Source organism: Nelumbo lutea, chromosome 4 (assembly GCF_056320005.1).
Source record: "Nelumbo lutea isolate HS-2025 chromosome 4, American lotus-T2T, whole genome shotgun sequence".
Classification (NCBI taxonomy): Eukaryota; Viridiplantae; Streptophyta; class Magnoliopsida; order Proteales; family Nelumbonaceae; genus Nelumbo; species Nelumbo lutea.
Genome location: NC_142687.1, coordinates 31,062,511 through 31,206,689, shown reverse-complemented (window position 1 = coordinate 31,206,689; position 144,179 = coordinate 31,062,511). Strand labels below are relative to the sequence as shown.

At 39.7% G+C, this 144,179-nt stretch overlaps 8 protein-coding genes and 1 long non-coding RNA gene across 16 annotated transcripts; 3 read left to right on the top strand and 6 right to left on the bottom strand.

Moving 5' to 3' along the window:
* Positions 1-318: 318 nt before the first annotated feature.
* LOC148854980 (uncharacterized) lies at positions 319-9,633 on the bottom strand. The gene is made up of 6 exons (XM_088941152.1): positions 9,231-9,633; positions 8,516-8,572; positions 3,074-3,291; positions 918-1,046; positions 762-827; positions 319-655 (listed from the first exon to the last, which is right to left on the bottom strand). Exons 1-6 carry the CDS (start codon positions 9,409-9,411, stop codon positions 572-574), a joined length of 735 nt encoding a protein of 244 aa, XP_088797278.1. The 5' UTR covers positions 9,412-9,633; the 3' UTR covers positions 319-571.
* Positions 9,634-25,075: 15,442 nt separating this feature from the next.
* On the top strand, positions 25,076-32,567 carry LOC148854979 (Thiamine pyrophosphate dependent pyruvate decarboxylase family protein). 2 transcript variants are annotated; one of them, XM_088983798.1, is made up of 3 exons: positions 25,076-26,863; positions 30,410-30,725; positions 32,287-32,567. In XM_088983798.1, the coding sequence occupies exons 1-2, from the start codon at positions 25,424-25,426 to the stop codon at positions 30,722-30,724; spliced, it is 1,755 nt and encodes a 584-aa protein (XP_088839924.1). In that variant the 5' UTR covers positions 25,076-25,423; the 3' UTR covers position 30,725; positions 32,287-32,567. The 2 variants fall into 2 exon arrangements, with proteins under 2 accessions (XP_088839924.1, XP_088839925.1); XM_088983799.1 differs by having other exon boundaries at positions 32,284-32,567.
* Positions 32,568-50,142: 17,575 nt separating this feature from the next.
* On the bottom strand, positions 50,143-53,249 carry LOC148854978 (protein DETOXIFICATION 16-like). Its single transcript, XM_088982562.1, has 8 exons — positions 52,813-53,249; positions 52,057-52,601; positions 51,885-51,971; positions 51,629-51,685; positions 51,284-51,522; positions 50,866-50,984; positions 50,641-50,727; positions 50,143-50,537 (listed from the first exon to the last, which is right to left on the bottom strand). Exons 1-8 carry the CDS (start codon positions 53,104-53,106, stop codon positions 50,484-50,486), a joined length of 1,482 nt encoding a protein of 493 aa, XP_088838688.1. The 5' UTR covers positions 53,107-53,249; the 3' UTR covers positions 50,143-50,483.
* A 498-nt stretch (positions 53,250-53,747) lies between these two features.
* LOC148854977 (uncharacterized) lies at positions 53,748-55,201 on the top strand. Its single transcript, XR_016095018.1, has 2 exons — positions 53,748-54,093; positions 54,236-55,201. It is a non-coding gene; the product is annotated as an uncharacterized LOC148854977 (long non-coding RNA).
* Positions 55,202-72,246: 17,045 nt separating this feature from the next.
* Positions 72,247-73,173, bottom strand: LOC148854976 (putative glutathione S-transferase). The gene is made up of 2 exons (XM_088982012.1): positions 72,794-73,173; positions 72,247-72,705 (listed from the first exon to the last, which is right to left on the bottom strand). Exons 1-2 carry the CDS (start codon positions 73,100-73,102, stop codon positions 72,343-72,345), a joined length of 672 nt encoding a protein of 223 aa, XP_088838138.1. The 5' UTR covers positions 73,103-73,173; the 3' UTR covers positions 72,247-72,342.
* Positions 73,174-93,606: 20,433 nt separating this feature from the next.
* LOC148854975 (cyclin-dependent kinase D-1-like) lies at positions 93,607-101,033 on the top strand. Its single transcript, XM_088941539.1, has 7 exons — positions 93,607-94,116; positions 94,410-94,708; positions 94,805-94,913; positions 95,408-95,533; positions 99,400-99,635; positions 99,739-100,062; positions 100,442-101,033. Exons 1-7 carry the CDS (start codon positions 93,931-93,933, stop codon positions 100,503-100,505), a joined length of 1,344 nt encoding a protein of 447 aa, XP_088797665.1. The 5' UTR covers positions 93,607-93,930; the 3' UTR covers positions 100,506-101,033.
* A 2,354-nt stretch (positions 101,034-103,387) lies between these two features.
* On the bottom strand, positions 103,388-108,077 carry LOC148854974 (protein DETOXIFICATION 16-like). 3 transcript variants are annotated; one of them, XM_088985832.1, is made up of 8 exons: positions 107,603-108,077; positions 105,915-106,459; positions 105,717-105,803; positions 105,361-105,417; positions 105,018-105,256; positions 104,763-104,881; positions 103,935-104,021; positions 103,388-103,799 (listed from the first exon to the last, which is right to left on the bottom strand). In XM_088985832.1, the coding sequence occupies exons 1-8, from the start codon at positions 107,906-107,908 to the stop codon at positions 103,614-103,616; spliced, it is 1,626 nt and encodes a 541-aa protein (XP_088841958.1). In that variant the 5' UTR covers positions 107,909-108,077; the 3' UTR covers positions 103,388-103,613. The 3 variants fall into 3 exon arrangements, with proteins under 3 accessions (XP_088841958.1, XP_088841957.1, XP_088841959.1); XM_088985831.1 differs by having other exon boundaries at positions 105,915-106,455; positions 107,603-108,004; XM_088985833.1 differs by lacking the exon at positions 103,935-104,021 and having other exon boundaries at positions 107,603-108,043.
* A 6,551-nt stretch (positions 108,078-114,628) lies between these two features.
* On the bottom strand, positions 114,629-116,486 carry LOC148854973 (protein DETOXIFICATION 16-like). Its single transcript, XM_088941242.1, is given in 7 exon segments — positions 114,629-114,688; positions 114,773-114,859; positions 115,011-115,129; positions 115,258-115,496; positions 115,610-115,666; positions 115,793-115,879; positions 115,963-116,486. Coding segments are annotated over 7 exon segments (1,173 nt in total).
* Positions 116,487-125,065: 8,579 nt separating this feature from the next.
* On the bottom strand, positions 125,066-129,184 carry LOC148854972 (protein DETOXIFICATION 16-like). 5 transcript variants are annotated; one of them, XM_088982961.1, is made up of 8 exons: positions 128,865-129,183; positions 127,691-128,235; positions 127,418-127,504; positions 127,232-127,288; positions 126,879-127,117; positions 126,671-126,789; positions 126,085-126,171; positions 125,066-125,356 (listed from the first exon to the last, which is right to left on the bottom strand). In XM_088982961.1, exons 1-8 carry the CDS (start codon positions 129,150-129,152, stop codon positions 125,297-125,299), a joined length of 1,482 nt encoding a protein of 493 aa, XP_088839087.1. In that variant the 5' UTR covers positions 129,153-129,183; the 3' UTR covers positions 125,066-125,296. The 5 variants fall into 5 exon arrangements, with proteins under 5 accessions (XP_088839087.1, XP_088839089.1, XP_088839091.1 ...); XM_088982963.1 differs by having other exon boundaries at positions 126,879-126,979; positions 128,865-129,176; XM_088982965.1 differs by having other exon boundaries at positions 127,691-128,231; positions 128,865-129,001.
* Positions 129,185-144,179: the final 14,995 nt, after the last annotated feature.

The following is a 144,179-nucleotide window of genomic DNA, read 5'->3' as shown; positions in this document are numbered from 1 at the left end:
TATGTTATGTACAGTACAAATATATACAAAATACAATGTTTCACTCTATATATTTATATTTGTGCTCCTTCCAAACTGATTCGGCTCAGTTTGAGAAGAATGTAAGAGAAAAACCTTGTATATTGTATTTCTACAACTTATAATGCACTGTCCATATTTGTATTTTTACTCTTCCAAACTGAACCATCCATTCAGACTCGCATTTCTGTATAGACATCAAACGGCTTGGACGGCAATTAAGGTGGACAGCATACATTTCTTTGGCGTTTGAACCAGGAGAAAAGAAAAAAAAAAAAACTGCACCCAAAAACAAAAGAATGAAAGAAAATCTTTTGGTAATAAATTATGAAATAAGAAAGCCTCACGATATTACTTCTAAACATGTGCAGTGTACAATTCCCGCTTTGCCATACAAAGACAAAAATTGCGTTCTTACTGATCACTTCATCCGTGCATACCATGGCAAACAAGAAGAAAACTGACACAGATCAATATGGATCAATTGAGACAACAAATTGATTCTCCATTAAATAGCATTGCCATTGCATTCCCGGGCACAATATAATATCCTTCAATCTTTGTCCTTGTGCCTTTTATTAGTTGGGTTCTCTATTGATTGCCTTCTTTTCCCCTCATCAGAGTCATCCCCATTTTTCTGCAATTTGTGTAGAAGGATCAATCTGCCTATTATTGATTAAAATAAAATCAATCTACCTTATGTCTAAAAGAGACGTGATCTCCAAATAGGGGTGTTATATTACCTTCCTTTTTAACCTCTGCCTCTGTCGCTGCCGCCCCCTGTTTTTCTTCTTTGCATTAGACAACTCCTGAAAGAAATGAGCAAAACAAGAGCTTATTCACATGTAACCACCTTTTATTTTATGAATGTGATGCTGCTAATTTAAGATCATGCTAACCTCTGCAACAGCAACAATTCTGGCATGTCTCTCTGCATGGGTCTCTTGTTCTTCCTCAATTTCGCCATCACTGTTGAGCATAAGCTTCAACCTCCCTTCACTTAGTAACTTCTCAGAGCGTGCATGCCTCTAAAGCAAATCCAATGAAATACGCAAAAATAAAAGTAACATGAGCAATGGTTGTAGCCAAACAAACATCTAGAAGAAGAGGATGCAACCCATCTAGATAAACAAATTCTATCCATGTGTTATAGATGGCATGTATTTAATGCATAAACAAAACTTCTTTTGCTCTAAATGAATAGCATTGTAGAAATTTCCAGTATAACTCCAGCTTTATGATTGACAATGCACCTTTTTTACTTTTACTTTTTTTTTTATTCACAAATAGACTGCACTTCAAGTCAAAGGGTAAAAGTTTGGCCATAGGAACTATGCAGGGATGGTATCGTTCCTCAGTGAACCAAACAATAGACTTTACGTCACTTTTATCAGACACCACATCTTCAGGGGTAATCCCCCAGCTGTGATGTTGCTGTGTAAAATATCGTTCCTCCTTACTCATATGAACCATTTTTTCCCTTGCATTGAAGTTGCGAGGAGATGGGCATTAGCTACTTAAATTAAAAAAAAAAAAGCCTTCAAAACTCTTCAAAAGAATGGACTACACCAGTTTCAGATTTTTTTAATGGAATACAGCACTGAGCACTGAAATTTGAAAGATCCTTGCTTCATCTTCTGACATTCCAAATCCAAAAAGGACTAGTGACTTAATTTAAGGTCAAGTTCTAAGTGAATCACTTCATGCATGATCCAACAAAACCTCCAATTGGGGCTAGTTAAAACTTGAGCTTAACAGTGACCAGCATCCAGAAGGGTAACCTTATCTACCTGTACAGCCATACACAAAAAAAGGGTTTCCTTTAACCTGCTGAAACTTGGATACTTAGGTTGTATTTGGTTTGATAGAAAATAAAAGAAACAGAAAGTTGAGGGAAAGTTCTTGTAAAATACACATGCAGAATGCCAAAAGATCAAGGTGTTGCAGGATTGGCTGATTGCAAATAAAGGAAATATACTAGTCTCAAGCAAGGATAAAGTCTAGAATTGGGCAATAGCTATAGTTAGCAGTAAAAAGAGCTGTTGTGATCCAAGACAAACTTAATTGTTACTGAATGAGACATGCTAGATTGAATACTTACTTGGATGTAAACCAGAAACCTTAAAAATGAGTGGTATAATCCAAGGTAATAAGCATGCATTCATCAAAAAGGTAATAGGCATGTAGGAGGGCAGATTAGTGCCTTGTTAAATGCATTACTTGGCATATGTGCATTTGTCACCAAAACAAGAAAGATGGTTTCAATTTCCTCTAAGAAAAATGGAAGAAACAATCTTTCATTCATCCAGTATGCACCAGCTGAGGGCACATTAAGAATCTAAATGCCAACAGAGGATTATAAGTGCTTTTCCATGCAGTCTTCTTCTCTAAACCATATAGGAATTTATTTGAAGGACAAGATACTGAAGTTAGTGTTGCAAGGACTTTTCTAAATGGATCACATGTATGTGTTGGTCATGTCAGAGTCTGACACCCCACAGATTCTTGAGGATGCTTTCATGTGGCAGTTCCTTTTTATCCACTTGCCTGTTTGACATAAATGAACAACTAATGCACAAGATGAATGTCATTTTTCATATCAAGTGTTACTTGGTAACAAAGGCAACATGTTAGGCCCCTTTTTGCCTGTATATAATGTTAGAATTAAAAATCTGAACTATTGTAATAGTATATACTTTTCCATAGACGTGTCTGGGAAGTTGGCCATGTTTTCTCATCTTGCTGAGTCAGACTCTTGAACATGTGTCAGATTCTGACTCCAATGTTTGTGTCATGCAACAATAAGAAATCGACATACAAATGTATTTCATGTAGACCTGTTCATGGGCTGGGCTTCAGGCCTGACTTTACACTGTGTCGGGCTCGGGCTTCGGGCCGGGCCCATTGAAATTTTGGCAAAAGCCAAGCCCAAGCCCGGCCCATGAACAGGTCTAATTTCATGCTATTCTCAGGAACAAACATTTTAAAAATAAAGTGTCTTGTTAAATTATTCATTTTTAATAGAAAAGAAATGCCCACAAAAGTCGTATCTTACCTTTGATTTGAGGTGTGCCTTCAAAGTTTCCTCACTCAAACAGACAATTCTGGGGCAGAGCCTACACTTGAAGACTGATTTGCATTTCAAGATAAAGTCTGGAAAGTTGGCTTGAGTAGAACCTTTTTTCACTGCATTGCCTCTACCAGATAATCTACTCTCATCAAGATTTTGTGTCTCATATTCCCTACTGTCATCATCATCATTTATTAGAATACCTGGTCATTGCATAACATAGTTAGACATCTAAAGAGGTAAATACCTGTGTCAAAAAAATAAAAAATAACAGATACGTAAGGTTGTCACCCTGAAAGTGGTCAAGGGTATCCCAACAAGGCCATTAAGATGGACAGCAGAAAGAGAATGACATATATTCATATAGGGACAACAGTGCCATACTGCCAGGCCAAATTCAATGAATTAGAAATGAAAGGCATGGATGTAAAAGTTGACAACCACTAGGAGAATTTGACCTCCACAATTCCACATGGGCGTGCAATGTACTGAAAAAAATTCAGCACACCTTACCTATAAAATGGCCATTACCCAACGTTGGTCCTGGCTATCCTTGGGAGGGCCGGAGGGGTGGATTGAATAATGAATATGACCTTACCTTTCACATTTTCTGCAAAGAGTGGCTGCTCTTATACCCAAACCTGTTTTTCAGATAATGAAAAGTCCAGCCAGAGACTAATTATCTACCCCTACAGTTCTATCTCTGTGGTGAAATGCAGCATAAATTCAAATAAGAATAACTAAACTTCAAGGTTCAAAAGAGACATATGCTAACTATTATTGTCAAAATATGATCTATATGCACCCATCAAAAGAATATGGTCTACTTGCACAATTTAACTTATTACTGTTTCTACTGCATGAAAGAACTTTAAAGCCCTACTATAATACCAGATCTAGTGCAAGAATAAACAAGCCTCCAACAGCCTTCATAAAACCAAAGAGGAACTCTAGCTCTGCAGTAAACTTCCCAGTGTAGCTGTTATGAATGGCTCAAGCACGATCCATGGGAGCACTGTGCGTTTCTAGTGTTTTATTCATTTTATTTTGAGCATTTACCCACTATACTGGTCGCCATTTCTATTGTCTATGGAATTCATAGCAGCTAAAGCTTGCCATGGCACTAGCATTTTTTTTTTTTATCATAGTATGAATAAGATATTATATTAAGAGGAGAAAAACTTTATTGCAGAAAGATGGAAGTCAATTGCTAGTGATTCTGCTATGCTGGTAGCCAATTTGAGCACCCCAATTGAATAAGAAATTCAATCAATTTGCCAAGCTCCTAGCTAGTAGGTTTCCTTATCATTAGAGGTGTAAATCAGGCCATGCCACCTGTGGCCCGGCACGGCCCGACACGATTTTAAGCCGGCCCGGCCTGGCCTGGCACAACAAACTGAGGGCCGTGCTGGGCCTGAGGTTTCAGGTCCATGGGCCAGCATGGCACAACACAACTGAGTGGGCCATGCCGCCCATGGCCCGCATGCAGGTCTGGCATGGCCCATATATATTTATATATATTATATATAATAATAATATAATATTTTATTAATATGTAATTTTATTTTCAATTTTATCATATTATTGCGTATATAAACAATTGTGTACATAAAAATTCATACAAAATAAAATTTTAAGATCTGTTTTATTTTTTGTCTATTTTTTAATTTATATTAGCCTGGCACAACAAACTGAGGGCCGTGCTGGGCCTGAGGTTTCAGGTCCATGGGCCAGCATGGCACAACACAACTGAGTGGGCCATGCCGCCCATGGCCCGCATGCAGGTCTGGCATGGCCCATATATATTTATATATATTATATATAATAATAATATAATATTTTATTAATATGTAATTTTATTTTCAATTTTATCATATTATTGCGTATATAAACAATTGTGTACATAAAAATTCATAAAAAATAAAATTTTAAGATCTGTTTTATTTTTTGTCTATTTTTTAATTACTTTTTTTTCAGAATTGTTAAAAAAAATGGCTTGCCCCGGCCCAGCCCAAGACTTGGCCCATGGACCAGCCCAAACCCCGCGTGGACTCGGGCAATGGACCGTGCTGGGCCAACCCCCCAGAGTATCCCAGGGGAGGGAAGTAAGGCCTAGCTTGGCCCATGGACCAACACGGCACAGACTGCACTTTGCACGGGCCAGTTCAGTTGAATCCCATGTTCCTTCCGACTCTAAGGAAAACCATCTGATCACTTTCAATATTCAATCCTACTCGATACAACATGTGGGCCAATTTGAGCCTTGTAGTAGCATGAACAGTTACTAACCTAATGAGTTATCCGAACTTCCCGGTCCTCTATCTCTATATCTCACATGATTCCGCCCTCCTGATTTCTTTTTTTATGATTGGTAAATGGTAACAATTGTTCCTATTGGACAACTAAACTTCAGAACGAAGTTCCTAGGCCAATCAAGCAAGGCATGGCACCTAAGTTTCTAGTTGGTTTACTAGGCGATTTGAACAACCCATCCATAAGTTCAGCACTTGTTAAAGTGTAATGATAGGGTGACAGGGCTGTTTGCTCCTCTCCTTGGACAACTCAATGCCCTGGTGCCACATGGCAAACCTCTGTAACCAGTTTCCGCAGATCCAAGTCACTTTTTATAAAGGTCAAATTATTAAAAGAAAATGCCACAAAAGGAAAGAGGAAATCTGGATTAGATGTCTTCTTCTCAATCCTGTGAGCTCTTTCAGAGATCTCACTTCTCACTGTCCATGGTCATTATTTTATAATCATCCTACCTGCAATGCACCTTAGCCTCCTCTTTGGGTCAATTGTTCTCTATTAGTTCCCTTGACTCTACCATTTTACCTTTTAATCCTCCGTCATTTGATCAAAAAGAAAAATAAGCAGCCTCATTCAGTTATTTTGCATGGCATTGGCTTGTTAGTCTTCCATTAAACAGCTCTCAGAACATTACACTCACCTGTACAATACTTGGTACATGAACATTCTAATTGCCAACCATCCTCTCTATTATCCTACGATGCTGTTAGTAGTGCCACAACAAGCTCTGTTGTCACTTCCTCCATAACCTCTTTGAAGGAGATACAATGATTTTGGGTTGGCTCTGTTAGGGTGTTAGGAAGAAAGGGAAGGAGCATTTTTTCCCAGGCATTTGTTCTTTTGAGAGTGGGGGAGAGAAAAGAAATAGTATTCCTAGCATTGTTAGCCATTCCCCTTCAGCTAAGTGGCAATGCTGTAACTGGGCTGCTCCATATTGGGGCTAATAACCTTGTTATCCCACGATTGCCTTTGTTAAATTATTTCACTGGTTCTAAGACTTGGAGCATTTTTTTTCTTCTTATTAATCCAATTTAGTCCTTGTTATCAGAATATACCTTTATGCTTATTGTGCTTTCTTATGAATTAATATCCTTATTTTAACAATACGATATATGTTCAGCATGAAATATGTACTTGGATTAAGGGGATGGAAACTAATTTGGATCTCCCCTAAAAACAGCTGAAGCAAAATGGTACCTCTTCAAGATTTTGAAACCAACCAAAAACACAGAAAAAAGAAAGTGTAAATGGCTGTGCCTGGGCTGAGCATTTGTTAATCTTGAAGATGTTCAAGCTTGATGACCAAACTAATGAAGTTGAAATTCAGGCCCGAACTGTTCATTGGGTGTCCAAATGGCAAATTTACAACCCCGGCAAAAAAGTGAAAAACACAATGTGAGTCCCATGAATTTTCAGATTCTGCAGATACCTTTGCAGACGGCAGACCCAAAGCCTATCAAAAGATTTTGCAGAGTCAAGGGTGAAATTCAGAAACTTGAACAATTTGGTCCTGGATTTCTTCACCACTTTCATTTCTTTTGTGATTCAAAAGCAGCATTATAAAATCCTAGGCTTCTTCGTTCTTTTAATTTTTTTTTTTTTTATATATATAGGATCAGTGTTTTAAAAGCGTAAGGCACAAAAAAGGCACAAGGGCCAATTTGCGCCTGAGGCAAGAGGCGCAAGGCAAGGAGCACACCTTTTAAAGCAAGGTGCAAAAATACAAAAAATTGCTAAAAATCAGAAAATTCAAAAAAAAGCCAAAAAATGCAAAAATTAAAAGTATTAAACATAAAATTAATAAGAAATATAAACATAAGTTTTAAAATTAATGGTTTAAAAAACCTATTATCTAAAATTAAAATACATAAACATAACATGTAAAGCATATTCAAATGAAAATTTAAAAATAAAATCAAACATATAAAACATTTTCAAGCATGTAAAGCCCACAATCTCTTTTTCCTCAACTGCATTACTTCAAGTAGCTAATGTGATGTAAAACATATTACATTTCTGATTCTACAAGTCGCCTTTGCGCCACGCCTCTCGAGGCAAGCCCAAACAAGTCCATGTTCGGGTCTTAAATTCTTAATTCTCACACAAAAAATAATGATTTTATAATTTTAATTGCCTTTTAAGAAGATGTTTTATTAAGATGAATGAATGAACAACATTAGCAAATAGGGGGTTCTTGGATGCCTGGGCCAAGGCGCAAGTTGCACACCTAGGCGCACTAGGCGTGCACCTTTTGAAAGTACTGCACCTATGACCTGGGTGAGGCACCTACCCTAAGATGCGCCTCGCCTGTGCGCCTAGGCACGCCTTTTAAATCATTGTACAGGACTTGTGTAAATGCAATCTAACCATATAAAGGATGTAGCTTTCATAATGTGTAATTATATTGATTGATAATGTTTGTCTTAAATATGCCACTTAACCACTTTTCTACAGCAAGAAAAGAAGATGCCTTTGCCCACATCAGAATTTTTCCACCAAAGAGAAGACATATCATCTTATTGCCTGAAAAGGAAATTTAGGCTCATACTAATCAAGGGTTTCTCTAGTGATAAACCTTTAGTTGATAATATCTTTCAAGACCAAAAGGCATTAACCATACTTTTAGATTTGTGATTGCCAATTTGTTATTTACATTCTCAGTCAATCACTCTGAAACTGAATATATTTCATTTATTTCAGTACCATATGTGTGAATAGAATATTCATAATGGAGAAAAGCGAAAAAAGAAAAAAGAAAAAGATCATATCCTTATGTTTCACATTTCAATGGTAACCATCTGTAGCAATCAGCACCATTGTTGGTACAATGAAAGATAAGATGGATAAAGCCGGTAACTTAGATTGGTGACACAGTCCATGCAGTAGAAAGCTCCAACATTCACTTGTAAAGCACCGAAAAAATAAGTGAATGATAATCAGGTTTTCTATCTTCAATCAAAATTCTGTTGCATTCAAATTTCAAGCATGGACATAATACAATTTCAGAGGCATGTGGCTAGGCTCTAGTTATATAAAAAATCTCCACTTTAAAACAGTTATACGATTCTCATAGGTACATGAAACAGAAACAATACAACTATGATACCCAATGCCTACCTGATGAGTCAACATTAACATCATTCCCTGAGCTATCCTCACTCACGTATCCGGAACCTATTAAGGATAAACAGGAAAGAAGACATATGAATAAATAAACAATTATAATGTGAAAAGAGGGTATTCTGGATAACCTACAGTATTAAAAAAAATGTTGATGTTGAAGAACACACTGAAGAAAGAAAACAGCATGAAATACATACAGAAAATAAGAAAGGAAACTACAAAATTAACTAAAATTACAATCCCAAGTTACCCACTAAAACAGAGAAAGAGAATGGAAATTTTAGTATAACAATAAATGGCAATGGAAGTTGTATAAACCTTAACAACACAAAAATCATAAACCCATATAAGAATAGTACCGAAATAGATTAACAGCATTTTCCCTTCATAATGAACAATGGTTATTTGAACACAAACCTCAACCAGACAGAAAAATAGAAACTTCAAGATGGTAAATAATAATATCCCGAAAAACTCCAAGAACCATCAGATTGACCAAGTTAGAATACAATATCAAACAACAAGGAAACCAGAAGCCCCAAAATCTCCAAACTAACCAAAACCCGTCCCATATAAACGAAAAGAAAAACAAAGAAAATGTATGATTATATAAAAAAACAATGAAACCCAACTAATGTGAGCATCAGATGACAGAAAGCCTATTTCAAATGTAAGTAGAAACAGAAAAGGAACCGGTATGAAAACGAACCAGGAGATGGAGAATAAGTATCCTCATCTTCTTTTTCTTCTGCAACTGCTTCGATTTCTTCTTCTGCTTCATCTTCTTCTTCCCGAGCTCCGACGTCTGAATCCGAGTCTGAAGAAGACGACGAGGAATCAGAAACATCCCTATCAGCGTGTTCTTGCTTGTAGAATCGCCGCTTTATCATTCTGATGCTTTGGCTGAGCTTTGAGAGAGAGAGAGAGAGAATAGAAGTAAAGAGGGAGATACAGACTAGACAGCACGAAAATTGGTTCTTCGCATATCCTTTTCAAAGACCGAGAGCTTCTGTCGCAAACTTGCGATGCTCTTGTCACCGACCGGATCCGGTCGAGATGGGTCATCCACTCCTCCGATGTAAACTAGGGTTGTTAATGGTCTGGGTCTGCTTCAATCCGATCGACCCGAATCAATTAGCAATATTGGTCAGTGACGCCCAGTTTGGAGTTATTTTACCCCTTCCGGACCGATTTAAGATGTTTTAACAAGAAAACAAGAGAATTAGCCCTAAAGGTGTAAATCGTGTCATGCCGCATGTGTATCGGCACTGCCCGGCCTGAGTTTGGACTGGCCAATACGATGGCATGTGGTCCATGTCAGGCCCGGCATGATGGTTTGTGCCATGTTAGGCCTAGGATTTTAGGTCTGTGGGCTATGTTGCCCGCGGCCTGTGTGTCGGCATGGCTCATATATATTATTTATATATATTATAATATATATATATATATAATATTATATAAATTATAATTATATAATAATATATAGTATATAATATATTAATAAAATATACAATTATTTTTAATTTTATTATACTAACTTATTTAATTATTGTATATATAAAACAATTGTATATAATAAAATTCATATAAAATTAAAATTTTAATTTTTTTCAATTATTTTAAATAAATAGATAAAAATAACTTTAGTCCAATTCATGACTCAGTTTGGACTAAGGTTTTACCCACGGGCCAACCTGGCCCGCGGCACAGCACGGGCCCGCACAGGCTTGGGCCGTGGGCCGTGCCGGCCAGCCAGTCCACTTTACTCCTCTACTTAATAATAGATTAATAGGTAGTTTCTTTGGTTTCTGTGTATGTGTGTTTTGGACCATTCGACAAAATAAAGTATGTTTTGGACCGGGATCTACCCTGTCTCATCTCAACCCAAATATGCCTATAAATGCACGTGATGCACGTGGTGAAAAATTCATATGGCCAAAGGATGAATAGCTTGTGTTTCAACATGGCTAAAGGAATGGCCACGTTGCAGATCGTAACTTAGTACTATGAAAGAACATTATAGTTGCAACTTGGGCATGTTGGTTCGGGTTGGGAGTGTACCCAAGTCCAACCCTAAGATGCAAACCTCAGCTCAGGCCTGGCCGAATTCGAGGTCAAGCCTGAGTTTATCAATTTAAGCTCAATTTGAGATTGGTCAAATACAATCAATATTCAGAGAATTGGACTGGGCATAGAATTAGAGAAGGGAGAGGTTCATGGTCAGATGTTCAACTGGGGTTGGATTGTGATGATATAACATATATGTAAATATATTATGAATCATACAAATACTATATGGTAGATATTATATTATATAATATTTATATAATTAAATATGATAGATGATGACAAATTTCTTAATTTTTAAGACAAATGTTTTAGGTCTCTTAATTTATATTTTCTTTAAAATACGTGTTATATATATAAAGAGACGTTAAATAACACAAGTAAAGAGACAAATTAGTGGTAATTAAGCAATATATGAAAAAAAAATCATGAATTTAAGTCTTATCAAACAAGTTTTAAAATTTCAATTATTTAACGGCATGGGGTGATTCCATGAAATGGGGATTGATCCACCAGTTTTCATTGCATTTTTAGCAAATACAATTACTGGGGTTCAATCGGCTGGCCTACTCTAGTTTACTAGACATTGGATACAACTCAAGTTGGGTTTGGTCTCATGTGGAATGGATCTTGAATACATTTTTTAGGTGAATTACATTATACTATCTTGTACTTTTGGGATTCATGATATTTAGCTCCCAAACTTTCACTTGCAACAAAGACACCTTAAACTTTCAAGTTCCAACACTTTGCTCTCTTTAGTATTCTCTCAATGTCAATTAACTTTGATAAAAGATTCTTATGTGATTGTCAAAAGCTTTATTAAACACTTCTAAACCCCAAAATACCATTTTCTTAATTTGTGGGACCATTTTTTCCTTTCTTTTATGGCTTTGTTTGTTTGTCGGTATTTAGTGGGGGTAAGTTGATTAATCGATAAATTGATTATGACCCCTGCATTCATTTGCTGCTATATTGAGTCTCACGATAATTGAAGATATCAGAGGGTATCAGTTACTCAACAAGGTGGGTAAGCAACTTACTTGTGCATCAATAATGCTCCCTTCCTTCCACCTCTCTCTTTACCTGGGTAACTTATCACACAAAAACGATGGAGCCTCACTTACCCGAGCAAGTTTTAATTGAGAAACACTTATCTAGGCAAACCTACTTAGCCAATTAAGTAAGAAAGAATGGGGCATACATGTTTTGTATGAAGCTTTTACTTTTGTTTATTTCTTCTCCTTTCTCACCCAAAGTTGGCAAGAAAGAGATTATATAGACAACATTTGATATGCTTGTCCATTTGGTAACAAAAAGCCGAGAAGACCAAAAGACACATGCCTAGGAAGACCCCAAAAGATCAAAATTGCCAACACTCAAGAACTTCAAATGAATCTTTTGGGCCACTCCATACAATAAATAGCCTTTTGTAAAAGCTTGATAAACCCAACCACTTACAAAAATGGTCTTGATCTTTAAAGACAAGGCCAACCCCAAAGAAGCTCTGCACTTCTTTTGGTTATTCCTAAAAAGACTCGTCAAATGATACCCTACTTTGCCCTAGTCATTTTGTTATTTTCAAATATTGTCCTTTCACCCATGTTTAACAAATTAACTTCTTCTCTCAATCCAGTTAGGGGGGGGGGGGGGAGGAGAGAATGGGAGTTTGAAATTTTAGGGGGTCTTTGTCAAAAATAGAAGTATAGGGGGCTGTGTTACTATTGCCAAGGTCGAGGGTGGTAATTTGTAATTGACATAGTCATTTTTATTGGGCCTTATGGCCCAACTTAGGAGTAGAATGGATTGAGAATATGTATAAATAGGGGTGCACCTCTATGGCCCAACTTAGTAGTAGGGCCCTTCAAATTTTGACAAAACCTTAACTTGAACCCGCCCAAGTTGCACCTCTATGCACAAATTTCATTAACTAATGCATATATATACATATACATACCTACATAGGTGTATAAATAAAATGCATAGCATGTATGCATTTATTTGAATTAATTACCCTAGGCCTCAACCCAAGCCCAACCCACATTTAGTTCAGGTGTGAGTTTTTTGGCACATGCTCAGCCTTAAGCCCTGAAAAACTCAGGCTCTACCCATACAAAAAGATCAAATTGGACTGGGTCATGCTCAAGTTGGACCTTTCCAACCCTAATCATGCCAAAAATATACCTATTTTTAATTTATGGACAGAAAAAGTAGGTTTTAGTGTCAGAGTGGTCAGTACCAAAAAAAAACAAAAGTCTCCGAGTGGCCACATTATACTATAGTTAGCTTGAATCCAACTTGAAAAAGTTGGGTTGGGTAGGGTTGACAAATATAAATAAGATTGAAGTAAGGGTAGATTTGAGCCAATTTGAGCTGAATATCTGGTTATTTGAGCTGGGCTTGCTAATAAACTATGAGGCTGGGTTGAGCTTGAGATTGATTCGAGTTAGAGACTTGAGCTTGAATTAGGCTCGAGTCAAAAGCTTGTAAATTTGATCTTGACTGTGAGCCAAATGTTTTATAAAAATAAAAAATTATACATATAAAAAATTAAGAATTATAAAAAGCTAGTTATTATTATATATAAAAAGTAAAAATATTATATGTAATATTTTTTATTTATATATATTATTTTTTATATGTATGTATGTATGTATGTATGTATGTATGTATGCATGTATGTATGTAAAAGCTCAATTAGCAAATAAGCCTACATATCGGGCTTGAGCTTGGCTCAAAGCGCAGTTTAGACCAAGCCAAAATGAGCTTTTTATGAGCTGGGCTCAAGTAGCTCATAAAAAGCTCGACTTGTGGCCACCACTAGATTAAAGTATTGGGCAACTCTACCCAATCTCAACCTGACATGTTTTCACATTTATATGCATAAATATCATATAAATATGCATTTATGCTTATAATGTAAGAATGTATTTGTATGTATGGGTTGCCAAGTTAGGAAAAGATTAATGTATTTGTATGTAAATATGTAAGTATGTATGTATGCATGCATTATGTATTTATGCATGTATATATATATATATGTGTGTGTGTGTGTGTGTGTGTGTGTGTGTGTGTGTGCATGCAATTATGCATCCATAATTATAAGTACCTATATATCTATATATATATATGTATTAACAATTGAGTTAAAAGGAAAAAATTTTTACCATTAATATAATACTCCTAAATCATCACAACTATGTCCTTACACATATAATATGTATGTATGTGTGTATGTGTATATATATATATATATACATGTATGTATGTATGTATGTGTATGTGTGTATATATATGCAATTATGCATCCATAATTATAAGTACCTATATATCTATGTATATATGTATTAACAATTGAGTTAAAAGGCAAAATTTTTCACCATTAATATAATACTCCTAAATCATCACAATCGTGTCCTTACACATATAATATTGTCAGTGGATTGACCTTAATATGTTAAGCTTGAGTTCATGAAAAGATTTTAGTAAGAAGTTGGGTCAAGGTTAGGATTAGAGGTTTAATAACTTGGGTTGGATTATAATTGATCTTAATCCAATCTATCCAGGGTTGCTCGTTGGTGTGTTAACTGGTTTGTTCCAGTGTTGATGTGGAATCAAATCCTATAACCAATACTTTGGGGGAAAAGGGGTTAGGGGGAAGTTATTAATGGTGCATAAAGAAATCCTAGATAGATAGGAGCAATTTTAGATAATGGGATATCTATCAAAAGAAAAAAAAAAGATGGTTATGAATTTTATGTCATGGTTATGACCTTTTTATACCATATAATATTTATCACTTAGGCTCCGTTCACTTTTCGGTAAGTTACTTACCTGGGTAAACACATTTACCTATGTTCTTTTATTTCCCATGTAAAATAAAGCAATGACCAATTTAACCATAAAAAATCCAATATTAAAAGGGGATGGGTATCACTTACTTGGATACCCAAGAAAATAAACTTTCCCTGTTCCCCACATAAATCAGAAAAAAAGAACATGGGTTTCTTGTTCAATGGGAATCAAAATCCTATTGACCAACTCTCCCCCCCCCCCTCAAAATTCAGAAAAATAATGCCCCCTTAGGGATATTACTTGGTATAATGGTAAAATCTTTGGCTAACAAATGTGATAATGTAGGTCAACCAATATTGATGGTATTGATCACTTCAACATTCTGGTAGTTAGATTTCTTTTGTTTTCTATGCAATCAAAGTCTTTTATGTTGGTATAAATTAGGGGTGCTCATAAAAATTGAAAAACTGAATTGAACTGAAAAAATTGAACCAAAAAATGTTGTTAACCAAATCAATTAGTTTGATATTTTTGAAAAATCAAAGGACCGAGTGATTTGTTGTTAACCTAGAAAAAACCAATCTGAACCAAAAATTGTGGCCAATCAAACTAATCAGTTTGGTATTTTTGAAAAAACAAAGGACCAATTCGGTTTTTGGTTAACCTAGAAAAGACTAGTGGCTAACCAAAATGACCGGTATATATATGAATATATATTATTTATAATTATAGTATTTATAATGTACTACTATACACATATAATATAATATTATATATATTTGTAATATATGTTATAAATATAAAAATAAAAAGAAATTGAAGAACTAAATGGTTAAAAACCAAAAGTGATAACTAATTAACCGGTGGAATTGGTTTGGTTTTGGTTCAAAGATTACAAAAACCGATAGTACCATTTTTTTGTATTTGGTGATACACATTACAAAATAATCCCCTCCCAAAGTTAGTGGTTTTGGGAATCAGATTCACGTTTATGCTAAAGCGAATAAGCTTATATACCAATCGAGCCATCTCTTAGTTGTTTACTAGGGGTGAGCATGTGCCGGTTTAGTTCAATTCCATGGCAAAACCTCGAACCTACTTTGTAGGGGTCAGCCGGGTTTTTGGAACCGGAATCAACCCTGTAAAGGTCAGTTCTAGGGTTAATTCTAGCCTTGGTAGTTTTTGGGGTCAGTTCTAGGTTCTACCTGTGGAACCTATGCTTTCTTTACTCTCCCCCTTAAAAAATGGCATTTTCTTTAAAACTTGATTTTTAATAAATATAATATATAGTTTAAAACTTAAATTATCTTTATTGATTAAATTGGATAACTTAGTATGTAGATTATCAGTATATGGTTCAAAACTTATAATTTAAATTTAAATTTTATAAATATTATCTTTTACACTACTTAATGTCACATTCAAATATTAAAATGAAAACAAATGAACAAATCACTTAAGTAAGTCAATGGTCAAGTGAGACCATGGCCTAATTCGTATCAATGAGTGCTTGGGTCCAAATCTTCACATCCCTAAAAGTATTTTGGGGTTTATTTCAAGGCAAGTTCCACCAAGGCCAACCAAAGCTGGTTCGTCGCGTCAGTTTGTGTAGGGTAAACCCTTAGACCCTGGAACTAGCTTGGGTGGGGGTTGGTTCCAAATTTTTGGAACCAAACCCTACCCTATGATAGATTGGATAGGGTGGTTCAAGGCCAGTTCCATTCGCGTCAGTTTGCTAGGCTATTGGAGATCCTATAGACATATTTACAAATTGGATAAATGCCTCTATGGCATGAGATAAAATTTTTGTTAATTTTACATGGTTTTCTTATTGTTGTTTAACCTTCATTTCCTTTCTCTACCTTTTTCTTTCAAATGAAACACAACCTTAAGGAAAAAAATTGAATAATTAAAATGGACATCAAGACAGAACATGATGTAGGTTTTTTGTGAACCATTAAGTGGCAATAACTGATATTTTCATGAAAACCTTAATACATCAAAATGGAAAAAAAAAGCTTAGCTACTTCAACATGTGAAAAAATTATACTAAAAAAAATTGTAATTAGCCTTAATGTGCTTGTATGGCTTAATAATATTATTCATAACAAGTATCTTTATTTGGGCATTACATATTACTCATGACATGAGATTAAGGGGTGGAAGAGGAATAGGGTGCATATGAGGCCCATTTCACATTACCATGAAGAGCCTATAGATAAGGAGGTTTGATACTATGCCCCTTTAATTACAAGGACACCAAGTGGCCATCTAGGCTTCTGGTTCATCACACAGGTTTGAACCTATGCCCCCTTAATTAGTAGAACACTGAATGACCATCTAAACAATTGGGTCAGTAGTAGAGAAGCATTTAATTGGCTTAGAATGAAGATGGAGAGTAAAGAGTAGTGCTAAGAAAATATGAATTTGAAATAGTTGCTGACTTATTGTCCAAATTTTTGGGTCTAAATGAAGTGTTATGTAAGCCTACAAGTTTTTCTAGTGAAGTCTCGATTTTGACTAAGGATTAAAATATTGATATGATATGCTTATTATGCATGATACAATGATACAAAAACATTTTTAGACATTTAAACTTTAAAATATTAGGTTGGGACCCTCTAATGATTGTAAAATAAAAAAATAGTAAAAAAAGGGACCCAACTTTTGCTCTATGTTTTCTTCATTTTATTAATAAAATTCTTTGCTTTCTTGCTCCCAAAGAAAGAATGCATTTAAAATGTTGGAAAAGTGCCAATTTTTCAAAGGGAAAAATTTCCCAATTAGTACCAATGTACTTTGGGTCTAGTGCCACTTTGGTACTCGAGCTTTAAAATGCAACAATTCAGTACCCAAACTTTGAAAATGTGTTGATTTAGTACATACTATTAATTGAGTTGTTAACCAGCTGTTAAGTGGTATTTTAAAAGACAGAAACGCCCTTTGAGTGTCATCTAATTTTCTTTATCAACCATCTAAGCATTGATAAAATATGAATAGTCTGAAATCCTTGCCTCTTCTATTCAAGAAAGTTGGGGTCACTAGAATGCCCACTAAGACGTGACCCCAACTTTGTTGAATAAAAGAGGCAAGGATTTTGGACTGCTCATTTTTTGTCAACGTTTGGATGGTTGATAGAGAGAATTAGGTGACACGCGTTTGTCTTTTTAAATGCCACTTAATGGCTGATTAATGGTTAGTTAACAAATTGGCACATTTTGAAAGTTCGGGTATTGAATTGTTGCGTTTTAAAGTTTGGGGACCAAAGTGGCACTAAGCCCAAAGTACAAGATACTAATTTGGAAATTTCCCTTTTTCAAAAAAGAAAAAAAAAGAGAAATTTATGGTTTACTCCACCTCATAAATATTTATTGGTTTTTTATGTTTTATTTACCAATAATTCTAATACTCCACCTATGATTCAGTATCCCCCTTGATTTTTGATGGATTCCCCCACATATCACTGTTTCAATACAAACAATAAAGATTTATGAGGTGAGCTTAACAATAAACCCCCAATAAAAAAACTTTCCTTTAATTGATCCATGACAGAAAACTTGAAAGCAATAGCAAATTTTTCTTTTTTTAACAAGTTAGGTGGCGTTTGATAACACTTTTCAGACCTTTGATGTTTGAAAATGTTGCTTTTCAGATGCTAGAGGTGTGTGGAAGTGTATCTGAAAATTATTTTTATATTTGAAATAATAAGACCCAAGCCAGGTGCTAAACATGTTTAGATGTGTTTTAGACTTGGCCAAAAGTCAAAAATACCCTTTAAATTAAAGACATGCTTGTGTGTCTCTAATGAACTACTAGTGGCAAATGACTCCTTCGTCAAACCAACGGAGATGAGTGATTCCTTCGACATTCTCTCTCTCTCTCTCTCTCTCCTCATTCTTCTTCTTCTTCTTCTTCTTCCTCTATGGTCCCACAGATTCCATCCTCAGTTTTTCATTTTCGGTCATCGTTGTAACTCTCAACAACGAGAATCTCCCATCGCTGCAACTCTCAACAACGAAGACGACATGGAATCGTGGGTAGGCAAAACTAGAATCGTCGCATTCAACTCTAACAACAATAGTTTGGGGGAGTATTGACAACTACTGAAAATCCCTCTTCATCATTGTTGCAGTTATGTTGTTCACCGTATTCATCTTTTTTCTCCATTGAACATATTTTATTTGTATTAATTATTTTAATTTTTATTAATTAATAAATATTTTAATAGTTTAAGATATTAGTTTTCTAATTATTAAGTATTTTTTCATTGCTTATGGACTTTATTACTATTTCCATTATTATTTTAACTTTTAATAATTTATAAATTTATATGCATTTCAATTTTTTGTTATTTTAATAAATTATTGTTTTATTTTTATAATTTATTCATATTTTTAATATTATTTTGAATTTAATAAATTACTTTTAGGATAAGTTTCTTATACTAACCCTGTTATTTAGTTAATTGACTAACCCCACTATTATCTTTCACTACTACCCTTATTGTTTCTGACAATTGACTAATTATTCCCTACCATTAGAGTTTCGTCATAATCCGTTCTGCTGACATGCACATCATGTGAGTGTTATATTTTGACAAAATGACAATAATACCATTGTCTTCACTCCCGACGCTGGTGCTGGTTGTCGTAGGGGGTGTTGGTTTTCAGGTTCACTTGAGGCTATGCTCATGTCAAGACACACTCTTTGGACCCCAAAGGCAGTTACACCATTGTTGAACTCTAAAGCTAGTGATCTTGATGCCGAAGCTGGTGGCATAGATTTGGGGGAGTAGTTGGTGGTGCCATTTCAGGGGACGAGAGGAGAAGTCATCTGACCTGGGGGTTTGGGCGCGTGTGAGCATCCGTTTTATCCCTCTCTTCAACCACCGCTACATCCCCTACAATTATCGTCAACGAAAAAAAAGGATTTCTTCAAACGAAAATAGGGTTTCAACTGATCTATAGAGGCGGAGACGGATAACTGAGAGGGGAAGGGGGCAGAGGAAGAAGATCACCGCCGCTCACTTCCTCTTCCAGAACCCCACGGAAAAAGCCCCATGTCATACGAAAAAAATGCAGCAAAGTCGCTTCTTGAGGCCTTGCCACATGAAAACTTCTCTCTATATTCTTTTCAATTATAACGGCCTTCATTTATTTAGAATTTGGCTGAGCCTCGTAGTAGTTCTGTCTCAGAAGAAAATAAATGAGAGGAAGAACAGAGAACAGAGGTGGATGCCGACGGGCAGGTGTCTGCACTAAAAGTATGCTGGTGCTTGTGCAGTAGTTCTGCATCGTAGTGGTTCTTGCACTAAAAGTATGTTGGTGCCGACGGGTGAGCCTTGCAATAGTTCTGCATCGACAGCTTCCAGACGGATGCTGGTGCCTGTGCTAAAAGTATGCTCCACACTTGAGCTACCCAACGGATGGTGCTAAAAGGGGCGACATTGTTCTCGGGTTTCTAACATTTATCCCTGAGAATAGGCGGTCTGAGAACGACGCAGACAGTGAGACGAGGGAAGAGAGGAAGAAGAAGAGAAAGAAGGAGAGAGAGAGACAGAGAGGCTGAGGGGTTGCAACGGAAATCTCATCTGGTCGAAAGTTCTGAAACTCGGAGATTTCCAACCTCTCTCTACCGATTTGGGAAGCTTGCAAGGTCTTCTTCGCCTTCTCTTCTGTCGGCTTCTTCTTCTCACCATTGCACCGTCATCCGGAGCAGCGATAAATGTTGCAAGCAAAGGTGATGATGCTCCGGCAATGATACTCACGCGTAAATTGAACTAAAGGGAGAAATGGACATTTCAACCTTTTTGTCCATATTTAACGGCACTTGGTAATTTTTCGAAATAGTAGAGGTACTGTTAGACATAATCAAACAGTAAGAGTAAAATAGTACAATTGAAGTCAAGATTATTAAATAGTAAATAATAAAATTATTAAATTTTTGATACTAAAATTTGATCCAATACAATCAATCTTTTTTATTATTGAAAACTTTATAATTATGTCTCGCTTTAGATTTTAAACATTTTTAATATCTTTTTAACTTTTCAAATTTCAAATTTTACAGATATTTTTTTTTAGTTTAGTGCTGATTTCATATGAATGTCTGATGAAAAACATGAAGGGCATGTGACTTACGTGACCATTTTGGCTTTCCCCACCTCCCGCGGGCCGTCAGAGAGTTCAATTTCTCCCCTTTCATGAAGGAAGCAAGCCTCCATAACCATGAGCAAACGTCAACCTCAAAAGAATGTCCGGGCCTGATTATTTGCCCTCTTGGGTGGGGACAGTCCTTTATCACTTTATCCTTTACTGGAATGGAATAGTGAAAATGAGCTCAGAAGGAGTTGGGCCCAACAAAATTGACTCTTGACTGAAGTTTGAAGCCATCAACTAGAATTGATCTTCAACCAAAAACCAAGACGCCTTCTTCTTTAATTTAATTTTCACTTTTTATACATTAACCGTTGACACCTGAAGATGGGCGGATGGTCCTTCATGCCTCCAAATCTGCATACAAAGAGAAGAAAGAGCAGTAACCACACATAATAGAAACCGATTTTTCCGGTCCGGTTTTGAAAACAGTGATTCGTATTGAGCATTGATTACATTAATTCTTATTCTGATTGATATGTAGTTGTTTCAAAATTAAGCTCTAGGCATTGTCTAACATAGAGTAGAGAAAAAGGAATATTAATGTACGTTGTGATGCTTGGCTTGTCTCAGTCTAGTCCCAATGATACGACATAATCCGTCTCATCTAATAGATCGATATGGGAAGAAAAATCCCTTTGGACGGTAAAATATAGGTCAACAACTTGGGCTATCGAGGTTTCAAACTGGCTCAATCGACAAGGTCTCTTTAGGTCAGGTCTATCCAAAAGAATCGAATCAACCGAACTAATTGAAAGGCGGTGGTGACGGTGGTATTGGTTCTGTACAATGCTTTATTTTATTTTTTATTTTCTATCCACAGGTGACAGGTCTACACAAGCTTCTTTGCGGTGGTGAATAATAGTTTGTTTTTATTGAAAATGCCGTAGTAGAGATGAGCATGTTTGTGTACAGTTCAAGATGTTCTTTTCTGTTACTATGTGGATATGCGAGTCCGTCCTCTTATATTATATCGATTTTGGTTTTCTGGTTTTGTTTCGATTAATAATTACGTTAGGATTGAAATTAAAAGAGTAAATTTTATAAATAATATAATTATGATTAAAAATGAGTATTTAATCGATATTTAAACAATTATTTTATTGCCATTTTTATTATAGTTATATCAAATGCTATAATACAAAACTATACTATGAAGTATCCTACTACCCCCCGTCTTAAAGTCCTATAGAGAAAAAAACTAATGAAATACAAATATTTAATATCGAAATAAACCAATGGAAAGATTAATAGACATGTGATGTGTTCTTGATTCATGTTATATAGTCGTATTAGCGAGGTCCTGTAAAATTTGAAAACCAAATAATAAGATCGAAGGAAAGTAATTCATAGTAAAATAATAAATGCATCATTACTATTAATTTAAGGTTAATTAAACCATAATTATTGTTAATAAATTATTATTAATTTATAATTAGATTTAAATTATTGTTGTTTATGATAAGTAATTGAATAGTGACGGAACAGGTTTGAGAGAGAGACCATATTCTCCATATTCCCCATCCCCAACCCTGATTTTGAAACAAGTCCCCAACCCCAACCACTACTAGGGATAAAAGTTACCCTTCATCCCTGACAAAGACAGGTTTTCTGTGAGGACCCAAATCACCATTTTTTTAATTAAAATTATTTTTTAGAAAATAAATTTACTTAAAATAAAGAATAATTTTAAATATAAATAATATTTTAAATATATTTTGATATATATATATAATCTATCTGTCTATCTGTCTACATATACCTATATATGTCTATCAATCAATATATCTACCTATCTATCTATATATACATATACAGAAAATCAATCCATGTCAGCTACCCTCTCCTTTCTTCAAACCCCTTTTTCCTAAACTCTCTCTCATTTCCCTTTCCCACCACTCCCATTTTGCCAATCCAGCACCCTTTCTCTTAATTCCTTAATTAAGATAATGAAATTAACCAATTTACTGTTAACTATATAATTAAAGTTGATTAAAAATTTTAACTAAAAGTATTTTTGGAAAATAGATTCACTTAAAATAGAGGAATTTTTTAAATTAAATAATATTTTTAATATATTTTGATGTATATATAATGCAAATAGTATTTAATATATATATAGTTGAAGTCTGGGTAGGGTAGGGACTTCACTTTCCATCCTCGTCCCCATCCGTAATTAGGGATTCCTATTAATCCCCATCCCCGCCTTATTAATCCCCATTGGGTTGAGGAGGTTGAGTACCCAACAAGGATGGAGAAAATTGTCATTCCTAAGTAATTTTGTTAATTAAACTAATTATTATGGAAACTTATAACTAACCATTTTATTGTTAATTATGTAAATAAAGCTAATTAAATTAATCAGTGTTAATTATGTAAATCATTAGTGTTATATAATCCAAGAATGGGGTTTACAAGGTTTTGACTTAGGATTTTAATGCAACTCATATTGTTCTTTGGCAATGGAAGATGAATATATGGAAATGGAAGATTGTTCAAAATCTTCCCAAAATAATTTATCCAATTTTGTAAGGAATGGTAACTGGTTCTACTTTATGGGATGTATTTTATCTCACTAATGAGATAAATTATGAGAAGAGAATGTAATGGACATTAATTGATTACCAACATTAGAAGGGTGGTGACATGGCATCATGAGAGGAGAATAATTACATGGAGAGAGAGAGAGAGAGAGAGAGAGAGAGAGAGAGAGAGAAAAGCTAAGTAAGGAGATTAGTTATGTGGTAAAGAGATTGAGAGGGGTGAATAGTTGTGGGAAGATAGCATAGATAATATATTGAGTTAATTAAGGAATTGAGGAATGGTGAAAAGAGAGAGAGTCAAGGAAAATGCTGGGTAGGGATAATGGAGCAAGGAAATGCATGACGATGTAGACAGTCTCATATATATATATATATATATATATATATATATAGATAGATAGATAGATAGATATTTATTTAAGATATTCATTTAAGATATTAAAGATTTATGATATAAAAATGAAGTTAACTATGGATGTAGATGTGGAGTATAATTGGGTCTGATCTGATTGTCCCTGTTAATAAATAATAGGGGTTTTTACGGACAACTCTACCTCAGAAAATGAAAACTCAAATAGCCTAGTGCTAGGGGTGTCCACATTTCAATTAACCGAACCATGGCATATTTTTCAAACCGAACCAGTGGTACCGGTTTTTCTATTTCTCCAAACCGAAACCAAACCAGTACCATCGGTTAACCGGTTCATCGGTTTTAGTTCTTCAGTTTTTTGGTTTTTTATATTTATAATATATGTTATACAAATATCTATATAATATTATATTATAAATAATAAATGATATATAATATATTATAAATATTTTAAAAATATATAATATATTTATAAATAGATTATTATAAATATTATATATATATATATATTTATATATAATGAATATACATTTATATAATATATAAAAATTTATAACGTATATTAAAAATATATATAAAATATAAATATAAATATATATACCAGTCGGTTTGATTAACTATTGATTTTTTGTAGGTTAACCAAAAATCGAACCAATCCTTTGATTTTTCAAAAAATTCAAACTAAAACCGAACCAATCGATTTGGATAACCAGATACTCCCGTCGACCGCACTTAGAATGCCGATATTAATTATCGGAACGGGGCCTCGATACACCCTGCCCCTAACTAGATTCGATTCATCGATAATTCGACAGCTAAAAGTTGAATGGACCCGGCTCGCGTGAGGTAGCCACGTAAATTCTTGCATTGAGTTGCACCCTTGACCCTGAATAATGGGCTCGGTCCGCTTTTCTGAAAAATGCCAAGGCTTCAGAATCGTGCATTGATTTTTGGTGGGCGATATTTGACCATCCGGTGTGATGGAAGGTGATGAAGGAAGATTTGGCCCGACCTCATAATTACGCAACATGTGGCAAAGGCAACAACTTGGCACAACAGCACGCCTAAGGCGTGAGCACTAGAGGAACCAGCAGGTCCAAACTCCCTACCAGCAGCCTGAACTCACTACTAGGAACCCGAACTCTCCCTTGGGCCCCAAGTCAAACCCGAACTGGCCTGTCCTATGGCAGTTCGGAACACACCTCACCGAACTGGCCTGCCTTATAGCAGTTCGGGACTCACCTCATCGAATTGGCCTGTACTATGGCAATACAAGACATACCTCCGAACTCAAGACTTTACCTCGCTCACCACTCCAGAACTTTGCCTCTAGAACGCCAAACCGTACCATGCCTGACACCGAGGAAGTTCGTACCCAGGGGCGGCACACCTGACTGACTTGTGATCTAACGCTTGACGGCCGCACTTCAAACGGTCACCGCCACCTGACACCACCATCTCCAGTTACAGAGACGGCTCTGACAAGGAACGGTGGCGGTTCTGTCCTAGCAGAAAGGATGGCACCCGAACTGGCAGAAACAGAGATAATCATACCTGACCTGACAAAGGCCTCAGAATGAGTGCACGAAGTGGTTATAAAAGGCCCCCTACCCCGAACAACAATGTATGTGAACTTTGCGCCATCTGGTCTTTACTTTGCTTCTGAGATTGAGCTTCGGAGTTATCTCACCGGATTCTTCTCGGAGTTCCCTCATTTTCTCCGTTTCAGGTTCCCCGTTGCTCCGGTCAGAAGCGAAATCGTTTACAGCTAAGACCGGTTGGATTGTGCAAGGTTTTGATTGGTCAAAGGTTATCCGTATAATGTCTTTCGGGCATCATTGATTATCCTGTCGAAAGAGGTTTTCACGTTTCCACCTTGTACAATTTGACTCTCTGATCGCTGATACATTTCGCTACCCGGAAGGCTGGAACTCCTAATCCTCGCTCAGAGTTCACCTTGAGCTCAGCTCTTATGGCGGAGACGGAGCAAAAGAACATGGAAATCCTAACCTTAGAATCAAACAAGTCAGAAACGTTAGTAGATGGAAATCTCCTAGTTGCTCGAGCTCTTGCTCGTGCTGGGGTTGATTACATGTTCGGAGTTGTTGGGATTCCAGTAACCTCTCTTGCAAACCGTGCCGTTTCTCTCGGCATCCGATTCATCGCCTTCCACAATGAGCAATCCGCCGGATATGCTGCCTCTGCGTACGGCTACCTCACCGGTCGACCTGGAGTTCTCCTTACCGTTTCGGGTCCTGGCTGCGTACACGGGCTTGCTGGGCTCTCCAACGCTGCAGTTAATACATGGCCGATGGTCTTGATCTCTGGCTCCTGTGATCAGAAGGATTTCGGTAGGGGAGATTTTCAGGAGCTTGATCAGATTGCTGCCGTGAAACCCTTTGTGAAATTCGCCGCGAAGGTGACTGATTTTTCAGAAATCCCTACTCACGTTTTCGATGTCATCACTCACGCAATTTCGGGGAGGCCTGGTGGTTGCTACTTGGATCTCCCATCCGATGTTCTCCACCAAACAGTTTCGGAGTCTGAAGCTGTTAAGCTCTTGGCTGCGGCCGAGAATTCCAGGACTGGACAAACAATTGGAAAGACTATTGGAAGCCTAGAAATTGAGAACGCAGTGTCTTTGCTCCGACACGCCGACCGGCCTCTAATTGTGTTTGGGAAAGGTGCAGCTTTTGCTCGAGCCGAGAATGAACTGAAAAAGTTGGTTGAATCAACGGGAATCCCCTTCTTGCCCACACCCATGGGGAAGGGATTATTACCTGACACACACGAACTGGCTGCGACGGCCGCAAGGTCACTTGCAATTGGTCGCTGTGATGTTGCACTCGTTGTGGGCGCGCGGCTTAACTGGTTATTGCACTTTGGCGAGCCTCCTAGATGGTCTAAGGACGTGAAATTTATTCTGGTTGATATCTCTGAGGAAGAAATTGAGCTTCGGAAACCATACCTGGGTTTGGTTGGTGATGCTCGTCTTATTGTGGGCTTGATAAATAGAGAGATTAAGGATGATCCTTTCTGTTTAGGGAAGTCTCATCCTTGGGTTGAAGCAATTTCGAAGAAGGCAAAGGAGAACGTGTCAAGGATGGAATTGCAGTTGTCCAAGGATATCGTGCCGTTTAACTTCCTTACACCGATGAGAATTATAAGGGATGCAATTCTTGCAGAGGGGAGCCCTGCTCCGATTTTGGTCTCGGAAGGTGCAAACACGATGGATGTTGGTCGGTCTGTACTGGTTCAGACGGAGCCAAGGACTAGGTTGGATGCAGGGACTTGGGGAACAATGGGAGTTGGTCTGGGTTACTGCATTGCTGCTGCTGTGGCATCACCTGGTCGCCTTGTAGTTGCTGTTGAAGGGGATTCTGGATTTGGGTTTAGTGCCATGGAAGTCGAGGTTTGACCCTTTTCTTATACATATATCCGTTTATTATATGCACAGAGAAACACACAATACACTACTGTTGGCTAGAAGTTGGACTGCTAATCAACGGAGCCGAGGGCGGAAATTCTTGTTTAACCAATGACCACTCAACCAGCAACTAGGCAATCTGAGAAGCTGGGAGGGGGTTTCAGGTGGGTTCTACTAACAAAATAATTCATCCGGATAAGCCTGAAGAAATAAACTGGAGAAACTGAGATTAAACCATATGAACAATAGAAAAAGTATCTTGAATTCTCCTCGGTTTCATTTATCAGATCCCCACAACAGATAGTGTTCCATACGTCTGATTGAATGAAAGCAACAAAACTAACAATTGGATTCTACTGATAAAAGAAAACTAACTATTGGATTCTCACAAGCCTAATGCTAACCGATTCTTTTTCACCTGTTGTAAACCACGAATTTTATATCAGTAAGTCTTTTGATTCATTACTGTATTTACCTGAAACATATCCAGACTCCTTCCTATGTTTCTACATGTATCTGATCTTAGCTTAGAATTTTTCTTCCAGCTTCCTTATTGAATCTCCTGATAAAACATTACCTTGTTTTTCTTCTTGAATGGACTCTTCTTTATATGGTATGGAAGATGGTTCTGTCTGGGGTTTAATCTGATCTATCTGCTGTTCAACTCTCAGGATTTATTCATTCATTGACTCCAATCCATTGCCTTCCTTTGACACTTTTCTGTCCACGTGGATTGAATGAGTCCAAAGAGTTAAATTGAAACTTTCATCTATTTTAGCTGGGTTATGTCATTGTAATTCTGCAAATGTGAGCTACACCTTTTTAGTTTTTTCCTGCGATCAGTTTGAAACTTTGAATTTCAGGATATCTATTATAGCCTTCTATCATAATTTGATTTCACAAGCCATAAGTCGCAGAAACTTATAAAAAAAAGTCATAAGTGGCAAAAAGAAGAGAATTCCCTCCCTATTGCCCACTGTTGGTCCAGTGTTCTCACACTTGCCAGCCTGAGGTTTTACCATAAAACCAAGTAATGGCCCCTTCCCTTCCCCATTTAAAGGGAACCGGATTACTTTAAGATAGAAATGTGAAGCCATGCTTTATTGCTCAAATCTCTAAATTTGTACTTTTTATTGTGATACCAAAAATCCAAGCTTCAAACTCAATGTATGGGAATTCATTTCAGTTTGGTCCCACAGGTGAAACTGATAATAGGGAAGCCATCAGCATGTCATAGGTCACCATGTCCTGCCATATTATCAGTTTCATCTGAAACACTAGCTATTAAAATCTTGATTTTGTCAGATCTGAAACATAGGTTTAAAAATTGGCTATCACCCAATATTGGTCCCAGGTATCTGAAATATGGCTTACATGGGTCTAAATGGGCCTAGTGGCACCTTATGCTGATACTTCTGTTGCTCCTTTTCAAACAAATTTAAAACTAGAGGAGAGATTCCTAATTTAATTGTCACCTTGATTAAATTCCTTGGAACTAGCCTAAACTCAGTATTTATTATTGAGATACTAACTAAACAAGCATTCCAGCCTAATAATTAAATGATGAATTCTTAAAATAATTAAGCATCGAGTAAAGAATAAAGGACATCAATATTTGCTCTATTGGTGCTGTATAGCTGGTTGAGAAAGTCCACTATCTATAATTCTGAATGGCTGGTCATGGCCAACTAAGGTCCATCCATGCTTGCATCATTGAATGTAACTGGAGAGCTTTATATGTAGGACTACTAGAGCTGTCATCAATTGAGCGATCCCTGTTTCCAGGCTTTCTTTCCCTTCTTTCTTTGCTTTCAGCTGAGGTGCCTCTTGACATGCCTGCAGATGCCATGCCATACTGTTCCATATTCTATTCATTGTAGTTTCAGGCAAATAGGCAATGTCATATTTTAATAATGAAGCATTGTTCAAAGTATTGATGCATATTGTATCGTATCATAATTCATACAACACATATTGGTTTTCGGGGTCACCGAAATGCTAAATACTGAGAGTTAGGGCCTTTTAATAGGTTTGAACTTTAAACACTAATAATACACATCCTAATATATCTCTATCTGTGAATTATCAAACTGAAAAAAAATAAAAATCAATTATTAAAAACTCTGGGTATGTGGTTTTTGCCTATCCAGGGTATTGATACTTTGAACCATGAATGTAAGTGGTTTGATGCATGACATTGCTGGTTGGTACCAAGTACCAACCACCGGCACTAGGTGCCATAGGTACTGGATTGCAGCATGTGTTATAGCATTCTTAGGTCAAAATGCATGCAATTTACTTGTGCATGCCATGAAGAAAATCATGGAAAGCATTTTCTACTTTGATACCTTTCATACAAAAGCATATCATAAAGAGATGGTTAGATTTGAAGGTGGATGGTTAGAGCTCAGTCATTCTTGGTTGAGCATGTCATAAATGTTTCAAATGCCTGTGGTTGGTTTAGATAACATTGGTGCCTCCATAAAGAGATATGATTCATTTTAGGATCTATAATCAAGATCCATCTGTTTTAAGCCTAGCAAGTCAAAGTGGTAATGCATCCTGCATGAATGCTTGGGTGATCTGTTTGACTTTTGTAACTTCATTGATGGGTGCAACGTAGGCAACCGAGATGCTTCTGGTATTGGAGGAGCAATTCGAGATGACAAGGGAAATATTTCAATTAGTTTCTGAGGATTGGTTGGTTTTGGAAACTCTTCGAGGGTAAAATTGTTAGTATTACTTCAAGGATTAAAATATGCTTCAACAGCTGTCTGGACAGAAGTACAAGTGGAAAGGGACTGCCAACTGGTGGTTATTTAAATGGTTTTGGGGGAAGACATACCTTTGGTGCTAAGATTTTTGGTAGAGAAGCAAGAGTTTTGGCTACCAACCTGATTTTTGGTGTAGGATAGTCTGCGACTGGGTGAAGAGTTGTAAGAATTTTATTATGAGAACTCGGGAGAATCCATGATACTTATGTCCTCATTGTACCCTGCTATCATCTCCCAGATAGAAAAGATTTCTTTATCCATAACAAGAAATGTACAGTTTTGTGTCAAACACCACTCTGGAGTATCTGCCTTGGCTAGCTGCTCTCACCAATATTATTTGTTGTAAACAAAAATTCCCACCCTGGAGGATTATACCACAAAAACATTTGATCATGACCCGTTGTTTTGCAAACATATCAGCTACATTTTTGGTTGATCTTGGACTTCATCTAAAAACTGTCCTGAAAACCAGATAGTAAAGAAAATTTCCCTTACCTTATTAATGTAATTCTATCCATTTTCTCAAGTTAAAACAAATTTATTATGTATTTATTTGGTGAGTATTATTTATCCAAACAAATGTTTTTACTTGATGAGTGTTATTTATCCAAAAAATATTTACTAGATCTCAAGAAATTAAATGCTACATGTGTTGTCGTTTAGTAAATTTTGTTAGTTATATATGTTAATGTACTCATGCGTGGTAGTTTGCTTAAAATAATTTTCATTTTGAAATACTTTCTTTCATGAACTGCAGACAGTGGTGCGGTACCAGTTACCTGTGGTTTTGATTGTTTTTAACAATGGTGGTGTATATGGTGGCGATAGGAGAAACCCTGAAGAAATTCAAGGGCCTTACAAAGATGACCCAGCACCCACATCTTTTGTCCCTGATGCAGCATATCATATCCTAATTGAGGCTTTTGGTGGAAAAGGTTACCTTGTTGGAACACCTGAAGAACTCAAGGCTGCACTTGCTGAATCATTTTCTGCAAAGAAGCCAACTGTAATAAATGTCAGGATTGATCCCTATGCTGGTGCAGAAAGCGGGAGACTGCAGCATAAGAACTGAGGTAGGACCGTAGGAGGCTTTACTGCTTTATGTTTGAATTTGTTTATTATTTCCTATTAGTGAAATTGGTATATTATCACTTTGTTAGCAAAAGCTTTAAAAGGCTACATGCCAACTGCAAAGTTACTGGTAACATCCTTATGGTGTATTGATGGTTGAAGCCTTAGCCCATCGATTTTATTCAAGAACATCAAAGTTCTATTAATAGTGGTCGGCCTTCGCCGCTTAACTAGTAAGGCTACATGCTAATCAAGTTTAGAATCCCTGTGCTATCGCTTTCCATAGTTCACTTGTTCAAACCTAAGTCTTTAATAACTGAAACCTTCAAAAAGAGCTATAACTTTTGCATGAAAATGGAGACAAAGAACATCTTGACTCAAACTTGCTAAAGATAAAATGGCCCTTCCAGTAACAACTGTGACATCAAAAGATGCACCACCTGATACTTTGAATCCTCCATCCACATTTATCTTAAGCCAGCCTTTCTAAGGTTTCTCCTAATGGGCTTGGGAGTCACCCCTCATGAGCTTTGACTTTTGCATAGGAGGTGAGATTCCCATACCTAATTCTTGCCAATTCTGTTACCAAATCAACCTCTGAGCTTTTACTAACATGTCAATAAGAAATAAATCATTCTTCACAAGCACACTAATCTCATAGAAACAAATTTCATTCCTGGTTTTCCATACATTCCAAAGAAGGGAAGCAAGAGTCAATATAGCCTCATTCTTATCATGATAGAAATTTCCAAATATGCTTGAAGAGTCTTTTTTCTTTATCAGCATGCTTGAAGAGTCATTTAACCATTCATAGAAGTAATCTGAGCTACTCAACTAATCACTTCGAATTTCTCAACCAAATCACACTGCCCTCACAAAGTTGCACTTTATGAGAGTATGAAGTTTGTCATCTTTTCCCACCCCACAAATCTGACATTGAGCATTTTGCTTTATGCATCTCTTGCACAGAATTGCAATTGCATCTAGGGCTTCATTACAGCCTCTCCATGAAACATCTTTATTTTAGGATCTAGATTAGCATGCCATTTTTTTTCCAAATATTTGCATTATTCTCATTTCCAACTCTCCCAACCTTTTTCCCTTTCCCATATTATAAGCCACATAATAAGCAGATTTTACAGAGAAATTTCGTTTCATATCTGTGTCCCAAATCATTTTTCTTCCCAATTAAATTGAGCCAAACTGATATTTTTAATCTTTTGAGCTGCACAAGGAATAAAGTTTTCATCAATAACATCACCATTCCAAGCCCTAGAATTACTATTTATTATCTCAACAAGTTTCATCCGGCATTTACCATTATGATAATTGTCCACAGAAATGTTCAGTAAAAGCTAAAAAAGGGAAGTTAGTTTATGCACGTCCAATTGGAAAATATATTACTCTTGTCATGATTAATGTGAATTTTGTTCCTTGACCCTATTTACTGAATGGAAGTTGTACCAGCACCAACTGGATAACATATTAACATCAAATACAAAGGATATTGTAAGCAGTGGCATTTTGTAGTTGCTAAATACTTCTTCTCAACTGGTGTAGCAGTAGCCTCAAACTCCATCAACCAAGATCATGATCAAATTCTACAAGTAGGCCCTCAGCATGGACCGACCATGATTACAAGTCTACAACAACATTTACCATACTAAGCATGCAGCTTGTGGATGCTGGGCACCTACGGTTGTGTCACATGTTTAATGATACAGGAAATTGTACAAGTAGCATTAAATGCTGGAACTGATGGTATTAGTTGTGTTGCATGACTTGGATGTATCATGCATGTTACCTTTATATCAATTTGAGAAGCAGGTTTACTTTTATGCTCATATGCCCTTTGGGTAGTTATTAGATCATTAATCATTTTCTTTTATAATCAAACTGCATTAATTAGACAAAACCCTTATATCTAACTATGATCAATGAAATCTCTCAAGTGTTATGTTTCTGTGTTTTTTCCCCTGTAACCAGGATGTGTTTCAGTTTGAAAGTTGAGAGTTCTTAGTTTCTTTTATGTCAAAACAAACGGAGCTTCAAAGGGACTTATATGGACAAGCCATGTGAATAGAAGACCTACCTGGGCTATTTGTTTATGGCTGAAGTGGTTGAACCGAATGCATTGCTTTCTAGAAAACGAATTACTAAGGAGGTTGTTCAAGGCTTCAAAGTTAAAGCCAAATTTGGGTTATACCTCTGTACTACAAAAAAAACTAGTTGGATTATACTTTGAATATTTTATTGTTTAATTAAATTAATTAAATGACAAAGCAATGAGCCATTCAATTCAACCACTTCAGCCGTTATGAAATTGGTCCTGATCTTCTGAACCATTGACTAGAGTAACATATTCTACTCTATCGTTGCAAAAGCATGCACCTATCAGGAGACAGGAATTCACTAGTGGTGGTTGTGCTTATTGTTGTAGAATTACAAAAACACCCCTGCCAAAAGTGTAGGTGTCCATTTTACAAGTGAAAAAAATTTTAGCTGTCCACGTTCCACAATCACATTCTGTTCTGTCAGAGGGGGCAGTAGGGCATTCCCTCTGTGACAGTAACAGTGTTAGAGGCATGACTGTGGACTAATGTCTTGCATGGCGGGAGCCTGTTACAGGGTGTTTTATTTGAATTTAAACCCAATTGTGTGTCCGTAGTTTATTTTATTGCAGCATATGTGAACCCCAACCACACTAAGGAGCTTGCTAATAACCTCTTCTTTCCGTGCTTGGTTGGTATTAGACTATATGTAGCTGATCTTAACTGTCCACCAAATGGGAGACTGCTTAGATTGGCCAAGCATAGAATTTCTCTGTCCAGATCTATCTTATGCTTATAATTTGTGGTGATGTGTTAGGGCTGCAGTTTGTTGGATTACTTGGGTGAAAGAAACTCACAGAGGAGAAAAGTTTGGAAGTAATATTGGAGGTTACTCATATTAGGGTGATGCATTGGTTGAAAACTTTGGACATGTTTGCAAATTTCTTATAGATGAGTTGTTAAGAAAGTGGAAGGAAATTGCAGAATCAGCCTCAGTTATAAGAGATGAAAACGGGAATCTGTTAGCCATGCATTCTGGTCTAATTAGGGTGGGAGATTCTTTGAGGGCTGATATACTAGCAGCTCTTGAAGGGGTACAAAGGGCTAAAGGCATGAACATTAATAAATTAATCATAGAAGGAGATTCTGAAATTGTGGTGAACTATCTAAAAGAGGACAATACTAGGCTTTGGAATTATAACAATTTTTTTTGGAAAAGGTAAAGTAATATTTATTGATAAGAAATTAGCAACTGACACATTACAACTTCTAAAATTCGCAGCTATAGACACCCAAGAAATCAACTTGCCCACTGATTTCTAAATTAATTCATCCGAACTTAGAATCTTGTTATTGAAAATCCTTCTATTCCTCTCGGTCCAGATGGACCAAATTACAATAATTGGAACCATCTTCTAGACAGTCTTCTTTTTCTTGCTCAAACCCATAAGTTGCCAGCAACACAATAGCTCTTTTACTGATCTCGGCATCACCCAACATACCTTCAAGGAGCTGAGGAAATGGTTCCACATCTGAGCAGAATACGGACAATGGATACACAAATGGTTAGTAGATTCAGCACTGCTCCCACATAGACTACAAGACAAGTCCGAAACCTGAATTCCCCTTCCAACTAGGTTCTCCTTAGAAAGACACGGACAATGGATGCACAAATGGTTAGTAGATTCAGCACTGCTCCAACATAGACTGCAAGACAAGTTCGAAACCTGAATTCCCCTTCCCACTAGGTTCACCTTAGAAAGACATTTATTAAGAGCCATAGTCCACTTTTGTTGGGTTATTGGGATTCCATACTTGCCGATCTGGGAAATTAGGAACACCCCTCCAATCGGGATTAACAGCCAAAGATATAACAGAGAACACCCCATTAGAGTTCCATTTCCAATGCCACTTATCCTCTGAACTATAATCCAACTCTTGGTTTTGAAGACAGATCAACAGATTCAAAACCTCTTCCACCTCCCAATCAAAAAAATTCCTTCGAAATGAGGGAGTCCAAAGAACTGAACCACCAAAAATACTATAGCACTTTGCAACTGAGGCCTTTTGATTTGAAGCACACTGGAAGAGTAGGGGGAATGACTCAGCAAGAGGTGCATCTGAGCACCAAGGCTCCTTCCAGAATTTGGTCCTGTTACCATTACCAACCCTAACTGAGACCCCCGCAGCCAGAGCTGAAAAGTTCTTCATTATCCCTTTCCATAAAGAGTTACCCCAGTTGGGAAGAGGGTCCCTAGTTCTCCAATTGCCCCAATTCACACCATATTTTTTGGCAATGATAGATTTCCACCATGCATCATTTTCTATACAAATCTCCAAATCCACTTATAGAGGAGAGCAAAATTAAAAGATTTCAGCTTCCTGATACCTAACCCCCTTCAACTTTGGGGAGGCAAACTTGCTCCCAACTCACCAAGTGCACTTTTTTCTCCTCCTCCCAGCCTCTCTAAAGAAAACTCCTCTAAAGCTTTTAAATCTGATTTGCAACCCTGTTAGGAATAGAGAATAGAGACAGAAAGCAAATAGGTAAATTGGAGAGAGTACTCTTAATCAGAGTCACCCTACCCCCAAATGAAAGGTATTTTTCCTTCCAAGAGGCCAGTTTCCTTTCCAATATCTCAATAACCGGGTCCCAAATTGTAGAAGAACCACCACTCACCCCCAGAGGGAGTCCCAAATATTTGACTGGAAGGGATTCAATTTGACAAGCCAAAATATCAACACACTCTGCTAAGTTGGAGACATGAGCTACTGGGATGATTTGGCTCTTGTTCCAATTAACTTTAAGACCTATTGTCACTTCAAACCAAGACAAAATCCCAAGGATTAACTCTACCTGAGAGGGAGAGGCATCCACAAAGCACAACGTATCACCTACAAATTGAAGAATATTCACCTTCTCTCCCACTGGCATGATTGCAAAACCTTCCCACTCACCTGAAACTACAACCTTCTTACAGAACAAAGTGAGGATCTCCATTACACAAATAAATAGAAGAGGAGACAGGGAGTCTCCCTGTCTAAGACACCTGGAACTATCAAAGAAACCTGTGGACTGTCCATTAACCAAGACTGAGAACTTTGGAGAGGTGATACAAACTTTAACCCAATTTCTCCATTATTGCCCAAAATTCATTTGGTGTAACACAAGATCAACACATCTCTAGTTAACATGATCATAGGCTTTTTCAGTATCAAGTTTACAAATCAATCTTGGGGAACCTGTTTTTTTCCTAGAACGAATGAACTCATTGGCAATGAGAATAGAGTCCAACATCTGCCTACCTAGAACAAAAGCACTTTGGTTATTTGAGATAACACTACCAAAGACTGCTTTCATTCTCTCAGCAAACACTTTAGCAAGGATTTTGTAGAAGCTATGTAGAAGACTAATCGGCCTGAAGTCCTTAATATTCATTGCACCTTCAATCTTTGGAATGAGGGTTATGAAGGTAGTGTTCAGACTTCTCTGCAAAGAACCCCTCTCAAAGAAATCCTGGAAGAAATTCAGAATGTCTTGTCTCACCACATCCCAGAATTTAATATAGAAAACATTTGTAAGGCCATCAGGCCCTGGAGATTTCTCATCAGCCAACAACTTGATAGCTTCTTTTATTTCCTCCTCTAAGAAAGGTCTCTCAATAAGAATTGACTGCTCATCGCTCAACTGATTAAAAGAAATGGATCTAGGAAAAGGTTTGAAGGACCAATACTCATTGTACAGTTTTTTATAGAAGCTAGTTGCCACTAGTTTCATATCAGTCTCACTGATACTTACCCTGCCCTCTCCCTCCAACCTGGTAATTATAGAAGCTCTAGCTCTGGCATTTGCCATTTTGTGAAAAAAGGTGAGTATTCCTATCCCCCTCTTTCAGTCAAGCCACTTTAGCTCTTTGCCTCCATTTTATTTCTTTCGACACTGCCAATTTATCAAACTTTAGCTTTGCCTGAGATCTTTTTAATCTAAGCTCCTTAGAAATAGGACCCAATTCTTCAGCTTTGGAATTACAATAATGAAAAGAAGAAATTTAAGTTGCTGACTAAGGACCTTGAAGTTCAATGTACATGGGTAAAGAGAAGTACAAATTCATTGGCAGATGATCTAGCTAGGCAAGGGGTGAACAAAAACTCTATTTTTTGGGTTTTGTTGTAATTGCTTTATATTTTGGGTGTACCTTGCCTGTATTTGGGAGTTAAAGAGTGTTTAGCTCCCTTACTAATCTGAATCTATAATTTTGTCAATTTTTTAATAAAATTTACTGTTATTGATAAAAAAAAAGTTATACCCCATGGTGTCCAATTAATAAGAGCCGGTCGTAAGACTTTATGGTAGTTGGCTTTGAAAGGTTTTCAGCTTTCGATCAATTAAAGTCAGATTTCTAGGCCCACTTTAAGAGTTAAATCTTGATTCCCTTCAAGGTTGATCCTCAAGCATGGTCCATGTACCAGATATTGAGAACCAGTTCATTAGTTTTTAAGTTTTCAACACCTTGGCCAGGCTTACCACATATTGAGAATCAGTTCATTTTTATATGGACAAACTGGATAGATTCCCTTTTTCACAAATAGTCTATTAGAAGAAGATCAAATGTAATAGGATAGCAAGCTATGCATAAGATATCTCTAATTCTGTAGGTTGCGATGACATGACAAGTTGACAACTGTGATGTCTACTAGACTCAATGTTGTATTTTCTTTTCTTCTTCTTCTTCTTTCATACAAGACTCAAGCAAAACGAGGGGATGGGGATGGGGATGGGAAACCTGGCTAAGGTATTCACAATGATCTGGGCCATCTGGCTATCTTAGGGAGAGGCTTCTCAAATATATGATGATCGATACTTTTACTATGGAACTTGACTGACTCTTACCATGATTTATCATAAAAAAAAAGCAACAAACAAATTTCATAATTTTACATTAACTGGAACGATGGATTTGTTGATTTTGTCACTTCCTTTACCTGTGCAAGGAGAGGAAAATTAAAAAAAAAGAAAAGAAAAATTTGATTATAGAACAAAAATAAAAAATGAAAGATTAGAAGGTCTTGCTTTGTTGCTCCCAGTCATTCCTTGAGGTTATGGTTCCGAGAAAGAGCATTTGCAAAAAGACAACAAATATGATTCCCACCCAGGATCCCTGTGTCTCATTTTCAATAGACAATATCGATATCAATATCAAGCATCAAAATCATTTTCTTTTAAGTTTTAACAACTAAAAAGCCCAAAGCCATGTGTTACAAAAACAGAACCCATTTTATGAGTAAGAAGGATGAATATATACACCTTTCCTACAAGATGAAAGACAAATGCTGATAAAACAGCAGAAGGAATTTCCACAAGATTGACAAGAGTGCCAGTTTTTTTGCCCATCTTCTAGCTATGCCTAATGTTATAGAGATACTCGCTGTTTAATTTAGTTACTAAAATATATAAGAAATCCATTTAACTGAATTCAAGGCCCCATTTGTTAGTATTTAGTGGGGTAAGTTGATCAATCAGTAAATTGATCATGAACCCCGTGTTCATTTGCCGTTATATTGGGTCCTATGGTAACTGAAGATATCGGAGAGTATCAATTACCCAGACTCTCTTGCGAGGTGAATAATCAATTTGCCCACATGCTGATAACATTCTTTCATTCTTTCTCTCCCACCTCTCTCTTTCATCTAGGTAACTTACATAACTCAAGAACGCTGGAACTTCACTTACCTGAACACGTTTGACTTGAGAAACAGTTGCCCACATAGACCTATTTACCCAGAAGGAATACTCATCCAATTGGAGAACACATTTTCTTTTGATTAGTGGAAAATTTATCCTAGAGTAATTTAAAATTGTACTAACCTGAAAGAATAGACTTTATTCCACCAAATAAATAGGATACTGCTATTAGCAGCATTATAACTGAAGCATATCTTACTACTACATTATTGCTGTAACAGTAGCTCCATACTCCACAAACCGAGACCAAAATTTAAGTCTTGCGTAACCCACTCAATTGGTAATCAAGGCTCAATTTGGATGGAGTACAAATATAAATATGTACAGTGCAAATCTTAAATTTTGTATTATTTTGTATGTATTTGTATTCCTTTCAAACTGAGTCTAAGGCTGTGTTTGGTTGCAGTGCAATTTTATTTGTACTAGTACAAATGTACGGGAGTACAAACACAAAAAATGTAAATTTTGGTTTAATTTTGTTTTGGATTTTACTTTATTCTGTATCATGTCTGAATTTATTCACTTATACTGGAATCAAACAAAATAAGCTAAAATTTGAAACAGAAATAGGTCATAATTTACACTCAAATCATTTGAACTACCATGGTTTTGCATCAGTGCAAATTTATTTGCATTGCAACCAAACACAACCTAAGAAACAAATGTTTAATCAAAATTGTATTGGATTCACTATTTAAATCATTAGATTATGAAAATTAGATGTTGAAATACATGTTTGATATTTATGTGTATATATATCTTATAATACAAATTTTATGATTGAAAGGTATTGTAAACTTACACAAAACCAATGTTTTCAAAACTAGATTGAACCGGTTGGTCGGATTGGAGAAATAGGAACCAGTCACTTGATCGGTTCCATTTTACCCCAAAACCATTCTTTGGCCAAAAACTGTTGATTTGGTTAGCATACTGTTGACCCAGGCGGTTGGACCATCAAACCTTTTGACCCAAGAACAGTTTTTGGCCATTTTTTTAGTTTTCTAAAATTTTTATTTTTATTTTTTAATTTTTTTGTCAAAGCGGGCTGTCCGTTTGGACTGTTCGACCTGGGAACGATTCTCTATCCAGTCCAGTTTTAAAAACCTTGCATAAAACTATGCATTGAATAAATTTGAACATAAAAGGCATTAAACATATTTGAGTATTGAGCAAAAGACTAGAAAGAAAGAAAGAAATTGTTCACCTGGTTGTCATCACTGATGTTTCAAACTTTGGATTGGGAAGAAGGATAGATGGGAGGACCCCTATTTTGAATATCTAGATTTCCAAGCTATTCCAGGTTAGCCAACAATTTAATATAGGAAAAAATTAACAAAATAACTTCGAAGTGAAAGAACTGAAATTACCAGACATGGTGACCAAAGGAATTGGAAGCCTAAAAATTTTGAATACATTTTATAGAGCCTCCTTTGAAGAACTAATCCAAAAGCTTGAATAAATAAATTGTCAATAGTAATACATAGATCTAATAAGAGATGGTATTTGCCAAGGTTGTTGGATACAAGATAGGATTAGCTGAACACAATAGTTGTTCAGAAGGCTGTCATAACACTAGACATAAGTCGGATCCACAACCATTCAACCTTTCAATATGGATCCCATGTATTTTATCACTGGTGTGGGGCATTACCATTTATCCCACAGCCTGCAACACAGCTAAAGCGTTTAGCTAATTCGAATTCGTTGGATACCTTTTGTGGTTAAGCACATGGCGCCAAACAATATCATATGCTTGGCATACATGTAAAATCGTTTGCCAAGGTAGTGGGTCTATGTATAGCCCAGGCATATGCATATTGTTTGGCAGCATATGCTTGACCACAAAAGATATGCAACTATCTCTTATTGGGTTGGTGTATTACTATTGGAAATTTATATATGTCATGTTCTTTTCTACTTGCAAAGATAACTGGATAGCTTTTCAAATTAGGCACTTGCAAAATGTATTCAACTTTAAGGCATGCAATTCCTTTAACTATCATGTTATGGTAATTTCAATATTTCTTTCACTTGAAAGTTACTGTTTTAATTTTTTTCCTACATACAGTTAGATTGTTGGTAGCTGACTTGAAATAATGTTTTAAAATATAGAGGCATGTTGTGACACTTCCCTCTAACTGGAAATGCGAGAGGCATAAGTCTCTTGAGTACAAGGAGGTCTAAGCCTCCTTAAGAGGAAGGGGATGAGGAAGAAGAAGATGATGAAGGAGGATATTATCTTTGGTTTTTATGTATGTTTTTCTTTATTATATTTTTTTATAAAAGACGTCTTTTATTAAGAAGAATAAAGATGTATAACACTAGCTGAAATCTTTCTTTTCCCTTTTCATTCTTTCCCTTCTCTTCCCTTTTTTTTTTCCTTTTTATTTCCCTTCCTTTCCTTTTCATTTCCTTTCATTTTTATTTCTTTTCCTCTTTTTTTGTATGAGGTTTTTAACGTACACCTCCCATGCCTTTTAAAACATTGTCTGAAACAACTTGGAAATTTGGACATTCGAGATGGTGGTTCTCCTATTTGACTTTCTTCCTAATCCAAAGTTAGAACATCAATGATGATTGACGATCAGATGAATATTTTTTTTTATAGTCTTTTGTTCTAGGCTCAAATATGTTTTATGCATTATGTATTCAAATTTTATTCAATGCATAGTTTTATGTGATCAATTTGAAATTCCTTTCTCTCATCAAATTTGTATTATAAGATATATACACATAAATATCAAACTTGTATTCCAATGGTTTTCATAATCTAATGCTTTAAATAGTGAATCCAATACAAATTTGAATAAATATTTGTTTTTCAATTACCAAGGGAGTGGATTATTTAACACTAATACTTCGGTTTATATGATTCCCCAGGGACTCAGAGGAGTTATCAAGTTAACCAAATGAAGTAAAAGTTATGCTCTTAAATTCATTCCAATGTATGATTATTGATTACCTTCTGAGTTAACATTTATTTATTTATTATTATTTTTATGTCCTAAGCATAAGCTTTTTAAGTGAACTACTAGATGCCCAAAATCCACAAGCCACCAAGCTACTTTGTTCATAAGTAGTAAGAACAATACAGTTTGTTCTTTCCCGTTGATGCAATTTTCAATAGTTCTAAGACAAAATTTTCATTAATAGTAAGTAATTGCATTCTCCAATAGGATGAGAATCCAAAATTCTGGATCTCCTACCAACAGGACACTGCAACTGTACATTAAGAAAATCTTCCCATGAATAGTAACATGTAAACACCGAAGATGTTCCAATATACAGCTGTAGTGTCTTATGGGTAGGAGATCCAAGCTCAGTTTGGAAGGAGTACGAATGTAAATATGTACAGCGTAAATACATATAAAATAATATGAAATATAATGTTTTGCACTCTACATATTTGCATTTGTACTTCTTCCAAACTCAACCTTAGGGACAGTTAAGATCAAAGCAAGAGGAATGCTGACATGTAAAAGAAAAAAATGCCCCCCCCCCCATGTATACCGACAAAACAAAACAAAGATAAAAGAAGAAAGAAGAAATTAACAAACTCAAACATATTAAGGGTCTGCTTGATTTACAATTGGAATGCTCCATTCCCATAATCTGTTTGGTTCAGACAGGAATGAGAATGGGAATTGAAATCAGCAGGAATGAGATTTCATTCCTAAGAGAGGGACATAGAATGACCATTCTCTCAAATGGGGGAATCCCATTTCAGCAAGAATGGGAATGGGATTTCGATTTCATCCAACCAAACAGTTGAAATCAGAATAGCCCTTTATGATTCCGATTACAAACCCCTATTTCTACGAACCAAATGGGGCCTCAGAGTCATGTGAAATAGAATAAGAGGAGTTGATCGTTCCAAGTGGAAACCAGTGAATGATAAAGAAGAAGTGGCCATCGAAGCCCCAGCGAGAACTCGTTCACAAACATGACACCCATGAGCATCCTATATATATATATCATTTGATCAATGTGAACATCCAATGCCGTTTTCTTTATGGATTTGAACATGGGATGATATTTTTTTTTTGGGGGTATTAATCACTGCCTGACACCCCTTAGGGGAGGATTTCTAACATAATTGCACCACCGTTGGGACAATTCATCCAACACACCAACATGAGAGGATTTAAGATCTTGTTCTTCACTTGCCATCTCTTCCTTGTGATGTTTGATTCTAAGAATGCGATTAAAGCACTGCAAGATGGTTTTTCAATTCCCTGAAAATATAAGTCTGGATGGATAGAATCTATACTGTCAAAGGTAGTTTGGTTTCTCTGTCTCTTAGTTATATTCTTAGAGATGACAATAGGGCTGCCCAATGTTTTGGCCCAGAAGGCTAAATCTTTTGAGTAGTGGAAAATTGGATCTGCTCCTCACAAAGTGCGTCTCACACTAACCGCACATCACATCACAGCCCTCTGTTGGGAACATTTCTCATGAATGACAATCAAGTTGAGAGATTTTTAATACACGGTCGAAACTTGAAAGCACTATTAGGTTGGTGTGAGGGGCACTCTGTGAGGAACAAATCTTAATTCATTTGATGAATGATGGGGCAGTCTTGTTTGTATAGAACGATTGTGTTTCTTCCTCATGTTATTGCCAGTTTTATTTACTTTTCAAAAAAGAAAAGAAAAAGGATTAACACAAATAATTTGCGTCGATATGTTGAAGTATTTACAGTTACATACAAGAGATCTTTGTGTACCAATCAATAAGGTATAGTTGTTTCACATAAGCCATTTGTTGAGATAATGCTTAGATGGGGAGATCTTCTTGAGGGAGATGTGATCTGCTCCCAACAAGACCTTGCGACTTGTCACATTACAATTTCTTTCTTTTAGGCAAGAAAAAAATTTATTTTTATTTTTCTTACATAATCCCACATTCCCGTACTTCAGGTCATTTGCCAATAGAGTTGAGGGAATTCTTCCTTTGAATCGACAAAATTATTGTCACGTCAAAACTGGATTACCCTCAACTGGGAAGATCATTTTTCTAAATTATTAGTTTTTTTTTTTTTATAAAAAATGAATTAAAAATAAAAAATAAAGAGTGAAAATGTATATAAAAGGAAAAATCTATGATATGGGAAAGGCTTTGATTAATCAAAACGCCTGTGAATTTTGATTAAAACCGAATTGATCGATTATCACTTTCCGGGATCATAATCTAACCCGTCTTTTATTACTCGGGCAAGACTTTGTTACCGGTTGGTTAATGCCTTAATGGATAACCAGAGGAAGATCGTTTCATTCCTGTTAGTCTCCGGTGGCATGAAGGGCATCATGGTTGTGATTCACATTAGATCCATGCACCAAATACTTTTGAAGTTTAAACAGTTAAGGGCTGGCCCACCGGACAGTAAGGGTGTTAATTGAACTGGATTTGGTCCAATTCAATCCGGTCCAATGCAAGTCCATTATAAATGGATCTGATCCAATCCAATTCAATGAATATTTTGGATCATTTTGAACTGGTTCAATTCAATATATAGACCGTCTAATTTATTCAAATTTGTTTTAATTTAGATTCGTTTCAATCCAAATCCAGTCCATTGATACCTATGTTCTTATCTTATTTCAATGGACTAGATATTGATTTAATCCAATCCAATTCAATATAAATTTATTATGAATGGACCAGGTCCAATCCAATCTAATAAATGTTTTGGACTGAATTGGTTCAATCCAATATGCATCCAATTATAAGCAGGCTTATTTAATAGGCTGAGATGGACACCTGGGCCTGGTCCATATCAAGCAGGCCCTAAACCCCATTCCAATAGCTTGACTTAATGACTTATTTGCAATCCTAAATTTCACCAAACAAAAGGCCTGTTTCTGTCGACATAAAATGGACTGAACAATTTTCATCAGGCTGAAATATTTGGACTAATTTTTGCTCCCTTTACCAATTTACTCAAAACAAATTAAAAGGTATGGAGGAACATTTTAGCAAAGCAAATCAAAAGGGGTGGAAAGCGAAGTTTACACTACAAATGAGAAATGACTGGAAATAATAGCTGAAATGTTTCACTGTAAAAGCCTTCCATCCACTTAGAAATATTTGTAGTTAAAAGGAGTAAATATGCAATTAAGGTCCAGTTTGGAAGGAGTATGAATACAAATATGTACAGTACAAATATATACAAAGTAATATAAAATAGAAGGTTTTGCATTCTACATATTTGCATTTGTACTAGGCTCAGTTTGGAAGGAGTATAAATAGAAATATGTAGAATGCCAAATGGTATTTATACTCCTTCCGAACTGAGCCTAAGATGTGTTTCAGTATGAGAGTAGATAATTTTTAGTTCCTTTGATGTAAAACAAATAGAGCCTCAAAGGAACTATATTCACAAGCCATGTGCATGGTAGAGTAGACCTACCATGGGCTGTTTGTTAACCGCAGAAGTGGTTGAACTGAATGACCTTTTTTTCGAGTAAAAGGTTGAATTGAATGATTCGTTGCATTGTTTTTAGTAAAGCTATGTTTAGTTTGAAAGAAAATGCAGGAAAAGGAAAGGAAAGACGGGAAAATTGTTACAAACCTTGTAAAGGTTTTTCTACCTTTTCCTTCCTTTCCCCATCTTTTCCTTCAAACCAAGCATAGCATAAATGAAATGCTGTAAATGTCGGTTGAAGCTAAAGTTGGATTGATTATTATACCGTTAAAAAAGATAAAGCAATGAGTCATTCAATTCAACATTTTCAGCCGTTATGAAATGGTGATAATCCTTTGAAACATGGATAGAGCAACATTTTTCTGCTCTACCATTGCAAAAGCAGGTGCATATCTGCCAAAAGAACAGGTGCCCATTTTACAAGGGGAGAAAAATTTAGCTATAGCCTTTGCTGTCTACGGGGCTCTGTAGGTGCATGTATGGAATTCACTAGTTCCAAATCATCTGCCAAAATTATAGGTGTCCAGTTTACAAGGGGAGAAAATTTTAGCTGTCCACAGTTGAAACCTTCGTTGTATACAAGGCTCTCCCTGTGTGACGCGTAGGACCAGGTAGGCACAATGTTGTAAGTAGTTGCATTTGAAATACCGTTTTTTTTTTATCAAAACTTATTTTTGACAGTTGTCTAAATACTTGTCAAGTGCTCTTTTAACGTGCCGAAAGTGGTATCCATTAGAAGGGGAGAAAACTTTAGCTGTCCACATTCAAAACCTTTTTCTGTCTATGTGCCACATAAGTACATGTGGAATCCATGCAATGACACATTAAGAGAGAGAGAGACTATATGAAACAGCACAAACAAAATCTTGGAACTGCCTGACTGTTTACCAAAACAACCAAAAAGCAGATTACAGGGTATTTATTTTAATTATAACTAAGGATACGTTAGGTTTGAATTGGATTCGATTGGAATCACAATAATATATTCTCGAATTCTCCCATCTATTTGATCCAAATGGGAATTAAAATCAGAATCATAATTAGTTGGAATGGGATTTTTATTCCCTGGGGAGAGGGAAAGAATGACTATACACTCAAAGGAGGGAATATTACTCCACCAGAAATAGGAATCAGATTTTGATTCCACTCGGCCAAACAATTTCGTTCTGATTTCGATTCCAAATCCTGTTTCCGCAAACCAAACGGATCCTGTCCTTCATTTATTTCTCAATCACAGGAGAATCTATTATGTATGACGTACAATGGTTGATTGGTTGTAACAAAAGTGGGTTCTGACTTCCGACCCTAGTGAAGGAGCTTTGCTAAAAACCCTCATCCTTTGTGGCAGTCAGAGATAGACAGTGATGTAACAGATCTTAACTGTCCACCAAATCAGAGACTACTTGCATCCCTCAATCCGCATCAATCTGATATGAGCCACTTTCCTTCATTGAGAGAAGAAGAGAGTTCCTTCGATCACTACTCGGGCTGTAGTGATGAAATACCCATCAAAGAAGAGAGGATCCGAGACCAATTCACAGAAAGCACGTAGAGTAAAGATAAAGGTATAGTAATTGATCGATATTCTTATTAGATTAGTAAATATGTAGCATTTGTATGTGATAATATCTCTAAGATAAAATAATCTATTATTTATGGACAGTTTCTAAATAGTTATAAGTAGACAGTTTCTAAAATGAGAGTAAAGGACATATATGCCCTCTTTATGCCCATTGTATATTTAGACAAGAGGGATAGAAAACATCCAATGAAAATTATAGAAAGAAGGGACATTCACTCTTTTATAGATATTATAGACATAGATTGATGATTCAAAATATATAGAGGGTCATCTCTGGACCATTACGATGGGAATCAAGAAAAAAAAAGATATGATTGTAAATGATTGCTAGGATGAGAATAGGTGTGTTGACAGATCTTCAATGATTTTGTAACAACCTTATGTGGACTGATCCTTTGGGGTGTATTATCAAAGTGAATGCGGCATTGTTCATCAGATATCCTGCCACATGCCCTACCACGTGCCCTTTGCTGTGAAAATCTTGTAACACAATCTCATGAGCAAGTTCGGATGGCAATTTTCTCCATCCCCACCAAGTACCCAGCCTCCCTAATCAGGTGGGGATGGGATGGAGATTGCCTTAGCAGGGAGAGGGTGATGATGGAATTAACAGGAATACCTGATTGGGGATGGAGAGTGAAGTCCACACCCCGCCCAAACCTCGATTACATATATTAAATATATGTGTATATATATATTATATTAAATATATAATATTATTTATGTTATTTATAACATTATTTATATATATCAAAATATATTTAAAATATTATTTGTATTTTAATTTTCCTTTATTTTAAATAAATACCTTTCTAAAAACAAACTTTTAATTAAAAAATTCAGGGATTCAAGTCCCGATAGGGATGCCCTCTTTAACGAGGACCGGAGATGCAAGCTAAAATTTTTGACAGGGACTAATTTGAAACTCGAGGTTGGGATGGGGAGTATGATCCCCACCCCAAACCTGCCCATTACCATTCCTACCCTAGGGGTCATCCCCTAAACCTATAACACCCCAAAACCCATTAATATAGTTCCATTAATTATGGTAATTATAAATGTAGTATCCAATACCTAACAAAATTATTAAAAATTTTCAATTATTTATTTGGAAATGGGAAGTTTTATAATTTAAGTTTAATAAATTTAAAAAATGACTAATTATTGCTAAAAATTATAGTAAATATCGACATTACTGAAAATATAACAAATAAATTTATATTTATTGAAATTAAATTTTCACTAAAAAATTGCTGAAAATTTTTAATTATTGTTTGATAGTATCATTAAATATTAATAAAATTGACCAAAACTACTGAAAACATTAGTAACTACTTATTGCTAAAAATTGCTGGTAAATTTTAATTATTAAATTTGTATTTATTAATATTTTAATTTATTATTAACTTTTAGTAATTATTGATTTCAATAATTATTTTTCGAAAAAATTCCGAAATTAAATGACCAAAATCAGTAATTTTCAGCGAGTAATTCTTAGTAATTAAAATTTTCAATTTACCAAAATTATGGAAAATTATAGTTTAGGTGTTGATATTTACTAACTAATATTCAATAATATCAGTAACTATTGTAAATATAAAAAATATTTCATAGATTAATTTAACTACCCAAATTAATTTATTTAATTAAGTTACCCACGTTTTTTGTTTTTAGATGGTTTATAATATAGATAAGAGGTGTTTTAGGAGGAATTTTAGATTGGAGAGATTGTTTAGGAGAAATTTTAGGAGGGAGTTGAGCCAATTAGTAACATGAGAGAGAGAGTGTTGGAGTGGAACTCTAGTGAAGAAGAGATGGCTGCCGCGTGGCAATATAGATTAAGAGGTGTTTTAGGAAGAATTTTAGTTGGGAGAGATAATTTAGGAGAAATTTTAGGAGGGGGTTGGGTAAGTGATTGAGAATACGAGAGAGAGAGAGAGAGAGAGAGAGAGAGAGTAAAGAAAGATTTAGGGGGTGTTATGTAGTGTGGATGAAAAGTGGTGGGTGTGGACTAGTCCACACCACACCACACCCTGTGGTAGGGACCAATCCACACCACACCATAGTCCACAACTGTTCTGAACTGTGGACAAATTGTGTGGACTGGACCAGTCCACACCTACGATGGTGTTTTATAGGCGTGGTGTGGATCAATCCACACCACACTTTTTGATTCCATGTATCTCATATACATTTTTGAATGATCTACACCAACATTTTAAAAATGACTCGGAAATGGAACTATTCTGGCCATTGGTTTTTAGGTCAACGGTTTGACCACCCAATTCGAACGGACAATCCGTTATGACAAACAAATTAAGAAAATAAAAAAAATAATTAAAAATAATAAATGATAAAAAACTGTTGAATGGGTCGACAGTTTGACTGCTTGGGGTAAAATGGAACCGCTTGCCTGGACGGTTCCCGGGTTGAACGGTCCGACTGTCCAGGTCAACGGCAGTTCAAAAACCTTGAACTACACAATTAATCATAAATATCTAATTTTTGCATCTTATATGATAAATATATTGAAAAATGGATCAATGAATTAATATTAACTAATAAATATTATTTTTTTATTAAAACAATAGTAAAATAACTAAAATTTTAAAAATACATTTTAAATATTTAAAACATAATTTTATTGATAAAACATTAAAATTAAAAAAAATAAAAAATTAAGTAAAATAATTAATATTTTATTGACAAAAATATTAAAATGTGAAACAAACAATAGGGTAGCCTTTCAGGGAAAGTGTGAAGTTGGGGATCGAAAATTAAGTGTGGATGGTACCTAACCACGAGATTTTGTTGTGGATGAGAAATTGGGGTGTGGACGGGACCTGTTCACGCTATATTGGGGTGTGGATAGGACCAGTCCCAGCTACACGTAACCAAATGCGACCAAATCTCATGGACGAGACTGAAAGATTTATGCGATTCCAAACACCGCCTTAGAGTGGCACTCTAGTATAGAAAAGAGGCCTACAATGTAGCGGCTACATGAAAGGGCTAGAAAGGGATAAGGGAGAAAGGAGAGAAAGAGAGAATGGGAAATGGGAGAAGGAGAGGGCTGCTGACGTGGGACCTAATCGCTTTATAATATAGTATAGATTTGTGTAGAGATATTTCCAATGCACAGCTGCAAGGGACTGTTAGGATGATGTGAGGAGCAAATCCAATTTCCACATGAAATTATATATCCCATGGTCCCTACCCAGACATACAATATATTAAGTTGGTTGATCCCAACACAACCATTCTTTGAATGGTTGTAATTTGAAAGTAGCGATTTCTTTGAAGAAAAGCATTCATATCACTTGGCCTAGCTTTTTCTTAAGTAAGACTAGTACAAAGAAAACAAGGTATTATATATATATTCTGTCCCTTTTGCAATCAACCCTATGTGATTTAGCTCGATATCAGAGTCCATGGTGGGATCTCTTTAAGTCCTGGTTCAAACCCTTGACAACTCCTAGAACTCCCCACATATTAAATTGGATAATATGTTCCCTACTTGTTAGACAAGAATCCAGTGAGATTTCTTGGGCCCAATTCAATGGTACCTTGGCCAGGTTTACAACATAATGAGATTTCATTGTTTTCACAAGTAGTCTATTAGAAGATCAAATGTAGTTTCATTGAGAAGGAAGGATAGAAAGCCATACAAAAGATATCATGAATTGTGCAGAATGAGATGACTACTGTAATGTCTACTAGATTCAATATTACATCTTCTTTCTTACAAAATGGTACATGATTTGCTTTATTGATTTTTGGCCGGGGCCAGGTGGGGTTGGGAAACCTAGCTACAGTATTCACAAATGATAAAGGTATCTTAGGGAGGCACACTTCAATTCTCAAAATGCATGATACCAGTGCCCCCAAATCTTTTCTATGGAATTTAACTCACCATAATTTATTGTAAAAAAAAATAACAAAAAAAGTTTCATGATGTCATATGTTTACTGGGATGGTGGATTTTTCGACTCTTTCTTTTGCCTTTTTTGCCTGTGCAAGAAAGAGATGAAAATAAGAAAAGGAAGAATTAGATACAAAGAACTGAAAATTAAAAAATATATATATATATATGAAATATTAGAAAAAGGCCTACTTGTTGCTCCCAGTCAGTCCTTAGTGTTATGATTCCAAGAAAGAGCATTTGTAAAAAGACAGCAAATATGATTCCCATCCAGAGTCCCTGTTTGTCTCATTTTAAAACATAAAATCAATATCAATATCAAACATCAAAATCATTTTTTTTTCACAAATAATAGGCCCAAAGCTATATGATATAAAAACAAAAGCTGGTTCATGAGTAAGAAGGATGAATATACACCTTTCCTCCAAGATGGAAGACAAAAGCTAATAAAACAGCAGAAGGAATGCCCACAAGATAATATGCTCCAAGATTGACAAAAGCGCCAATTTTTTGCCAACCACACCCTCTAGCTGTGCCTAAATGTTTAAGAGATACCAATTAATTTAGTAATTGGAATGCATAAGAAATTCACTTGGCCCACCTTAAATCTGTGACTTGTTTGATAGAAAAAAAGAAAGAAATAGAAAGTTGAGGGAAATTTCTTAAGGAATTTCTCTTATTTTCTATCAAACCAAGCATGGCCTTAATGGGAATGGTGCACATATAATCTTACTTATTAGAGTCTAGTTAATTGAGGAGAAAGGAAAATTAATTAGTTACAATTACTTATGATTAGTGAAAAAATTATTTTAGAGTCACTGAAAATTGCACTAACCTGAAAGAACAGATTGCATTCCATCAAATAAATGGGATATTGCTACTAGCAGCAGCATAACTGAAGCATATCTCACAACTTCTTCACTATTGCTATAACAGTAGCCCCATACTCTACGAATTGAGACCAAAATCAAACCCGCTAGTATGCCCTCAGAAAGGACCATGGACACAGCAACACGTACAGCCAACTTAGCAGCTTGTGGATTCTGGGCACCCAGTTCATTTGACACTCTTATGCTGAGAACAGAAGGACAAAAAAATTGTTTTCAAATTCAGAAGTTATACATATATAAATTGGAAAGAATTCAGGAGCATAACTTTTACTTAATCTGATTTAACTTGCCTGATAACACCACTGAGTCCCAGTGGAATCATAAAGACCAATGTACTGATGTTAAAGCTGCATAACCCACTTCGTTAGTAATTAATTCAAATGCAAATATTTAATCAAAATTGTACTAGATTCTCTATTTAAGGCATTAGATATGAAAATTGCAGACTTCACAAAACTATGTATTGACTGAGTTTGAACATTGAAGGCATTTCAACATGTTTGAGCACCAAGTAAACTAGCTAGAAAGAAGAAAAAAAATGTTCACCTGATTGTCATCGCTGATGTTTCTAACTTTGGATTAGGAAGAAGGCCAGATAGGAGAACCACCATCTCAAATGTCCATATTTCCAAACTGTTCCTCAATAAACCAAACAATTAACACTGGGAAAGAATTAACACAAACAAATCTCAAGTGAAAGAAGAATTGATGGAATTACCAGAGCATGATAGCTGAGGGAATTGCAAGCCTTAAAAAGCCAAACACATTTTGCAATGCCCGCTTTGAAAAACCAGTCCAAGTCTCTTTGCAGGAAGAAGAGAACTTGACATAAATTGCCAACAGAACTACATTGATCCAATAAGAGATGCAATTTGCAAGAGCAGCACCTCTGCTACCAAGGCCAGATTTGAATACCATAGCCCAACAAACAAGAATGTGCAGTAATGTTGTAACTCCAGTGCTTATCATCATCGGAAATACAATATTCTGTGTTTGTAGGAATCTCACAAAACATTGAATGAGGGCGTAGGCGAAAATACCAGGGATCATGTAACGTGAATAGTGTCCTGCTTCTGCTGATATTTCTGGGTCTTGCCTTATAGCTCGGAGAATGGAGCCTCCATTTGCTGAGATGAGAGCAAGAGGAATGCTGACAAGTAATAGAACAAGCATGGCTCTCTGCGTATGTATGCCAAGCATATGATATTGTTTGGCTCCATAGGCCTGACCACAGAAGGTATCCAGTGCAGTTCCTAGTCCAGTCTGATCAATAGAAAAAGGTAATGAAATTAAGAAACAGATAGAGCTTAAAGGTGTTCAATTCAAGAAGTAAGAGCCCAGTTTCATTTAGCAACCAAATAGGTCCGCAAGGGCTAACTAAGACTATCGTACCAAAAGAAGAAGAAATTTACAAAACCCAAAAGCATAAATTAATAGAGCTGTGTGAAAAAACAATGGGAGGAGACCATCGTACCAACAAGCAGAAACCAGTGAATGATGTGAAAGAAGTGGCCATGGAAGCTCCGGCGAGAGCTAGTTCTCCAAGATGACCCACAAACATCAGAGATATCATCTGTAAGCAGTACATTGAGAAATAAATTAGCATCAAAGGGCCTGCTAACCATAACTGCTTCTTCACTTCTGCAACAATCTTTGCTTTCATGGTTTCATCTCTGAATTCAACGCCAATTTCTTCATGGATCTGAACCTCCGAGCATTCAAGATCTTTCTGCTCTTCACTTGCCATCTCTTCCTCACCCCGTCTCATTGACAAACCCTGTGACTCCTTCACACTCCACAAACGGGGTTTTCTGACAGAGTTTAGCCCAAAAGGTTCATTCAACCTTTCTATCAACGTTTACTTTTATAAGCTATACTGAACACGTTGAAGGGTGCCTGCATTCTTCTCAGTTTCTGTTCATCAAATGACGTGAAGACAATGCATTCCGCGAGATCGGATTCAGTCCCCACGTAACGGTGCTCACACCGTATTCACAGCCACTTCACACTTGCAGCTGTGCATTGGGAATATTTCCAACACGGTGTAAGCAGTGTTTGGTGAGTACTTCAATCTATCCGAGTTCGCATTCCGCGCCTTCCATAGGAAGTTGTGAAAACGTTGCCTTGATATTATGAATCGAGAACACAATGCACGAACTATATATATAGTCTTTTAATCTTTATACAAATCTGAAATTAAAAGATTCCTCTTCAACGGTGTTCGTGCATGGGGCCCTACAATCCTTGTGGAGCCCATCTTCCGTCGATCCTCATACTTAGAAGGTTCGGTAGCTTTAGCCTTGAAGATTAACGGATTGTGTACAGTACAGATGCCCAGCCAAGCAGCAAGTCATTAATGAGGGGTCGCTCACTCTTCCGGATGCTTTTTCAGTGAACGGTCGGCCGGGTTAGTCGGTCAGAGGTTGGTAGGGATGCAGGGATTCAGACTTCAGAGTGGGGACGGAACCTGGTCGACGTGAGGCCCACGGGTCTTATCACGCAGAGCTTGCAGGTTGCAGTTCCGTTGGGTTGATTCTTGGGAGAATGACTGTTTTAACACACACTACGAGTTCCGTTGGGTTGATTCTTGGGAGAATGACTGTTTTAACACACACTACGAGTTCCGTTGGGTTGATTCTTGGGAGAATGACTGTTTTAACACACACTACGAGTTCCGTTGGGTTGATTCTTGGAAGAATGACTGTTCAACACATTCTAACAATTCTCAGCCAGAGTACAGTTGGGATAGGTGCCGGTATTTATCATTTAGAACATGTTTTAGGATGGGGTATTTATCATTTTGAATTATATAAGATTGCAGTAGAATCCAGAATTCTGCAGTACTGTACTTTTCTGATTCTTTTTTTTTTATCTGACTATGTGTCCGTTGTTGGAAGTGATGCCCAACGATCATCTCAATGATCGGGTTTGACAGGCCAGACGTTCTAAAGTCGGGAGACAAAGCTTCTTCACCATTCCTGGGCGAAGCTCAGCTGCTTATTCCTATATGCCTCAACCTGAATTAATACCGGGTCGTAAAGGAACTGAGAGTAGATGGGGAAAGAAAGTAGGGAATGTGTTTTCCTTGGCGAAATTATGGGGCATCTGAGCTGAGAGAAAAAGCTCGAATTTTAGTTGGTAGCTGCAGTGTATCCTCTGCCTATGGAGATTTCTGATTAAAAGGGTGTTTGGTATGATGTTTTCATATAATTACTGGTTTGTTTTTAGTACATTCACATTGTACAGTTACCTCGTATAGTTCATTAACATTGGAATCTCTGAAAGATTTGAAGGCTGTCTTTGGAATGATCTATTGAAAACCGGCAAACCAGTACTGGACCATCTGTCTACTGTCTTCTGAGTTGTAATTGGTATCCAAAGCCCCCTCATTCCCTTTTTAGCATTGTTTCCTGCAAGTTCATCGATAATTTATTCTTCAGGGATTATTTGATAGTGGCTTGGGATAATGTTTTCGTTTTTCAAAGACCCATCGTCCAAGGCCACAGTGATCGGCAGTTTCTCTGCAAATTGTTTGGCCATTGGAGGAAGCTGAAGAGGAGAACCAGTTGCCTAATCATCTTCGACACCAACATGATCGGTTATCACTTATCAGTGTTGCCTTCTATATGCTTGTAGCTAGCGGCAACTCATCGTCGTTGTCCTTGTCAATCTTCGAAAGATGCTTTGGTCGCTGAACCTCGGCGATCCTTCATTGTCGTGCCGTGTTGGGGTATCTGTTTGGATCATTTTGGACGAGTTGGGGTATCTGTTCAAATTGGTATTACTTTTGATTGGTTTCAACCCAAACTTGGTACATTGACATCTATACTTTATCTCCTATCAATGGAAGTATATTGGTTCAATCCGACCCAAATCAATAGAAATTCATTGCTAATGGATTAGGTCTAATCCAATCTAATAAATACTTTGAATTATTAAGGCTGCATTTGACATTCTTTATTTTAAGGATTTATCTTTTTTTGCAGTTAAAAACTCAGTATTTATAAAGAATGTCAAATGCAAAGTTTTAAATATCCATACATCCCATACATTGGTAGAGGCGTATCCAGCAGTATTAGTACTGTTTTTTATTTTTATTTTTTTCAAATCTGGTTCAACGGGGTCAGTTTAAAGTTCCTTCACCCACTGAACCGATTAAAACCCCGATACATCCTCTGTATCAGAATGCTCCCGATACGATATGTATCAGCCAATACATAACAATTTTTTGAACCTTGACCAAATACAACCTCTGGACTGATTCAATTCAATATGTCTTATTGGCCTATTCAATCTGTGTAAATTGATTTTGATTTGTATGTATCCAACCCGAAATCAGTCCATTGACACCTCTATTTGCGAGGGGTGGTCTCTATTAGTAAAAACTCTTCTTCCATATAGCGTCCTTATTGAGAATATCTCCTATCTATGTTAAATTCATGGGAGATATTCCCCATGTGTGCAAAGTTTTTACTTGGAATGCTGTTGCAGCTTATGCAGTCATTGAGCTGCGTTGACAGTCCCTTTCAACAAATTAAATATGATGGCTTTGGTCTCATGAAAACCTATTTTCGGTTTTCTGGATTTTTATCAAAATAGGGCTTCAAAACTTTTGGGGGTTCCTTGGCAAATACAATGCAATAATGTCTAAGTGAAAGCCCTTCCAAATGGGCATAGATATCGATGAAGGAAGATTTGGCCCGACCTCTCTATTACGTGACACGTGGCAGAAACAATAGCTCGGCAAAAGGGGCCAAGCCTAGGCGGGAACAAGGGGACACGAGCGGACTGAACTCTCTACCGGGGGCCCGGACCAACCTTGTAACAGCTCGGGATACACTTCACCGAACTGACCCACTTTGTAACAGCTCGGGATACACATCGCCGAACTGACCCACCTTGTAACAGCTCGGGATACACTTCGCCGAACTGACCCACCTTGTAACAGCTCGGGATACACTTTGCCGAACTGACCCACCTTGTAATAGCTCGGGATACACTTCGCCGAACTGACCCACCTTGTAATAGCTCGAGATACACCTCGCCGAACTGACCTGCCCTATAGATACCTCCGAGCTCAAGACCGCCTCGCTCAGCACTTCGCATCACCTGGCACCAAAACCAAACAAGTCGTACCATGCCTGACACTAAGGAAGTTCGTGCCCGAGGGCGCCGCGCCTGACTGACTTGGGATCTGACGTTTGGCGGCAGCACTCTAAACGGCCACCTGCCACCGCCACTGACACCGCCATCTCAAGTTAGATAGACGGTTAGGTAGTGACGGTTCTGTCTCAGCAGAAAGGATGACGGCCGAATTGACAAGCACAAGGGTAATCATACCTGACCTGACAAGGGCCTCGGGATGAGTGCACGAAGTGATTATAAGAGGCCCCTGCCCCCCAACAACAGGGGTATGCAATCTTTGCGCTATCAGGTATTACCTTGCTTTTGAAGGATTCTAACTTGAGCCACGGAGCCTCTACACCGGGTTCCCCCTGGAGCTTCCCCATCTCCTCCGTTTCAGGTTCCCTGCTGCACCGTTCGGAAGCAAGGCCGCGGACAGCTAAGACCGGCCGGATCACGCTCCATCAATTGGCGCCGTCTGTGGGAAAGCGCTTCAAAAAGCCTCCCTCCAAACTTCGATAACCCCTTTTCTTCAAAAAAACCCAACACTCATGGCCTCCTCCAGCAACACCGGACGTGGCACGGAGACAAATGCCACCGGGGAACAACTTCAAGTCCCCGTGGTGTGCGTTGGACAGTTCACCATCCCCCTTTCGGCGGATGGGATCCCCAGCTTGAACGTGCCACAAGCAGTGGCACCCGTAAACCCTCCTACCACAAGCATCCCCTTTCCTCTCTCCATTGAGACAACCTTCACTGAACCGACTGCCGTCCCCCTGGCAGCCAGCCAAAACCAGTTGGAGGACCTGATGCAGTGCATGCGGGCAATGCAAGCCCAAATGCAATAGTTCCAGCAGCACCAGCTTCACCAGCACCAAGTACTGCACAACATCTCCCGGTATCACTATCAACAGCAGTTCCCCCAACTGCCACTGAACCAACCACTACTTCCACCTCGCCACCCCGCTCCGAGGCCGGTCAAGGACTCCCCGCAGGATGGATGCCCCACCAGGCGAAGGCCTCCCGGCCCTAGAACCACCCTAATAGCCAAGCCTCGTCCCCAGGCCGAAGAGAGAAAAATGTCATCCCCGCCTCGCAACCCGCAGGCGGGTCGGGAACCTCGCCCACGAGTTCGGCACCCTGGCGCTCCAAGCCTGAGCTCCCGCTCACCGAAAACCAATTTGGCGCCCTGGCGGCAGACTACCAGCATTCCGGGCCCATCGAGCTCGGTAACACGGAGGCCAGCAGCGCCAGTACAAGGCCCGATCAATAGCGAAGGCGCCGACGAAGTCGCCGAACCGCCACCCGTGCCTTGTCGGAATTCAGAGGCAAAGACACGAGCTCGGAAGAGGTAGGGGCTGCCCCGGTTCTCTCGGTTCCTTCCCCCCTCGCATCGGAACTCCTGGCGGTCCCCTTACCCAGAGACTTCAAGCTCCCACCTCTGGACAAGTACGACGGGTCCTTCGACCCCAACGACCACGTTGACGCCTTTCAGTCCCAAATGCACCTCGCCAGGGCCAGCGAATCGTGCATGTGCGTGGCCTTTACCACCAACCTCAGGGGGGTAGCCCGCACTTGGTACAGGAACCTGGCCCCCGGGTCGATAAAGTGCTGGGCCCAGTTCGTGCAGGTCTTCACCACACACTTCATCACCAGCCAACGGTGCCCCAGAACAGAGGAAAGCATCTTCGGAGTAGTCCAAAGAGAAGGAGAATCCATTCGGGGCTACATCAAGCGATTCAACGAAGCATGCTTGCAGATACCGCGGTTGGACCCCGTAGTGCAGCTCGCGGCGGCAAAAAGAGGGGAGACGCACAAAGAATTCAAATGGCACATGGTGGCCCACCAGCCCGCAACTGTGGCCGAATTCCTCAAACTCGTGGATAAGTTCATGAGGACAGAGGAAGAAATCAACCAACGAACCGAAGGTGGGAACGAGAAAAGAAAGAGAGAAGACGAGCTCTCCAACCCGGTGAATAGAAAAAACCTGACCCAGGTGCCGAAGCCGAACCAGTCGTTCCGGGCCCCCCTAGCAGTTTGGACGGACTACACGCCGTTAAACACGATGCGGACGGAGATCTTAATGACGATCAAAGACGCCTCGTACGTTAAGTGGCCACCTCGCCTAAAGGGAAATCTGAACGAGAGAAATAAGAATTTGTATTGTAGTTTCCATAGAGACCATGGTCATAGCACCGAATAGTGTAATAACCTCCGGGACGAGATAGAGGAGCTCATCCGTCGCGGATACTTGAGAAACTTTGTACAACACAACAATAATAACAATAAGGCAGGTCGGCAAGGGGAGCACGAAAAGGATGCCCCCGAGTCTAGCAATAGACCTTCCGAACCGTTGCAGAAGCAGCCTCCGAAAGAGAGGCCAGTTCGAGGAACCATCAATGTAATAGTGGGAGGTTCAGTGGTAGCGGGGTGTACCTCGGCAGCAGCCCGAACTTCAGTTCGCGAAGCGGCCCTCGAAGAACGGAACTCCCCAAAGAGACCAAAGACCGACGAACCAATCTTCTTCACGGAGGACGACGCGCGAGGGGTCCACTACCCCCATGATGACGCGCTTGTCATTAAACTAAGGATCAACAACTTCGAGGTCAGACGCGTACTCGTACATTCGGGCAGCTCAGCGGACATCCTCTTCAAATCAGCATTTGACTAGCTGCAGTTACAGAGGAGCGAGCTGAAGCCCGTAAACACTCCCCTGGTGGGTTTCAGCGGAGAGGAAGTCAGGCCCCTCGAAAAAGTAACCGTCCCTGTGGAAGTCAGCACATGGCCTTGTGTAGTCAGACTCAACCATGATTTCCTAGTAGTCGCGACCCCCTCCCCATACAATGCCATAATTGGGCGGCCGATCACGCATATCCTACGGGCGGCGGTCTCCACCTACTATTTGGCCATGAAGTTCCCTACGGACTTTGGTGTAGGGGTAGCGCGGGGCGACCAGCTTGAGTCTCGCAAGTGTTATGTTGCCGCCTTGAAGGGAAAAACCAAGGCGGCCGACGACCTCGAATTGGAGCGGCCTGCGGAGCAAGGTCAGGAACGAGCTTCACCCACGGAGGAAACTGTCGCAATCCCGACTTCAGCTACGGACCCAGCTCGCACACTAAGCATCGGAGCTTCCATCGAGGATCCCCTACGAACCGAACTGTTCCCTACGGACTTCGGTGTAGGGGTAGCGTGGGGCGACCAGCTCGAGTCCCGCAAGTGTTATGTTGCCGCCCTGAAGGGAAAAACCAAGGTGGCCGACGACCTCGAACTAGAGCGGCCTGCGGAGCAAGGTGAGGAACAAGCTTCGCCCACGGAGGAAACTGTCGCAATTCCGACTTCAGCTACGGACCCAGCTCGCACACTAAGCATCGGAGCTTCCATCGAGGATCCCCTACGAACCGAACTGTCAGACCCGTTAGACAGAAGAAACGCAACTTAGCCCCAGAACGCTGGAGAGCGGTCGACGAGGAGGTCGAGAAGCTCATCGCAGCAAACTTCATAAGGGAAGTCCATTACTCGAGCTGGGTGGCCAACCCGGTGTTGGTAAAAAAGGCAAGCGGCAAGTGGCGCATGTGTGTCGACTATACTGACCTGAACCGAGCTTGCCCGAAAGATTGCTTCCCCCTCCCCAGAATTGACCGCCTAGTGGACGCGACCTCGGGAAACGAGTTGCTAAGCTTCCTGGACACCTACTCGGGCTACAACCAAGTTAGGATGGACCCATCCGATGAGGAAAAAACCAGCTTCATAACCGAGTTCGGCCTGTATTGCTACAAGGTCATGCCCTTTGGACTAAAAAATGCCGGGGCGACTTTCCAAAGACTTGTAAATAGGCTATTTCGGCCCCTGATTGGTACGAAGATAGAGTGCTATGTAGACGACATGGTCGTCAAGACTCAGTTTTCACAAGAATTAATATAAGACTTAGATTCTGTCTTCCAAATCCTGCGTCAGTTTAGCATGAAGTTGAACCCCAACAAATGTGTCTTCGGCGTCACCTCGGGCAAGTTCCTAGGGTACATTGTCAATCGGCGCGGTATTGAAGCCAACCCGGACAAAATAAAAGTCATTCTAGATATGAGACCACCTCGGAAAGTAAAAGAGGTTCATAGGCTAAACGGCCGCATAGCCGCTCTAAGCCGCTTCTTGTCCAAATCAGCAGACCGCTGCCTACCCTTCTTCAAGGCAATCAAAGGCAAAGGGTTCGAGTGGACCCAGGACTGCCAGCTCGCGTTCGACGAACTAAAAGGTTACCTCGCTAGTGTGCCAACCTTAGCCCGGCCCGAGGTGGGCGAGGTCTTAGAACTGTACCTCTCGGCAAGCGACGAGGTGGTCAGTTCGGTACTAATAAAAGAAACAGACCGGGTCCAGCGACCCATCTATTATGTTAGTAAAATTTTGCAGGGAGCAGAGGCAAGGTACCCGAAGATAGAAAAACTAGCATACGCCCTAGTAATAGCAGCTCGGAAACTCCGCCATACTTCCAGGCTCACACCGTCATCGTCCTGACTAACAAACCTCTTAGACAAGTTTTACTCAAACCCGAGGTTTCCGGTCGACTGACGAAATGGGCCATCGAACTCAGCGAGTACGACCTCCAGTACAAACCGAGAACCGCTATTAAGGCCCAAGCTTTGGCAGATTTTATTGCCGAGTGCACTTTCAGCCACAAAGCCCCACAGGTCGAGCCCAAGGCCCCCAGTTCGGGCAGACCCGGAGATCCCGAGCCCATAGAGCCCGAACCCCGTGAAGTAGCAGCCAGTGTGGCATCTCTCCTGGTCAGGCGAAGCGCGAACTGGGATGAGGAGCCCTGGATCCGTTACGTGGATGGTTCCTCGAACCGGCAAGGCAGCGGAGCTGGAATAGTCTTGTGCGGCCCGGGCGGCACAAAATTAGAATACGCACTACGCTTTGAGTTCGCGACATCCAACAACGAGGCAGAGTACGAAGCACTGATCGCCGGGCTGGACCTAGCGTGAAAGGTAAAGGCAAAACACTTGGTCATCTGCAGTGATTCTCAGCTCGTGGTGAACCAAGTTACCGGCGAGTACGAAGCACGCGATCTCTCCATGATCGCATATTTGGCCAAAGTAAAAGAAGCCATGCTCAACTTCCAGTCACACATCATCAAGCAAATCCCGAGGTCAGAAAACACTAAGGCCGATGCCCTGTCCCGGTTAGCTAGTACGAGTCACAACAATATGAGAACTGTGTACATAGAGGACTTACCTCGGCCTAGTATTCTCGGGGGGACAGAGGAGGTCGCTCCCGTCTTGGAGGTAGAGCCGAGCTAGATCGACCCACTTGCGAGCTTCTTGATAGACGGAACCCTCCCTGCAGAATGCAATGCGGCCAAGAGGGTGCAGCGCCAGGCAGCCAAATACGTCATAATAGACGAACGGTTATACTGACGATCGTACACGCTCCCCTACTTGCGTTGCCTGCGACCTGCAGAAGCCGAGTTCGTACTCCGCGACACTCATGAAGGCCTGTGCGGCGGACACTTGGGGGTAGAGCACTCGCCCAAAAAGCACTTTGACAAGGATACTATTGGCCAACAATGAAGGCAGAAGCTGTCGAGCTCGTCAGAAAATGCGACAAGTGTCAGAAGCACACCAATCAACCTGCCTCCGACCTCAAATACCTCGCCAGCCTGTGGCCCTTTGCACAATGGGGCATCGACCTCCTGGGGCCATTCCCACCAGAAACAGGTGGAAGAAAATTCATAGTTGTTGCAGTAGATTACTTTACGAAGTGGATAGAAGCCGAACCTCTGGCAACTGTTACGGCTCGAAACATACTGAACTTCTTTTGGAAGAACATAGTATGTCGGTTCGGGTTACCTCGGGTACTAATCTCCAACAACGGCAAACAGTTCGAGGATATCAAGTTCCAAGAGTGGTGCTAGAACATGGGGATTCGGCAAAATTTCACGTCAGTCGCGCACCCGCAGGCAAACGGTCAGACGGAAGTAATGAACAGAGCCATCCTGCGCGGACTGAAAGCACGTCTGGATCGAGCTAAGGGATTTCGGGCCAAAGAGCTACCAAGTGTCTTATGGGCTCACCGAACTACCGAAAAAACAACCACGGGAGAAACCCCCTTCAACCTCACCTACGACACTAAGGCAGTGATCCCGACGGAAATCAAAATACCAACATTATGATTAGAAACATACGACGATCGGACGAACGGAGACGAGTTACGTACCAACCTTGGCCTACTGGACGAGGTAAGGGACCTCACGCACATCCGAACAACAGCATACCAACAGCAGGTAGCTCGCTACTACAATAGCAGAGTAAAGCAACGAAGCTTCCGAGTCGGCGACCTGGTCCTTTGTAAGATTATGGTGCCCGAACCCGGCGTGGGCAAGCTTGGACCTAATTGGGAAGGGCCCAATAAAGTAAAAAGAGCGCTCGGGAGGGGCATACGAACTCGAAACCTTGGAAGGCAAACGAGTACCTCGAGCGTGGAACATCGTGAACTTAAGGCGATACTACCTATAAACCACCAAGCGAAGTGGACGAAATCAGGTCCTATGTGCCACGATGCAAGACAGGAGGAACTTCGGCGTAGACAAGCAAAGAAGAGCATATTATCAGCTCAGCAAAAAACCAGTTCGCGGCAGAACAGACCGCGGAAATTTAATAACCCGGACAAAGTGGCAGACAAAGAATCAGTTCGGGGAAGAAGAACACGGGGAAAAAGACATGTATATTCCATTGCAAGAAACAGTACATTGGCCATCAGAAAGGACTAAAAAAAGTAAAAAAATAATAAAAAAAAATTACATGCCCGAAGCCACTTCTTCGCCATCGGAACGCACTTCAACAACACCCGAAGGCCCTGCCTCTCCTTCAGAGTTCGGCTCGCCATCAGCAGCATTGGTCATCTCCTGAGTTATACGCGAAGTGGATATAGCACTTACATCGAGGTCGGGGTACGTATTCTGGATCATCCACCGGCTCAACTTGAACCCCCTCCTATAAGAATCCACCATCAGATCGTCAAAACGCGGAGAGGCAATGTAGTCTTCAACTGCCTTCTTCTTGGCGTCTTCAATGCCTTGGGAAAAAAATTTGTGTTCTCTCCCTGATGTCCTCTTGAAGATATTCGACTTGGTGCTGCAAATCCAACTTCAGGTCCGCCATATGCTTGACAACTACCCTCATGGCCTCGGCGTCACGCTGAGACCTCGCCTGCTTGGCCATCGCGACGCGAGCAGCCTCTTCAGTAGCGTAAGCAGCCGCCTCAGCAGCCCGAGTATTTGCCTCTGCAGCACGGAAAGCTTCTTCAGCAGCATGAGTGGCGGCCTCAGCAGCTCACGCTTGTCGTGAGCTCCTCTCCACTTGGGCCGCCAAGGCATGAATTGAAGAATTCACCTACCAAAAGAAACAAGTGAGCAAATAACAGCAGAAGCAACAGAATAAAAAAGGAAGACAGAATCTAACTTACCACCATGGCATGTGTTACGGCACGGCAAGCAACCTGATTCAAGGGAAGATCGGTCCATGCCATGACCTCCTCAGGGAAAGTAGTGTCCCTACTCGTCTGAAGAGCATAGTTCGGCGTCAACACGCTCCTAAACTCCCCTTGACCTCCCGAGCCTGAGGGCCCAGCCTGCGTATGAGCAGACCCGGAGTGAGCAGGAGCACTTGAGTATGCAGGAGCGCCCGTATGAGTGGTCGCAGCGTAAGGCACCCCGACAGTTTCGTGCACCGGCGGAGTCACTTCGGGCTCCCTGGGCAGATCCTCCGACGTATGGTCTGGAACTTGGGGCTCCTCATCCAAGGGCAGCTCGGTACGAGTTCGCTTGGCGACCCGCTTCCTCCTCTTCATACCTTGGAACAAACGCCCCCCACGAGTTCTCTCCGCGTCCATGACACCTGCAGAAACGAGTTCGACATCAGAAAAAATGAAAAGAACAGAGCAAGCAAGAAAACCGCATAGCTAGAAACCTACCCGAACTCAGGCCGGCTGCAATAAGCTTGGCCTCTGTTAAGTAGTGGTGGCACTTTAAACCTTGCCGTGCCCATTGCCGGAGGCCCTTCACCATCTCTTTATCGAGAGTCATGCCTAAATCGGGAGCGGCCTCACCCCCCCGGTCTGAAAGGGCCATCCTTGTGCACTTCGCACGCCGAAGTAGTCCCGCTTCCACGCCGGGACCTTATTAGGAAGATCGTGCAGAAGCTTAAAACCCTGGCGAGGAGAAAGGTAATATGCTCGTCTCCCCCCAGGAAGAGAACCCGCTTGTCTCTTGAGCATCAAGATAGAGGAAAATATCTCTAAGTCCAAGGGGAAGTTCTGCTCGCAAAAAAGGGAAACTGTCCCCACCAGGTTCCGAATAGAGTTCGGATGAAGTTGGCCAATGGTGACACCGAAGTGGTTTATGACTTCGACGAGAAGGGGATGGAAAGGAAGTCGCAACCCCGCAGCGAGCTGCTCTCGAAAATTCACGATCTCATCAGGACCGTGTTCCCAATGAAAGCTACTCGAAGGAATAAAATATGTGTACCCCCCAGGAAGATTGTAAGACAGAAGTATGGATTGAAGCTCCTCAGGCGTCATGGTCGAAGGACCAAACCTGTCTAGCATCCGACCTCGGCGGGAGGTAGACGCCAAACTGCCCGAAGCGACTCAGCCTACTGGTTCATAGTCCTCAAGCTCCACCTCAGGATCATTGAGGCAGTTGGGGGACACGGCTCGGTTGATGGAACCTACGTCGGCCCTACTCGAAGAATCGTCTGAGCTATCAAAGCTAGACATTGAGGAAAAGATGGATTCAGGAAAGTACTCACCGGAAAGTTTGAAGAACAAGCCAAAGAACCGTGAAGACTGTATAACCAGCCTTGACGCGAGCTGGAAAATACTTGGACGCGAGCTGAAAGGTTGGACGTGAACTCAGTAGACAAACCGCAGAAGTGACAAACCGACCGGGGTCCCCCACTATTTATAGCTACAGTAACCAAGAATCGACCGTGCAGACCGAAGACGATTCGACGGCCCACGTTCTTACTGACCGCACAACCTTTAAGGTCGAGACGTGATTGGCGCACGTCTTTCCAAAAAAAGTGAAACGTCAGCGCACGTCTTTTTGAAATCGACATCGCTTCGACACGCGTCTTTCCGAAACTGACGCGCCACACGTCTCCCTGACAGTCGCCTACGCACGTACAGCAGTGGCGCGAATTGGTTTGAAATTTAAAACGCGCGCTGTCACAACCACCAGTGTTCTTGAGTAAGCACGTTTCCAGCCTTCTCGAAAATTGAAAGAACCCTAGCAAAAGCAACTCGCGCAGTGAAGGTTCGAAGGACGAGACAAATCCACCTGCTACCTCGCGAAACTCCCCGCACCATGGCAAGACCCCCGGCGCAAGGAGTGGGGGGCAATTGATGAAGGAAGATTTGGCCCGACCTCTCTATTACGTGACACGTGGCAGAAACAACAGCTCGACAAAAGGTGCCAAGCCTAGGCGGGAACAAGGGGACACGAGCGGACTGAACTCCCTACCGGGGGCCCTGACCCACCTTGTAACAGCTCGGGATACACTTCGCCGAACTGACCCACTTTGTAACAGCTCGGGATACACCTCACCGAACTGACCCACCTTGTAACAGCTCGGGATACACTTCGCCAAACTGACCCACCTTGTAACAGCTCGGGATACACTTCGCCGAACTGACCCACCTTGTAACAGCTCGGGATACACTTCGCCGAACTGACCCACCTTATAACAGCTCGGGATACACTTTGCCGAACTGACCTGCCCTATAGATACCTTCGAGCTCAAGACCGCCTCGCTTAGCACTTCACATCACTTGGCACCAAAACCAAACAAGTCGTACCATGCCTGACACTAAGGAAGTTCGTGCACGAGGGCGCCGCGCCTGACTGACTTGGGATCTGACGTTTGGCGTCTGCACTCTAAACGGCCACCTGCCACCGTCACTGACACCGCCATCTCCAGTTTGAGGTAAAAAGGCATTATTTTGGAAAAAAGATAGCAAGGCAAGGCATCTTCGGGCACATAGATCACAAAAAGTTATCTAAAGTTAAAAAAATCACCCTGATCCAATAATCAAATTCAAAGCTATGGTTTTGGTATAGCAGGTCAATGGTTCAACTGCCCCGAATTGATAAGTCTTTTGACCAATTCAATGGTTTTGGTGAAATAGCAAGTTAAGAAAAAAAAATGGAATTAGAAAATAAGACTGATGGTTCAAACAATTCAACCATATGGATCAACGATAGGTTGAAAACGTTTGTTTTATATGGAAATGAATATAAAATAGCATTTTTTAAATCATTTATTTTCCTTCGTTTTACATACAGTATGAAAACTAGATGATGTTTAAGGCTCTCCTTTGTGAGATTACTTGTTGAAAGGCTGACAAATAAGAGATTTAGTGGTATGCTTATTTTAAGGATTTATCTCTTTTTTGCAGTTAAAATACCTCTATGAACATTTAGTTTTAACAGCAAAACGAATACAAGTCATAGTATTCAAGGAATTGTTGTTGCTGCTTCTTTCTGATATTGGTAATTATTAAGAAATTGGTAAAAAGTTGGTGATTATAGAACCAATGGTTTTCTTGATTTTAGGTAAATGTTGTTAGCAGACATGGGGGAGACCATGTCTGCAACGATCATTTGTTTCCTCTTACTAGCTAGGTGCAAAATATGTGGTTTTTTTATTCATTCGCATTATTAGCGGTACAAAATTTACAATTCAAAATTTCTCATCTTAATTACTCCTTAATTCTCTCTCATAGAAGGTGAAGGCCATGTCATTTGACTTTCCATTTCACTCCCAGACAACAACTTTTTATGTACATTAGGTTCAGTTTTGGAAAGATTACAAATATAAATATGTACATTAGGCTCTATTTGTTTGCGATATAAACACTGAATCGGTGTTTTTATGTATCCCGGTTCGCGTTTGCGAAAGTTTGTTTGAAACGTAAAAAAGTAATGATTTTCAGTGCAAAATTGTATTTTTTAACACTTTTGTACTCTGAGAAAAGAGCATTTTTGTACCTATTTTTTTGATACAATTTTGTATCCTTTTGATAATTAACTTTTTGACTAAAATTAATGCATTGGAGCATAAGATAGTTAGAGCATTTAACAATGGGCTCACGCTTTTGCACCGATTTCAAACAAACAAGATAAATGCAAAAACAGTTTAAAATGTGAATCCTGTTTACAATAATAAATTGAAAAATAATTAAACATATAATGTACATATTTGCATTTGCATTGCAACCAAATACAGCATAAGGCTCAATTTAAAAAGAATACAAATGCAAATAAGTACAATATAAATATATACAAAATAATATAAAATATAAGACTTTACACTCTACATATTTACATTTGTGCTTCTTCCAAACTGAGCCTTACAAACGTTTCAGCCCATTGAATCTTAAATTTATGTAATCACTGAAGACTTTGTGCAACTCTTGGATTTCTTGGCCCTACATAATTATAAGATAAGGTGCCAACAATGAAAAGACTGAAGCAAAAGAAAACAAAAAAAAAGGGGCCGATTTATTGATTGGAGACTGAACGAAAGAATCGATTTTGTGTTTTAGTAAATAGTCTATATCCCAATTTGGGAATCGGCTGATATGGATTAAAGGCTTCCTTTTTTTTCTTTTTCTTTTTTTTTTTATTTGGTACGCAAGCTTTATCAATCTAAATCTAAAGTCTTCACAAGATGTGGGAACCTATCTGCATTAAGCAACTTCATGCCTCCAATTTCCTTTAAGACGTCGAGCCAGTGAAGTATCCATCCAATCACCAGATCGAGAAAACCAAAAACTCTTTCCTCCAAAGAGTTTTTTTTTTTTTTTACCTCAATTTTCTTCTCGAGATTGTTTAGTGTCTCCAGCACAATCTTTACTGCTTTCTCCTTTTCAGGTCCTTCAGCACAGCAAGCTGCCCATGCATCCACTAAACACTAATCAGAAAAATGGGTTTCGTCAACCAAACAAGGAAAAAAATGAAAGAACAAGTTAGAAAAAAAAAGGAGAAACCCAGAGTACAGGGTTGTCCTTCTACATCTCATCGATATACTTGAGAACACTGTTTTTAAAATCGGATGGTCAGACCGGAAAAACCAGGAATTGATTCTGTTTTTTTCTAAAATCGTTTTTTCCCTTAAAATCATTAATTTTGATCAGTTAACCGCTGAATCTGCTGGTTAATCGTTCGAATCATTTGAACTGTTCGAGCAGTTTTGATCGTTTTCAAATTTTTTTAATTTTTTTGTCAGAATGAACCAGCTATTCAAGTCAAACGGTCAGATCGTTCAAACCGATAACCGAACCCCTGACCAATTCGATCACCGATTCGTTTTTAAAAATCATGCTTGAGAAGCAAGGATACTCATATTCAATCCCCTTAAGCTTAAGAGCGCATGCAATTCTGTAACAGAAAGGGCTAGTAGAAGACCCAATTACCTTCACTTTCTCCCATCCCTTAGAGCCTTAGTCTTATAAAACTTAAAACCAATCCAAGTTTTCTGGTATAGAATTCTTGGTTCTTCTCCCTTGAAATTTTATAGAAGTTGGGTTGTTTAAAGTAGTGCTACCTACTACATTTTGACAAATATATATGCCTAATCAAGAAGCCCAAGTCTAGAGGAACCTTTGAAAGTCCTTGTTCGACATGCAGCTCTGCTCTCCCGAAGTTCTTGACTTATTTAGGCCCTGTGTTGCTCTATTGCAAATTTGAAATTGTTACTGGGACGACTTTTCTTTTCCTGGATCACTTTCCTGTGAGTTGTAATCGGTATCCAAGGCCATCTTTCTTCCCCTTTTGCCTTTTAGTATTGTTTACTAATCCTGCCAGTTGGTAGATTTTATTCGATCAAAGTTCTATTAACAATGGATTAGAGAGATCTAAGGAGGAAGATCCGTGTATAATGTGCTGGAGTTTGGATAATGCATGTGTTCTGATCTGGTGCTCTCTGTTGGTAGAAAGTTTGGACGTCGGGCTGGTGAGGTCGTCTAGTCGAGTTGCGAAGAGAATAGTATCAAAGGGTTGATTTATTTGGGGTGAATACTCTAATGCTTAAGTTAGCGAAGAGAGTTTTGAGAGCTAGAATACAATAAAACTAGTGTGCTTGAGAGCTAAATTGCACGTACCTTCTCTAATCACTGGGACGCCTTTATATAGGCACAAGTTTCCATGGGGTTCATGCTACACGCCCAATTTCTTTGGGGGGACGTGGCTTACCGGTCGCCCACCTCGCTCAGAAGCGGTTTCTGCATAAAGCGATAAAGCTCATCCAATTGCCTCTAAAGCGAGCGAGGTAGGAGTCAATTTTGTCAATGGGGTGACGTGATCCTGGAGGATTCGAAGACAATAGCCTACTCATGATGGGGGTTGGCCACCACGCCCTGCAGGTTGCCAACAACGCTTCAGCTAGATCGGCAAAGAGAGATTGCCCCTCCAATGGATATATAAGGATCAGAGTTGGAAAATGCTAGTTAATTTGATGTAAAACCAAGTTTGGATTATGGTTGTTGAGAGGCTTGAACAACCTCTACATCCCACACCCAATGCATGCTTGTAGTTATATAATTTTGCATATCATGTGCGATAGATGTATTAGTTATATATTTTTACACATATATAAGGCATGTTTAATGGTTTTGTGGTCATTTCATCCGGTTTTTTGGAGGAAAAGTTTGTTAGCCATCTCCTTTTCCCTTCCGTCAAATTTGAAGTTTACTTATGATTGCTTTGTTTAAAAGTTTCTTGTTGGGTTTATCTCTTTTGGAGGTTTAACCCTTCGTTTTGGTACTTTATGGATTCTACAGAGTCCTCACAATCTCTTTCTCCTCTCCTGGTGCTCTGGTTTGGTATCTTTTCTTCAACAGATTGGTCTATAATCTGGATTTATTTCTCCATCTTTTTATCAATTTCTTGGATTATTATGGCTGATGTTGATTGTAATATCTTGTATTTTGAGCATTTTTTAATGAATTCTGCCACACATGGGGCTTCTCTCTCAAAAATAAAAAATAAAAAAAATAAGCAAATGTCAGAAAAACACAGGGGAGGTTTAAACAATTTATTTAAAAAAAAAAGAAAAATAACTGGATCATATTTTTATGTGGGAATCATTGCTTTTATATATAGGACAAGTGAGGAATCTCAGCCACAAACTTCATACTTGATAGGAACTCGTGTCATAACGGGGAATGCATATTCATTTACGTTTTCTTTTTTTTTATTTTTATTTTTAATTATTTTGATAAAAATAATAAAATAATGGATAATTTCTGTCTAACGGAACAAAAACATTTAGATAAAAAACTCATTAACTGGGACATGTGTTGCACAACTATTACATGCTCACTCATTGTGTTTATCTAACGTACCTACTGCATCCCGACCCCATTACAAGGGGGCTGTGTGGTCATAATTCATTGCTCATATTGTAAATTTCCACATACTAGCATTTACCAAAAAAGCCCATATAGAGGGATCCAAAAAAGTCCATAATTCCTTGGGACTATTCATGATCCATAATAGGTGGTGGGCATTATACAGTTTTAAACTTTAATCCAAAAACTGAACCAAAAGTTTTGGTTTCGATTATTTTAGTTTTAAAAAGTTTTGGTTTGGTTAATTTGATTATTGGATATTTCAATTTTTTTCTTTTAATTTTCAGAATTGAAATTTTGATTATCCAAAAAAACTGAATTAATCAAATTTCGCTATCATATATTAACCAAAAATTGAAAGTCTATTTGGTTTATTGCATGGTTTTTAAAACTGACCCGGTGACTGAACCGATTAGGGGTTTTACTGGGTTGAATGGTCCGACCGTACAAATCAAATTCTTGGCCCCTTCAGACAAAAAAATAAAAAATAAATAAAAAATGGTCAAAACCGTTCAAACGGTTCAAACAGTTAATCACCTGGTTCAGCGGTTCATTGACCAAAATCAACAGCTTTGGAGGGAAATCCAGTCTTTTAGGGAAATGGAACCGGTCACCTGACCGATTCCTGGTTTTTCCAATCCAACCGTCCGGTCCGGTCCAATTTTGAAAACCATGGTTTATTGAGTTCAATCTTTAATTGAATAAACCGAATGATCACCCTTGAGTCCTTGACTTCAAAGTATTCAAATTTTTAATTGAGTTCTAACCCATTAACACTTGTCGTTCATATGTGATACCTGAAGACTTGTGCTACTCTTTGGATTCTTAGCCCTATGTATAAGACTATAAGATAAGGTGAGGACAATGGAAAAAACTATTTTCTTTTATTGTTTTTGATTGCTTCCTCAGTGGTAAACTTCTTCCCATGAGATAAGGAGAGTATGCAGAGCTGATTTTGTAGTTTGGATCCTCATATGGGAATGGATTATAGGGCTGCAAAAACATCTCATTGTCTAAATTCAAATTGTAATTTAAACCAATTAAAGATAATTCGAATTTGATCAGTTTAATTATTATAATTAGATCAACCATGAATCAACTTATCCACTCCGTGTATCTATCAGTAAAGTTGATTTAAATGTTGTTTTTATTAAATTGTCATAGGTTTAAGTTTCAAATAAGTTACTTTTGATTCATTTTGTTGAAGAAAATATATTGTTAAGGTCATTTTTAGAACCAATTTCATGTTGCTAATCTACTTTGTTATTGGATGATAAACACTTCAAACCATAGCAGGGTTGTGATTATCCGCCAAAAAACCGCGCTGAAAAGTTATAAAAATCAAATAAAATAAGTTTCAATCTTTCCTCTGTTCTTTATGTTTCTTAGCAGGCAAACTTTAACCATCTATATATATATATATATAATAAATGTAAAATCTTCACAAAACTCCAACTGATAAATAAAATATAATTAATCACTTCTTAGCAGCTAATGAAAGCATATATTGTCGGCTTGATTGGAAGTAGGCAACCATCTCATCTCTAGGAGGAAGACAATCCTTGATAGTGGGAATTTGGATAAAATTCTGAGCCCATTCATGGAGACACGGGAATCTCTCTGCATCAAGTAGCTTCATACCTCCAACTTCGTCTAACACATCGAGCCAGTGTGGGATCCATCCAATCACCAGATCGAGAAACCCAATCGTCTTTCCTCCAAAGAATTTCTTCCCTTCAATCTGCTTCTCGAGATAGTTCAGTGTCTCCATCGCAGTCTCTACAGCTTTCTCCTTTTCAGGTCCTTCAGCACATAAGGCTGCCCATGCACCCATCAAACACTAACCAGAAAAGTGGGTTTCATTAGCCCAAAAATCATGAAAGAACAGGATTACAGAAAAGAAAGAAAAAGGAGCAACCCAGAGATACCTTCTCATCTCCAAATTTAGCCCAAAATCGTGCCATCGCTCTCTCATGAGGATCTTCAGGCATCAAAGGATTGTTCTTCCACGTCTCGTCGATGTACTCAAGGATGACAAGAGACTCTGCAATCGGTCTGCCGTTGTGCAAGAACACTGGAACCTTCTTATGGACTGGATTATACTTGAGAAGCAAGGGACTCTTGTTTCTTAAATCCTCTTTTACATATTCATATTCAATCCCTTTAAGCTTAAGAGCCCATTCAATTCTGTAACAGAAAAGGCTAGGAGAAGACCCAACGACCTTCACTTCTCCCATCTCCTAGTCCTTCCTGCAACACTTGGAGCCAATCCAAGTTTTCTGAATTCTGATATAGAATTCTTCATTCTTATCCCTTCAGAATTTATAGAAGTAGGTGCTGAGAAGTATTGTGTTGATGTGCAACTTATTAGATATTTTATTTCTGGTCAATACCTACCATATACTTTGACGTCTCATTAAGAAGCCTAAGTATAAAGTAGGGTAAATTACAAGGACCCCTCTTCTACTAGGAGCCTAGGAGGTTGTGACAAAATCCCCTGTTTGCTAGGTATTAAATTACCAAAACACCCTTTAAAATTTTTTCTATTTTCTTTTTCTTGTCCTTTTTCTCTTAAAACCTATTTAACCTCGTAAAATGGATATCTAATCCTACCGATCTTCGAACCTTGTCCAAACGCAACCTTGGTTCATACTTGACTGACAACGCAACTCTCTCGGACCAAACGACCTGCATGGATTGATTTCTCCACCACGTAGTGTTCCCTTATTTCCCTTCATTTCCTAGGTTCCGCCAAGACTGAACTGATCCCTTATTTCCTTCCCATAGAAAGAACTGATCCATTATCTGCAACCCATTCCCAGTACTGTTTCCTTATTTCCTTCCCATATTGGAAAAAATAAATAAAGAAGCTCCTACTCAGGCACACCCACTAGCTAGAACTAACTTTCTAATGGCGGAAAAGGATCAGACCCATCATTCGGCATCGACCGTAGCTCCAACCAGACACAACGAAGAAGAGTCAGTTACACTGTCGGCGGCTGCATTGCCATCCAAAATATCCTAGAAACGACTTTGATTCATTTCTACATGGACAACAACGTCCCTTCATTTCTCCACCCCGACCAGTTCCGCCAAGACTGCTTGGATCAGTTCCGAGATATGAAGGCCACAGACCCGGTTGAGCTCCTAAGCATATTTAACACTTGTGGCTTTGGCAAATTTTGCTCTATGAAGTTCCTCTCTTGTTCACCCCAAGATGGAGGAGTCTCTGTTCGGACATTTTGAGCAGCGTCGAGTGATTTCGACGGGCAACCACCCGAGGAGTGAGTTTTACGAAGAGTTCTTGGCAATAGCCGAGGCGGTTTGGTTGCTTCACTCGCTGGCCTTTGCGCTCAAGCCGGATCCATGCCATTTCCAGGCAACCAGAGGAGCTGAATTTCCCTCTACACATGGAGAGTGTCATCCGTTTTTCCGGCCGGCGGGAAACTGAGTCATTTACAGATTCCGTTGAAGAGTCTCAGGATAGCAGTTCCTGCAGTTCAAGCTCTGATATTTTGACGTCTGTTGGGACTACGAATGAAGAACGGAACCATAGTAGTTCAGAAGAGGCGTCCTCTCCGCCTTCACCAGGTTGGCTGATACCGGAGTTGGAGTTACAAAATTATTCGATTTCTGATGCTGACAAAATACCCCATTTGGATAACAAGAAATTAGACAAACAAGGATCAAAGATTTCGGGTATGTTCTGTTCTCTACCTTTTTTTTTTCCTTTTTCTTTCATTTTGTTGATAACAATTTTCTGGTTGGCTCATTTTAGCTGATTTAGGGATTTCCGGTTATTCCTGGGTTCAAGCTTGGAGACGGTTCGATCATAAAGGCTGAGGTGCATTCAAAGCAAGTTGTGTTTTGCCTTTGCCTCAAACTCAATTTTACTATTCACAAGCCCAAAGCTCAAAAGCAAAGGCTTACAGGATGAGATCATGTTGAAATCAAAGTGCTTAATCCAACACTGTTGTGACGAATAAAACAGGTCGTTCCAGATTCGAGTGCAGGGCTTGCACCAATCCCCTGCGAAAGAAGGGGATTCGACTAAAACAGTCTCGCCTCAGCCTTGGCCTCCTCGTAGCCGTAGGACTCGTCCTTGATGCGATTCCTCACACTGACGTAGCCAAGCCCAATATTCACATGTCGGAAGTGACCTTCTCGAGCAGACCTTCAGGAGCTTTATCACATTTAGTAACCACCGCCAGCGTCCTCTCGCCGGTGGTATCAATGCGCTGAGCCAGGTAATAGTGGCCACCGGCTAATAAATACCGCCACAATTGAACCTTAATACAGGCCATCGGCGATTTCTGAGAACAACCGAATTCCAACTCCGACGGCAGCAAGAAATAACCAGGAGTAAGTAAATCTTCTAATTGTAAAGATTTTGCTTACAATGGGATTAAAAAATATTAGAACGGTGGATTTCAACGGAAAACTGACGGAAGGAAGTCTTTGTCTCACTGTCAATCGCAAAACAAATTACAGGTCACAGACCCCGGGGGGGGTCTTTGTAATTTACCCTATAAAAAAAACTCTGAATGTCTACGATCAAAGAGATCACATCTCAAAGCACGCCCTATGGGGCGCCGATGTGATCTCACAATCAACAGCCTTTGCTGCCAACGTGCTCTCTCGAAAAGATTTTAGATAGTAGGGGTTTACATGGGTCGGGTTACCCCAGGTTGCAGTGCAAATTTATTTGCACTAGTACAAATATATGAGAGTGTAAATGTAAAAAATATAAATTCTTATTTAATTTTGTTTTGGATTTTACATTATTTATTATGTTTCATGTTTTAATTTATTTCATTTATACTGAAATCAAACAAAATAAACTAAAATTTGAAACAAAAATAGGTCAGAATTTACATTCAAATCATTTGTACTGCCATGATTTTGCATCAGTTATTTGCATTGCAACCAAACACAGTCATATGATCAAATTGACCGAAGCAATTAAGTCAGTTCTGGTTCTATGATTTTGTTCCAATTAATTATTGGGTTGGGATTGGTCTTTGTTGTCTCTAATGGATTCAGACCCAAATCAGTTATATAGTTAATAATATATGTATGAAGGCCTCCTGATTATTTTTATCTTTGTTATATTTTATGTCTAGATTAAATGGTTAAATTTCATAAATAGTAATACAAAATCTATGATGTGGGGAATACATAGGTATTGAAAGAGTTTTGACCAATCAAAATCCACCCATGGTTTTTGAAGGAGGAAGATTTGGCCCGATCTCTTGGCCACCCAACACGGAAGCAACCAAGGGTGACCTGGCAGGAGCAATAGTTCGGCACGGCAGTACGCTCAAGGCGCGAGCTCCAAGAGGAGGAACCAGCGGTTCGAGCTCCCCAAAAGGAGCCCGAACTCTCCCTTTGACCCCGAGCCTTACGAGGAGCGCAAAGGGCAACAACCCGAACTGGCCCACCCCAGGGCAGTTGACGATGTACCATAAGAACTTACCCGAGGGGACACTGAAGACACACTTGTTTGGGTTTAGTTTCATGCTAAATTGACGCAGAATTTGGAAGATAGAGTGCAAGTCTTGTATTAATTAATGTGAAAAGTGTGTCTTGACGACCATGTCGTTTACACAACATTTTATCTTCGTGCCAATTAAGGGCTGAAACAGCTTATTCACGAGTCTTTGGAAGGTCGCCCCAGCATTCTTCAGTCCGAAGGGCATGACCTTGTAGCAGTACAGGCCGAACTCGGTTATGAAGGTGGTTTTTTCCTCGTCGGACTGGTCCATCCTGATTTGGTTGTATCCCGAGTAGGTCGGTGTAGTCGACGCACATGCGCCACTTGTCGTTTGCCTTTTTTACTAGAACTGGGTTGGCCACCCAGCTCGGGTAATAAACTTCCCTTATGAAGTCTGTTGCGATGAGCTTCTCGACCTCCTCATCAACCGCCCTCCAGCGTTCTGGGGCAAAGTTGCGTTTCTTCTGTCTAATGGGTCTGACTACAGGGTCAGTATTAAGTTTGTGAGTTATAAGGCTAGGGTCAATACCGGGCATATCGGCCGCGGACCGTGCAAAAATATCTAAATTTTGAAGTAAGAAACTTACCAGTTTGGATCGTAGAGGTTCCTGGACGGAAGCACTGATCTGTAGCGTCCGAGCCAGGTCCATAGCTGAAGTTGGGATTGCGACCGTTTCTTCTATGGGCACAGCTCGTTCTTCGCCTTGGTCCATAGGCCGCTCCAGTTTGAGGTCGTCGGCCACCTTGGTTTTTCCCTTCAGGATGGCAACATAGCACTTGCGGGACTCAAGCTGGTCACCTCGTGCTACCCCCACACCGAAGTCTGTAGGAAACTCCATTGCCAAGTAGCAGGTAGAGATCGCTGCCCGTAGGACATGAGTGATTGGCCGCCCTATTATGGCATTGTATGGGGAGGGCGTTGCGACCACCAGGAAATCGTGGTTGAGTCTGACCTCACAGGGCCATGTGCCGACTTCCACAAGTACTGTTATTTTCCCGAGGGGCCTGTCTTCCTCTCCGCTGAAGCCCACCAGAGGAGTGCTTGCGGGTTTCAACTCGCTTCTCTACAACTGAAGCTGGTCAAACGCCGACTTGAAGAGAATGTCCATCGAGCTGCCTTAATCAACAAGCACACGCCTGACTTCAAAGTCGTTGATCCTTAGTTTTATGACAAGCGCATCATTGTGGGGGTAGTGGACCCCTTGTGCATCATCTTCCGTGAAGAAAATTGGTTCCTCCGTCTTCGGCCTCTTCGGAGGGTTTTATTCTTCTCGGGCAGCTTCCCGAACTGACGCCCGGGCCACTGCCGAAGTACAACCCGCTACTACCGAACCTCCCATTATCACGTGGATGGTTCCCTGAACTGGCCTCTCTTCTAGAGGCTGCCTTTGCGACTGTTCGGCCAGCTTGCTGCTGGACTCGGGGGCATCCTTACCATGCTCCCCTTGCCGACCTGTCTTATTATTATTATTATTATTATTATTATTATTATTATTATTATTATTATTATTATTATTATTATACTGTACAAAATTTCTTAAGTACCTGCGACGGATGAGTCCCTCTATCTCATCCTGGAGATTATTACAATATTCGGTACTATGACCGTGGAAACTGCAGTACAAGTTTTTGTTCATCTCGTTTGGGTTCCCTTTTAGGCGAGGTGGCCACTTTACGTACAGGGCGTCTTTGATCGTCATCAAGATCTCAACCCGCCTCGTGTTCAAGGGCGTGTAATCTGTCTGACCTACCATGGGAGCTCGGAACGGCTGGCTTGGTTTTGATGCCCGAGCTAGATCCTTCCGGCTCATTGATTGGGGAGTTCTTCTCTCTTCCTTTTTTCAAATCGGCCCCCAGTCCTTTGGTTGATCTCCTCCTCCGTTCACATGAACTTGTCCGCGAGCTTAAGGAACTCAGCAATGGTCGCGGGCTGGTTGGCCACTATGTGCCACTATGTGCCACTTGAACTCAGCAATGGTCGCGGGCTGCGGGGTCCAAGCATGGGATCTATAGGCACGTGTCGTTAAATTGCTTGATGTAGTTACGAATGGGCTCCCCTTCCTTCTGGACCATGCTGAGGAGGATCTCCTTGGTTCGGGGGCACCACTTGCTGGTGATGAAGTGTGCGGTGAAGACCTACACGAACTGGACCCAGCTCCTTACTGACCCGGGGGCCAGGTTCCTGTACCAGGTGCGAGCCACTCCTCTGAAGGTGGTAGTGAAGGCTACGCACATACAGGACTCGCTGGCCATAGCCAGGTGCATCTAGGACTGGAAGGCATCGACATGGTCGCTGGGGTCAAAGGACCCGTCATACTTGTCGAGTGGGGGGAGTTTGAAGTCTCTGGGCATAGGAACTGCAAGGAGTTCTAATGACAGGGAGGGAGGGACTGAGAGGATTGGGGCAGCCTTTACCTCTTCCGAGCTCGCTTCTTCTTCACCTCGGAGCTCGGGCAGGACGTGGGTTGCGGTTCGGCAGTGGCACTGCTTGGAAGGCCCGGCATTGGCACTGCTTGCCTCGGTGCTCCCGAGCTCGATGGGCTTGAACTATTGGAGATAGTCCGGGGCTAAGGTGCTGAACCGGTTTTCGGTGTGTAAGGGCCCGTCTTGAGAGCGCCAAGGTGATGCTGACTTGATGGATCGGGTTCCTGGTCTACCGGTGCATGGCGAGGCGGGGGCAGCCGCTCTCTCTCTCCTGCCAGGGGATGAAGCCTGGCTTCTAGAGGGGCTCCAAGCCTGGGAAGTCTTCTGGTAGGGGCGCCCGCCTTAAGGGGAGGGCTTGGCTTGCCTAACGGTAGGGTGCCGAGGTGGGAGCTGACTTTGAGGCAGTTGGGGGAACTGCTGCTGGTAGTGGTATTGAGATACATGGTGCAGCATTTGCTGCAGGTAGATTTGATGTTGTTGAAGCTGCTGCATTTGGGCTTAGATGGCCCGCATGCCATGCACCAGGTCATCAAGCTGGTTCTGGCTAGTTGCCGGGGGAACAATGGTTGGTTCAGCAAAGGTGGTTCCAATAGAGGGAGGAAGGGGGACGTTCATGGCGGGAAGATTCACAGGCGCCACTGTTCGTGGCCCATTCAGGCTGGGGATCCCATCCATCGGTAGGGGGATGGTGAACTGTCCGATGCACACCACATGGATTTGAGGTTGTTCCTCGATGGCATTCGGTAGTACAACCCACTACTATTGAACCTCCCACTATCACGTGGATGGTTCCCCGAACTGGCCTCTCTTCTAGAGGCTACCTTTGCGACTGTTCAGTCGGCCTACTGTTGGACTCGGGGGCATCCTTACCGTGCTCCCCTTGCCGACCTGTCTTATTATTATTATTATTATTATTATTATTATTATTATACTGTACAAAATTTCCTAAGTACCTGCGACGGATGAGTCCCTCTATCTCGTCCCGGAGATTATTACAATATTCGGTACTATGACCATGGAAACTGCAGTACAAGTTTTTGTTCCTCTCGTTTGGGTTCCCTTTTAGGCGAGGTGGCCACTTTACGTACAGGGCGTCTTTGATTGTCATCAAGATCTCAGCCCGCTTCGTGTTCAAGGGCATGTAGTCTGTCCGACCTGCCATGGGAGCTCACAGTTGGCTTGGTTTCGACGCCCGAGCTGGATCTTTCCAGTTGTCTCATTGATTGGGGAGTTCTTCTCTCTTCCTTTTTTCAAACCGACCCCCAGTCCTTTGATTGATCTCCTACTCCGTTTGCATGAACTTATCTGCAAGCTTAAAGAACTCAACAATGGTCGCGGGCTGGTTGGCCACTATGTGCCACTATGTGCCACTTGAACTCCTTGTGTGTTACCCCCATCTTGGTTGTCGTGAGCTGAACTACGGGGTCCAAGCATGGGATCTATAGGCATGTGTCATTAAACCACTTGATGTAGTTGCAGATGGGCTCCCCTTCCTTCTGGACCATGCTGAGGAGGCTCTCCTTGGTTCGGGGGCACCACTTGCTGGTGACGAAGTGCACGGTGAAGACCTGCACGAACTGGGCCCAGCTCCTTACTGACCCGGGGGCCAGGTTCCTGTACCAGGTGTGAGCCACTCCTCTGAAGGTGGTAGTGAAGGCTATGCACATACAGGACTCGCTGGCCATAGCCAAGTGCATCTAGGACTGGAAGGCATCGACATGGTCGCTGGGGTCAAAGGACCCGTCATACTTGTCGAGTGGGGGGAGTTTGAAGTCTCTGGGCATAGGAACTACAAGGAGTTCTGATGACAGGGAGGGAGGGACTGAGAGGATTGGGGCAGCCTTTACCTCTTCCGAGCTTGCTTCTTCTTCACCTCGGAGCTCGGGCAGGACGCGGATTGCGGTTCGGCGGTGGCACTGCTTGGAAGGCCCAGCATTGGCACTACTTGCCTTGGTGCTCCCGAGCTCGATGGGCCTGAACTGTTGGAGATAGTCCGTGGCTAAGGCATTGAACCGATTTTCGGTGTGTAGGGGCTCGTCCTGAGAGCACCGAGGTGATGCTGACTTGATGGATCAGGTTCCTGGTCTACCGGTGCATGGCGAGGCGGGGGCAGCCGCTTTCTCTCTCTCCTGCCAGGGGATGAAGCCTGGCTTCTAGAGGGGCTCCGAGCCTGGGAAGCCTTCTGGTGGGGGCGCCCGCCTTGAGGGGAGGGCTTGGCTTGCCTAACGGCGGGGTGCCGAGGTGGGAGCTGACTTTGAGGCAGTTGGGGGAATTGTTGCTGGTAGTGGTATTGGGATACAGGGTGCAGCATCTGCTTCTGGTAGATTTGATGTTGTTGAAGCTGTTGCATTTGGGCTTGGATGGCCCGCATGCCACGCACCAGGTCATCAAGCTGGTTCTGGCTAGTTGCCGGGGGAACAATGGTTGGTTCAGCAAAGGTGGTTCCAATAGAGGGAGGAAGGGGGACGTTCATGGCGGGAAGATTCACAGGCGCCACTGTTCATGGCGCATACAGACTGTGGATCCCATCCATCGGAATGGGGATGGTGAACTATCCGATGCACACCACAGGGGCTTGAGGTTGTTCCCTGGTGGCGTTCATCTCTATGCTACGCCTGGCATTGCTGGAAGAAGCCCTGAGTGTTGGGGTTTCTTGGAAAAAGGTGTTATGAGAGTTTTAGAGGGAGGCTTTTAGAAGCGTTTCCCACAGATGACACCAATTGATGGAGCACAATCCGGTCGGTCCTAGTTGTCAATGATCTTGCCTCTGACTGGAGCAAAAGGTGCCTGAAATAGGGAAGAAAGCAAGTAGTCTCCAGGGAAGAACCCGGTGAGAGTGCTCCGAAACTCAAATTTGTATTTCCTCAAAGGCAAGATAAAAAAGCAGATGGCGCAAAGTTATCACGTACCTCTCTTCTTGGGGGGAAGGGGGCCTTTTATAACCACTTTGCGCACTCACTCCCAAGCTCCTGTCAAGTCGGGCATCATTGTCTCTGCACTTCTGCCAGTTTGGGTGTCATCATCTCTGTTGGGGCAGATAACCGCCATTGCTCTCTTTGTTGGAGCCGTCTCTATAATTGGAGGTGGCGGTGGCAAGTGGCCGTTGAAGTGCGACTGTCAAGCGTCAGATCCTAAGTCAGTCAAGTGCGCCGCATCAAGATACAGACTCCTTTGGTGTTAGGTACGGTTGTTTAGTTCGACGGCCTAGAGACGAAGTGTTGGAGTGGTGTGCAAGGTGGTTTTGAGTTCAGATAGAAGTGTGGCCCGAATTGCCCTGCGGTGGGCCAATTCGGGTTGTTGCCCTTTGCGCTCCTCGTAAGGCTCGGGGTCAAAGGGAGAGTTCGGGCTCCTTTTGGGGAACTCGAACCGCTGGTTCCTCCTCTCGGAGCTCGCGCCTTCAGCGTACTGCCATGCTGAACTGTTGCTCCTGCCAGGTCACCCTCGATTGCTTCCATGTTGGGTGGCCAAGAGATCGGGCCAAATCTTCCTCCATCAAAAACCATGGGTGGATTTTGATTGGTCAAAACTCTTTCAATACCTATGTCTTCCCCACATCATAGATTTTGTATTACTATTCATGAAATTTAACCATTTAATCTAGACATAAAATATGACAAAGACCAATCCCAACCCAATAATTAATTGGAACAAAATCATAGAACTAGAACTGACTTAATTGCTTCGGTCAATTTGATCATATGACTGTGTTTGGTTGCAATGCAAATAACTGATGCAAAATCATGGCAGTACAAATGATTTGATTGTAAATTCTGACCTATTTTTGTTTCAAATTTTAGTACAAATAAATTTGCACTAAAATTTTTTACATTTTTTACATTTACACTCTCATATGTTTGTACTAGTGCAAATAAATTTGCACTGCAACCTGGGGTAACCCGACCCATGTAAACCCCTACTATCCAACAATGGGTTGAAGGAAAGTCTAAAATCTTTTCGAGAGAGCACGTTGGCAGCAAAGGATGTTGATTGTGAGATCTCATCGGCGCCCCACAGGGCGTGCGTTGAGATGTGATCTCTTTGATCGTAGACACTCAGAGTTTTTTTTTATAGGGTAAATTACAAAGACCCCCCCGGGGTCTATGACAAAACCCCCGTAATTTGTTTTGCGATAAAGACTCTCTTATACTATGACAGTGAGACAAAGACTTCCTTCCGTTAATTTTTCGTTGAAATCCACCGTTCTAATATTTTTTAATTCCATTGTAAGCAAAATCTTTACAATTTGAAGATTTACTTACTCCTAGTTATTTCTTCCTGCCGTCGGAGTTGGAATTCGGTTGTTGTCAGAAATCGCCGATGGTCTGTATTAAGGTTCAATTGTGGCGGTATTTATTAGCCGGTGGCCACTATTACCTGGCTCAGCTCATTGATACCACTGACGAGAGGACGCTGGCGGTGGTTACTAAATGTGATAAAGATCTTGAAGGTCTGCTCGAGAAGGTCACTTCCGACATGTGAACATTGGGCTTGGCTACGTCTATGTGAGGAATCGCATCAAGGACGAGTCCTACGGCTACGAGGAGGCCAAGGCTGAGGCGAGACTGTTTTAGTCGAATCCCCTTCTTTCGCAGATCGACAAATCCATCGTGGGCATCCATGTGTTGGCTAGGAGACTGGTGCAAATCCAAGCTGCTAGTTTCCTTCGTGACCAAATACGAACTGGGAAGCTCGGTCCATGCCGCGACCTCCTCAGGGTAAATGGCCTCCTACTTTTTTGAAGAACGTGATTCGGCGACAACACACTCCTAAACTCGCCTTGGCCTCCCGAGCCAGAAGGCCCAGCCCGCATATAAGCAGCCTCATGTAAGGAGCCCCTGTATAAGCAGTTTCAGCGTAAGGAGCCCCCGTATAAGCAGCCTCGGTGTAAAGGGCCCCTATCACTTCTTGTATTGGAGGGGCCATCTCGGGCTCCCTGGGCGGATCCACAGGCGGATAGCCCGGTACCTCGGGTTCCACATCTCGAGGCAGTTTGGCACGAGTCCATTTGGCAACTCACTTCCTCCTCTTCATGGCATGAAATAGGTTCTCACTACGAGTCTTTTCTGCGTCCATCACACCTGCAAAAAGAGCTCGACATCAGGGTAACGAAAGAATGAAAAGCAAAACGAAAGGCAAGCCTCTGAGCAAGGAACCTACACAAACTCAAGCTGGCCTGGATGAGCTTGGCCTCTGTCAGATAATGGTGGCATTTTAGCCCGAGCCGGGCCCATTCCCAGAGGCCCTTCGCCGTCTCCCTATCTAGTGTAACACCAGGGTCGGGGGCAGCCAACCCCCACCCGGTTTGGAATGGCCACCCCGTTGCACTTCGTACCCCGAAGTAGTCATGTTTCCATGCCGGGACCTTGTTGGGAAGATCGTGTAAAAGCTTGAACCCCGGGTGAGGAGACAAGTAGTACGCCCGCCTACGCCCAGGAAGGGGGCTCGCTTGCTTCTTAAGCATGAGAATGGAAGAGATCTCCAAGTCTAAAGGCAGAATGTGTTCACAAAAGATGGAGATAGTTCCAACCAAATTGCGGATAGAATTTGGGTGGAGATTACTAATGGTGACGCCGAAGTGGTTCATAACCTCGACGATGAGAGGGTAGAAAGGTAGGCGTAGCCCAACAACGAGCTGCTCCGGAATATCACAATCTCGTCAAGACCGTATTCCCAAGGGAAGTCACCCGAGGGTATAAAATAAGTATACTCCCTAGGCATGTTGAATTGGGTGATAAGGGAGTAAAGCCCCTTAGGCGTCATGGTTGAGGGCCCAAATTGTCTAACGTCCGAACTTGACAGGAGGAGGACGCCAAACTACCCGATGCGACTCAGCCTACGGGTTCAAACTCTTCCTTGAGCTCCTCCTCGAGCTCTAGCTCGAGTTCACTAAGGCTGTCGGGGGATGTAGCTCGGTTTGTAAAACCTGCATCTGAGCTCTCGAGAAACTGTCTAAGCTGTCCGAGCTAGACATCGGGAGGAAAAGAATACCAAGAAGAAAGTACTAACTCACCCGGAAAAAGCAAACAGACTACGGAAGATGGAGATAGTTCCAACCAAATTGCGGATAGAATTTGGGTGGAGCTTACTAACGGTGACGCCGAAGTGGTTCATAACCTCGACGATGAGAGGGTAGAAAGGTAGGCGTAGCCCAACAACGAGCTGCTCCGGAATATCACAATCTCGTCAAGACCGTATTCCCAAGGGAAGTCACCCGAGGGTATAAAATAAGTATACTCCCTGGGCAGGTTGAATTGGGTGATAAGGGAGTAAAGCCCCTTAGGCGTCATGGTTGAGGGCCCAAATTGTCTAACGTCCGAACTTGACAGGAGGAGGACGCCAAACTACCCGATGCGACTCAGCCTACGGGTTCAAACTCTTCCTTGAGCTCCTCCTCGAGCTCTACCTCGAGTTCACTAAGGCTGTCGGGGGATGTAGCTCGGTTTGTAAAACCTGCATCTGAGCTCTCGAGAAACTGTCTAAGCTGTCCGAGCTAGACATCGGGAGGAAAAGAATACCAAGAAGAAAGTACTAACTCACCCGGAAAAAGCAAACAGACTACGGAAGATGGAGATAGTTCCAACCAAATTGCGGATAGAATTTGGGTGGAGCTTACTAACGGTGACGCCGAAGTGGTTCATAACCTCGACGATGAGAGGGTAGAAAGGTAGGCGTAGCCCAACAACGAGCTGCTCCGGAATATCACAATCTCGTCAAGACCGTATTCCCAAGGGAAGTCACCCGAGGGTATAAAATAAGTATACTCCCTAGGCAGGTTGAATTGGGTGATAAGGGAGTAAAGCCCCTTAGGCGTCATGGTTGAGGGCCCAAATTGTCTAACGTCCGAACTTGACAGGAGGAGGACGCCAAACTACCCGATGCGACTCAGCCTACGGGTTCAAACTCTTCCTTGAGCTCCTCCTCGAGCTCTACCTCGAGTTCACTAAGGCTGTCGGGGGATGTAGCTCGGTTCGTAAAACCTGCATCTGAGCTCTCGAGAAACTGTCTAAGCTGTCCGAGCTAGACATCGGGAGGAAAAGAATACCAAGAAGAAAGTACTAACTCACCCGGAAAAAGCAAACAGACTACGGAAGGTTGACGCGAGCTAAAACTTGGAGGCAAGCTCAAGAAGCAAACGTAGGAGAATGGTAATATAAAGCGACTAGGGATCCCCCACTATTTATACCCACAGTGACTGAAAATCGATGGCTCTGATCGAGGCAAATCCAACGACTCACGATCAAGCTGACCGCACGCCTCCTAAGACCGAGACGTGACTGGCCGCATGTCTTTGGAAACTGAAGCAGCACTGGCGCATGTCTCCCAACATTGAAGGCGGCAACGACGCATTTTTCAAATTTGAAATAACGTCCGCTGTCACATCTCCCAGCATTGAAAGCAACAGTGGCGTGTTTTTTGAATTTGAAATAAATTGTCTGTTGTCACATCTCCCAGCATTTAAAGATGGATTGGCGCATTTTCTGACTTTTTGGTGCTCGAGTAATCCGGAAATCTCCTGACATACACACACTTCCTACCATCAGTCAACCGGTTGAAGTACGAGTCAAATCCACCCGTCACTCCGCGAACTCCCCGCGCTAAGGCGTGACCTGGTAGGAGCAACAGCTCGGCACGGCAGTACGCTCAAGGTGTGACCTCCGAGAAGAGGAACTAGAGGTCCGAGCTCACCAAAAGGAGCCCGAACTCTCCCTTTGACCCTGAGCCTTACGAGAAGCGCAAAGGGCAACAACCCGAACTGGCCCACCCTAGGGCAGTTCAGGCCACACTTCTATCCGAATTCAAGACCACATCGCACACCACTCCAGCACTTCGTCTCCAGGCTGCCAAACTATACAACCGTACCTGACACCAAAGGAGTCTGTATCCTGAGGTGGCGCACCTGATTGACTTAGGATCTAGCGCTTGACAACCACACTTCAACAGCCTCCTGCCACCGCCACTTCCAGTTACAGAGACGACTCCGACAAAGAGAGTAGTGGCGGTTGTCTGCCCCAGCAGAGATGATGACACCCGAACTGGCAAAAGTGCAGAGGCAATGATACCCGACCTGATAGGAGCTTGGGAGTGAGTGCGCGAAGTGGTTATAAAAGACCCCCTTCCCCCCAAGAAGAGAGGTACGTGATAACTTTGCGTCATCTGGTTTTTTATCTTGCCTTTGAAGAAATACTAATTTGAGCTTCGGAGTACTCTCACCGGGTTCTTCCCCGGAGACTACTCGCTTTCTTCCCCATTTCAGGCACCTTTTGCTCCAGTCAGAGGCAAGATCATTGACAGATAGGACCGACCGGATTGCGCTCCATCAGTTTTGATAAATAACACCTAATTGGCTACCACGTTTATGATTTTAGTTGACTAGTTAGATGTTTGTCAGATGGCAAGTATAGACCTCAAGAATAATCAGGTCAGACCTGATTATTGCACATAATAATTGGGGTTGTTTCGAGACTGATAGATAGGTGTTTGGCATCATGGTTGATTTTGTTTTTAAAAACAAAAATACCGCCACATTAACAAAAACAATATGATTTTGCTGATGTGGCATTTATTGTTGTTTCAAAAGTAAACCAACTATGTGTCAACACCTTCATTTATGCTTTTGGAAGGGATAGGTTTTGTACTATGACATAAAAATAGGAATGAGAAGTTGCAAGAAAAAAAATACACAAAAATAACTAGCTTCGATCGAAGTCTCTACTACAACTAGCTATTGGAGAGCTTATAAACTAGCCAGTTGGCACCTTGCTAGATGGCAAATCCGAATTTAATGTTTATAAATGAATTTATTTTCATCAATTTTAAATTACATATTTTGGATTCAAAACTAATATGTTATCATCGGGACCTGATCTAGTAGGCACAACATAAATAAACATGTCAAATGAGCACTTAATAAGTATTTTGACAACTGTCCAAAGTTGGTTTTAATCTTTTTCAAGGGTGGGGTGAGGGTATTTTAAGGGACATGTGTAAAAAAAAAAAATTCAAGTGCTCATTGAACATGATTACAACTTGTGCCTACCTGATTCGAACTGGTTATCATTTGGAATTTTTCGAGGTGGCCACAAGTCGAGTTCTTCATGAGCTACTCGAGTTTTACTCGTGAAAAGTTTGGTTCAGCTCAATTTCAACCAAGCTCGAGCCCAATTTACGGACTTGATTAACAAACGAGCCATGCTTGAATATATATATATATATATATATATATATATATATAATAAAATTATAGAAAATAATATATATAATAAAAATATTGTAATTCTTAATTATTATAGTTCTTAATCTTTTAAATATCAAATAAAAAATATTTTTTATTTGTATAAAACATTTTTTCTCAAATCGAGCTCGAGCTTATGAGTTTTTAACTTGAGCCAAGCTCGAGCTCAAGGTTCTAGCTCGAACTGAACTCAAGCTCGAGCTCGAGCTCCAGCCTTGTAATACCTTGGTGAGTCGAGCTCGAGCCTCGTACTATTCGACTTGGCTCAGCTCAAATCCATCCCTAGGCATTTTGATAAAATAGTTATTTCTATCTTACTCTCATATCTTTTGGTAATAAATAACTTCAATTTGTAGATGCTCCAATTAGGGTGCAAATTGATCAGATTTAATCTAATTCGTTTAAGCATGGTTTTGAAAATTAGAGTGAATCAAACAATTGAACCATTTGACCTGGAACCGATCATGGTTCTAAGTTTGGTTTTGGACCCAAAAATTGCTTGACTAGGGTTCAAATCGGATGGTTAGACCATATGACTTGGGAGCTGATTGTGAAAGCTGTTCCATTTCTAGGTTGGTTTTTAAAACCATGCGTTTAAGTCAAATATAGATAATCACTTAGGCCCTGTTTGATGATTAAATACTTGTACTTGTTTTAACAACCCTTTAGGCTGTTTGGTAACCCACTTTTTCAAATCACTTATTATGTTTTGGTAAGCTACTTTCCCCATAAGTGCTTATATTTATTCAAATGACAATTTTAGCCCTCACTTCTCTCATACATATATACAATACTTTTCAATAATAATAATAATAATAATAATAATAATAATAAGTAATCATAATAATAATAACTAAAATTAACAATAGTAGTAGTAGTAGTAGTAGTAATAATAATAATAATAATAATAATAATAATAATAATAATAATAACAACAACAACAACAACAACAACAACAACAACAATAATAATAATAAGATGATGAACAGGGGAAGGTTGTCTCCGTTGCAACTTCCCTATTCTCCCTTCGAGTGACAGAGAGCATCGACAACCTCTCCTTACTCTCTCTCTCTCTCTCTCTCTCTCTTTCTCTTCTTTTCTTCTTCTTCTCCTTTGTTTTTGTTCTTCTATAACAATTGAACCACGAACTTGACACTGTTCATCTTGCTCACCAAAAGAGAACCAGTGGCGGCTGAATGTCTCTCTTCCGGTTCTTCGACACCCAAACAACAACAACGACTAGATCGAGCTCTGTTTCAGAGATTTGAGGTTGAGCTACGAGCTCTGTTTCAAAGATCTGAGATTGAGCTACTAGCTATGTTTCAGAGATCCAACTTCAAAGCATAGAGGAAAGAGGCCAAACGGAAGGTCCACCGACCACGGTTCCTCACCGCTGATTGTTGTCGATGGACCTGCAACTGGTGTGCCGCTACTGCTAGGGTTTGAGGATCAAATGAGTGGAGAAGGGAGAGGTATAACCTCACGGAGGTATTTTAGTCATTATACAAATTTGTTAGGGACTGGTTCATCATAATATTTTGGTGAAGTACTTCTTCAAGAAGTACTTAAAAAAAGTCAACTTGAAGTCACTTTTTCAAAGTACTTCTTTAAAAAAATACTTTTTTCCTACTTTTTTACCAAACACCCATAAGTACTTAAAAACCACTTATTGTGTGGTCCCATGTCTTAAAAGAAGTACTTCTTAAGCAGGGCCTTAGTCATAAACAGATCGAATTTAGATATTGCTTGATCTGCTCCCATTGTATTATTTAAAAGTCTTTAGAATTAAGTTGGATTTAGAATTCATATCAATTTATTTATGGTTTTATAATACATATTTTTTGTTTTTATGTTTGATTTTATAAACTTTTGCTAATTTTGTATTGATTTACTAATATTTTAATAGACTCCAAACTCCAAACATCTACATACATAAATGAATCAAAACTTGAATTTGTGTTGCTAATATCTATTACATATGGAATCAAATTCAGATAGATCGGATTGGTAATGGATTATATTTTGTTATATCACTATCCAGATTCAATCCAATTCCTTTACAACCTAAACTTGGTAATTTCTTTTTTTTTTTTTGGTATTTTCCCCAAAGTAAATGGTTGCGGAAATAAAATTTATGTCTATGCTAGAACAAACCAACTAAGTCACCCCTTAGTTAGCCTAAACTTGGGTTATGTTTGGTTCCTTGGGTGTTTATTGGAAAAATGTCACTACATCAGCACCACATAGGCATTGGCATTTATTATGGATGAAACCATTGTTTGGTTTTCAACATTTATCAAATAAACATTAAAAAACAGAAATGATTTGCTTTATGTGCATGAGGTGTTGGGGGAAATTTCAAATTCTTGTTTCTCCCAATGCCTTAAAATTATTGAAACACAAAATGCTTATGTGGCACACTTTAAGTTGAGGTGGAAAGTAACTTTATGGGTTGTTACTTGAAACACGTGCCCAATCAAACAACAAAAGCAATAAACGTTTAAAGTAGTGTTTTTAAATAAACGCTTATTTGATAAACACCTCTTCAATAAAATGCCCATGAAACCAAACACATACTTTGTAGTTGGGTTAATGGGTATCCCTTTGAAAAAGGAGGCTTGGGATCAACCAACAATACTATAGGTACTCCATGGTTACATGGACCCTCTTTGATCCCATGCTTGAGTCACTTGTAATGTGCGCTACACAATAGCAAGAAAAATGCATTCTTTCAAAATTAAGCCTTATGCTCACATTGGGAAGAGGCATAGTTTTCAAGGCATCCCCTAGGCGACTAGGTGCCCTTGGCTAGGCACCTCGCCAAAACGCCTTGACTTTTAGCGACTAGGCGCCTGCCTGGGCAATTAAGTGCCTGCCTAGACGACAAAAATGATAAGGTGGGCGCCTTTTATAATATCATTTATATTGTTATATCCTATTAATATATGTGTTAGTACATTTTATTATATGCTATATATATCAATTATATTTTGTTTTAATATTTTACAATTGAAATTTAAAAGATCAAAGGGTTTTAAGAAGAGAAAAAGAAAGAAAGAAAAAAAAGAAAGGGGAAAGTAACAATAGAATAATAAAGTTTTTTCTTTTTCTATTCTCTCTCTAATTAAATAAAACATAAATTCAATCCTTGCTTTTTTTTTTCCATTTTACTTTCCATCTTGAATATTTATCATATAAAGTTAATAACCTTCTTTAGCTGCTAATTAATATGAATTTACTCTATTAAATACTTATTATGGTAGTATTATTTTTGAAAATAATGAAATTAATATATGTAAAAGATTTTTATCTTTTAGATGTGATGATTTGTCACATTTTTAAAGGAAATTTAGTGTTCTTAATAAAGAGAAATGTTATTTTTCAGTTAACATACATGCTGAATTGTATATAAGACTAGGAAACTAGCCAAAAGTCAGTTTTTCATATTATAAAATTTGTATCGCCTAGGTGACTAGGCGTCCCAGTGTTGCCTAGAATCGCCTAGACGCCTTGAAAATTATGGGAAGGGTATAAATACAAATATATACCATGCAAATAGAAGAATTAGGCTCAGTTTGGAAGGAGTACAAATACATTTTTGTAGAGTACAAAACCTTGAATTTTGTATTATTTTGTATGTATTTGCATTGTACATATTTGTATTTGTACTTTTTGCAACTTGAGCCTTAGGAATACAAAGTAATATGAAGTACAAGGTTTTGCACTCTACATATTTATATTTGTATTCTTACCAAATTGAACCTTACTTTTGTGCTCAAAGGGGTATAATTGTACACGTTATGGTGTAAACTTGAGGAGTGATATATGCATTTCTTTGTTGTTAAGGCTCCATTTGGAAGGAGTACAAATACAAATATGTAGAGTACAAAACCTTATATTTTGTATTATTTTATATCTATTTGTACTTACATGTTTGTATTTGTACTCCTTCCAAATTGAGCCTAAGGCTGCATTTGGAAACAATGCAAATGGAGTGTAAATCCCGGTTCAAGGTAAATTTGCACTTTGGTTCACTTTTGCCTATGTTTGGCAACATTACATTTTTGCATTGAAAATGACAGACCAATGCATATTTACATTGATAATAAGATGTAAAAGTACATCAGTTAAAAATAAGTAAATTTGCATTCAAGTGGGCTTTTGATAAAAAAAAAAAAACATATGCTTTATTGGAATTCATGTTTGCATCCATTACAACCAAAAGTCTGTTTGATAAGAAGGTAAATTTATTAGTGCAAATCTAACCCGATTTTGCAATTTATATGAACCGTTTTACACTCTACAAATTTGCATTCACACTTATTTTCATTGTTTCCAAACACAACCTAAGTGAAAGGATGATGTGCATAAAAAATTTGAAGCAAACCCCAAGGTTGTGTGTAGTCTGAAAGAAAAGTAGGAAAAGGAAGGGAAAGTAAAAGAAATCCATACAAGGGTTGTACAGTTATCTTAAAATATAAAAATAACATGAATCATTTCACTAACATGAATGCCTATCTTCATCTTAAAATATAAAAAACTATCCACTTCTTCATCCAATAAACCAAGAAAAACTAAACAAAATCTGAAATTTATATTTGTCAAAAAGAAACATCTACCATTTCAACCAAAAATTTGCAAAGATTTATTAGAGAAACCAAGAAGACTTTAATATAACATTCTTTGCACATGACAATTTTTCATGATGATGAGAGTAAATAATATGTTTCCAAAAATTTATACAATTTTTTATATTTATATTTCTATCAAAATTATGCTTATTTATCACACTTGCTTTTGTTTAGTACGATGAATATAGGGTATTAGAGATGTGTCCAAATGTTTTCTGCATTTATTTTGTATTTCTTATACTTTTTTATGTTTTCATTTTTTCATTTTTTATTATTATTATTTAATTATGACATCAAGGGCCTACACATTTGACCCAAAAGGTTAAATTGTTGGCTCATTGTCAAATAATAAAACAACTCCATTTTTTGGTTGGTTTTAAATTTGTATTTTATTTTTATTATCAATGTAAATTGTTGGCTCATTGTTATGAAGAGGAAAAGTACAACCGCTCATTGTAAATTTTTTGGTAATAAGCTCTTTATAATTTATCCTAAAAAAACTCTAGTGACGATGGTTGGGCAATTTAGGTTTTATTCAATCCGAATCAAACCAAGTTGACTGAGCATAGTTAGGTGGGGCTAACCCTTAACCGGTCAAGACTGGTGGTTTAGTCTCAGACTCGGGCTTGAATCTGCTATCAACTACTTGTTCCCACATCTCAATCTACAGAGTATAACAGTTGCGCATTGGGAATATCTCCCTTTTTATTCATAGGGCGATGTTCCCTGTATACAGTGGTGGTGCTCGGTGGGTTGTTTTCAGACTCTCTCAGCTTAAGCTCAACTTGAATTATGCTCTGCAACTCACACCGACCTTACAATCACATCCCACCTTGTATTGAGAACATATGCGGCCGGTGTGAGGAGCGCTCAGTGAAGAATAGATCCGGACTCGGCTCAATTTGGCTCAACTCGGGGTTAACCGCTTATTTACATCCGCAGTTGATGTTGAGCCGGATTGTGTAACCGATCTCGTTAGTGGTCTTGCGAATCTCTTACTGCTGGTTTATGTGTTGACGACACCTGTACACGCTCCGGAAAGATACAGAACGGCGCCTTCACCACTTCGACAGAAAATCATTATGACAGGAATGCCCTTTTTTCTTGTTTGAATTACAGCCTATGTCTATCAAGTATCAATCTATGACTTGACTGTTTTTTTAGCGCTCTGAAGCCTGTACTCTGCTGTGGTTTCTCCTGCTTCCTGTTTCGTCTCAGTCTGCTGTTCATTGAATCTTCAACTACACCATCCATGGATGAAACCGAGTTTCTAGGGTTTCTTAAATGAATGAAGCTTCCCGAAGATGCTTAAAGGAGAGCCATCATATTCGCTTATCCCAGCAAATTTCACTAGCAACAATGGCGGAAGTCGATCAGCTGCTATCGAAGAAAGTCGCAGATCGATATCTCAAGCGCGAAATCCTTGGTGAGGGTACATACGGTGTTGTCTACAAGGCCATCGACACCAAGGTAACCCAATTCCTTCTTTGACGACTGAGACAATAGAACCAGTATCTAGGGTTTCTAAAACATTCAAGGAAAGACCTTCAATCTTGTTGGAGTTGATTCTGGAGTAGAGTCTCGTTCATCAACCACATAAGCAAGAAACTCCATTAATTAGTATTACTTATAGTGTTTCGTGCTCACATTTGATAATGTTCTTGGGCAGAAATAATACTTCCTCAACGGGTTACATGTATAAGATGATAAGAGTGACGTTTTTCTCGTTTTCATTTATAATGTATCTTTGGTGGTTTGTGCAGACGGGACAGACGGTTGCAATTAAGAAAATTCGGCTGGGGAGGTACAAGGAAGGTGTGAATTTTACGGCACTTAGGGAAATTAAACTGCTCAAAGAGCTCAAGGATCCGAACATCATTGAGTTGGTCGATGCTTTCCCTCACAAGGGGAACTTGCATCTTGTGTTTGAGTTCATGGAGACTGACCTTGAGGCCGTTATTCGGGATAGGAATATCGTACTCTCTCCTGCTGATATTAAATCGTACCTGCAGATGACACTGAAAGGGCTTGCCTATTGCCATAAAAAATGGGTGCTTCACAGGTATTTCTTGCCATGATTGTGTTTGAGTTGAGGCCTACCTTGGCGGTCTTTGGGTGATGGGCTTTATCTGAGGTGTGTAGTAATTTGTGTTTGCAGGGATATGAAGCCAAATAATTTATTAATAGGCGCTGATGGAAAGCTTAAACTAGCCGACTTTGGTCTAGCCCGGATATTTGGGAGTCCAGATCGCAAGTTCACTCATCAGGTATGGCTTAGGGTAATTTAATGTGGTATGCCTTATAACAGTATGGATTGGGAAGTTATCTGCTTGATTATGTTACAGAATATTTCAAAGGAAATGAAGAAGGCACGTTCAATTTAGAAATTATTGATAGAGTTTCACCGAGAAGTTGGATTCTCAATTGTCATTTTTGATAAGGGAAAGACAGTACCAATATTCTGGATGTTACATTCCATTTTCCTGTGAATTGAAGAATGATGATATTATGCTAACTAATTTGTTTAAGCTAATAAATATGCAGTGGCCTTGCAATTGATTGTTAGCTTGTTGGTAAATTTTTAACTTCTAATCTTTCTTTTCAAACTTTGAATTTATGAATAAAAATAAGCATGTTTTATCAACAGATGTTATTGTTTTTCATAACATGATTGTTGAAGACCAAATAATTTTTTTTTATCATTAAGACCAGATAAATTTAAGTGTATCACTTATTTCCAGCATCCATTTCTTTTGGTTAGGTTTTTGCTCGATGGTATAGAGCACCTGAATTATTATTTGGCACCAAGCAGTATGGATCTGGCGTGGATGTTTGGGCTGCAGCTTGTATATTTGCTGAACTTCTCCTTCGTAGGCCTTTTCTCCAGGTATAACTAGATTTGATGACTGTTAATTCTCATATTTGTTTTAGTTCTTGTGTGCCTATAATTGTTATTTTTTTCATATGATCCATTGATCCATTGATCTTTGGACATTTCGCGGAACTTGTCAAATTTTTAGTTTTCATAGTTAATACAAATAGTCATTCATAAAAAAAAGAACTTGTCAATTTTTTAGATTCATGGCTTCATGCCTGAGAAGACGATCCTTTTCTGAAAGGTAAAATATAATTATATTACTAAAGAAAGAAAAGCAATGTATACAGGTATAACCTATAAAAATAAAAGCATATACAAGGGTGGCATCTTGAGGGCCTAAGCAAAAGAAAAGGGCTGCATGAGGGATAGTGCATTTTTCTATATTTTAGTGTGCTTTGTTGGAAATGAATTCCTGTATTTTTTGAGAACTAGGTCAGCAAGCTATGTTCATGGTTGTCCATCCATAAGGAGTTTGGGGGATTCCTTATAGCATATACAAGTATACCCCATATACATTTAAATGCTATAAATTAGGACAAAACTCTGAAATTCTTGTGTAATTAATTGCCATCCAAGAAAGCACTATACCAGTGACCTGTCTTGGAACAGGTTCTGGTGAAGAGGATTTTCTTAGTATAGGTTTCTTGTTGGGTTTAACCAATTTTCTAGAGAGAGTGACTTCTCTGCAACAGGGTTTTGAGGTTGTTTTCTCAAGAATGTCATTTGAGCTAAAAGAAAACTTTGTAAAACAGCTATAACAGAGAAAAATTTTAGGCAGTCAAGAAATGTATAAGAGAGATGTAAATGTTGAGATGGATGAGTGGGAAAACTATCACAGTATCACTTGAACTAAAGGAAAACTTGCAAGTTGAAGGATCTATAAGGGCTAAGGACAAGCCAAAAAGGATATGGGTTGGATTAGTGAAAAATGCTTTGAGGGCCCATAATTTAACAATGGATATGGCACTGAACAGAGCAGAATGATGGAACGAGATTCGTGCAGCTGAAATTATATGGTTGGGACTAGGCTTTGTTGAGTTGTTGAATTATCAAGAATATATGGAATTCAAATTGAGAATGAGTATTTATTTTCTAATGCAAGCTAGCTCCACTAACAAATCATTGATTTGGCAACACCGAGTTCTGATTTGCTCCAAAGTCCAAACAATAGCAATATAGTATTAAGAAGTGAGAATGAAAAGGCAAAGAGATGGAAAGGAGACCCTGAGCTCCTCCAGATACAAAAAAGTTTCTGTGTTCTTCTAAATCTTAGAATAAAAAAGAACATATGTATACAGAGATATAAATATCATCTAGGGGCTGGCAACCCATTCACTTGTATCGTGAAACTATCACTGTACCTGAGATAAGAAAAAAAATGAAAATATTCACTATAAACTAACTTGAACCCGAAACCCACTTTAGAAAAATTGGTGCTCTTTGTTTGGACTTTGGTCCAGCCTGAACCTCACAGGTTGGATGGAACCTGTATTTGTGACCCAAAATGCATGATTGCATGTTTTGGTGGGCTGTGGCCTTGCTTACCCTGGAGAAAATCATGCTGTCACAAGTTGATAAAAAACTGATGCTATTTCATCAGTATTGTCTATGAAGATCATTATCTCTGATTGGTGTTGGTTACTGGAATTGTCTATCATATACCATGCTTTGGTGCCTGGAATTGTCTCGATGGGCATTTCCCAAGCATTATGGAGATGGCTTTGGAATCAGTTCCCTCTGTGTGTGTGTGTGTCTTGCTAGGTTGCCACCTAGTAGGAAATTGCAGGAAATACAACAAAAGTGAAGAAAAAGAGGAACATACATAAAAAAACTGAAAATTGAAAAAAAAATACAACAAAAAGGAAATTGAGAAAATACAAAAAATACAGAAAATTGCAGACAAAGAAAAAGAGGAAATGCAGCAAGATAGAAAAATACAAAAAAAAAAAGGCTTTACTGTCAAACCCATTTTTTTCTTTTTTTTTTTTTGATAATTTTTACCATTAAGCTCAGTAAAAGGGTGGGTCTTTGTTACAAATGAAAGTTTGGGAGGCTAAGTTTCACTATCCCCAAAGTACAGGGTGGCAGTCTGTAATTTACTAACATAAAATCATGACAATCAAGGATGGAGATATTTCTTTGTCACTGATAATTCTTTCCCACTCCAGTCCATGGTTCTGGGCACAAAGTTCCATAGTCATGTCCATGTTAAGTAGTGTCTACAGGGTACTTTAGGTAAAATTACAAGTCCAGGGATCACAGTATATGGTTTGACACTTAGACTTTGGATTTTATTTATTTGCTAAGCCCCAAAATTTGACTTTTGGGTTTTATTAGCTTTAGTGAATTGAGGTTTCACTTGGCAGTTTGATTCATGATCACTCTTTTTTTAGAAAAGAAAATATAGAAATAATCAAACAAACGAAGAATTTGCCTGGGTCTTAGAATTGATTATCTATTTATTTGACATGGACTCTTGTCTCACAAGCAACATATGCTACTGGATAAAAACCTATTATGCCCAGATATGGTTATGGACATGGATACAGGAAACGGGGATACTGCTCTCCGTTTACATGGATGCAGGTACGAATATCCCATATATATATATATATATAGTTTTTGAAGCTAAGTGCCATTTATCAAGACTTGTGTCTTGCTAAATTTAATTAAATTTGTAACATGCACAGATATTTCTATAGTATATTTTGTTAAAAGATACCACTTTAACATATTTTTTTTGGAAAAGGTAAAGTAATATTTTTTGATAAGGAATTACACACAGGAGGCTGAGATCAGTCCCGGAACAGGTTGACTGATCAAATCAGCAAATACACTAACCATCAAGAGCTAGAAAAAAAAAATACATCTGACACATTACAGTTTCTAAAATCTGCAGCCACAGACAACCAAGATATCAGCTTGCCCACTGACTTCTGAATTAACTCTTCCTGACATAGAAACTTGTTGCTGAAAATCCTTCTATTCCTCTCGGTCCAGATGGACCAAATTACAGCAATTGGAACCATCTTCCAGACAGTCTTCTTTTTCTTGCTCAACCCCATAAGCTGCCAGTAACACAACAGCTCTTTAACCGACCTCGGCATCACCCAACAAACCTTCAAAGAGCTGAGGAAATGGTTCCACAACTGAGCAGAATACGGACAATGGATACACAAATGATCAGTAGATTCAGCACTGCTCCCACATAGACTGCAAGACAAGTCCGAAACCTGAATTCCCCTTCTCACTAGGTTCTCCTTAGAAAGACATTTATTAAGAGCCATAGTCCAAACTAGGAAGTTGGCTTTTGTTGGGCTGTTGGGATTCCACACTTGCTGATCTGGGAAATCAGGAACACCCCTCCTACCGAGATTAGCAGCCAAAGATTTAACAGCAAACACCCCATTGGTTTGAAAACAGGTCAACAGATTCACAACCTCTTCCACCTCCCAATCAAGAAGATTCCTTCGAAATGAGGGAGTCCAAAAAGATTCCTTCACAACCTCTACCACTTTAACATATTTTAAAGTGTTAATGCTATAAAGGTTCATATTACAAGTATCCATGCAGTATCTGGTATTGTATTCATGTCCAACACCTAGTATGCTAGGCATGTAAATGTATCCCGATATCATAGATGATTATAAATTTCTTTTTGTGTCTAATGTTGACAAAGATCTATTTATATTGGCTGGTTGGTTGTTAGTGCATGGTATGCTTGGTATGGATTGGTCTTTCACTCTATGGTATTTATCTTGCTTGTACATTTAATATAATTGATATTGATAAAAAACATTTAATAGAAACAATGCACTTGGGTCTGGCAAGTTTTGCTATTTAGCTGAATGACATTCTTTTGGCATTTGAACTAGGGTTCAAGTGATATTGATCAATTAGGAAAGATCTTTGCAGCTTTTGGGACTCCAACGCCTTTTCAGTGGTCAGATATGATTTACCTTCCAGATTATGTGGAATATCAATTTGTTCCTGCACCTCCATTGCGTTCCCTGTTTCCAATGGCAAGTGACGATGTACTAGATCTATTATCAAAGATGTTCACATATGATCCAAAGGCCAGAATTTCTGCACAGCAGGCACTAGAGCATAGGTATGCAAATACAGTTGAGTGGAAGGATGATACTTTTTATTTATTCTTTATTTGGTAATAATCTTTGTTTATTCTTTAGTCTTATATCTATCTTTTCGTTCAGGTATTTCTCTTCTGTACCTGCCCCAACAAAACCAGCTTTACTTCCAAGACCTCCTCCTAAAGGGGAATCTCTCAATTCTAGACCTTTAGATTTTAATCCACAGGATGGTCCTATTGTGTTGTCTCCACCAAGAAAGTCAAGGAGAGTGATGCTACAGCGTGAGGGGCTGGAAGGAAGTTCATACCATGTTGATAAGGTTGATGACCATGCAATTGAAGTCAGACAATCCACTGGTGGGAATGCATGCAGGAGTGAAAATATTCCGATGTCAATAGATTTGTCTGTCTTTGGATCAAGGCCTCCTCCAAGACCAACACTTAACAGGTAAGTAATATCTATTCTGGTACAGGCTCTGCATATTATACTTGAGGGAAAATAAGCTTGCTTCCGGCACCATGGGACCCATCTTCTGAAGCTTATTTACTTGCCTTGAATTCATGCTTAGAGCCGGCCTGACTGTTTAATTCACCCATGTTGGAGGTTAACTTTGACCATAACCAGCTTCCTAATTGCATACTGTAGCCCTAAAGTTTAACCATTAATCTTTTGTTTCATGATCAAAAGATGGGGAAAACAGTATTTATTAGATAGACAAAAAAATATTGTCTATGGGCTTGTCCTAAGTCAGACTGAAATCGTAGCTAAGTATACTTGCTTGTATTCCAAATGCAAAGGATCAATATTTTTTTATTTGCTTTTGCAGTGCTGACAGATCATGTCTGAAAAGAAAACTAGATCTCGAATTCCTACATCCTGAACAAGAATAGCCTATCTCCACATTCAATATTCGTTAGTTTGGATTGCGGCCTTTTGGATTCTCTGTTTCATGCATTCATGATAGTTACACTGCTCTGATTCGATTGTGGCCTTTCGGATTCTCTGTTTAATCCTCCTTTGAAAAATTGAGACCCAGAGATGGAAAGCACTCAATTTTTTAAGTGCAGCAGATTGTTATAGGCTTGAATTATGGTTTTGGAATCACTGCAGATGATTCAGCTGGATGCTGCGATTCAGGTTGGATGAAATCTCAAAATATACAATTAATTCTTTTCCCTTTTTCTTTTTTCCAAAGTAATTGTATACTAGCCCATAAAGAGCCAGGCTATTCAGGCATTTCCGCATTTGTTTTGAAATTGCTCGAAAATTGAGCCAAAACAAACTTGGGGGGTGATGTTTTCAGGTATTTCTTATTTGATTCTAGCCTGAATTGTTGTGGAATAGGGAGTTTGGGAAGCCTATGCTTTGTTAATCTTTAACCAACATTTATATTATTTTAAAAGAATGATTTCAACTTCTGTGATAGTTTTATCATGAATTATGTGGTGGTTTGAGCTGACTTCAATGCTCTTTACATTCAAGGAAGAGGGGTTTCTCGTTCATTTCCATTGGAAACTGGTAAGGAACATGTGAAATGGATTGGTTTACGTACACCTTTAATCCGTTCCGATCCTCTCCAATCTCTTGTTAATTCAATCTGGTTAATCTCGAATTTTTGACTCATGGGTCTGTTAGGTTCCGGGTGAGGTTAGGTTGAGGTTGACCCTAACCCAACCCAAGCTGTTAAACTCCAATCCCAAAGTTTTTCTCTACCCCCTTTAGCTCCAAACCCATGTGATGTTATATCTGTACTATATATATAAAGTGACTCAGTCCACATGTCACTTTTGACCTCCTTCAAAACCTGCTCAACCCCAATCTAATTTTCTCAGTTTTTAGAATTTTTTTTTTTCTAAGCCATGTAATCAGCTCCTTGGACCAATCGGATATCACACCTTTCCACCCCCTAAAATCCCTCTCTTTCTTACACACGTCCCAAAGTCTCCAATTTAGAAATCTCTCTAATAAATGTTGGCCCTTTATTTAGAAATCTCTCTCACCCTTTCCCTCTACATCCCTACAATCTCTCCCCCCTTTATTGCTTCTTTTTGTCTCCTCTATTTCATTGTTGTTTTTTAATTGTTACAAAACATTCATTAGATTTTTGTCAATCACGTTCTCTTGGTTGTCTTCATTCTCTCCCAAAACCTCTCAAAATTCCTAATTTATTGCTCTTAAACTCTCATTTCCCCACCCTTATCTCTCTCCTCATTTTATATCCAACTTTGTAAAATTACTTAATAAGCTGTCTCCTCATTCCTAAAATATTGCTAATAATTAAGTTTTTTTGTTACTCTTTACTAATCCCCACTTTCCTACTTCTAAGACATATTATATATGGAAGACCCACTTTTGCTTTTGGGTCGTGGGCCATTGGTTCAACCGTCTAGGTCAAAATGGGTCAAATCGTTTTACATCAATACTCTATGTATTTAAATAAATATATATTTATATACATATATAAATGTTTATTTATGTATATATACATATTTTATCAATAAATAGTGTATAATTATGTTTTACATATAATATATGTATTACTTTATATTTAATTTATGTTTTTTAATTTTTCATTTATAAAAAATTGGAACTCAAGACTTCTTGCAAAACTAGCAAGGCTCAGGGCCCATAGCACCTTGGGACACAAATCTAGAAAGGTAAACCCCACCCCTCCAAAAAAAAAAAAAAGGATCACCTCAATCAATTAGACATTGGAGTGCAAAATTATGGCCTCTGAAAGTTTGTACATATTAAGTGTGCAATCGGTGTCACAGTGACCGAGTCAAATGGGTTAATAGTTGAACCGTCTGGGTTAGATGGTTTTTTACTGGAGGGTGGATTTCAACAAAATCAAACCTATAATCAAGGTAGGGTGATGGTTTGAATAGTTCAACTACTCAAGTCAATGGTGGGTTCAAAACACTAGTATCGGTTTGTGTCAATTGGTTCAAAATATTTAAGCATAAAAGTTTAAATTTAAATTTTAAAAAATTACAATGATATTATTTAAAAAAAATTAAAATTTTAAATTTACAATCTAACACTAACCCAGCCTGGTTGAGTCAGAAAGTTGTTGAACTGAAACCAATCGGAAATACTATAAAATTGTCCAAGTTGGGCCAAGTTGGGTCAGATTGGTCGTTTTGATAAACAACACTAGTTGAAATTAATTATTGTTATTTTTGTATTACAATAAATATTAAAAATTATATATAAAATATAAATAATTATTAATTATTTAAAAAGTTAAAATATAAAACAATTGTCTACATTTATGTTAATGTATTTTTTATTTTTTCTTGTTAACTTTCACTTCACAAAATCTGTGCATTGCATGGATCCCCACTAGTTGTTATATATAAAGAGACAGGTATAATGCTTTAGATAAAAAAAAAAAAATTGCCTATAAACTTTAAATCGTTTATATATACACGCATACATATATGCATAAATAACTACATAATTACATATTTACATGTTTATATTGTACTTATATATACAGATTTTAAGTTGAATTTGAATTGGCCAACTCTCAACCCTAACCTAACTTCAACTGATCGTGACCTTTTCAGGTTGGTTTTGGTCTAACATGGTCCAAATATGAAGCCCTAGGTCTAGGTCTCTATCTCCCTTCAAATGGATTTAAAGCCCCCACCTCTCCGTTCTCTCTCTCTCTCTCTCACACACAAACACACACAGCTTTAGTGTTGGTGGGCCGTTCAAGGGGTTTTTTTTTTTTTCTTCTTTTGATAGGAAAAGAAACTAAACATTAACGAAAGGAAACCAGATGTTCACAGATTCAGTATCATATAATTTGTATGACAAGTTTTAAATTGGATTTGGGTCATAGGCAACAAGAATAGATAACAAGAATGAAACCGTTGCCATCCAACCACAATTCATCTACACTTTTTCGTTCTTATTTCTCCTATTATTACCCACAGAACAAGAATAGGCAGTTAATTGAAAATCTGTATCAATTGTGAGTTCTCGGGATGTTAGTTGTTGACATGTTGAGTTTCTCTGATAATTGCGTCCGCATCGATTGTTGTTAGTTCCTGAGATCCCAATTCCATTTCTGTTGGATCAATTTTTCTAGTTCTTACAAGTGTTAATAACTCAGCTTCGTGAGTCACATCCGTGGGTATGATGGATTCATAGACTCTACAAGTAGCATTCTTTGCCTAACAAGAGAAAAAAAAAAAAAGAAAAAGAAAAAAAAAAACAGTTAGGTAACATAAATTAGAAATGAAATTCGTAAGAAAAAAACATAAATTAGAAATGAAGTGGGGTCGAACTGAGTAATGGAAAATCCTTACCTCTTCCTCCCAGTTAGTTCTTATGGTAATGACTAGAAGAGATAATACTTGCACGATGAGTGCACAAATATACCCCAACCAGAGTCCCTATATTACACATTTTTTTTTTTTAAATCAGAACAATAACTGAAAATATTTTCTAATCCAAATAAGCCAAAATTTCTTGAAATTTCAGTTCTTGTTTATTTTTCTGATAAGTTTCAGTTCTTGTTACAACCATAACATGATAATAACACAACACGTTACATTTAATGCATAGCATGTGTATTTTACCACAACTTTTTAATAAGAAATTATGGGTTTAATGACAAATTGAAAAAAAAAAAAAACTGGCAGATCAACAGTCAAAATAAATGTTAGGATATATTATGAGATATAATGAGAAAGCAAAATAAAGTAAAAATTGCTTAAAAAAACCCAATTACACAGGATATTTAAGCCAAATTTAATAATACAAATACCTGTAAACAAGTCTTAAAATAGTGTCTTTATAAAAAATGAGAAAATAGCATTTCTTGGAATACTTAGAAATATCAAGCAAGTTTAGAATCTCAGCATATTTTAGAATAGTTTGTTATTTTATGGTGTACAATAGGAATAAGAAAGAAATCCATGAGAAAATAATTGAAATAAAAATTAACAGTATTTCTTTCGCCAAATAATGAGATTTTTGTCACGACATTTCATTTTTAACAGAATTTAACAATACTAATATGGTGAATAAAATACTGAAAGAAAAATCTTCACAACCAAGATAACTGCAACTGCTGTTGTTAAAAATCTTGCATAAGAAAGTAAAATAGAAAAGGAGATAACATGGATACTAACCTTTCCTCCAGTATGGAGAATGAAAGCAAATAAAATAGATGATGGAATGCCAACAAAGTAAAAAGATGCCAAATTGATAAAAGCACCAATTTTCTGCCACCCACATCCTCTTGCAGTGCCTAAACATTAATAAAGAGATTCCACTGATTAGTTATGAACGTATGATGGGTTTAGTAACAAAGACACTTTTCAAAATTATCTTTCTAAGGATGTTGATGCTAATATCCATATAAGACGTTAGAAAGTAACAAAAACCTGAGAGCACAGATTGGATTCCATCCAAGAAGTTGGATATTGCAAGCAATGGCATCATTGTTGCTATATATCTTGATACTTCTTCTTCATTGCTATAAACATAGCCCCAAGCCTTACGCACAAAGATCATGATTAAGCCAATTAAAATGCTCCATGTAAAGGCCATAAATAATACAACTTGTACCGCTAAACATGTAGCTTGAGGATGTCCGGCACCCAATTCATTTGAAACTCGTGTGCTGAGGAAAAACAAAATTATAATTGGTGGAGTTTTGATAGATATTTGAAGAACAAATACCAAGAATATTGTCAAGGGAGAACCATGTCATTCAGATTAACTGACCTTACAGATCCACCAAGTCCAAAAGGAATCAAGAAGAGATTTGCAGCAGTGTTATGGCTGGGGGGTGGGGGGTGGGGGGAGGAAATAAGAATGTATCATTAGAATAAATAAACAATTTAAAGATGGCATCATATAGGAACTTTTGTTATTTGCATTTCTTATATATTTGTTAAAAATGTTTTCTTATGGTTGAATAATCAAACAGAATAAAGATCATCTTGTATGTGAAAACATTAAGTACAAAAAAAGATTGACACAGAACTTATTTTGATAACCCCCATCTAATTATGAAACCAACTAAGAAAGCTACTTCCAGCCCAACATAATTTCAATCCGGACATGAATCCAATGCTTACCTGATTGATATAACTGATATTTCCAACTTTGAATTAGGAAGACAACCGGCAAAGATCACCATCATGTCAAATGACCAGAACTCTAAGCTATTACATTACAGATGATGAAAGAATAAAAATTTAGACACTAAAAGAACAATTGAAAACAATTGGAGATAGTGATATGGATTAGAAAAGAATGTGGTAAGTAATAGATACCAGATCATAAGAGCTGAAGGAATTGCATGCCTTAGAAAGTTGAGGACACCGAGAAGTGACACAATTGAGAAACCAGTCCAAGTTCTTTTGAAGTTAGGAGAGAACTTGATATAAAGTGCCAGAAGTAACACATTGATCCAGTAAGAGATAGAAATTGCCAGGGCAGCACCTCGATAACCCAGAGCAGATTTAAAAACCAAAACCCAACAAACAGGAATGTGCAGCAGAGTTGTAAGACCAGCAACTATCATCATTGGGAATACAATATTTTGGGTTTGCAGGAAGCTGAGTTGACACTGAAGCAGGCCATAGGCAAAAAGGCTAGGGATCATGAAGCAAGCATAACGTCCTGCTTCTGCTGATATATCTGGATCTTGGCCCACAGCCAAGAGAATGCGGCCTGTATGGGCCCATATGAAGGTGACTGGAATGCAAACAATTGATAGAACAAACATGGCTCTTTGCATATGGATGCCAAGCATATGATACTGTTCTGCTCCATAGGACTGACCACATAAGGTTTCCAGTGCACTTCCCATTCCTGTCTATTCAACAAAAAAGGGTAAAGTGGTTAATATCTCATAAAAAATTCTGCTTAATTAAGGAGCTTGTGGCTCAAAGATACATTTTCACATAGCACCATAAACACTTTGGTTAGAATTTTAGATACCATTACCACCTTTTTGATTAACATACATTTGCTAATAATGAATTCATTTTGGTCATTAAGACTCCTATAGTTTAGTCCCCCCGCCCAAACGAAAAAAAAAAGGATTCCAAGAAATTAGCAATTTGAATCATTGCTAGAAATGCCTTTCATTTTTTGAAAAAAGAAACAAATTTTGTTAATGTAAGAATAATGCTTCTTTGTTTTTCTTCCCAACCTCACATATTGATTGTGTTCAAAACACTATTTCTAGTCTCCCCAAAATGGTGTCAAGTATACATTCCCAAAGGTGCTTCATACCCTTCCAGTACTCCCCCTTATTTAGCATTTTATTTCCATGTAAACCTTGACCATGTGTACAGTTGCTCTCGCCCTCTTTTCCCCTCGGTTCTCTTAAAAATTATTTCATGCTTTCATAATATTTTACTACTATGGGTTGCTTTTGACTGCGAGTTGTAAGTAATTCCATGGACTACTTGCTTACAAATAAAATAAATTTTATATGTACACATGTAATACGTATAAATGTATATATATACACTTTTTGTGAATGTGTTTTTTCTTCTTTCTTTTTGAATCAATGTTGTATTGAACATGCATTTTCCCTGTACCATTTGTGTTATGTTTAACGTTTAGCAATGATCCAAAATTCGCTTTTTGTAGACAATATATAAATCCTTCAGAAATACAAATTAAACATAATTACATACAAATCAAACTCTAAAAAAGTTCAGTCTAAAGAACAAAGCTACCACCATTTCTGAAATCTGACAGTTTGTAGAGACTAGGAACCTCACAATCCTACAATGATATTTACTAAAAACAAGGATTTCAGGATTACATCTGAAAACCCATTAAACCAGGAAAAAGAAGAAATAAAAAGTGACTGATCGATCGTTGATCCAAAGCTTAAAAAACCACAATAAGCCATAGGATGAAATAGAGGATAAAAGTGAGTGTATGAAGAAATTGATTAATGTTTATAGAAATGAAACAGAGAAGGCTAGATGAAGCCACATACCAGCAAGCTAAAGCCAGTCACAGTTGCGAAGGAATTGGCGATTGAAGCACTGGATAGCTCCAACTCTCCGACATGACCCGTGAACATGATTGAGATTGTTTGTACAGAATATTCTAATAGATTAACTAATATCAGAGGTCCTGCTAACCACAACTGCTTCTTCAGTTCTGCAACAACCTTGGATGATGATGATCTGCGGATACCCTTTTGATCGACAGTCCTCTCTTCATCCAATTCAGATCCATTTTCTTCAGGGATACCAAGCAGAAGAGAATTAGGAGCAAGCCCATCTGCTTCTCTCTCCATGACACACTCGGGAGAGTGGGAAAGCGCAATGTGTGAGAACTGAGAACAGAGAAGAGAAGGTGACGACGCTCTTGGAGCGGCCCTCCCTCTTCTTTCTGCGTACGTTGTTGGATGGTTGGTTACGGTAGGTTGTGCCGTGAGAACTGAAGTTCTTGAAGTGTTCACCGGTTCACACACTCGTTAAGTTAAAAGCAGGTGGTGTAAGTGTAGGTTGGGAGTGGGGAGTGGGGTGGGGATCACTCCATCCTGATGAAGCGTGGCATAACTTGGATCGTTGCTTCATCCATCCCCATACATTTGGAACAAGGTTTCTTGCAAGTGGGGCCCCTGGTCGTCTGCAATGCATTGTGTCTCCCAATGTGGTAATACAATAACAATTTTGCACGCTGCTTCCCCCACATGCACAAGTTATCAGTAGGAGATATTTCCAATACATGGCCGTTGAAATATGTTGTGGGGCGTTTGTAGGTTGCTCTTTATGGGGTGCAAATGTGAATTCCCTAATGAGGCAGAGTTTAAGTGGTTGCCTCTAATCAATGAGTGTTCTTGATAGGAATGGGGATGGCGTTGATCCCCACCGGCCTATCCCACCACTCTGGATAGAACAGAGATTGATAGGGGATTTTGACTTTGGGGCAGGGAAGGAGAGGAGATGCCCCACCCCTTGTCTCATGGTCATGAGTTAGGATCTCCTCCCAACAAAACATGTTTCAAACTCTCTATCAATATGATTTGATACTGTACATCTCACTACGAGATTGGGACCCGCCATGTGTTAGATATGCGATCTCAGATCATGTTGATCGAATATTGAAATGTGTTAGGATCTCCTCCCAACAAAACATGTTTCAAACTCTCTACGAATATGATTTGATGTACATGCGTTTGTAGGTTGCTCTTTATGGGATGCAGATGTGAATTCCCTAATGAGGCAGAGTTTAAGTGGTTGCCTCTAAGCAATGAATGTTCTTGATAGGAATGGGGATGGCGTTGAATCCCTACCGGCCTACCCCACCACTCTGGATAGAACAGAGATTGATATGGGATTTTGATTTTGGGGCAGGGAGGGAGAGGAGATGCCCCACCCCTTGTCCCATTGTCATGAGTTAGGATCTCCTCCCAACAAAGCATCTTTCAAACTCTCTACTAATATGATTTGATACTGTACATCTCACCACGAGATTGGGACCCGCCATGTGTTAGATATGCGATCTCAGATCATGTTGATCAAATATTGGAATGTGTTTTGTTGGTGGGAGATCCGATTCCATTGTCATTTCTAAGCCTGAAAGCCTGAAGTTGAACAGTGTTAAACTCTGAACCGAACGGTAAAACATAAAATGTATTTTAAGTTTTTGGTTTTTAGAAATGTTCATTGGATTAATTCAATTCAAATGTGAATACCTATTATAACGTATAATGTTTATTATTCTAAATTTATTTTGATAGAAAATAATATCTAAAGATACTATTAACTCATTTATTATTTTATTTTTGTTTTATTTGACACTGGTAGAGAAACACATAATGCAGCATTAGGTTTAGGTTATAACATCTGTTCATAGTTGTGGTAGGTCATATAGTTGGACTATGGCCAGAAACACATTAAATCGTATTTGAATATTCTTGGTTCAAATTTGATTTGTTAACTAGTAAGTGTGCATGTGCTTTGTACATGACAATTCTAGATGATGACAATGATAGTAATAATATATCATTTTTTATAAAATTCATGTATTTTTTGTTTTTTTATTATTAATTACATGCAAATTGCAAAACCCAAATCTGATTATATAAATGCCTCATATTGGGCTGCAAAGTTTCGAGTATTACTAATAAGCATACCTATTTGGTTATACTCTTCCTTTTGTCATGTTTTATCTTCTTAGTGTATTTTTTTTTTTCATTCATAAAAGAAAATGTAATATTTAAAGAGAGGGAATTGAATGAAGTGAAAAGTAGTACTTCAAATTACATTTTTAAACCTCACAATTAAATATGGATTATTAAAAAAAATGGGTATTTTAGTTAAAAAAAAGTTCCACAACCTTATTCATATTTTTAATAGCAGTGTAAATACAGAATTATAGATGTGTTGAATTTTTTCTATAATTTTTTATTGTTGTGTGTAAAAATAATTTTTTTGCTTAATATGATAATTGTATGATATTGTACATGTGACTTTTTTTTTGTAAAATTTATGTATTTTTTATTTGTGTTTTTATATTTAATTAATTTTTATTATTTAATTATGACATTAAAGGTTAGCACATTTGACCCAAAAGCTGAGTTATTGTTCTTTGTCAAATGGGAAAATATTTTCATTTTTTGTTAGTTTTAAGATAATGTATTTCATTTTCATCACCAGTAAAAAATAATTCTTGATTATTACACTTATTTTTTTTTTAATTTCATTTTTGTTTAGTTCTAAATTATGTATTTCATTTTCATTATCAATAAAAATAATTCTTGTTTATTATACTTGTTTTTTTAATTTGATTAATAAAATTATCTTAAATGTGTCTAATTTTTTCTAAATTTGTATTGTAATCTTCTATATTTATTTATATTTTAAAAATTTTATTACATACCTATGACTTCGTAGGTTAATCAATTTGATTCGGAAGGTTGAATTGCTTAGCCACCATTTGGATAAAAATGGTTTTGTTTTCTAGTCGGTTTTAAAATATATAAGTTTATATTGTTAAAAATATTGACATAGATCTAATTAGTATCATTTATTAGTGAAAAATAACTTTAAATATTTAATAAGAGAAAATGATATTTAATCCTTAAGTATAAGACTTAATGAGAGGGTATTAAATGAGGTGGAAAGTAATAATTATAGTTACATTTTCAACCCTTACAATTAGAGATTGATTAAATACACAAATAACTTTTATACCTTTTCTTAAACAATGAAATAGAGGGTAATTTTAGTAAAAAAAAGGTTTCACATTGCATTCACACTTTTATATATAATATAGATATATAATAGTATAGATAGATGATGTATTATAATTTTTTATTCATAAATGTTGTTCATTTGGATTATCTTAAAGCTTTTTTTATTAAAATACAAATTTGCCCCATTATAGCTCAAAATCAAGAGGTAAATTCTGTCCAAAGAAAATTCAGAAAATAAGATCCATTCACACTTATAGATATAGATATTCGAATTCAAATTGAATGTAAGTCATCAAATTTGCATATTGGAAATAAATTGTAATCAGAAATTGAATATCAATAATAAATTAAACTAAAAATGATAAAAATAATAAAATAAAATAAAATATGACCTAAATATCATTTATGACATTCATATATTAGATAAAAAAGTTATTACCCAATTTTTTAAAGCCAACTAGGCACACGCACACTACACACTTAGTTCAATTACAAAAGATCAAAAGCTCAGATTACAAGGCAATGGAGAACAGGTAGCAAGAAAGACAAAGAAAACTATACAAGCAAAACATTCCGATCTAGGCTGGTTAAAAAAACATGGATTCAAGTTGGTAAAGTCTTTGGCTGATCGGGGAGGGAGGGGGGGGGGGGAGTGTCTGTGTTTCTAGGACGAGCTATTCAGTTCCATAAGCAAAATAATAATAATAATAATAATAATAATAATAATAATAATAATAATAATAATAATAATAATAATAATATAATAATTGTGCAAAGTGGTCGGCCCAAGATTTTACCATCAGACCAAGCAAACGTCCCTTAATGCAAATTAAGGGAGCCAATTAAGTTTTTGTATATGTAGATCAATTAGGTATTTAACACAACTATCATTCACTGGTATTGGAAGGACAGTGATGTTAATTGCAAGAACTTAAGAGCAGAAGAGGGCTCTAATCTGTTAATCCTTTTTCAAAACATAGCATGTAAAGAAGGTCTCTATGTTCAGGTGCTTGGGCTGAGCATGGTGGCTTCCTCTTTGCTCGAGCTACACCCTTTTAACCATGCTATGCTGAAATGGACGAAACACTGGCTTTTTTTTCAGGGTTTGAAGATGACGACTGATTTGGCCTTGTCACACTTTATTATTGAAGGAGATGTAAAGAAAATTGAATTGTTGATCTCTTCTTGGTGGAGAATTTGGACCCATTTGTAACTCAATGGCTCACCGATTGGTAAAATTTGCTACTTCTTATACAATTTCTTAGTCATCTCCCCCTTCTTTTATAGCAAATCAATTGGGGAGTGAAATGTAACTTGCAATAAGGACTTATCTATGGGCTTCAAGCACACACACACAAAAAAAAAAAAACAAGGATTTTGAATTAGGTTTTCGAGAATGTGATTTTCTTGAGGTGGTCATGCGTCTCACCCTGGGTTGTGCTCCTTGGAGCTGCTGAGGTCTTAGTTTAACCATCGTAAGATCAAGATTGCTTATTGGCTCCAGCTTCTGGATCAGCGAGGCTGCGATGCTGTAAGTTATTTTTGCGAAATTCTCTATCATTCAAATAAAAAAACAGGGGTTAAGTGTTTCTTCTTCATCTTTGTCAAATAAAAAAAGGGTTTGCTCTCAACGAAAAGAATCCATTATATTCGTCATCCACGGTGAACCAAGCTACTAGCACTTGGGGAGTGGCTGACCATACAGACAGTGGTAATGGAATAAAGAATCGGCACTGAACTCCTGCACCTTCCCGCCGAATGGAATCTCTCTGTATGGCCGATTATAGCTCACGTTTAGCCAATACAAATTCAATCCCTTGATCTCCTTGGGGATACTCTAATCCTGTTATGGGATAAGTCCAAATATTCTCGGCTCTTGGGAAGCTTCACCCAGGAAAGACTAAAGTCGAATTCATTCCATGACAAGTCCAGTCGCAACAATGTTCCGTTTGTTTTGAACAACGTCGACGCATCTCCTGTAAACTTGTTCTTACTAAGATAGATTGCTTCTGCATTGAAATGGCATTGTGATTTGGGAATCTTAGCAAAAAGCTGGTTTTGTGAAAGGTTGAAATGTAGGAAGCGATTTTGTGATATCCAAAGGGAGTCGGGAATGCTTCTTGTCAATTTATTACATCCTAGCCCAGAAGTTCCAGTTTGGGCAGATTTGCTATGACAGCCAGAATTGGACCAAAGAAATTGTTGTATGATAGATCAAGGAACCAGTGGTTTTGCAGTTGGTCAAGGAATTCTAGAAGTGGAAATCTTATTCGCTCTTACTAATGTTCAGCTCCTGGGAGAGCAAACCTTTTTTTTTTTTATTTGACAAAGAGGAAGAAAAAACCCTTAACCCTTGTTTTTTATTTGTTTTAAAATTTAGTATAAATTTTAATATATTAAAAACAGGAATGGAGGAGCGGAGGGCATTTGAAACATTCTTTAATCCCACTCACACGTGAAATTCACACATAAGATGTATAGAAAGATCCATAGGGACAAATGTACAGGAGATCTGGACTCACTGTTGAGGGCGTTTTAAACTGAACATGTTCACCAATTCACGTTCATTTATGATTACTATTAAAAAGAAATAGGGAGCAATTACTATTTTACCCCACTCCATTAGTAACGTGGCATTCTCAAAAATGTTCTCAACAGCAGAGACTGTTGGCCCCCAACAGCCAAAGCTTTTCCCCCACGACACCCAGGTACCTGTGAGGCATGCACTTGCGCTCCCGGTCTATGCCTCACCTTCAAATCCGAAGATATATATACACTCTCTCAGAGGAAGTAAAATGATGTGGCCTCCATCTTACACGAAGGAAAATGGAGATCAGAGAGAGTCCGGATCTCCTCTCAACAAAAAACAATTCCAATACGTTTTAATATGATTTGTGTTTGAACAAGTCATACATGGAGGGTCCCCTTATTATGGTGAGAAGTGCGGACAGAAATCATGTTGGAAGAGTGTTGGGACCGTTTTTGTTGGGAAGATATTACGAGGTCCCAACTTTATACGACCGAAATGAGACAGGAGGAATTTGCATTAATTTTTGGAATATAACTGTGTATGTCCAGCGAGTGCAATGAGACAAAAAATGTAAATTTTGTGTTAGATAGAGTAGAAATCATAGTCACAAACAAATAAATGCACAGCTAAATCAGGTGCAAAATTTCTATCCAGTTCGGATTTGCACTACAATCAAACAGGGCCTTTGTATTGGAGATTCTCAAAATGAACAGTCCTTCATGATGTCGGGAATACAGCTGTGAGACTGTAGCCATTTGAAAATCCATCAAACAAAATATTTTCCAAAACGAAATCCTACCTAGATTTTCCATTTGCCTAATAGGTTTTCAAGTTAAGGGGTACATTTGTCTTGTGGACATAGGATTCTACAATGCAAGGAAAACGACGTTTTCGAACTGCTGTTGATTCAGACGGTTGGCCCGTTCGGCTCAATAACCATTCAGGCAATCGGTTTCGTTTTACCCTAAACCTGGAATCTGGTCAAAACCATTGAAAAAGTCAATAAACTGTTGACTCGGGTGATCAAACTGTCGATCCATTCAGCGGTTTTGAACCATTTTTTAATTTTTCTATCAGAACGGGCCGTCGGTTTGAACCAGACAGTTGGATTGTTGACCCAGAAACCGATGCCCAGAACGATTCTGTTTCCGGGTCGTTTTTTAAAACGTTAAAGGAAAATACTCCTTGGTTCTACAGTAACTAGAATAATGGATAGTTGACAGTAATTGTATCATCTGCCTTCCTACTGAAGATTCTTATGTATTGAATCTTAACAACAAACTTTATGAAGCCATATTTGTTGGGATGCTGGAACCATAGACCCTATGTGTAGCTTTCTTTACCTAAACAAAAGGAATGGCAACTAATTAGATTACACAAACTAAAAGCAGAATGATGTTAAACTGAAGAGGCAAAATGGTCCTTACTTCTTCCTCCCAGTTAGTTCTTATGGTTATGATCAGAAGAGATAATACTTGCACAATAATAGCACATATAATCCCCATCCACAGTCCCTGTTTGCCACATTTCCAAAAAAGAAAAAACAAATGAAAATCCTTTATGCATAGTCACAAAAGCGGGGGAAACAAAATGAAAAAAAAAAAAAAAAAACTAATGAAGGAGAATAAGGCAGAAAATTAGAAGATAAGAAACATGGATACTAACCTTCCCTCCAATGTGGAGAATGAAAGCTAATAAAATAGCAGAAGGAATGCCTACAAGGTAATATGCTCCCAAATTAACAAAAGCACCAATCTTCTGCCACCCACACCCTCTTGCAATGCCTAAATGATGGATGAAGAGATTCAGACTGATAACCAAAGTAACTATGATGAGTTTTATAGTAGAACCAATTTCTTAAGAGAGAATTTCTTAAAACTGTTGATATTGATACTTCAAAAGCGTCCCAAACCTGAAAGCACACATTGGATTCCATCCAGGAAGTTGGATGTTGCAAGAAGTAGCATCATGGTTGCTACATATCTCGCAACTTCTTCTTCATTGCTATAAGCATAACCCCAAATTCGACGTACCAAGATCATGACTAATCCCACCAAAACACCCTCTGTAATAGCCATAAGTAACACAACCTGCACTGCTAAATGTGCAGCTCGAGGATGTTCAGCCCCCAGTTCATTCGAAACTCGTGTGCTAAGAACGAAAGGTTGTATCATGATGGCTATGACGATTTTAGATAAAAAAGATGGATAGAACAGTGGTGAGGATTAGCAAATAGAAAAGGAGTAACATCCCACTTTTCTTACCTTACAGTTCCACCGAGTCCAAAAGGGATCATCCAGACCATTGCAGCTGTGTTAAGGCTTGGATATGGACATCCCAATTAAAATTACATGAAATGTAGAAAGAACAAATTTGCAACCAGAATAGAAGCAGCTAGGAAGAAGACACCAAACAAATAAAGGGTTAGATAAGAATCAGATGCCCACCTGATTGATAGAACTGATGTTTCTAACTTGGGATTAGAAAGAAGACCAGACAAGAGAACCATCATCTCAAATGACCACATTTCCAAGCTGGTGAAAAACATGAAACTGTTATGACTTTGCACAGTATGAGAACAGTAAAAGAATTTGACATTATGAGGAGAAGAAGTTACCAAACCATAACAGCTGAAGGAATTGCAAGCCTTAGAAAGGTAAGGACATTGCCGAGTGATTCCTTTGAGAAACCAGTCTAAGTCTTCTTGCACTTAGGAGAGAACTTGATATAAAGTGCCAGCAGTATCACATTGATCCAATAAGAGATGGAAATTGCCAAAGCAGCACCTCTAATACCAAGAGTGGATTTGAAAACCAAAACCCAACAAAGAAGGAGGTGCAGCAAAGTTGTAATTCCAGAGCTTATCATCATTGGAATGACAATGTTTTGGGTTTGCAAGAATCTGACTTCACATTGAAGAAGGCCAAAGGCAAAAAGGCAGGGGATCGTGAAGTGAGCATAGAGTCCAGCTTCTACTGATATATCTGGATCTTGCCCCACAGCCAAGAGAATGGCAGTAGTATTGGCCATGATAAAAGCAATTGGAATGCTTACAATTAAAAGAATAAACATGGCTCTCTGCATATGATATTGTTTTGCTCCATAGGATTGGCCACATAATGTATCCAATGCACTTCCCATTCCCAACTGTTCAAAATTGGAGTTAAAGGTTAATATCTCAAACAAAGAAAAAAAAATATGGAGCTTAATGATTCACATTGAGACATTAAAGAAGCGACAATTAGAAAACTAAAGCTCCATTTGGATAAGCTTTTGCTGTTGATCTTTGGGCTGTGGAAAATAAAAATGACCCAAAATGTGTTTTGGGAATTTGGTAAAAATTGCTTTTAGAAACATAATAAAGCACTTTTAACCTCAAAGCACAAAGCCTACAATTGGGGTTTTGTGCTTTGGGACTTTGAAAGCACAAATCCTAAAGCTTATTCAAACACAACCTAAGAAATTATATCAATCCAACAGAAAAAGTAGTCAGTAGGAAGAGCCTAGAAATCTAGTGCTCCACTCTAGGGGGTGGACTGAACTATAAAAAGACGGATCGAATGTGATCCAATGTGATATAAGAGAACAACAGCTTTTCCGACAGCGTGTGATCTAATGTCTCTGGATCTAGTATGATCAATAGGTTCAAAAGACAGATCTCCACGTGGCGGGACCAATCCACTGGTCAAAATCGACTCTTCAGTATTCCGTGACGAATGGGAGCATAGTGACAGGTGATAGAGAAATGATTCAGAAGCCAAGGTCCCTGTGACTGAGACCGTTGGATGAGAATCCAAAAAACTCAACAAATGAGGCAACATTGATATTGGTACTTGGTAGTGCTACGATAGGTAAACTGTGACTATGGGTCCCTCTACTTATTCCAATCTAGTGGTGAGGAACACGTTACGTCGCGTCTTTGAATTACTGCTTTGACCACGTAGGGGCTGCAACGATGCGAGTCATGTGAGTTGTGACGATGCTGCAAAAAGCCAAAACCTTTTTTTCTCAAACGAAAAAACTGTTTTGTCTTTTTATTTAGCTTTGACTTCTGTAAATTGTAGCAAACAGAAAAACAAACAACCAAACAAAAGACTGAAAGAGGATTGATTCGAGTGGACACTCCAGTGGTTATTTATTTATTTATATCTTGCCAAACAAGGCATTAGTCACCGATCAAATGGGTCCCGCCAGGAAAATTTGATTGGATTTGAATTTATTTACAGTGATCGGAACCAACTTTGGGTTTTTTCTCGTATCATGTCTTTCAGTATCATAGTGCGACACTGCGACCTTTGGGGAACTCTATTATTTATGATACCGAAAAGGTTTTTTTTAGTATAATCACATGCCTTGTGTCCCCTGTAGGGCCCGTAGTTTTTTTTTTTTTATGGACATAGTACGGCATTTTTTCAGCAATAATCTAATAACTTTTCCCCCAACTTGGTGGGTACCGAATCTACCGATAGCCGAGCATGAAATACATCTCATCTGGATTATTATGTTTTCTCTTATTTCTTAAAACCGTATTTGTTTGAGGTGTAAAATTGAACCCGGGTAAATTTTACACTCCAACTCAATTTTACAAGTGTTTGGATAGTGTATATTTATATCATAAATCGATGTAAAACTTCATTTTGAAATGTTTTTACATCGATAATTGATGTAAAAAATACATCATAATTATCAATGTAAAACTTACCTATTTCTACAATTGAAGTAAAATTTCTCTCATTCTAACGTCTCTCTTCACCATTTTCCATCTGCTCCATTTCAACCTCTACCTTGCTTATGGTTTCTCTCGGTTGGCACCGTTTTCAGATCTCTCTCACTTGGTGGTGGTAAGGTCGGCCTTCACAACGGTGACCTTGGCCACATCGACAGCGGACAGCCATGGTGGTCGGAGAGAATGGTAAAGTGTACTGTGAGCCATGCCTTCTGCTTACTACAAACTCGTAAACCAGTAGCTCAAGACGCTCAAGGTCGTAGTCCAAGTTCAAATAACTTGGGAATCATTGGATCAGGATTGTTGCGAAGTGCATATTAGTGTATGGTTGGAAATTTACACCAACGTCTATTCCAAATTCTGACAAAAAACAATCATCAAAATTTACACCTTGACAACCAAAGATTATTGGTGTAAATATTAAAAAACAACCGGCTCCAATAAAATGACTTGAAAATAACAGAGACTTGAACCTTTAACTCTTTAATAAAAATATAGCAGTCAAACACACATTTACTACTTCCTTTTCAAAAAGGGTAACTTCTTTAATGTTTCTATGTTTCTCACAATTATGAAAACTTCCTATTTTATTTTAATAAAAATTTCCCTTATCCTTTTGAAAAAAAAAACTGCAATTACCTCCCTTTTATCATTGTTCTTGTTGTTGCTAGATATGTGATCGAAGGCAACAACATAATTTCTAGCATATGAGGTTGATGGGTCTAACTTGTTGAGAAAAACAAGATGTCAGAGGCCCCAAGAGATATCCCAGAGGCGAAGGCTTCGATAGTCAAGTTAGCAAAGGGCTCTGATGGGTCGAATCAAGCAAGAAAGGAGACTTAAAGCTTAAGTCTAGTGTGTGGTTTACCTAAATGTGGGAGCCCCTTTTTATAGTTGGAGTTGCTTGAGAGGAGTAGTATTTGGGAGCAAGTGGCAGCGATTGTCAGTGGTTGGTGATGGGTGATCAAGATGCATCCAGCCAACGCCACATGTCAGGGTTCACAGGATGGCTGGGATGCAACCGACCGACGCCATGTTGTGACGGTCTGACACAGGCTTAGCCTTGCTTACGCTTGGCAGGCTTACGTTAGGGACATGACCGTCATTTTCGCCTGTAAGATTTTTGGGAGAACTGTCATCTTCAGGCAGACCACCAAAAGCTTAACGTACTCTTTGAGGAGGGGTGGTCGACCTCCTTGAGTGCCTAACCTTGGCACTCCTAGACCTTCATCCCCTTGTGGGGCGGCCCTGGTTAACGGCTAGCATGGCTACCAGGGTTCCTCATGGGCGCACACTTGCTCATGGGGACAGTGTTGGACCGGCACTGCGCTACCGATACTCAAGGGGGGCTTGGCATGTGGGCCTGGTTCAAGCATGTCCCTTCACCACGCCAGCCCCTTGCCCAAGCTGAGTGAGCTACCCCGTTGCCCTTAGCGCACGGGTGTGTTCCGGCCCAAGCGGTTGCCTATCATCATGGCACACAGGTGCTTGTCATCATCGGCATACAGGAGATCCTTCATATCCGTGCCAAGTCACCTCATCAGTGCATGGTCGCCTTGCATTATGGTTGTCCCCCTTTAGTACGTAAGTGGCACCTCCCATGGACCGGTCTGAGCCAGGAGAGTGCCCCGGCCATTGGACTTGAGGTCATGATCCAATGCTACTCACATTGGTGGAGCCATCCCATCGGACAACTCCTAGCCTCTAAGCGCAGAAAGGCTTGTCTTGGCCTACCTTGGCCTGGACGCCGCACGGGTTTCTTCCGCTGTAGAACTACCCCAAGTTGGCCAATTGCTGTCGCACTTGGTTTTCAGCGGATTAGCCGAGATCCAGTTGAAGCGGTCATTACGACAAACAGCATTTTGTGGGGTGCGGTCCCTAGGCACTTCCACCCAAGATCGAGCAGATTTCATATCAGGCCTGGCAAGAGGCCATTCATCGTTCGTGTCCCCATTCCAATGACACTAAAACAGCTTCCCTTGCGGGGGCAGACGCATTGGTTGTTGTCCTCGTGCAGGGGCAAACGTGTGAGCTTTGATAGAATGTCGGTACATTGTCCGAGCAGATTGCTTATCCGGCCTAGCAAGAGGCCATTCATTGTTCGTGTTCCCATTCCAATGATCCTAAAACAGCTTCCCTTGCGGGTGCAGATGCATTGGTTGTTGTCCTCATGCGGGGGCAGACGTGTGAGCCTTGTTAGGAATGTGGTTACGTTGGCCATTGGAGCATGGCGGCCCTACACCGGCAAAGTTTCAAGTGGACATGCTCAGTTTTCAGGCAGAACACTTGCGGCAGCAGAAGCTCATCACAAGGCAAGTGTATGTTCGGCAACTCATGGGTAAAAGTTTCCACACTCACGTTTGAAGCGGTCAGGTCTCCTTGAGGCAACAGTAGTGGGGCCCCCTCGGAGTGAAGATGTAGCCTGAGTCGGTGAGGTGAAGCGTAGTTTCGAGGGCCAAGAGAGCATAAGCCATGGCTAGGTTTGAGTAACCCGAATCGGCGGGGTGAAGTCTGTAGGCCAGCATGGTGAAAGGGTACCCATGTCATCGCCAAAATGAGGAGTAGATCTATCAGCGTGTTCGGTAGCACCACTTAAAAGCTACCAAGAAGACGATTGAGCCTTGAGGTAAGATGATACATGGGGCGGACCTCCGCGAAGCACCACACACATTTCTTCGAGGGCCCTTCTTTCACAGTTCAACGGCATAGCCATTGCGCGGTTTGAGTAACCTCAACACTGGAGGGGTGAAGTCCAAGCAAGTTGGCATGGTGAAATGGTTCTGTCCCCATAAATGGACACCAACATAGGCAAGACTCGGGTTGACCAGGTGAGCCCTGGAACTGGTGGAGAAGTGGATGGCGCGGGACACAGACGCACATTCACAAGAAGACCATTGTCGAGGTCGACAATGGATTGAGTTGGGGAGCCTGTGACGGTCTGACACAGGCTTAGCCTTGCCTACGCTTGGCAGGCTTACGTTAGGGACATGACCGTCATTTTTGCCTGTAAGATTTTTGGGAGAATTGATGTCATCTTCAGGCAGACCACCAAAAGCTTAACGTACTCTTTGAGGAGGAGTGGTCGACCTCCTTGGGTGCCTAACCTTGGAACTCCTAGACCTTCATCCCCTTGCGGGGCAGCCCTGGTTAACGGCTAGCATGGCTACCAGGGTTCCTCATGGGCGCACACTTACTCATGGGGACAGTGTTGGACCGGCACTGCACTACCGATACTCAAGGGAGGCTTGGCATGCGGGCCTGGCTCAAGCATGTCCCTTCACCACGCTAGCCCCTTGCCCAAGCTGAGTGAGCTACCCTGTTGCACTTAGTGCACGGGTGTGTTCCGGCCCAAGTGGTTGCCTATCATCATCGACATACAGAAGACCCTTCATATCAGTGCCAAGTCACCTCATCGGTGCATGGTCGCCTTGCATTATGGTTGTCCCCCTTTAGCACGTAAGCAGCGCCTCCCATGGACCGGTCTGAGCCAGGAGAGTGCCCCAGCCATTGGACTTGAGGTCATGATCCAGTGTTACTGACTTTGGTGGAGCCATCCCATCGGGCAACTCCTAGCCTCTAAGCGCAGAAAGGCTTGTCCTGGCCTACCTTGGCTTGGACGCCGCACGGGTTTCTTCCGCTGTAGAACTACCCCCGTGACAACGTGTCAATATCTGCACATGTCAGGGTCTTGTTGCCCTCCATTTCTGTGAACAAAAGAAGCAAGCAGTTCAGAAGAATGCCAACAAAACACAAGCAATTTCGGAATTAGCAGACAACGGGAGCGTCCATAGCAAGGGGGGTAGGATTAAGGTCGGCTATCACCAAGGCTTCCTCCTTCACCAAGGGTTCAGCATGAATCGTCCCGCCTAGCCGAAGTTGAGTCATCATAGCCTTTTCCTCATCATTGTTGCGTAGAATAACCCTCTCGGTCAATGTATCTGGGTTCCTCCAACCAGACCGAAAGGACCATCCTTGGGGGCAACTAACAAGAAGAATTTCTTCTTCTAGTTGTCCATCGGCCTTGAAAGTAAAACAAGCCTTCCCCACCAAAGTGCTTCCTCAGTGCGAACATACATTGAAATATGTTCAGTGTCACTAACACTTCTCGAAGATGGGCCATCGCCAATATGGCCACTATCGTCCTAATGGCATTGGGAGCGAGTTGGCTAAGGGTGAGGTTATAATGGTTTAGGATCTCAAAAACGAGGGGTGCAAGGGAAACCGCAACCTAAAGTGAAGGTAATGCTCATGGACACACACCTCACCTTAAAGAGTAAGCCACGGCCTATCACCCATGCAGGGGGCTCTAACCCTAGTCCCTCGGAATATAGTACCTCTCAGCCAACACACTAAATTGCCCTTTGCTGAGAGTGATGTCTAAGTCAGAGTGACGATAATGCCCTAGCATCACGCCTTAGCCCGCTCCTTGGTCGTGGGTTCCTCGGCCTCTTCCACATCCACCACATCAAGAAGCCCAAGAACATTCCTTGGAGCGTCGGCCCTCGGCCACGTGGAACTAGTACTCTCATTGGTAGAACCCACACTCTGTTGATCGCGCTCAGCCCCGTGAGACACGACCCTCTCCCTCAACACTTGGACGCTAGACATCTGGGAGCTCTCGGAGTCACTATTGTCACTCCCATCACTATTAGGAGTGCTGCCAGGTGTACTCTAGTCAAGAAGGTTATAAGCCTCACAGCCAGAATCTGAGGTCGATATGTTGAGAACATGAATTCTTTACCTAAAGATGTTTACTAAAGAAGGTTTAAGGGATTGGTTGTTGACAGTCAAGGTGTCCTCAATAACTCCCATGCAAAAGATTTCAAGCAAATGGTGGAGGGTCGCCCAACTAGCCTCCCTATTTAAAGAAAAATGCATGGTACAGGTCCAACTGATCCAACGGCCGCAGACCTACTGACCTTATAGCCCAAACTGACAAACTCCATGTGGCACCAACATCGACTCTGGCTCAAGGATATTCCAAATTGAACCCCCCCCCACCCCCATACCGCCTCGTGCACAGCTTCATTTAGTTGACCCCGATGCCCATCCCACGTATGGACATATGACGGGTGACATCAATGCTCGTGCGAGGCACGGACAAGGGACATAGATAGCCTATGCCTACATGGGCCACAGTCACATCCCCTCAGCCTAGGATGGTCAGGGTGAATGGAGGAGCAATTGTCGCACAACTGCTGAGAAGAGTTTTGCAGCCAAGGCCGACACCTCCATGCAAATGTACTATACTTTCTTTGGCTAAAGCCAAGGCCTCAAAGTAACCCACCAACCAACCTCTACCGCTATAGCCTCGAGAGAGGGGGGGCAAGTGATGTAGGGGGTCTGGCCGATGTGTAGATCTTGACACATGGTGTCGGCTGAATACTTCACGGCCATCCCATAGACCCTGATACGTGGCGTTGACCGGATGCGTCTTGACCACCTATCACCAACCATTGCCAACCGTCGCCACCTGCTCCCAACTACACCTCCTCTCAAGCAACTTCTACTATAAAATGGGGCTCCCACATTAAGGTAAACACACACTAGAACTTAAGCTTTGAGTCTCCTCTCTTGCTTAGTCCAACCCCTCAAAGCCCTCTGCTACCTTAACCATCAGAGCCTTTACCCCTAGGATAATTCCCGGGATCTCTAACATCTTCTTTTTCTTAGTAGGTTGGACCCGTCAACCTCAAACGCTAGAAATTACATTGTTGCCCTCAGCCCCATATTTGGCAGCAACAGTCCCAAATTGCAAATGTTAACCTAATATATTAATTTTTTTAAGATATCCATTTGACCCTTATGCCTATCAATTCATATGAATATTTACTAAAATACCCCCAAAAGAACTTTTAACTTTTGATTAAAAATGCTCCTTGGGTCAAATTGAAAAGTGTAATTAAAATTAGGGGTGCTCACAGTTTGATAAAATGAACCATGGACCTATTTTTGAAACTAAACCGGTCCTACCAGTTTTTGGAAAATCTATAACTGAATCGAAACCGAACCACAGTCGACTGGTTAACCAATTCGGTTAATTGTCAGTTCGGTTCATCAAATTTTCGGTTTTTCTATATTTATAATACATTATAAAAACATATAAATATATAATAAAAATAGAAATATATATAAAATATTATATTTTAAATAATAAATAATATATTATATATTATAATTATAAATATATGTATATATATATATATATATTTATTTATATATAATGCATATTTATTAATTTATAATATATAATATACATAAATATATAAAATATATAGAATCTAGTTTTCTATATTGGTTAACCGGAACTGAACTGATAACTTCGGTTTTTTATAAATACTGAACCGAAATCGAACCTAATTAAAATAATTTTATCCTATAAATTTGTCAAGTTGAGTGAAGCCTAGAAGGGCAAATCTGACATTCCGGATTATGTAGAATTTTAGAAAGATGTCCTAACCAATAGTAAGGATAATTTTGTAAATTCTGAATTTCTGTTATCGGGACAATGAGAAAGGAGGTAATTTGCAGGTTTTTTCAAAACTAGAGGAGAGGTTTTTGTTAAAGTGAAACCTCAGGGAATGTTTTTTTTTTTATTTTACCCTTTCAAAAAACACAAATTTACTAATTCATACATACATAAGGCTATGTTTGGTTTGGTAAAAAATGAGAGAAACAGAAAGTTGAGAGGAAGTTCTTAACATATGTTGTGAAATTCCTTAAGAATTTTCTCTCAACTCTGTTTCTCTCTTAATTTCTATAAAACCAAACATAGCCTAAATGTGCATAGGTGTTATAGATGCCCCATATTCTTATGAAGGAGTGATTAGATTCAATTTTCCATTAAGAAGGAAATGGAAACGACACCTCAGTTGCAATGGATTGTTTAAAGGTAGTACATATTGAACATTCAGCTCTTCAGCTTGACCCTAGCTTGATCAAATCTAACCAGAATTGCCTTCTAATTTGAATGCCTAAGTTGATAATAGAGTCATCATGAATGTATTTTGTATAAAACATCAATTGTGCTTCTGATTGTTAGCTAATTCAGCATAATCTTACAATTCCAATTGTTTGGGAATTTCTTACAAAAACCTTGCCCATTGTATCCATTACTAAAAATGTTACTAGATGGAATCTTTGTATGCATTTCAAAGGCTTTACAAATGATAACAAAGAACCAGAATCTAACCCAGTCCTTGATGCCCATAAATAGAAGGCAAATTTATGATGCCACGTCAGTGTTATTGCCATAGCTGTAAACCCTAGCTTTAGCTTTGCTTGCCTGAAAGGAAAAGGAAAGGATTGATGACATGACAAAGTTGAAGAAGAAAAGGAAGAAAAATGGAAATGAAGTATGTGAATAGAGATTAAACAGCTTTGGTAGGGCACAAGAGTTGTAAGGGTATAAACATACATTAAGGCTCTGTTTGGTTTGAAGGAAAAGGTAGGGAAAGGAAGGGAAAGGCAGGGGAACCTATACAAGGTTTGTACATGTTTCCCTTCCTTTCCTTTCCTTTCCCTACCTTTTCCTTCAAACCAAACATAGCCTAAGGATCTGCTACCAGCCTAATTACTTTCTGGCATTACTGTACTTCGAAATTTACATATAAATTTGACTTGAAGCATGTCCTTTGATCACTCCCTTTTGGCCATATTGGGACAACTGTTGCTCCCTGATAAGTGGGTTCAAGATATCAAGGCTGTTCTACCTTCAGGGACCTTATGCATTTAGCCTTGGGCTTGGGTTTGAATCTTGTTGCTTTCAGTTATCCAGCCCTGGCCTTAGGCCCTGAACACTCTTTATGCATTAAGCCAGAAGCCAGACTATTTGCATCATGCAACCATGCATAATAACTCAATGGACCTTTGTTAAGCAGGTGCAAGCTAGTCTAGTAAGATAACAAGCCTGAATCCTGGACTAGTATAAGGTGGTCAGGCTTTAAAGTCCATTGACAGCCCTGGGCCTCTGTATAGGAAGTGATTCATGAGTTTCACAGAGAAACTGCTTACCTCTTTGTCCCAATTAGTGCATAGAATTATGATAAGAAGCATCACAACTTGCACAGAAAGAGCACAAATGATTCCCATCCAAAGCCCCTAATCATAACAATTTTAACAGCAATTTAATTAGGATAAAATGTCTCATAAACTGAGCAAATTAAAATTATCCAGTAAACTTGATAACTAATTACTTTGGTTAATTTTCTGCTCTTTCAGTACTTGCTCAATGCTAATGAAATTAAGCAGTACCATATAGATTTTCTTTTCCTTCCAAGTGAACAAAAATTATTGTCACAAGAAGATTCAGCATGCACCAACCTAGGAAACTGAGGCTATGATTGGTTAAAAGTTACTCCAAAGAATCACTATTTGAAGAATGGCTTTGAGCCTATTGCTTGTTTTTGAAGCTAAACTTTTTACATTCAAATAATCAATTCTTAGAATGAATTCTGAGCCCAGGAAAAAAGGATTAATTCAAACAATTATCATAAATTCAAACTTAAAAGTCATTCTTGGAATCACAAAATTCATAAATTATTTGAAAGCATGCCAAACACAGCCTGGATTACAAAACACAAAATAGAAAATGACTCACCTTTCCTCCAACGTGTAAGACAAAAGCAAAGACTATAGCTGAAGGAATTCCCGCAACATAGTAAGCCCCAAGGTTCACCCATGCACAAATATTTTGCCAACCACACCCTCTAGCAGCCCCTATAGATGCAAGCAGATCAGATGCTTATTTAGAAAACTCATTTTGTAGAAGAACTCAATGAACAAAGTCAATTGGAAGTTGTTCAAACCTGAGAGCACACATTGAATTCCATCCAAGAAGTCAGACAATGCAAGCAATGGCATCATATTTGCCACATAACTGATCACTTCTTCTTCATTGCTGTACAATCTGCCCCAAACACCACGTACAGAGATGGTAGCTGTTGCTATTATAACACCCTCAGTCAAGGCAATAGCAGACACAACATATATTGCTAGACGCGCGCCACGTGGGCGCCTGGCCCCCAATTCATTTGAAACTCTTGTACTAGAAAGGGTGAAAAAAAAATCAAAAGATGATAAAATGGTATAAGAACTGAAGAACTTGTTAGAGGTTCAGTGCCAGAGAGTGCAAATTTGAATATGTGCAATGTAATCTAACCTTATAGCACCACCAAGACCAACAGAGATCATATAGACCATCCAACATGTGTTAAGGCTGTAAAACAATTAAATGTGGCTAATGTATACTCAATTCTTGTTTAAATTTAGAGAAAAGTTGAATAGAAATCAGAAGCCTTATATATAAAAACATTGGGAGAATTAGAAGAATTTAAGTACTATGTACCTTATAGATAGAACAGACGTCTCTAGCTTTGGATTAGGAAGAAGACCAGATAGTAGAACCACCATCTCGAAGGACCAATATTCAAAGCTGTATCAACTCATAAGATAAAGATATGAAAATCATCAAAATAAAAAATCCCAATAAAATTGAAAGAAAAAAATAAAATCATTAAAGTTTGACCAGTTTGTTTGCAGTACAAATTTCATTTGCACTGGGGCGAATGCAAAAGGCTGAGTCTAAATTCTAGAGAGAGAGAGAGAGAGAAAGAGATACCAAATCATAATTGCTGAAGGAATAGCTAGCTTTAGAAAATCGAGAATATCATGCAAGGCTTCTTTTGAAAAGCCTGTCCACGTCTTCATACGAGTAGGAGAGAAGTTAACGTAAAGCACTAACAATAGCACATTGTTCCAATAAGAGATGGTGTTTGCCAAGGCTGCACCTCTGTTGCCAAGGCCGATTTTAAGCACTAGAATCCAACAAATAAGGATGTGGAGAGTAGCTGTGATTAAAGAACAGATCATCATAGGAAAGACAATGTTTTGGGTCTGTAAAAATCTGATAATGCATTGAAGGAGACCATAGGCAAAAAGGCTTGGGATCATCCAGAGAATGAATTTTCCTGCTTCGATCGCTATTTCGACATCTTGGCCAAGGGTTATAAGAATGTGGCTTGTGTAGGACCAGATGAAGGCAAGAGGAATGCTTATAACTAAGAGGATCAACATTGCCCTCTGCGTATGAACTCCTAGCATATGATACTGTTTTGCTCCATATGCTTGCCCACATAGTGTCTCCAATGCACTTCCCATTCCTAACTATCATAGATACAGAAACATATACAAATTTATAAGATGAAACAAGTTTAGATTAGTAGAAAGCAATCTTTGAGTGTCTAGTGTATACATAGAGAGAGAGAGAGAGGGCTCTATTGAGGTTTGATGGGGCCTAGACACCTTGTGCTCTCAGCCCATCCCATAAGGCCCCATAGCCCCCAGGCCTCTCTTGAGTTCTGATGGGGCTTATATGCCTTATACCTACCCACATGAGATCGCAATCACACATGGGAACATCTTATGCTCTTACATGTTATTATGCATGGGAGATGTTCCCAATGCACAGGGGTAGTGTTTTGTGGAAGATCCGAAGTCACCTTATATGCCCAAGTGCCCATCCCAGCCCACCAGATGTCTAAGGCTAACCCAAGACTTGAGCAGGCTGGGCCCAAAGGCATTTCCAATTATAGGCCCACTCCAGTCCCCACTTGCATGTGAATTGTGATATGGATAGTGCATATTCTTAGCAATCTAAATTCTGCAACTTGTAGTTGTGGTTCATATTGATAATCAATTTATTATATCAATTACAGGAAGAACACTAATTCCAAGAAGTGCTTTTAGCATGGTTTCAATAAGGATAATCACAACGAGAGAAAGAGCCGACTTACCAACAAATCAAAACCGGTCACTGATGCAAAGGATGTAGCCATGGATGCACCAGAGAGAGCAAGCTCTCCGAGATGACCCACAAACATGATCGAAATCATTTGCAAACAGTACTGTAACAGGCTAACTGCTATCAAAGGCCCTGCTAGTCCTACTTGCTTCTTCACTTCTGCAACAACCTCTTCTGTCCAGCCGCTTGCTTGACTCATTTCTCCACTAAACTCAATGCTTATTTCCTCCTGATTGGGAATTAGAGGAGATTGGAGAGCTTGTTTTCCTTTCTCCTCCATTCCTTCTCTTCTTTGTTTTCGATTTGTGTTTTCTTTTCGAATGTAATGGACTCAGTGAAGAATATAAATTAAACCTGTCCACATTAATAGATAGGGACCCCATGTGGCCATAAGAAGGTAGGACAAGAAATCTTCATATATTATTTGGAAGAAGCGGTCCCTAGTGATTCGTGTTTATTTGGACCAAATAAGTGTAAATGTCGCATTATGTTCAAAAAAATAAAAAATAAACTAAAATCAAAAGATGGGTCCTGGGGCTTTGAGACAGACTCAGTATAATTGATTTATTGCTCTTTTAGACCCTTGGGTGGATTCTAATTGAATAATAACAAAATTAACAATATACTAAGTCTCTCTCAGTTATTGGCTGCAGGACTACTGCCTTCAGAAGCCATATGTTTTTAAGCGTGAAGAAAATGTAGGGCTGTCAATGGGCCACGTCTATGCTATAGGACTGATATCCAAATCACTCCCTTTGAGACCCTTCAATGAAATGGGGATACATGAGTTATGTAAACAAGGGCCCATTTGGGAGGGCTAAACTGGTCCAGCTGAAGCTGCTGCACTTCAGGCCTCCCAAACAAGTTCGAATTATTACCCATAATCCTATTCATCATATATTATAGTTGTACATTGGGAATATCTCACTTATCATTTATTGGGAATATCTCATTTATCATTCATGGGAAGATGTTAAGGAATAATAAAATATGATTCATGTTGCCGACCTGATATAATTGGAAGGAGGATTAGATGCTAAAATAAATAACCAAATAAGTTCAGATAATTAGATTATTGAAATTAATTCATTGAACTTCTAATGATAGGCTGAAATATTAAGACAGAGAGAACGAGAAGAAGTAAAAGGAAGGTCTCAATGACCTATTCTATTCATTCAAGGTATTTATAAAAGTAGTATACTAATATTAGTAGTTTATAAGAACTGAATCTTTAAGAGCTTAAGATAAATATTAACTATAAGAACTGAGTCTATAAAATGCAAAGTTTTTAAAACTGAGCCAGACTACGAACCAGTCAGGATCCAGTTCCTAGGTTGAATAGTCTAACCGTTTGAATTGAATGGACAGTCCATTCTGACAAAAAAAATAAAAAATGGTCAAACCGTTGAACGGTTTGAACAGTTCGACCACCTAGGTCAACGGTTTGCTGACCAAATCAATGATTTTTGGTGAAATAAAGGTTCTGGGGTAAAACGGAACCTGTCACCTAACCGGTTCCCAGTTTTTCCAGTCCGACCTTTTGGTCCAATCCGGTTTTGAAAACCATGATAAAATGGATGCATCATCACATCTCTAAACCCATTATAGCTAGGGGTAAATCTCTTAAACTACCCCTACTGTTTACGAAATTGATATTGTATCCTTATTGTATAGATATTGTCTTGCGGTACCCCTTGAGTTTTCTAACAATTAACATTGTCGTTAAGTGCTAACGGAAAAAAACAAAATGTTGAATTTATCTTCCACTATTCCTCAAATTTTATCCCCTATTTCACCGTCCCCCTCTAATCTCTCTCCATTCTCAGACCTCCCCCTCCGCCTTTGGTCTCTCTCTCCTTCTTTCTCCGTTCTCAAACCTCCCCTCCGCCTCTGAAATAATTATGGGGATCCTTGTGGATCGAGCTGCAATGAATAATCCCCAGATGCCGGATCGTCTAGGGACTTTAAAGATCAACACCATGCTACTGTCCAACATTGATTTGGTGGATCATCGATGATGATGAAACAAGGGTGACAGCCACCGGTGAAGGGCTCCCTCCCTCTTTTTCTCTTTTCCTCCCCTTCATTCCCTTTGCTCTCTCTCCCTCTCGACATCCTTCCCTCTCTTTGTCTCTTCCTCCCCTTCGTTCTCTCTTTCTCTCTCTCTCTCTCCCCCATTCTCTCTCACCCTTGTTTCATCACTGTTGCTACAAGTTGCAGTAGCAGCTGACCCCTCCACACACTCGGATACAAATGACCAAGTTTTCTTCTCATTCTCCTTCTTCCTTTGCTTCTCCTTCCTTCATCTTCATCTCTTGACAATAAACAGAGAACTACCACCGGCATCATCGTCTTCCGAGAATGTTTGTTGTAGAGAGAGAGAGGCCAGTTCTGGGTTGGTGAGAAGGAAAGAGGATCAAACTCTTGCACCAACAACCGTGTGGCTGCTGTATCCTGCGACAATGATACCAAAAACACCGCCACTGCTGCAACTTCCAACAACAACCATAAATAGTAAGGGTATTTTAGGAATTTTAAAATAATTACCACTCACATGATGTCACATGTAAACTAAATGTGACGGAAAATTAATGGCAAGAAAAGTTTTAGACAATTGTCTGAAAACTTAAAGGTACCACAAAATAATATCTAAATAGTAAAAGTACAGTTTGTAAATTTCATGAACAATAGGAATAGTTTAAGAGATTTACCCTTATAGCTATTTATAATGGAACGGACCCAAATGAAATTGTCTTCATGCACACTAGGAGGTAGAAGGTAGTGTTCTCAATTATCACGTCTTATATGAAAACAGGACAGAAACCAAACGATGATGACCTTTATTTGCAGTTAATTTCATTTGCACCTGTACTGATGCATATGAAAAAAGTGAAATTTCGCTACACTTTTCCCTTTCGGTTTTATTTACTTGATCTGCATTGCAAACAATTTAGAATTAACAAAACAAAGTGAACTTGAAACAGAAGTGAATCAGAATTTGCGCTCCTATTGCACTGCAAATAAATTAGACCGAATTAGCATAAAGATGGTTACAGCTGTTAGTTGAATTGTCAACTATTTCATTTTGGAAACACATGCATGACACCTCTACATTCATTGTAGCTATTTCCAAGGCAACAAAAACAAATTAAGTTGCCTTCATGCCATGTTTGATAGTCTAATAATCAGATTTCAGGTAGAAACTGTTTATATCAAGGTTTTTAAAACCGGATCGGTCAAGAACCATTATGGGATCGGTTCTCAGGTGGAACGGTCCAACTGATGGACAGTTCATTCTGCTAAAAAAAATAAATAAACAATTAAAACTATTATTCGGATTGATAATTCAACGGTTCAACCACCTAAGTAAATAGTTTATTGACCAAATCAACAGTTTTTTTTTTTTTTGCAAAAATCAATTTCGAGTGAAACAAAACAAGTCAGACTACCATACCCGGGTTTTCCGGCCGACCACCCGGTACCTAATGAAACTTCAAACATTTGAAGGAAAACAGCCACACGGCAGTGAGTGTAAATTCCTCTGACCGTTTCAACTACAGATAGAACAAAAAGAGGAAGGAAAAAAAGAAATCTCTAGAATTCACTGATAGAGCATCCTCATTGTGATTTTGTTAAACTATAATTTTAGTGTAAGAACTAAGAAGTGTAGATAAGAAGGAAAGAACAAATAAACCTTAACTAATCGCTTTCTTTGTCGTTTTATTGAATTGGATAAAGTCAAGTTTGTCGTTTTATAAGTAATAATTGAGTTTTGAAATCTTGTCCTCTGTCTCAAGCATCACAGAAATTCATCATTAAATAAGATGATCAAATTGAGAGAAATTAAAGACTCTTCACACGACACACGCAAAGAATAGAGAAAGATGAAGATGTTATTTAGATTTAAAATTTATGTTCTGTTTGGTTTGTAATTGGAATCAGAAATCTATTGCTATAATTTCTTTAAAATTCAAAGGGAGAAGTCATTCCATTATGAATGAAAATGAAGTTCCAATTCCACCCAAATGATCCAACGATAGTTACGAAAAAGGAATCGGAATGTCCCCATTCGAATCCGATTCCAAACCCCTATTCCCGCAAACTAAAGGCGCCCTTAGTTTTAAAAACAAAATGATTGTTGCTCATGACCACAGGCAGTATATATAAATGACACGTGACATATATTCCTGAATCATGACATAATGAATCCAACACATTTATTCATTTAAAATAATCATTTATAATTGTCAAGAAGAAAACCCAGAATTGGTTCCATGTAGTCATCTAGGGTTATTCTTAATTAGCACCACCTAACGATGTAAACGTATTATATAGATTTGGATTCGAATCAGGGTATATTTGAATCTGATTTGATATTGTTTATGTTAGATTCAATTTGAAAGATTCGATCAGATCTGATAGAATTCGATATGAATTCGAAATTTATCGGATTTTTAGATATGATTTGATCCAACTTATTTTCTTTAAAAATTAATAAAATTAAAAAAAATATATATATATATATATATCAATTTAAATAAAGAAAAAACAAAAAATACAGGTATTTTTTAATTATTTTCATTATATATATACATGTTTTTTATAAAAAAATAAATAATGTAACAAATTTATAAAAAACACAATATAAATAATATATTTATAAATAAATAAATAAATAACATGTATATATATTTTATATATAAATATATAACACATCGGATCAAATCTTCTTGAATCGGATAAGGATGACCCAAATTTGACCCAATCCAAATATCCAACCAAGGTGATCCAAATTCGATCAAATAAAATCAGATATCGAATGAGATCATGATCCGATCCATTTAGTCCCCTACCACCACCAAAATCGTTCCACTAATGGGTTACTCCAGTGGTCGTACAATACATACAATGAGAAAAAGAAGTTCCTTTATATCAACATCGTACTTTCTTTTTTTCTATTACAAATTACATTAGGTAGGGTTGTTCATGAAAAATTCAAAAACCAAATGCAATTGAGTAAACTAAAAAATGATTAACTATCTTATAATTAATTTACTTATTCAGGATACGCATCCAATTAGGGGTGCAATGGATCGGATATCCGATCCTATTTCATCGAATTTGGATCATCGGATCGGATCTTTGAATCAGATTTAGATTATTTTCATCCGATCTAAGAAAATCCAATCCGATATATGTTATATATTTATTTGTAAATACGTTATTCATATTGTATTTTTGTAAATTGTTATATTATTTATTTCATGGTTTTTAAAAATGACTTGGAAATAGAATCGTTCTGGTCACCTATTTCTAGGTTGATGGTTCGACTATTCGATTCGAATGGATGGTTTATTTTGATAATAAAATAAAATAAAAATGAAAAATGACCAAAAACCATTGAAGGGGTGACAATCCGACCGCCCAAATCAATAGGCCGTTGACTGATTCAACGGTTTTTAGTTAGGGACTGAGTTTGGAGTAAAACAGAACCGTTTGGCTTGATGATTCCCAAGACAAATGGTCCAACCATCCGGGTCAATGACAGTTCAAAAACCATGATTTTTTTTTTTAGAAAAAGCATGTATGTATACAATGAAATTAATTAAAAATACATATATTTTTTTGTTTTACTTTATTTAAATTGATATATTTTATTTTTTAAATAATTTATTAATTTTTAAAGAAAACAAATCAGATCAGAAAATCAGATTTCTCGATCGGATTGAACTCAGATCCTTACCTATCCGATCAGATTCAGCATGAACAGTTTCGAATAGGATTATATGCTGATTCAAATCCGATCCCGTCCGTTAGCATCCCTACATCCAATATCATCGTGCTCGACTTGACTATTTGTATGTACAACCAAAATTCAAAATATCAACGAACTATCCTAATCATAATGAGTTATACGTATCGTATCGGAGCAATCATAATGAACTATAGGTATCGTATCGTATCCTAACCAAAATATCGACTCGACTTGACTACTTTATTATTGATATATTTCTGTCTCTCTAGAAAGAAATCAAAACACCTCCATTTCCATTCTTCCTCTCCTCTACTCTCCATCAGAGCAATACACATCATATGTCACCACCTTGCCTACGCTAATAATAATCTCCACACTCCATAGCGGTGCAGCACCAGCACCATAGTACATAGCTGGTTGGCCCAGTTTGTTTCTTCTCTCATTTAATTTCAAAAAGTACACAATACCATTCTTTTTCTCTCTGCTCTTCATGTTCTTTCTCTTTATATTTTTGGAAAACCACCGTTTACTGTGCCAAATCGATCATTTTATGGTATTTTTCATTTCTTATATGGAGACAAGAGATATGAAATTTACATTATAATAAAAATTGAAAAAACAAAGAACTGAAATAACCAATCGATTAACTGATTGTTTTTTTGCAGTTTTCCAAAAATTTAAAGGACTAATTTAATTTAAACTATAGAAAAAGCCCATGGTTTGGATAACCCCTAATTACGTGGGGATAAAGCAAGGTGCACATAAGATCTACCGACCTTTCCACGAAGAGCCTATAGATTATGTGGGTTTGATCCAACACCTTTATAATTGGAGTGATGCCGAGTGATCATCTCAACTATCGGATCATTATCAAGAGCATACTTACTTGAAAGGTAGGAATTCTCGAGTTTACATCTGCGCCCCATAAAGGGGCACCCCACAATGCCCTATAGTACATCCCAACTTTGTATTGGGAACATCTTCCAATGTCTCATCCTCTCCGTATTTATCATCAAGAGATGTTCCCAGTACAAGGTCGGGATGTGTTGTGGGGCGCCCCTTTGCGGGCGCAGATCTGAACTCAAAATTCCCTATACAAAAAATGCTAGATTCGAGTCTAGATTTGTTGATCGTAATACATTGTTGGCCACATTCACACAGCCATGCCACATCAAGAACATCTCTTGTAGTTTAAGGCCTTATTTATTTTTTGGGAAATTGTCTAAAACTCACCATAAATTTTCAGCATTTCTCTTAAACTCATCATAACTTTTCAAAATGTCTAAAACTCACCATGTCAGTAAGTTTTTATTTTTCAAAGCTTACCTTCCGTTAGTGCACCGTTAATGCTTATTAACAGAGGTGTCCGCATCAGCATAAATAACAATTTTCATGACCAAATTACTCTTGGATGGTGAGTTAGAGGAAAATGGTCTTTTTCAGTTTTCAATTTTCATGTGTTTTTTTGCATTTTTAGTGTTTTTTTTTATAATTTCTGTTTTTTCACATTTTCTCTTTTCTACAATCTATAAATTTTGCGGTATTTTTTGTTATTTATTTGTAATTTTTTATATTTTTCTATAAATTTTGTGGTTTTTTCTAGAATTTTTATTTTCTGATTTTGTTTTTCAATTTTTATAGTTTCTATAATTTCAAAATATATTTTTTATTTTTTTTGCAATTTCTATAATTTTTTATATATTTTTAAAATTTTTGTGTTTTTATGCATTTTATATTTCAATTTGTTTTTTTGAACTTTTTCCTTTTTTTCATGTCTAATTATTAAAATATATGTATATATTTTATATTTTTTATGAAGGTTAAAATGGTAATATATGAACACCCATTTGTTTGTTTAATGTCAAGTTAGTGTCATGGTGAGTTTTAGATATTTTGAAAATTTGTGATGAGTTTAAGAGAAATGCTGAAAGATCAGGGTGAGTTTTAGACAATTTCCCTTATTTTTTACGAAGCCATTTACTTGGAGGTGAGTGCACTTATTTAGGTAAAGTGTTTATTGGGCAAATGCACTTTTTCGTGTTCTTTTGATTCCCAAGGAAGTTATATAATGACATTTGATGAAGGAATATTTGGCCCGACCTCACTGTTACGCGACACGTGGCAGAAACAATAGCTCGGCAAAAGGGGCCAAGCCTAAGGCGTGAACAAGGGGACACCAGCGGACCGAACTCCCTACGGGGGGCCCGAACTCACCCTTGGCCCAAAACCAGAGTAATCCGAACTGGCCAACTTTGTAACAACTCGGGATACACTTCGCCGAACTGACCAACCTTGTAACAGCTTGGGATATACCTCGCCGAATTGGCCACCTTGTAACAGTTCGGGATACACCTCGCCGAACTGGCCAACTTTGTAACAGCTCGGGATACACTTCACCGAACTGACCAACCTTATAACAGCTCGGGATATACCTCGCCGAACTGGCCGACCTTGTAACAGTTCGGGATACACCTCGCCGAACTAACCTGCCCTATAGATACCTCCGAGCTCAAGACTTCGCCTCGCTCAGCACTTTGCATCACCTTCTGGGCACCAAAACCAAACAAGTCGTACCATGCTTGACACTGAGGAAGTCCGTGCCCGAGGGCGCCGCTCCTAACTGACTTGGGATCTGACGTTTGGCGGCCGCACTCTAAACGGCCACCTGCCACCGCCACTAACACCGCCATCTCCAGTTAGAGAGACGGTTAGGCAGTGATGGTTCTGTCCCAACAGAAAGGACGATGGCCGAATTGACAAGCACAATGGTAATCATACCCGACCTGACAAGGGCCTCGGAGCGAGTGCACGAAGTGATTATAAGAGCCCCCTGCCCCCAACAAACGAGGTATGCAAACTTTGCGCTATCTGGTATCATCTTGCTTTTGAAGGATTCTAACTTGAGCTTCGGAGCCGCTACACCGGGTTCCCCCCCGGAGCTTCCTCATCTCCTCCATTTCAGGTTCCCTGCTACCCCGTTCAGAAGCAAGGTCGTGGACAGCTAAGACCGGCCGGATCGCGCTCCATCAATTGGCACCGTCTGTGGGAAAGCTTCAAAAAGCCTCCATCCAAACTTCCATAATCCCTTTTCTTCAAAAAACCCAACACTCATGGCCTCCTCCAGCAACGCTGGATGTGGCATGGAGACAAACACCACCGGGAAACAACTTCAAGTCCCCGTGGTGTGCGTTGGACAGTTCACCATCCCCCTTTCGGTGGATGGGATCCCCAGCTTGAACGCGCCACAAGCAGTGGCGCCCATAAACCTTCCTACCACAAGCATCCCCTTTCCTCTCCCCATTGAGACAACCTTTACTGAACCGATTGTCGTCCCCCTGGCAGCCAGCCAAAACCGGTTGGACGACCTGATGTAGTGCATGCGGGCAATGCAAGCCCAAATGCAACAGTTCCAGCAGCACCAAGTACTGCACAACATCTCCCAATATCACTATCAACAGCAGTTCCCCCAACTACCACTGAACCAGCCACTACTTCCACCTCGCCACCCCGCTCCGAGGCCGGTCAAGGCCTCCCCGAAAGATGGACGCCCCCACCAGGCGAAGGCCTCTCGGCCCCAGAACCCCCCTAATAGCCAAGCCTCGTCCCTAGGCCGAAGAGAGAAAAATATCATCCCTGCCTCGCAACCCGCAGGCGGGTCGGGAACCTCGCCCACGAGGTCGGCACCCCAGTGCTCCAAGCCCGAGTTCCCGCTCATGGAAAACCGATTCGATGCCCTGGCGGCAGACTACTAGCATTCCAGGCCCATCGAGCTCGGTAACACGGAGGCCAGCAGTGCCAGTACAAGGCCCACTCAACAACGAAGGTGCCGACGAAGTCGCCGAACCGCCACCCGTGCCTTGTCAGAACTCGAAGGCAAAGAGACGAGCTCGGACGATGTAGGAGCTGCCCCGATTCTCTCGGTTCCTTCCCCCCTCGCATCAGAACTCCTGGTGGTCCCCTTACCCAGAAATTTCAAGCTCCCCCCTCTGGACAAGTACGACGGGTCCTTCGACCCCAACGACCACGTTGACGCCTTTTAGTCCCAAATGCACCTCGCCAGGGCCAGCGAATCGTGCATGTGCGTGGCCTTTACCACCACCCTCAGGGGGGTAGCCCGCATTTGGTACAGGAACCTGGCCCCCGGGTCGATAAAGTGCTGGGCCCAGTTTGTGCAGGTCTTCACCGCACACTTTGTCACTAGCCAACGGTGCCCCAGAACAGAGGAAAGCATCTTCGGAGTAGTCCAAAGAGAAGGAGAATCCATCCGGGGCTACATCAAGTGATTCAACGAAGCATGCTTGCAGATACCGCGGTTGGACCCCGCAGTGCAGCTCGTGGCGGCCAAAAGAGGGGTGACGCACAAAGAATTCAAATGGCACATGGTGGCTAACCAGCCCGCAACCGTGGTCGAATTCCTCAAGCTCGCGGATAAGTTCATGAGGACAGAGGAAGAAATCAACCAACGAACCGAAGGCGGGAATGAGAAAAGAAAGAGAGAAGGCTCTCCAACCCGGTCGATAGAAAAAACCCAGCCCGGGAGCCAAAGCCGAACCAGTCCTTCCGGGCTCCCCTAGCAGTTCGGACGGACTACACGCCGTTAAACACAAGGCGGACCGAGATCTTAATGACGATCAAAGACGCCCCGTACGTGAAGTGGCCACCTCGCCTAAAGGGAAATCTGAACGAGAGAAATAAGAATTTGTATTGTAGTTTCCATAGAGACCATGGTCATAGTACCGACCGGTGTAATAACCTCCGGGACGAGATAGAGAGGCTCATCCGTCGCGGATACTTGAGAAACTTTGTACAGCACAACAATAATAACAATAAGGCAGGTTGGCAAGGGGAGCACGAAAAGGATGCCCCCGAGTCTAGCAACAGACCTGCCAAACCGTTACAGCGACAGCCTCCGGAAGAGAGGCCAGTTCGGGGAACCATCCATGTAATTGTGGGAGGTTCGGTGGTAGCGGGGTGTACCTCGGCAGTGGCCCGGACTTCAGTTCGCGAAGCGGCCCTCGAAGAACGGAACCCCCCAAAGAGACCAAAAACCGAAGAACCAATCTTTTTCACGGAGGACGACGCGCGGGGGGTCCGCTACCCCCATGATGACGCGCTTGTCATTAAACTAAGGATCAGCGACTTCGAGGTTAGACGCGTACTCGTAGATTCAGGCAGCTCAGCGGACATCCTCTTTAAACCAGCATTTGACCAGCTGCAGTTACAGAGGAGCGAGCTGAAGCCCGCGAACACTCCCCTGGTGGGTTTCAGCGGAGAGGAAGTCAGGCCCCTCGGAAAAATAACAGTACCTGTGGAAGTCGGCACATGGCCTTGTGCAGTCAGACTCAGCCATGATTTCCTGGTAGTCGCGACCCCCTCCCCATACAATGCCATAATAGGGCGGCCGATCACGCATGCCTGCGGGCGGCGATCTCCACCTACTAATTGGCCATGAAGTTACCTACGGACTTCGGTGTGGGGGTAGCGCGGGGCGACCAGCTCGAGTCCCGCAAGTGTTATGTTGCCGCCCTGAGGGGAAAAACCAAGGCAGCCGACGACCTCGAACTGGAGCGGCATGCGGAGCAAGGTGAGGAACGAGCTTCGCCCACAGAGGAAACGGTCGCAATCTCAACTTCGGCTATAGACCCAGCTCGCACACTTCAGATTGGAGCTTCCGTCGAGGAACCCCTACGAACCGAACTGGTGAGTTTTTTACTTCAAAATTTAGATATTTTTGCCTGGTCCGCGGCCGACATGCCCAGCATTAGCCCCGGCCTGATAACTCACAAACTTAATATTGACCCTGTAGTCAGACCCGTTAGACAGAAGAAACGCAACTTAGCCCCAGAACGCTGGAGGGCGGTCGACGAGGAGGTCGAGAAGCTTCTCGCAGCAAACTTCATAAGGGAAGTCCATTACCCGAGCTGGGTGGCCAACCCGGTGTTGGTAAAAAAGGCAAACGGCAAGTGGCGCATGTGCGTCGACTACACCAACCTGAACCGAGCTTGCCCGAAAGATTGCTTCCCCCTCCCCAGAATTGACCGCCTAGTGGACGCGACCTCGGGAAATGAGTTGCTAAGCTTCCTGGACGCCTACTCGGGCTACAACCAAATCCGGATGGACCCATCCGATGAGGAAAAAACTAGCTTCATAACTGAGTTCGGCCTATATTGCTACATGGTCATGCCCTTCGGACTAAAAAATGCCAGGGCGACTTTCCAAAGACTTGTAAATAGGTTGTTTCGACCCCTGATTGGCACGAAGATAGAGTGCTATGTAGACAACATGGTCGTCAAGACTCGGTTTTCACAAGAATTAATACAAGACTTAGATTCTGTCTTCAAAATCCTACGTCAGTTTAGCATGAAATTGAACCCCAACAAATGTGTCTTCGGCGTCACCTCGGGCAAATTCCTAGGGTACATTGTCAATCGGCGCGGTATTGAGGCCAACCCGGACAAGATAAAAGCCATTCTAGATATGAGACCACCTTGGAAAGTAAAAGAGGTTTAGAGGCTAAACGGCCGCATAGCCGCTCTAAACCGCATCATGTCCAAATCAGCAGACCGCTGCCTACCCTTCTTCAAGGCAATCAAAGGCAAAGGGTTCGAGTGGACCCAGGACTGCCAGCTCGCGTTTGACGAGCTAAAAGGTTACCTCGCTAGTGTGCCGACCTTAGCCCGGCCCGAGGTGGGCGAGGTCTTAGAACTGTACCTCTCGGCAAGCGATGAGGTGTTTAGTTCGGTACTAATAGAAGAAACAGACCGGGTCCAGCGACCCATCTATTATGTTAGTAAAATTTTGTAGGGAGCAGAGACTAGGTACCCGCATATAGAAAAGCTAGCATACGCCCTAGTGACAGTAGCTTGGAAACTCCGCCCATACATCCAGGCTCACACCGTCATCGTCCTGACTGACAAACCTCTGAGACAAGTTTTACTCAAACCTGAGGTTTCCGGTCGACTGATGAAATGGTCCATCGAACTCAGCAAGTACGACCTCCAGTACAAACCAAGAACCGCTATTAAGGCCCAAGCTTTGGCAGATTTTATCGTCGAGTGCACTTTTAGCCACGAAGCCCCACAGGTCGAGCCTGAGGTCCCCAGTTCGGGCGAACCCGGAGATCCCAAGCCAATAGAGTCTGAACTCCGTGAAGTAGCTGCTAGTGTGGCATCTCTCCTGGTCAGGCGAAACGCGAACTGAGATGAGGAGCCCTGGATCCTTCACGTGGATGGTTCCTCGAATCGGCAAGGCAGCGGAGCTGGAATAGTCTTATGCGGCCCGAGCGACACAAAATTAGAATACACACTACACTTTGAGTTTGCGACGTCCAACAACGAGGCAGAGTACGAAGCACTGATAGTTGGGCTGGACCTAGCGTGAAAGGTAAAGGCAAAACACTTGGTCGTCTGCAGCGATTCCCAGCTCGTGGTCAACCAAGTTACAGGCGAGTATGAAGCACGTGAGCTCTCCATGATCGCATATTTGGCCAAAGTAAAAGAAGCCTTGCTCAACTTCCAGTCACACTTCATCAGGCAAATCCCGAGGTCAGAGAACACTGAGGCCGACGCTCTGTCCCGGTTAGCCAGCACAAGTCACAACAACATGAGAACTGTTTACATAGAGGACTTACCTCGGCCTAATATTCTCGGGGGGACAGAGGAGGTCGCTCCCGTCTTGGAAGTAGAGCCGAGCTGGATCGACCCACTCACGAGCTTCTTGATAGACGGAACCCTCCCTGCAGAACGCAATGCGGCCAAGAGGGTGCAGCGCCAGGTAGCCAAATACGTCATAATAGACGAACGATTATACTAACGGTCCTACACGCTCCCCTACTTGCGTTGCCTGCGACCTACCGAAGCCAAGTTCGTACTCCGTGACACTCATGAAGGCCTGTGAGGTGGACACTTGGGGGGCAGAGCACTAGCCCAAAAAGCACTTCAACAAGGATACTACTGGCCAACGATGAAGGAAGAAGCTGTCGAGCTCGTCAGAAAATGTGATAAGTGTCAGAAGCACGCCAATATCCACCATCAACCTGCCTCCGACCTCAAATACCTCACCATCCCGTGGCCCTTTGCACAATGGGGCATCGACCTCCTGGGGCCATTCCCACCAGCAACAGGTGGAAGAAAATTCCTAGTTGTTGCAGTAGATTACTTTACGAAGTGGATAGAAGCCAAACCTCTGGCAACTGTTACGGCCCGAAACATACAGAACTTCTTTTGGAAGAACATAGTATGTCGCTTCGGGTTACCTCAAGTACTAATCTCTGACAACGGCAAGCAGTTCGAGGATATCAAGTTCCAAGAATGGTGCCAGAACATGGGGATTCGACAAAACTTCACATCAGTTGTGCATTCGCAGGCAAACGGTCAGACGGAAGTAATACGGAAGTAATGAACAGAGCCATCCTGAGCGGATTGAAAGCATGTCTGGATCGAGCTAAGGGATTGTGGGCCAAAGAGCTACCAAGTGTCTTATGGGCTCACCGAACTATAGAAAAAACTGCCATGGGAGAAACCCCCTTCAACCTCACCTACGACATTGAAGCAGTGATCCCGGCGGAAATCGAAGTACCAACATTGCGACTAGAAACATACGATGATCGGACGAACGGAGACGAGTTACGTACCAACCTTGACCTATTGGACGAGGTAAGGGACCTCGCGCACATCCGAACAGCGGCATACCAGCAGCAGGTAGCTCGCTACTACAATACCAGAGTAAAGCAACGAAGCTTTTGAGTCGGCGACCTGGTCCTTCATAAGATTATGGTGCCCGAACCCGGCGTGGGCAAACTTGGACCAAACTGTGAAGGGCCCTATAAAGTGAAAAGAGCGCTTGGGGGGGCATATGAACTCGAAACCTTGGAAGGCAAACAAGTACCTCGAGCGTTGAACATCGTGAACTTAAGGCGATACTACCTATAAACCGCCAAGCAAAGTGGACGAAATTAGGTCCTATGGGCCACGATGCAAGCCAAGAGGAACCTCGGCGTAAACAAGCAAAGAAGTCGAGCATATTATCAGCTCGACAAAAAATCAGTTCGCTGCAAAAAAGCCTTCGCGGCAAAACAGGTCACGGAAGTATAATAACCCAGACAAAGTGGCATCGACAAAGAATCAGTTCGAGGAAAAAGAACACGGGCAAAAAGACTATCTATTCCGTTGCAAGAAACAAGAGTACATTGGCCATCAGAAAGGACTTACAAAAAAAAAAAGTTACCTGCCCGGAGCTACTTCTTCGCCATCAGAAGGCACTTCAACAACACCCAAAGGCCCTGCCTCTCCTTCAGAGTCCGGCTCGCCATCGGTAGCATTGGCCATCTCCTGAGTTATACGCGAAGTGGATATGGCACTAACATCGAGGTCGGGGTACGTATTCCGGATCATCCACCTGCTCAATTTGAACCCCCTCCTGTAAGAATCCACCATCAGATCGTCAAAACGCGGAGAGGCAATGTAGTCTTCAATTGCCTTCTTCTTGGTGTCTTCAATGCCTTGGGAAAAAATCTGTGTTCTCTCCCTGATGTCCTCCTGAAGATATTCGACT

Bases quoted from the DNA above. Each gene is read 5' to 3' on its own strand.
- LOC148854976 (XM_088982012.1), bottom strand. From the start codon at position 73,102: ATGGGAGAAGTGAAGGTCGTTGGGTCTTCTCCTAGCCTTTTCTGTTAC. The intron at 72,706-72,793 runs GTATCTCTGGGT...TTTTCTGGTTAG, and splicing joins CTAAATTTGGAGATGAGAAG to TGTTTGATGGGTGCATGGGC.
- LOC148854975 (XM_088941539.1), top strand. From the start codon at position 93,931: ATGAATGAAGCTTCCCGAAGATGCTTAAAGGAGAGCCATCATATTCGC. The intron at 94,117-94,409 runs GTAACCCAATTC...TGGTTTGTGCAG, and splicing joins ACAAGGCCATCGACACCAAG to ACGGGACAGACGGTTGCAAT. The intron at 99,636-99,738 runs GTATGCAAATAC...CTTTTCGTTCAG, and splicing joins CAGCAGGCACTAGAGCATAG to GTATTTCTCTTCTGTACCTG.
- LOC148854978 (XM_088982562.1), bottom strand. From the start codon at position 53,106: ATGAGACGGGGTGAGGAAGAGATGGCAAGTGAAGAGCAGAAAGATCTT. The intron at 52,602-52,812 runs GTACGATGGTCT...TCTATTGATCAG, and splicing joins TCACTGGTTTCTGCTTGTTG to ACTGGACTAGGAACTGCACT. The intron at 50,538-50,640 runs GTAGGCCTTTTT...TTTCTTGCACAG, and splicing joins GGACTGACTGGGAGCAACAA to GCAAAAAAGGCAAAAGAAAG.
- LOC148854972 (XM_088982961.1), bottom strand. From the start codon at position 129,152: ATGGAGGAGAAAGGAAAACAAGCTCTCCAATCTCCTCTAATTCCCAAT. The intron at 128,236-128,864 runs GTAAGTCGGCTC...TATCTATGATAG, and splicing joins TGACCGGTTTTGATTTGTTG to TTAGGAATGGGAAGTGCATT. The intron at 126,790-126,878 runs GTTTGAACAACT...TTGCATCTATAG, and splicing joins AATTCAATGTGTGCTCTCAG to GGGCTGCTAGAGGGTGTGGT.
- LOC148854979 (XM_088983798.1), top strand. From the start codon at position 25,424: ATGGCGGAGACGGAGCAAAAGAACATGGAAATCCTAACCTTAGAATCA. The intron at 26,864-30,409 runs GTTTGACCCTTT...CATGAACTGCAG, and splicing joins TTAGTGCCATGGAAGTCGAG to ACAGTGGTGCGGTACCAGTT.
- LOC148854980 (XM_088941152.1), bottom strand. From the start codon at position 9,411: ATGATAAAGCGGCGATTCTACAAGCAAGAACACGCTGATAGGGATGTT. The intron at 8,573-9,230 runs GTTCGTTTTCAT...TATCCTTAATAG, and splicing joins TACTTATTCTCCATCTCCTG to GTTCCGGATACGTGAGTGAG. The intron at 656-761 runs GTAATATAACAC...CACAAATTGCAG, and splicing joins GGCAGAGGTTAAAAAGGAAG to AAAAATGGGGATGACTCTGA.
- LOC148854974 (XM_088985832.1), bottom strand. From the start codon at position 107,908: ATGGAGAGAGAAGCAGATGGGCTTGCTCCTAATTCTCTTCTGCTTGGT. The intron at 105,804-105,914 runs GTATCTATTACT...GTAATGTAATAG, and splicing joins CCTTCAGCTCTTATGATCTG to CTTAGAGTTCTGGTCATTTG. The intron at 104,022-104,762 runs GTTAGTATCCAT...TGTGTAATATAG, and splicing joins TTCTCCATACTGGAGGAAAG to GGACTCTGGTTGGGGTATAT.